The sequence below is a fragment of the Oncorhynchus gorbuscha genome, linkage group LG21, assembly GCF_021184085.1.
Source record: "Oncorhynchus gorbuscha isolate QuinsamMale2020 ecotype Even-year linkage group LG21, OgorEven_v1.0, whole genome shotgun sequence".
Classification (NCBI taxonomy): Eukaryota; Metazoa; Chordata; class Actinopteri; order Salmoniformes; family Salmonidae; genus Oncorhynchus; species Oncorhynchus gorbuscha.
In genome coordinates, this window is record NC_060193.1 from 25,531,827 (window position 1) to 25,648,770 (window position 116,944).

General features: G+C 43.7%; 3 protein-coding genes across 11 annotated transcripts in view; 2 read left to right on the plus strand and 1 right to left on the minus strand.

Moving 5' to 3' along the window:
- Nucleotides 1-3,054, plus strand: part of tspan5a (tetraspanin 5a) — a 28,918-nt gene extending 25,864 nt beyond the window's left edge. Inside the window, exons 9-11 of one of the 2 annotated variants that reach the window (XM_046319112.1) lie at nt 646-759; nt 1,519-1,568; nt 1,726-3,054. In XM_046319112.1, coding sequence (XP_046175068.1) covers nt 646-721 — 76 coding nt within the window. In that variant the 3' untranslated portion in view covers nt 722-759; nt 1,519-1,568; nt 1,726-3,054. The remainder of the gene's footprint in view (nt 1-645; nt 760-1,518; nt 1,569-1,725) is intronic. The other variant, XM_046319113.1, reaches the window with a different exon arrangement.
- A 7,167-nt stretch (nt 3,055-10,221) lies between these two features.
- LOC124007817 (rap1 GTPase-GDP dissociation stimulator 1-like) lies at nt 10,222-73,582 on the minus strand. 5 transcript variants are annotated; one of them, XM_046318595.1, is made up of 16 exons: nt 73,300-73,582; nt 73,109-73,173; nt 69,198-69,305; nt 66,443-66,565; nt 49,638-49,763; nt 45,948-46,094; nt 38,827-38,955; nt 38,360-38,485; nt 29,616-29,759; nt 17,757-17,888; nt 16,784-16,918; nt 16,213-16,338; nt 15,276-15,415; nt 12,769-12,895; nt 12,145-12,273; nt 10,222-11,951 (listed from the first exon to the last, which is right to left on the minus strand). In XM_046318595.1, exons 2-16 carry the CDS (start codon nt 73,110-73,112, stop codon nt 11,824-11,826), a joined length of 1,824 nt encoding a protein of 607 aa, XP_046174551.1. In that variant the 5' UTR covers nt 73,113-73,173; nt 73,300-73,582; the 3' UTR covers nt 10,222-11,823. The 5 variants fall into 5 exon arrangements, with proteins under 5 accessions (XP_046174551.1, XP_046174549.1, XP_046174550.1 ...); XM_046318593.1 differs by having other exon boundaries at nt 69,198-69,308; XM_046318594.1 differs by having other exon boundaries at nt 73,109-73,582.
- A 1,037-nt stretch (nt 73,583-74,619) lies between these two features.
- Nucleotides 74,620-110,028, plus strand: slc1a1 (solute carrier family 1 member 1). Of its 4 annotated transcripts, XM_046320272.1 has the most exons (14): nt 74,620-74,747; nt 92,191-92,279; nt 95,434-95,555; nt 100,122-100,262; nt 100,581-100,673; nt 100,851-100,965; nt 101,116-101,158; nt 101,371-101,481; nt 102,341-102,525; nt 102,954-103,061; nt 103,631-103,753; nt 106,632-106,826; nt 107,164-107,298; nt 107,673-110,028. In XM_046320272.1, coding segments are annotated over exons 2-14 (1,614 nt in total). In that variant the 5' UTR covers nt 74,620-74,747; nt 92,191-92,277; the 3' UTR covers nt 107,914-110,028. The 4 variants fall into 4 exon arrangements, with proteins under 4 accessions (XP_046176228.1, XP_046176231.1, XP_046176230.1 ...); XM_046320275.1 differs by lacking the exon at nt 95,434-95,555; XM_046320274.1 differs by lacking the exon at nt 92,191-92,279 and having other exon boundaries at nt 74,621-74,747.
- The last annotated feature ends 6,916 nt before the right edge of the window (nt 110,029-116,944 follow it).

A 116,944-nucleotide genomic window follows, 5' to 3' on the forward strand; every position in this document is an offset into this window, starting at 1 on the left:
TGGCATAGAATGAGAGTCGGAAGATCTTGGGCCATATGTATCAAAGCTGCTGAAAATAAAACAATGGTTGAAACCAGTGAAAATGTACTCCTACTGTCAGAATGAAGAAAGAAGTTACAGTATTGATGTGTGTAACCACTACATCAGCCTTTTACCAGATTCTTCGTTTTTCTGATGTAGTTGGATACACATCGATCCAGAGTATGCTGTCCAGTAAAACTTTAAGTTGTAGTTTCTTTGGCTTTGCTCTGGTTACTCACGTCACCTCCTAGTTTGACAGAGTTTTTTCACATAGATTCTGCCCCTCTCATTTTTACATTTGTCAGACACCGTGACGTGTAGGAGTAATTAGGGTTAAGTGCCTGGCTCAAGGGCACGTCGACAGATTTTTCACCTAGTCAGCTCGGGGACTTGAACCAGCCACCTTTCGGTTACTGGCCCAACACTCTTATCCGCTAGGTTACCTGCCACCCCAGCTGGCCACTCAACTAGGAGACAGGAGCACAGCACGTCCCACTCACTCATGCCCACCCCCATCCCTGGCAGGGTGACTGGGGGAATAGCTGTTACACACGCCTACTCTGCCACACCATCGTCATGCCAACTCACCTCATGCTTCATTCTTCCTCCCCCATGCTTCGTCAGGGTGCCCCCGCCCTCTCTCTCCATGCGCCGACCCCCGCATCACTCTGGAAAGAAAGGGTCTGCATACTACGCGTGAGGAACATGCTCGCGAGCGTGTGTATGTACCTTTAGCCGGTGGGTGTTGTTGTTGTCCTCTGTGAGTCAGTACCAGCCACCGTAGTCAATGATATACCACAGCCCAGACCCTGCAAGACCCCTGCAATTTGACCCAATGAGTCGAGGAATGAGGAATATGATATAATATATAACATAAATCCAATGCTTTGCTGGCTTACAGTATAATGTTAGACTCTTTAAGCTAAAACGTCCGTTGGTAAACACAGGCTGAAATGACAGACTTAAATGCAGGTTTAACTAGCCTGCCCTGTATACACTGTCTGCCAGTGGTGTAGTGGGTTCTGTACATTTCCAAAGACACATTGCCCTTTTTCCAAAGCAAACAAATAGCCAAAATGTCTGCCTATAATAAGGACCCGTCAGTTCTCTCCACATCCTGTTGTCATGCAGAATGGAAACGCTTTCAGACTATTGAGAAAGGATTCCTCCACCTCCCTCAGATCCCTCCTCCACTCTGTCACTGTGCCAAACCGTCCCTCTAAGCCCCCCTGACCATGCCCACCCCAACCTATCCACCAGGGGTGTATTCAGGATGCATTACATGTTTACCGCACACTCAAACGCAAATGGAACTACACATGGGACTTGAGTTTAACATTTGGTTCCAGAGTATTGTGAACACTACAGTTTGGAGTGGGACTGAAAAACACTTGATAACATTTAAAAACTTTACGCATTTTGAATACACTCCCTGGCTTTGCTCTTGTGGACCAGAAAGAACATGCTTTAGCTGTTTTTCTTTCTCTTGCTGTTCAGTTTGTTTACCTGATGTCACGGTTTACCTGTCTTCACCCAGGAATGCACAGGTAAGGATTACCAAGTTAGCTCACTGAGCTTTATAGTGCCCTTATGTCACAAATACAACTCTGTTGTTGACATTTCACCCCAGTAATACATTGACATGGGACTAGGATTAGTTTGTTTTAAGAGCTGTGACTGACCTTGATGTCTGTTTCTCCCAAGGTCTCTTCAGCATGGCAAAGCCATTCTCGGCGCATCAAACAATGCTCAAAGCCTGCTACCACTGGGAAAGATTCCTGAGAGCACCTGCACCATGGTGACCTGCACATTATGATCCTTTTTAAAGATGGGTTTAGGGTTGCACATTTCCAGTAACTTTCCAAAAATGTCCAGGTTTTCCAGAAATCCCAGTTGGCAGTTTTCTGGAAAACCTGGGAATTTTGGGAAAATTACCCTGTATTGCATCTCCATTGTTCCATGGGATTCCATCCATGTGACAAACACTTTGTGTAGAAATGTTTGTAAATGCACTGCATGCCTGTCCCACATAGGGTGGCCACATTTAAAATACCCAAACGCGAGACTACAGGAAGACATTGCGGGACAGTGTAGCCTACATGAATAAAAACATTTGGCAGCCCCCCCCCACTGGAATTTAGACTGAACTGAAAGGATTTTAACAAATGTGATTGGTTGATGATATCACATTGCCTACGTCTCGTCTGGCGCTGCGCAAAATATCAGATCTCAACAACGATTGGAGAAGTGTTTAACATCTCCAGTATTCTTAGCCTACCACATCCTAATGATATATCTTTTTTTCATAAGCGCATATTAGTGGTGCTTGAATGTGTTGATAAAATGCAGGACATGATTGTTTCGTTGCAGGACGCGGTACAAAGGGGGAAAAATGTGGGACTGTCACACGATCCGGGACATGTGGTCGACATACTGGTCACGGTAGCATGGATTCTGGGTTTTTTTTCATTAGAATGTGCAAAAGTTCTCTTATTGACACAAGTATTTTTAACAGTAAAATAGTAGCTGTATTTCTGGTGACACTGTGAGCTTAGGAAAGAGAGTAATGGTGCTAGAGGGAAAATGTACAGTAGTAGTCACAGCCTTTTAAGTCACGTCTCCTTTGAACTGCTGAAGCGTTGTCGGTTCAAGCGTTTTTGTTGCACAAATGAACATTCGTTATATCCCATGCCATATCTACCACCTGGTGAAACACATACAGGTATTTCAGATACTTTCAAATACTTGAGGTGTGCTTGATTTAGCATGTTTGCACTTTTGGGACTAGTCTCTTGGTTCCATTTTAACAGGCAAACTAAATCAAGCACACTTAAAGGTCCAATGCAGCCGTTTTTATCTCCATATCACATACTTTTTGGATTACAATTAAGTACCTTACTGTGATTGTTTTCAATTCAAATGGTTGAAAATAAACAAAAATATCTTCTTGGCCTCCCGAGTGGCGCTGTGGTCTAAGGATCTCCTACGACCAGGAGACCCATGGGGCAGCGCACAATTGGTCCAGCATCGCGTTAGGGGGGGGGGGGGGGGGGGGGGGGGGGGGGTTGGCCGGCAGGGATATCCTTGTCCCATCACGCTGTAGCGACTCTTGTGGCGGGCTGGGCACATGCACGCTGACACGGTCGGCAGGTGTAGTACGGTGTTTCCTCTGACACATTGGTGAGGCTGGCTTCCGGGTTAAGCGGGCATTGTGTCAAGAAGCAGTGAGGCTTGGTTGGGTTGTGTTTTTCGGAGGACGCACGGCTCTCGGACCTTCGCCTCTCCCGACTCCCTATGGAAGTTGCAGTGATGAGACAAGATTAACTACTAATTGGATCTCACGAAATTGGGCAGAAAAAAGTATAATAATTGTTTCAATCTCTTCTTAGCAAAGAGCAATTTCTCTAGAACTGTGAGTTAAGAAGGTGAAAACTGAAAATTAGCTGATATTGGCAGAGAAGTTTGGAACTGTTTCCTATTGGGTGGCAGGTAGCCTAGTGGTTAGGGTGTTGGACTTGTAACCGAAGGTTGCTGGGTCAAATCCCTGAGCTGATGAGGTAAAAATCTGTTGTTCTGCCCCTGAACAAGGCAGTTAACCCACTGCTCCTAGGCTGTCATTGAAAATAAGAATTTCTTCTTAACTGACTTGCCTGGTAAAATAATAAAACAATTTTTTTGTTGTCTATTTACTAATTTACAGCATGGTGGTGTCAAGAGTGAAGGGTAAAACTACATCCACCAAAACAGGATGACATTTCAGGTGGTATTTTCAAACAGCTCTGACACTAAAATAACATCATGTTCACAGTATAAAATATACTTAAAACATAGGAAAATCACATTTTTGACTGCACTGGGTGTATTAAGTATTAATGTATTTTGTCTGATCTATGCACACTCTACATACAATGCACACTCTACATACAGGTTTTTAATGGTTAAAACACACTTTCAGTTCATGTCCACTATGGTGGTCTTCTGTTTTCAATACCTCAAAGTGAATAGTGTCAATCTTTAGGAATCCCTGCTAATCCTTATTCAATTTTGTTCTGAGGGCTGAATGTGATTGGTTGGATGAAAGCGAAACTACCATTGGTTGGACATTACAACGGCCAATGAGAGTGAAAAGAAAACTCAGGTGCTGACATATTCGTAGGTGGTGGATTGTGTAGCACTTGGGTTGCCATGCTGAAGGTCCCTGGTTCAAATCCCTGTGTGGTTTCAGTTTTCTAGCTCAACTATCAGTGGGCGGGGAATTCAAGGACCAGTGAGAGTGAAATAAAGATAAAGCCAGGTGGGACGTTTGATTGGTTTTGACAAGATGGGATACCACTTTTGTCAGATTTGACTTTTCTTAGCAGGTTAGGAGAATTTACATAGCAGGTTAGAAGCATTAGGATAAGGGTTAGATAAAATGCCCCAAAAATTAACTGACTTAATTAAACGCTTATAGCCATGACCGAGGTGGATGGACTTTTAACCAAGTTAACCAATCACAGCCAGGACCAGTGACAGGTGAGAGTAAAATCAAATAAATCCTGTTCGGGAGGTAGGAGGGCATTAAACATGGGTTGTGGGACACAAGGTCCCTGGTTTGAACCTTTCTAAAGTTGACCTTTAACATTTTTATTTTGACTGTTTAGAGTGAAAAGACCAAAACGTTAGGCTGGTGGGTGGTGTCCTGGGTGGCAGAGGGCATAACACTAGGGTTGCCATTCAGTGGTTTCTTCACTTGATTCCCAGTATGGCCTTTAACGTGACTTTTATGAACTTGACCAATCTCACTCTTTTCTGCCCTCGGAACAAGTTACTGTTTTTCTTTCATTTCCATGAAATAAATAATTGTCTTTGTTGACCTGATGACTTTGTTAATAGTGTTGATTGTTAATAAAGAAGGGACATGACAAAGTGATTTGGCTTCCTCTTTCTCTGCCGGACTCCATGACACATTCATTTATTTGTCAACGGTGCTTTGTAACTCAGTTGGATGGCTCGAGTCTGAAGGAACAATTTCTAATTGATTGTGGACTACAGGAAAAGGAGGACCGAGCACGGCAAGTGGTACCAAGAGGCTTCTAAACAGCTTCTACCCCCAAGCCATAAGACTCCTGAACATCTAATCAAACTATTTGCATTAATAATAATAGTGATTTATTTCAGCTTTTATTTCTTTCATCATATTACCAGTGGGTCAGAAGATTACAAAATTGTTAAACTTGGGTAGCCTTCCAACAAGCTTCCCACAATAAGTTGGGTGAATTTTGGCCCATTCCTCATTTACATTTACATTTAAGTCATTTAGCAGACGCTCTTATCCAGAGCGACTTACAAATTGGTGCATTCACCTTATGACATCCAGTGGAACAGTCACTTTACAATAGTGCATCTAAATCTTAAAGGGGGGGTGAGAGGGATTACTTATCCTATCCTAGGTATTCCTTAAAGAGGTGGGATTTCAGGTGTCTCCGGAAGGTGGTGATTGACTCCGCTGTCCTGGCGTCGTGAGGGAGTTTGTTCCACCATTGGGGGGGCCAGAGCAGCGAACAGTTTTGACTGGGCTGAGCGGGAGCTGTACTTCCTCAGTGGTAGGGAGGCGAGCAGGCCAGAGGTGGATGAACGCAGTGCCCTTGTTTGGGTGTAGGGCCTGATCAGAGCCTGGAGGTACTGAGGTGCCGTTCCCCTTACAGCTCCGTAGGCAAGCACCATGGTCTTGTAGCGGATGCGAGCTTCAACTGGAAGCCAGTGGAGAGAACGGAGGAGCGGGGTGACGTGAGAGAACTTGGGAAGGTTGAACACCAGACGGGCTGCGGCGTTCTGGATGAGTTGAAGGGGTTTAATGGCACAGGCAGGGAGCCCAGCCAACAGCGAGTTGCAGTAATCCAGACGGGAGATGACAAGTGCCTGGATTAGGACCTGCGCCGCTTCCTGTGTGAGGCAGGGTCGTACTCTGCGGATGTTGTAGAGCATGAACCTACAGGAACGGGCCACCGCCTTGATGTTGGTTGAGAACGACAAGGTGTTGTCCAGGATCACGCCAAGGTTCTTAGCGCTTTGGGAGGAGGACACAATGGAGTTGTCAACCGTGATGGCGAGATCATGGAACGGGCAGTCCTTCCCCGGGAGGAAGAGCAGCTCCGTCTTGCCGAGGTTCAGCTTAAGGTGGTGATCCGTCATCCACACTGATATGTCTGCCAGACATGCAGAGATGCGATTCGCCACCTGGTCATCAGAAGGGGGAAAGGAGAAGATTAATTGTGTGTCGTCTGCATAGCAATGATAGGAGAGACCATGTGAGGTTATGACAGAGCCAAGTGACTTGGTGTATAGCGAGAATAGGAGAGGGCCTAGAACAGAGCCCTGGGGGACACCAGTGGTGAGAGCGCGTGGTGAGGAGACAGATTCTCGCCACGCCACCTGGTAGGAGCGACCTGTCAGGTAGGACGCAATCCAAGCATGGGCCGCGCCGGAGATGCCCAACTCGGAGAGGGTGGAGAGGAGGATCTGATGGTTCACAGTATCGAAGGCAGCCAATAGATCTAGAAGGATGAGAGCAGAGGAGAGAGAGTTAGCTTTAGCAGTGCGGAGCGCCTCCGTGATACAGAGGAGAGCAGTCTCAGTTGAATGACTAGTCTTGAAACCTGACTGATTTGGATCAAGAAGGTCATTCAGAGAGAGACAGCGGGAGAGCTGGCCAAGGACGGCACGTTCAAGAGTTTTGGAGAGAAAAGAAAGAAGGGATACTAGTCTGTAATTGTTGACATCGGAGGGATCGAGTGTAGGTTTTTTCAGAAGGGGTGCAACTCTCGCTCTCTTGAAGACGGAAGGGACGTAGCCAGCGGTCAGGGATGAGTTGATGAGCGAGGTGAGGTAAGGGAGAAGGGTCAAGCGGGCAGGTTGTTGGGCGGCCGGCCGTCACAAGACGCGAGATTTCATCTGGAGAGAGAGGGGAGAAAGAGGTCAGAGCACAGGGTAGGGCAGTGTGAGCAGAACCAGCGGTGTCATTTGACTTAGCAAACGAGGATCGGATGTCGTCGACCTTCTTTTCAAAATGGTTGACGAAGTCATCTGCAGAGAGGGAGGAGGGGGGGAGGAGGATTCAGGAGGGAGGAGAAGGTGGCAAATAGCTTCCTAGAGTTAGAGGCAGATGCTTGGAATTTAGAGTGGTAGAAAGTGGCTTTAGCAGCAGAGACAGAGGAGGAAAATGTAGAGAGGAGGGAGTGAAAGGATGCCAGGTCCGCAGGGAGGCGAGTTTTCCTCCATTTCCGCTCGGCTGCCCGGAGTCCTGTTCTGTGAGCTCGCAATGAGTCATCGAGCCACGGAGCGGGAGGGGAGGACCGAGCCGGCCTGGAGGATAGGGGACATAGAGAGTCAAAGGATGCAGAGAGGGAGGAGAGGAGGGTTGAGGAGGCAGAATCAGGAGATAGGTTGGAGAAGGTTTGAGCAGAGGGAAGAGATGATAGGATGGAAGAGGAGAGAGCAGCGGGGGAGAGAGAGCGAAGGTTGGGACGGCGCGATACCATCCGAGTAGGGGCAGTGTGGGAGGTGTTGGATGAGAGCGAGAGGGAAAAGGATACAAGGTAGTGGTCGGAGACTTGGAGGGGAGTTGCAATGAGGTTAGTGGAAGAACAGCATCTAGTAAAGATGAGGTCGAGCGTATTGCCTGCCTTGTGAGTAGGGGGAAGGTGAGAGGGTGAGGTCAAAAGAGGAGAGGAGTGGAAAGAAGGAGGCAGAGAGGAATGAGTCAAAGGTAGACGTGGGGAGGTTAAAGTCGCCCAGAACTGTGAGAGGTGAGCCGTCCTCAGGAAAGGAGCTTATCAAGGCATCAAGCTCATTGATGAACTCTCCGAGGGAACCTGGAGGGCGATAAATGATAAGGATGTTAAGCTTGAAAGGGCTGGTAACTGTGACAGCATGGAATTCAAAGGAGGCGATAGACAGATGGGTAAGGGGAGAAAGAGAGAATGACCACTTGGGAGAGATGAGGATCCCGGTGCCACCACCCCGCTGACCAGAAGCTCTCGGGGTGTGAGAGAACACACGTGGGCGGACGAAGAGAGAGCAGTAGGAGTAGCAGTGTTGTCTGTGGTGATCCATGTTTCCGTCAGTGCCAAGAAGTCGAGGGACTGGAGGGAGGCATAGGCTGAGATGAACTCTGTCTTGTTGGCCGCAGATTGGCAGTTCCAGAGGCTACCGGAGACCTGGAACTCCACGTGGGTCGTGCGCGCTGGGACCACCAGATTAGGGTGGCCGCGGCCACGCGGTGTGGAGCGTTTGTATGGTCTGTGCAGAGAGGAGAGAACAGGGATAGACAGACACATAGTTGACAGGCTACAGAAGAGGCTACGCTAATGCAAAGGAGATTGGAATGACAAGTGGACTACACGTCTCGAATGTTCAGAAAGTTAAGCTTACGTAGCAAGAATCTTATTGACTAAAATGATTAAAATGATACAGTACTGCTGAAGTAGGCTAGCTGGCAGTGGGTACGTTGTTGACACTACACTGATCAAGTCGTTCCGTTGAGTGTAATAGTTTCGACAGTGCTGCTATTCAGGGGCTAGCTGGCTAGCTAGCAGTGTTGTTTACGTTACGTTCCTCCTGACAGAGCTGGTGTAACTGAGTCTGGTTTGTAGGCCTCCATGCTCGCACACACTTTTTCAGTTCTGCCCACAAATTTTCTATAGGATTGAGGTCAGGGCTTTGTGATGGCCACTCCAATACCTTGACTTTGTTGTCCTTAAGCCATTTTGCCACAACTTTGGAAGTATGCTTGGGGTCATTGTCCATTTGGAAGAACCATTTGTGACCAAGCTTTAACTTCTTGACTGATGTTTTGAGATGTTGCTTCAATATATCCACATAATTTTCCTTCCTCATGATGCATCTATTTTGTGCACTGTGCACCAGTCCCTCCTCCAGCAAAGCACCCCCACAACATGATGCTGCCACCCCCGTGCTTCTTCGGCTTGCAAGCCTCCCCCTTTTTCCTCCAAGCATAACGATGGTCATTATGGCCAAACAGTTCCATTTTTGTTTCATCAGACCAGAGGACATTTCTCCAAAAAGTACAATCTTTGTCCCCATGTGCAGTTGCAAACCGTAGGCTGTTTTTTCTATGGCAGTTTTGGAGTGGTGGCTTCTTCCTTGCTGAGCAGCGTTTCAGGTTATGTCGATATAGGACTCACCTTACTGTGGATATAGATACTTTTGTACCTGTTTCCTCTAGCATCTTCACAAGGTCCTTTGCTGTTGTTCTGGGATTGACTTGCACTTTTTGCACCAAAGTACGATCATCTCTAGGAGACAGAACACGTCTCCTTCCTGAGCGGTATGGCGGCTGCGTGGTCCCATGGTGTTTATACTTGCATACTATTGTTTGTACAGATGAACGTGGTACCTTCAGGCGTTTGGAAATTGCTCCCAAGGTTGAACCAGACTTGTGGAGGTCTACAATTTGTATTCTGGGGTCTTAGCTGATTTCTTCAGAATTTTCCATGATGTCAAGCAAAGAGGCACAGATTTTGAAGGTAGGCCTTGAAATACATCCACATGTACCCCTCCAATTGACTCAAATGATGTCAATTAGCCTAGCAGAAGCTTCTAAAGCCATGACATCATTTACTGGAATTTTCCAAGCTGTTTAAAGGCACAGTCAACTTAGTGTTATGTCAACATCTGACTCCCTGGAATTGTGATACAGTGAATTATAAGTGAAATAATCTGTCTGTAAACAATTGTTGAAAAAATGAATTGTGTCATGCACAAAGTAGATGTCCTAACCGACTTGCCAAAACTATAGCTTGTTAACAAGAAGTTTGTGGAGTGGTTGAAAAACGAGTTTTAATGACTCCAACCTAAGTGTACGTAAACTTCCAACGTCAACTGTAGGTGTTACTCTGATCAATGGACATTCCATCACCACTGTTAAAACTACCAATGTATGCCAGAATTATCAAAGGGCCTTAAAGCCTGGCATGTGTGGCTAGATTCCATTCTAGATGGGGCTCCTGCTTACCCCTACCTAGTTGTCCCAGATCCATGAAGAGGAGTGAACGAGGATAGATGGGAGGGGGCAACCTTCTGGAATGGAATGCAGCCTAGGTGACACCATAGCTCAGAAAACCCTGTTTGGCACACAATGAACGAACCCCCCCTCTTCTTAATATATCAACAGGCAGTACAAACTCCAGGAACAACAAATACATTATCGCCAGCAATCATCTTTAATTATCTGTACGAGTTACAATCTTCCAAATGTACAACTCATCAATGACATTTACAACAAACATTTATGTTTATAATATCGTAATGCAGTTACTTTGTGGTTACATCTTGATTGGATTGTGTCTTTGTAAGGTTACAAATCTGATAAATTACCATTCATACCTGACAATAAAGAACAAAGTGCCGGTTAATAAACAAATAATTTATAATAAAAAAAACGCCTATGTCACCAGACAGTGCCTAATGCAGTATCCAACATGCTGGAATGTGCATGTTGTCGATACTTCGAGTGGGAGAAACCATCACACATGCAAACCAAGAACTGGCAGGGAGAAACCATAGAGCAGTACCACAAGTCGACAGGGGAGGGTGTCCCCAGACTGGCCCATTCTGGCAGGCTTCTGGGGGGGATAGTGTTAAAATAACTTAGGAACCACTTAATATGATATAGGAATCTTCTGAAATGTGCAGCGCTACCCCATTGGTCCCCGACTCATGATAAAAGCAACAAATCCAGACAGTATATACCTGGTATGGCTGACTGCTTCACTGTACACTCTCAGAGACCAGGGAGTGAGCGACTGGGTTCTACTGGAGGTTCGAACTTCTAACCTACGCATGATCTCCTCCATGTCCGAGGACGCTCAGGTGGGCACTTGTATGTGCTAGTGGAGCTCTAGCCTGGGGTATGTTCAGTTGGGGGTGAAACGTTCACACCATTGCAGATAGAAATGTAACAAGAGTCAACAACATACCCTATTCTACTTGACATATCTGTTCTACATGATATATTTATTATATATATTCTGTAACGATTCACCATTCTAAACATTCCCCTGATATAACAGTAAGGTTGTTTGGGACAATAAGTCAGGTTTAGTTTGGGTTTGTATGAAAGTGAAAGGGAAGAGAGAGGATTGAGTGGGATTATCAAGCAAACTCCTTTCAAAACGGCAGTTTAAGTACAAACATGATTGAACACTATTCTCTGTAAGATTTGCCACAGGGCTGTGGTTTTGGGTATGTGGACAGGTTCAAAATGAACACGGATACACCATCAACTGGACTAAAACATGCACGTCGACTTCAATCCGGGCTGGTACTCAAGCTAACGTGGGACACGGAAGTAAAGAACACAGCAAGGATGCATTGGCTGCTAAATTTGTTTTCAAACCACCGAACTCAAATAGTTTTTTTTTTGTTACTTTGTATGTTGTTTTTTTTTACATTATCGGCGAGTTATTGAAGTGAATGGGTATCACAGCTATGGTCATCATAAAAAGTGTTCTCTCTTTGTATGTCTATCTATTGCGAAACGAAAAGGCTGTCTACTGGCGCCTTGTATTTTTAATATGGATGGAGCTGCTGCTTGGAGCGGAGTATGAATGCACTGGGGGGGGGGATAGTTAGCTGGAACAGCTGGCTGTTGACAGGGGAGAGGGACAGGATACCTTGGCACGTGACGATGGGAAACACAAAGAGGGAGGAAGGTTCTGTCGAAAGGAACGGGGGGGCAGGGATTGGCTATGAGGCAGGCATTGGGGGTCGGGGGGGGGGGCTGTGGGAGTTAAGAGTCATTTAGCTCTGTGCCGTTAGCCTCTGCTCTGTGAGCGACGCCTGGTGGGACACCGTTTTGTTCTCGTGCGACCGCAGCTTGGAGACCACGTTGATGAAGGCCAGCCCCTGCACTTCTTTATGGAGAGGCTCTGGAGGAGGGTGAGAGAAGAACAGGTCCAAAGCAGAAGAGTCTTTAAAGGAAGCACAAATCTAAACCAGAATTCAATACCGCTATGTCCATACTAGTATACTACTCTGTGCAATGCCCTAGTTTGGATATTGGCGCAAGAGCTGCAGCTTAGTTCTTCCAAAGTGGCTGATTCAAAATGTCCGGCCTTTTACCTGAACCCATGACCGCACAGATGATGACCATGGAGTTGTATTTGATCTCCGGCGCACTCATCTCGTCTGACAGCAGCTTGTGGAGCACCTGTACCAGGCCAGCCCCAACAAAGTCCTTCTCGGCCCCCACTGAAACCATGACAAACACACTGTGACCAATTATTTTGTACAATTGTTTAAATGCATTCCAATGCACCATCAGAGTCAATGTTTTGCCTCTGAGAAAATTGAGCACACTAACAAAAGCTTCAACCAGTGAATTATATTTATACAACACTTTCACTAGGTCCCAAATTGCTTTGCATTGTGTGGTTCTTCTAACCCGCCCTGTACATCCTCAAACTACTTTCATTTTATTCGAGCGATGCAATACATCGGGTCATGTTCAGTAAGCACGGGGATAGAACATATTTTGAAACAGAGTAAGACAGGGAAGTGCTACCTGATCTTGTCCGGAAACAGTTTTATTTTCTTGTTTCAAAACATTTTAGTACAGTGTGCCCTACTAAACACAACCCAGGCACTGTTAAAGAAAGTGCTACCAATCTGACCCTTACTATACCATGTGGCTAACACAGTAGTTAGAATTTGGCTGCACCGTGACATCATGACCCTGACTCTTACCCAGGTCCAACCCGGCGATGAGGCCCAGAGCCACCAGCGCCTCGTTCTGCATGATCATGTGTTCACTCGTCGCCATGACTACTAAATGCTTCACTCCTGCCCCCTGGATGACTGTTTTTACGACGTCCTGAAAACACAAACAAATTAAGAAACAAATACATTTAAAAAATGGGGGCACAACTCTAAATCAGGGGAAGCCAACCCTCATCCTGGATGTAGATTCTGGGTGTGCAGGGTTGTGCTCCAGTCATGCACTGACACTCCTGCCTTTACTAATCCCGCTGCTCATCAGGAGCTGAAATCAGGTGTTAGAGCACGATAGGAACAAAAACCTGCACACCCAGTAACTTTCCAAGAGGGTAGGCCACTAAGGTCAGTCCACCCCAACTCTAAATAATATAGGACTCTTCTGTACAGTGCACTTGTAGGACCTACAGTTGAAGTCAGATGTTTACATCCACCTTAGCCAAATACATTTAAACTCAGTTTTTCACAATTCCTGACATTTAATCCTAGTAAAAATTCCCTGTCTTAGGTCAGTTAGGATCACCACTTTATTTTAAGGTCAGAATAATACTAGAGAGAATTATTTATTTCAGCTTTTATTTCTTTCATTACATTCCCAGTGGGTCAGAAGTTTACATACACTCAATTAGTATTTGGTAGCATTGCCTTTAAATTGTTTAACTTGGGTCAAACATTTTGGGTAGCCTTCCACAAGCTTCCCACAATAAGTTGGGTGAATTTTGGCCCATCCCCCCTGACTGAGCTGGTGTAACCGAGTCAGGTTTGTAAGCCTCCTTGCTCGCACACATTTTTTCAGTTCTGCCCACAAATGTTCTACAGGGCTTTGTGATGGCCACTCCAATACCTTGACATTGTTGTCCTTACGCCATTGTGCCACAACTTTGGAAGTATGCTTGGGGTCATTGTCCATTTGGAAGACCCATTTGGGACCAAGCTTTCACTTCCTGACTGATGTCTTGAGATGTTGCGTCAATATATCTACATATTTTCCTTCCTCGTGAAGCCATCTATTTTGTGAAGTGCACCAGTCCCTCCTGCAGCAAAGCACCCCCACAACATGATGCTGCCACCCCCATGCTTCACGGTTGGGATGGTGTACTTTGGCTTGCAAGCCTCCCCCTTTTTCCTCCAAACATAACGGTCATTATGGCCAAACAATTATTTGTTTCATGGAGGCCATTTCTCCAAATAGTACGATCTTTGGCCCCATGTGCAGTTGCAAACTGTAGTCTGGCTTTTTTATGGCGGTTTTGCAGCAGTGGCTACTTCCTTGCTGAGCGGCCTTTAAGGTTATGTCGATACAGGACTCGTTTTACTGTGGATATAGATACTTTTGTACCCGTTTCCTCCAGCATCTTCACAAGGTCTTTTGCTGTTGTTCTGGGATTGATTTGCACTTTTCGCACCAAAGTACATTCATCTCTAGGAGACAGAACGCGTCTCCTTCCTGAGCGGTGTGACGGCTGCATGATCCCATGGTGTTTATACTTATATACTGTTGTTTGATGAACGTGGTACCTTCAGGCTTTTGGAAATTGCTCCCAAGGATGAACCAGACTTGTTGAGGTCTACAACTTTTTTTCTGAGGTCTTGGCTGATTTCTGTTGATTTTCCCATGATGTCAAGCAAAGAGGCAGTGAGTTTGATGGTAGGCCTTGAAATACATCCACAGGTAAACCTCCAATTGACTGAAATGATGTCAATTAGCCTAACAGAAGTATTAAAGCCATGACATAATTTTCTGGGATTTTCCAAGCTGTTTAAAGGCACAGTCAACTTAGTGTATGCAAACTTCTGACCCACTGGAATCGTGACACAGTGAAATAATCTGTCTGTAAACAATTGTTGGAAAAGTCACTTGTGTCATGCACAAAGTAGATGTCCTAACCGACTTGCCAAAACTATAGTTTGTTAACAAGAAGTTTGTGGAGTGGTTGAAAAACAAGTTTGAATGACTCCAACCTAAGTGTATGTAAACTTCAGACCTCAACTGTACCTTTCCGGTGCTTCCACAGGGTTCTATTCTATCTAGCGATCTGCAAATAGTACAGAAATGTTTAGAGCCTGAAGCTCATAAATCTACAGTCTAAGAATGAGACAACCAGAGTCTGAGGTGCCCCCGAGTCATTCTCCTCAGATGAGGGACCGGGTAGGAAATGTAGCAGAACTGACAACACTGTCTCTGGGCGGGAGTCAACAAGGAACACCGTATCTCAGGAAGAGTGAGAACAAGACTCCCACCTCAGTTGTTCTGTTCCCTTGATGAATAATGTAACATAAAGCATGGATTGGATTTTCAGCTGAGAGTTTAGATTAGTAAAGACAAGCTAGTTGATACAGCCTTTGATTAAAATATAGCTGATAACATATACATTCTGTGTGTGTATGCAGTCCAGATATGGGTCAGGATGTAATCTGTGGTGGCAGCCAGCCAGCCAGCCAGCCACAGATGGTGTGCTTTCATGGCAGCCGGCCCTAACCTTTGACTTGCTGTGGCGGATGAGGGCTGAGAGCAGCCTATTGGACTCTCCCATGACCCCTGCGTGGTCCTTTGCCTCACACCACTCTACCAGACGCTCCACCAGCTTCCCATTGGTCCCCAGCTGGTCTGCCGCATCCGCTGGGGGATTTGGGGGGGGGGGGGGGGGGGCACAACATAAGGTAATGCTTTATTTCACAGCTCTATTACCATTAGTAGCTTTCTGGTATATAAACTAGAATTACTTGGTTCCTAATTATTATTATACTTGGTAAATTGAAAATACAAAAAAAGGGTAACTTCTTGGTAACAATTGGCACTTTCTAATATTTGGTACAATGAATCTCTGAACTCCAGAGAGGAAGAGGTAGACAAAAAAAAACTCATAATGACATGGTCAGAAAAAGTGCACGCCTATCACCTTGAGTAGACTGCTATTCTAACACCCTGTCAACATCTCACTGTCACACTCCGTTCCATAGCAATTCAATCAAAGATGGATGCCATCGATATCCATGTCTTTCTGGATCTAACTGGTTTGCACTTGGCCTTGCCCGGTCCTCCCCAACCCAACCCCTTCTTCATGAAGATTCAACAACATTTGACAGAAACGTATCGCATTCCAAGGCTCTTTTGTTGGAGTACTTTCCTATCCAACTTTCTGCTGAATAAAAAAAATACATACTGGTCAATTTAAGGAGGTAAAAAGTGAGGTACAGAACGGTTCAAGGTTAGCGCATCATAAGGAAGGAATTCTAGCCTCTATTTTGGAAAATGTTGCTATATATCTTTATGGGTGGAAACATTCACACCTGTCCCTGATACTGGTCAATTTGAAGACCGAGGGCGAGGCACAGTCCGATGGTTTATGGCATCATTAGGAAGGTGTTCTACCGTGCGTTACAGAGGTTATAAATGTGCTAGAAAATGTGTTCTACCTTGTGTGTCGATGAGCATGCGTAACGTCCCCAGCAGTTTGAACTGGACAGGAGGCATCTCTGACGGGAGGAACTTCAACACCGTATCTGACACACGTGCCGACAGCATCTTAGCCTTGTTCACCACTGAAGGGACAGGAGAAGAAGAATAAACAACAATGAAACGTGTGAAATAAATCAATACATAAATAAATACATACAAACTATTCTCCCTTAAGACACGTAGCAATGAATTATTTTACTTATTTAGGTATACACTGCAATTCAGCTCTAAGCTGCCAATGCAGTACACCATGAAAATAAACAGAATACTAACTTTGTTACTATTGTATTCAACCAGTATTAACCAATTAAGGCTCAAAGAAAGAACAACTTCTAGTCAAAGTGCTGCTCCTGTACTTGTTTGCAGTTACATTTGCCAAGACCTACCCCCCCCCCCCCTACCCACAGATAACAAACGAGTGCAGGGGAAGCACTTGGAATAGGAAATGAATGTTAAAGAATTGCCTATGAGTCATACACAACATTGACAGTATACTCAATCAGGCTTGGAATGCCCTGGGAGTCTCACCAGGAATGGCCAGGTTGCGCAGGGCGCTGAGCGCCGCGTGCTGCACGGTGACGTTGCCCTCGTCCACGTGGCGATCCAGCAGCTCCAGTAGTTTCTGAACGATGCCTGATTCCACCATGTGGATGCAGTTACCATCTGGGGGAGAAACAGAATGTCATAACTTAACCCACTGCTCAGTAAAAGCTATGGCCTGTGCAGGCATTTGCTCCCACCATGCTCTAACATGTCCGTTTCCACAATTCAAAGTTCTGGAGAACCCCTATCCCCAGATCTAAAAAAGGACTGGATAGGTGTTAGGAGAATGTTCCAATGCCATTTCCTTCTGACCGTCATTTTACCTTCATCGTTTGATAGAAAAGAGGAAAACAGGTGACATATTATTCTCTTCACATCCATGTACGGAATAAATCATTCGGCTATAATAATAAGGACTTTTGTTTATCAGGGTGAATGTTTGAAGTCAGCCTGAATGCAGGATTCGCTGACACGGGACGAAACGCTGTGGTTTAGATGAGTAATGATATGGAATGACTAATGGCCGGGCCTGTGATCTATATTCAGCACACTGAGGCAGCAGGTTTTATTAGGGGGAAAACTGATCTAGAAGACATCTGGGAGAATGTGGAGAGATGTGACGAATGCTGATTAACTGTTCTACATGACAAGAGAAGCATTTCTACAATCTGAGTGTTGTGCTGATTCCCTATTCTACTACACAGAAAAGTGTGTCCGTTCTACACACTCTGTTCTATACATTTCTACAGTATCGGAACGTTCTGTGAAGTCACACCCCACTTAACGCGACCCAGATTGTGGTCATTATTAAAGCCATCCGAAGGGAGGTTTTATCCTGAATAATACCCTTTTTTGGTTCAATCTGTTACCATAGGCAATGTGTACCCTCCTTCATAGAAATAGAATGGTCTAAAGGGCTTTGTCCCTTCTATTAACTGTATTTCTACAGCCTCCTCACCGTTGCGGGCGAAGTTGGCGATGGCCAGTGCCCCTGCCAGCTGCAGCTGGTGGTTGTGGGATGGCACCCAGGACAGGACCCTCTGGAACACACTGCCCTTGCCCCCCTCAAACAGCCTCTGCATGGACTCATCTGAGGAGAGAGGTGGGGAGAGTCTGTCAACGCAAATAACCACCTACTGCAGCAGTAAAATGACAAAGCAGTTATTTATTCAACAGAAAAGCATCAAAAAAGACCACACGCGTGTGCACGAACACACAGAGGCACAAATAAGCATGTATGTTTTGGTCAGAAAAGGTTACAGGATAAATGTCCGCCTTAGCGTCAGAATAAATGAAAGTGGATAGGAAGAATAAGTAGTCTAGGAGAATGCTATGGAAACCAGATGATGATATCGAGGCCTCTAACGCACCTAGATCTACAACCACATTCTCCCTCACATTCGGTTGTCATAAAATATTCACAAATGGATTCACAATGTATTCTCCACCACTCTGCTCTAAGGCTGAGAGTCCACCTGAAGATGTACTCATCACACAACCATCTTATTACCCTTCATATCTTTCTTTAGTCCTTCTGTAGCTCAGTTGGTAGAGCATGGCGCTTGTAACGCCAGGGTAGTGGGTTCGATCCCCGGGACCACCCATACGTAGAATGTATGCACACATGACTGTAAGTCGCTTTGGATAAAAGCGTCTGCTAAATGGCATATATTATTATTATATTATTATTATTTTCCCAACCTGCTCTTTCTTCCTACCCTATTCGTATACACTCGCACACTCTCATTTCCTCCCGTCTATCATTTGGCCTGAGGGGAACGGTTTCCATGCACACCACACGCTTGAAACCCAGTCAAAGCAACCACAGCACAAAGGGTCAAATCCTTCTGTTCACCTGATTTAGAATTCCTCACAATCAAATGTAGACCGCATTATCTTCCAAGAGAATTCTCTTCGATTATAATCACAGCCGTATATATCCCCCCCAAGCAGACACATCGATGGCTCTGAACGAACTTTATTTAACTCTTTGCAAACTGGAAAACATTTATCCGGAGGCTGCATTCATTGTAGCTGGGGATTTTAACAAAGCCAATCTGAAAACAAGACTCCCTAAATTTTATCAGCATATCGATTGCGCAACCAGGGGTGGTAAAACCTTGGATCATTGTTACTCTAACTTCCGCGACGCATATAAGGCCCTGCCCCGCCCCCCTTTCGGAAAAGCTGACCACGACTCCATTTTGCTGATCCCTGCCAACAGGCAGAAATTAAAACAAGAGGCTCCCACGCTGAGGTCTGTCCAACGCTGGTCAGACCAAGCTGACTCTACACTCCAAGACTGCTTCCATCACGTGGACTGGGACATGTTTCGTATTGCGTCAGATGGGAATATTGACGAATACGCTGATTCGGTGTGCGAGTTCATTAGAACGTGCGTCGAAGATGTCGTTCCCATAGCAACGATAAAAACATTCCCTAACCAGAAACCGTGGATTGATGGCAGCATTCGCGTGAAACTGAAAGCGCGAACCACTGCTTTTAATCAGGGCAAGGTGTCTGGCAACATGACTGAATACAAACAGTGCAGCTATTCCCTCCGTAAGGCTATCAAACAAGCTAAGCGTCAGTACAGAGACAAAGTGGAATCTCAATTCAATGGCTCAGACACAAGAGGCATGTGGCAGGGTCTACAGTCAATCACGGACTACAAGATGAAATCCAGCCCAGTCACGGACCAGGATGTCTTGCTCCCAGGCAGACTAAATAACTTTTGCCCGCTTTGAGGACAATACAGTGCCACTGACACGGCCTGCAACGGAAACATGCGGTCTCTCCTTCACTGCAGCCGAGGTGAGTAAGACATTTAAACGTGTTAACCCTCGCAAGGCTGCAGGCCCAGACGGCATCCCCAGCCGCGCCCTCAGAGCATGCGCAGACCAGCTGGCCGGTGTGTTTACGGACATATTCAATCAATCCCTATACCAGTCTGCTGTTCCCACATGCTTCAAGAGGGCCACCATTGTTCCTGTTCCCAAGAAAGCTAAGGTAACTGAGCTAAACGACTACCGCCCCGTAGCACTCACTTCCGTCATCATGAAGTGCTTTGAGAGACTAGTCAAGGACCATATCACCTCCACCCTACCTGACACCCTAGACCCACTCCAATTTGCTTACCGCCCAAATAGGTCCACAGACGATGCAATCTCAACCACACTGCACACTGCCCTAACCCACCTGGACAAGAGGAATACCTATGTGAGAATGCTGTTCATCGACTACAGCTCGGCATTCAACACCATAGTACCCTCCAAGCTCGTCATCAAGCTCGAGACCCTGGGTCTCGACCCCGCCCTGTGCAACTGGGTACTGGACTTCCTGACGGGCCGCCCCAGGTGGTGAGGGTAGGCAACAACATCTCCTCCCCGCTGATCCTCAACACGGGGGCCCCACAAGGGTGCGTTCTGAGCCCTCTCCTGTACTCCCTGTTCACCCACGACTGCGTGGCCACGCACGCCTCCAACTCAATCATCAAGTTTGCGGACGACACAACAGTGGTAGGCTTGATTACCAACAACGACGAGACGGCCTACAGGGAGGAGGTGAGGGCCCTCGGAGTGTGGTGTCAGGAAAATAACCTCACACTCAACGTCAACAAAACTAAGGAGATGATTGTGGACTTCAGGAAACAGCAGAGGGAACACCCCCCTATCCACATCGATGGAACAGTAGTGGAGAGGGTAGCTAGTTTTAAGTTCTTCGGCATACACATCACAGACAAACTGAATTGGTCCACTCACACTGACAGCGTCGTGAAGAAGGCGCAGCAGCGCCTATTCAACCTCAGGAGGCTGAAGAAATTCGGCTTGTCACCAAAAGCACTCACAAACTTCTACAGATGCACAATCGAGAGCATCCTGGCGGGCTGTATCACCGCCTGGTACGGCAACTGCTCCGCCCTCAACCGTAAGGCTCTCCAGAGGGTAGTGAGGACTGCACAACGCATCACCGGGGGCAAACTACCTGCCCTCCAGGACACCTACACCACCCGTTGTTACAGGAAGGCCATAAAGATCATCAAGGACATCAACCACCCGAACCACTGCCTGTTCACCCCGCTATCATCCAGAAGGCGAGGTCAGTACAGGTGCATCAAAGCTGGGACCGAGAGACTGAAAAACAGCTTCTATCTCAAGGCCATCAGACTGTTAAACAGCCACCACTAACACTGAGTGGCTGCTGCCAACACACTGTCATTGACACTGACCCAACTCCAGCCATTTTAATAATGGGAAATGATGTAAATATATCACTAGCCACTTTAAACAATGCTACCTTATATAATGTTACTTACCCTACATTATTCATCTCATATGCATATGTATATACTGTACTCTACATCATCGACTGCATCCTTATGTAACACATGTATCACTAGCCACTTTAACTATGCCACTTTGTTTACTTTGTCTACACACTCATCTCATATGTATATACTGTACTCGATACCATCTACTGTATGCTGCTCTGTACCATCACTCATTCATATATCCTTATGTACATGTTCCTTATCCCCTTACACTGTGTATAAGACAGTAGTTTTGGAATTGTTAGTTAGATTACTTGTCGGTTATCACTGCATTGTCGGAACTAGAAGCACAAGCATTTCGCTACACTCGCATTAACATCTGCTAACCATGTGTATGTGACAAATAAAATTTGATTTGATTTGATTTGATGCACACCACACGCTTAAAACCCAGTCAAAGCAACCACAGCACAAAGGGTCAGTACATAGATCTATGAGTTTTTTTTTAAATCAAGGTTTGAATCATAGGCACGGAATCATCCTTATCGAAGACATGTTTATGTTGCAGTCGAGATGCGACGGAAGCATTTTATTGCGTCGGCAGGACAGAGCGGCTGCATCAGGTAAGACCAGGGGGTTGGGTGTGTGTCTCTTTGTTCACAACAGCTGGTGGGCGATCTCTAATATTAAGGAAATCTCAAGGTTCCGCTCGCCTGAGTTAGAGTACCTAATGACAACATGCAGACCATACTATTTACCAAGAGAGTTTCCATCTATATTTTTCGTAGCTGTCTATTTACCACCACAAACCGATGCTGGCACTAAGACCGCACTCAACGAGCTGTATTGAGCTATAAGCAAACAAGAAAATGCTCATCCAGAAGCCGCGCTCCTAGTGGCCGGTGATTTTAATACAGGAAAGACGAAATCCGTTTTAGTTCATTTCTAACATCATGTGACCTGTGCAACTAGAGGGGGGGGGGCTCTAGTTCATCTTTACTCCACACAGAGACGCATACAAGCTCTCCCTCGCCCTCCATCTGGCAAATCTGACCATAACTCTATCCCGAATGGCGCAGTAGTCGAAAGCACTGCATTTCAGTGCTAGATGCGTCAGTACAGACACCCTGGTTCGATTCCAGGCTGTATCACAACCGGCCGTGATTGGGAGTCCTATAGGGTGGTGGACAATTGGCTCAGCGTCGTCGAGGTTTGGCCGGTGTAAGCCGTCATTGTAAAGAAGAATTTGTTCTTTACCAACTTGTCTAGTTAAATAAAAGGTTAAAAATGGATTCCTGCTTACAAGCAAAAATTCAAACATTAAGTACCAGTGACACGCACAATACGGAAGTGGTCAGATGAAGCTGATGCTAAGCAACAGGACTGTTTTGCACAGACTGGAATATGTACCGGGATTCATCCAATGGCATTGAAGAGTTTACCACATCAGTCACCGGATTCATTAATAAATGCGTGGACGACGTCATCCCCACAGTGACCATACGTATACAATGCATTAGGAAAGTATTCAGACCCCTTTCCCTTTTCCACATTTAATTACGTTACAGCCTTATTTTAAAATGTATTAAATAAATGTTTCCTCAACAATACCCCATAATGACAAAGCGAAAACGGGATTTTTGATGTTTTCAAATTAAATAAACAGAAATACCCTATTTACATAAGTATTCAGACCTTTTGCTATTAGACAAAAATTATTTATACAACTTGGGAGTCCGCCTGTGGTAAATTCAATTGATTGGACATGACTTGGAAAGGCACAGACCTGTCTATATAAGGTTCCACAGTTGACAGTGCATGTCAGTGCAAAAACCACCACAAACCGAGGTTGAAGAAATTGTCCGTAGAGCTCCGAGACAGGATTGTGTCGAGGCACAGAACTGGGAAGGGTACCAAAACGAGTCTGCAGCATTGAGGGTCCCCAAGAACACAGGAAACTCCATCATTCTTAAATGTTAGAAGTTTGGAACCACCGATACTCTTCTTAGAGCTGTCCGCCCGACCAAACTGAGCAATGGGAGGGGATAAGGGCCATGGTCTGAGAAGTGACCAAGAACCCGATGGTCACCCTGACAGAGCTCCTTTGTGGAGATGGGAGAACCTTCCAGAAGCACATCCATCTCTGCAGCACTCCACCAATCAGGCCTTTATGGTAGAATGGCCAGACGGAAGCCACTCCTCAGTAAAAGGGTCACGACAGCCCGCTTGGAGTTTGCCAAAAAAACACCTAAAGGACTCAGACCATGAGAAACAAGTTTCTGAAACCAAGATTTAACCAATTTGGCCTGAATGCCAAGCATCGCGTCTAGAGGAAACCTGGCACCATCCCTACGGTGAAGCATGGTGGTGGCAGCATCATGCTTTGGTGATGTCTGTCAGCGGCAGCGCCTGGGAGACTAGTCAGGATCGAGGGAAACATGAATGGAGCTAAGTACAAAGAGATCCTTGATGAAAACCTGCTCCAGAGCACTCAGGACCTCAGACTGGGGCGAAGGCTCACCTTCCAACAGGACAACGACCCTAAGCACACAGCAAAGAAAATGCAGAAGTGGCTTCGGGACAAGTCTCTGAATGTCCTTGAGTGACCCAGCCAGAGCCTGGCCTTGAACCCCACCAAACATCTCTGGAAAGACCTGAAAACAGCTGTGCAGCATGCTCCCCATTGAACCTGACAGGGCTTGAGAGGATCTGCAGATAAGAATGGAAGAAACTCCCCGAATACAGGTGTGCCAAGCTTGTAGCGTCAGTCCCAAGGAGACTCAAGGCTGTAATCACTGCCAAAGGTGACATTTACTGCCAACGGAGTAAATGTTCTGAATACTTGTGTAAATGTGATTTTTTTATGAATTTACAAAAATGTGTAAAAACTTATGTTTTTGCTTTGTCATTATGGGGTATTGTGTGTAGATTGATGAGGGGGGAAAAAATTGCAATCAATTTTAGAATAAGGCTGTAACGCAACGTGGAATAAGTCAAGGGATCTGAATACTTTCTGAATGCACTATATATCCCAACCAGAAGCCATGGATTACATCTACACTGAGCTAAAGGCTAGAGCTGCTGCTTTCAAGGAGTGGGACACAAATCCAGACTCTTATAAGAAATCCCGCTACGACCTCCGACGAACCATCACAGGCAAAACGCCATTACAGGACTAAGATCAAATCCTACTAAACCGTCTCTGACACTCGTCAGATGTGGCAGGGCTTGCAAACTATCACGGATTACAAAGGGAAACCAAGCCGAGAGCTGCCCAGTGATGCGAGCCTACCAGATAAGCTAATTGCCGTCAATACTCACTTCAAGGCAAGCAACACTGAACCATTCGTGAGAGCACCAGCTGTTCTGGATGACTGTGATCACGCTCTCCATAGCCGATATGAGTAAGACCTTTTAACAGGTTAACATTCAGACAGATTACCAGGATATGTACTCCGAGCATGCGCTGACCAGCTGGCTAGTATGACATTTTCAACCTCTCCCTGACCCAGTCTGTAATACCTACATGTTTCAAGCAAACCACCATAGTCTCTGTGCCCAAGAATGCAAAGGTAATCCGTCTAAATGACTACCGCCCCATAGCACTCACATCTGTATCCATAAAATGCTTTGAAAGGTTAGTCATGGCTCACATTAACACAAGCATCCCAGAAACCCTGGACCCACTCCAATTCGTTTACCGCCCCAAGAGATCCACAGATGACCCAATCTCTATTGTACTCCACACTTCCCTTTTCCACTTGGACAAAAGGAACACCTATGTGAGAATGCTGTTCATTGACTACTGCTCAGCCAGCGTTCATGACCATAGTGCCCTCTAAGCTCATCACTAAGCTAAGGACCCTGGACTTCCTGACGGGCCATCCCCAGGTTGTGAGGGTAGGCAACGCCACATACGCCACGCTGACCCTCGCGGACGCGGGGGCACGTGCGCTTAGTCCCCTCCTGTACTCTGTGTTCACCAATAACTGCATGGCCATGCACGACTCCAACACCATCATTAAGTTTGCCGACGAAACGACGATGGTAGGCCTGATCACCCACGACGAGACAGCCTATAGGGAGGTCAGAGACCTGGCAGTTTATCTTGGACTACAAGAAACGGAGGGCCGAACATGGGCCCATTCACATTGACGGGGCTATAGTGGAGTGGGACGAGAGCTTCAAGTTCCTCGGTGTCCACATCACAACAGTCTTGAAAAGAGCAAAACGCCTCTTCCCCCTCAGGAGAGTGAAAAGATTTAGCATGGGTCCCTCAGATTATTCTACAGCTGCACCATTGAGAGCATCTTGACTGGCTGCTCGGCATCCACTTGGTATCCAACCGCAAGGCACTACAAAGGGTAGTGCGTACGGCCTAGTACATCACTAGGGCCGGACTCCTTGCTATTCAGAACCTCGAAACCAGGCTGTATCAGAAGAAAGCCACCCAAGTCAGACTGTTCGCCGAGTGCCAAGTCTGGGACCAAAAGGCTTCTGAACAACTTCTACCCCTAAGCCATAAGACTGCTGAACAGTTAATCAAAATGGCTACCCAGACTATTTACATCGACCCACTTTATTTGTATTCATTTGCATTCTCTCTCCTGATTGCCTAGTCACTTTAACCAATGTAGATACTACATTACCTCAACTACCTTGTACCCCTGCACATTGACTCGGTACTGGTACTCCTTGTATATAGCCTCATTAGTTATTTTATTGTGTTACTATTTCCTACACACACACACGACCGTTCAAAAGCTTGGGGTCACACAGAAATGTCCTTGTTTTTGAAAGAAAAGCACATTTTTGTCCATTAAAATATCAAATTGATCAGAAAAACAGTAGAGACATTGTTAATGTTGTAAATGACTATTGTAGCTGGAAACAGCTGATATTTTATGGAATATCAACTTAGGTGTACAGAGGCCCATTATCAGCAACCATCACACCTGTGTTCACATGGCACCTTGTCTTAGCTAACCCAAGTTTATTATTTTATAAGGCTACTTGATCATTAAGAAACCCTTTTGCAATTATGTTAGCACAGCTGAAAACTGGCCTTCTTCAGACTAGTTGAGTATCTGGAGCATCAGCATTTGTAGGTTCGATTACAGGCTCAAAATGTCCAGAAACAAAGAACTTTCTTCTGAAACTCGTCAGTCTATTCTTGTTCTGAGAAATGAAGGCTATTCCAGGCGATAAATGGCCAAGAAACTGAAGATCTCGTACAATGCTGCGACTCTACTCACTTCACAGAACTGCGCAAACTGTCTCGTAACCAGAATAGAAAGAGGAGGCCCCGGTGCACAACTGAGCAAGCGGACAAGTACATTAAAGTGTCTAGTTTGAGAAACAGACGCCTCACAAGTCCTCAACAGGCAGCTTCATTAAATAGTACCCGCAAAACATCAGTCTCAACATCAACAGTGAAGAGGTGACTCCGGGATGCTGGCCTTCTAGGCAGAGTTGCAAAGAAAAAGCCATATCTCAAGACTGGCCAATAAAAAGAAAAGAAGGGCAAAAGAACAGACACTGGACAGAGGAACTCTGCCTAGAAGGCCAGCATCCTGGAGTCACCTCTTCACTGTTGATGTTGTGACTGGTGTTTTGTAATTAATTGTAATTGAACCCACAAATGCTGATACTCCAGATACTCAACTAGTCTAAAGGCCAGTTTTATTGCTTCTTTAATCAGGAGAACCATTTTCAGCTGTGCTAACATAATTGCACAATGGTTTTCTAATAATCAATTAGCCTGTTAAAATGATAAACTTGGATTAGCTAACACAACGTGCCATTGGAACACAGGAGTGATGGTTGCTGATAATGGGCCTCTGTACGCCTCTGTAGACATTCCATTAGAAATCAGCCGTTTCCAGCTACAATAGTCATTTACAACATTAACAATGTCTACACTGTATTTCTGATCAATTTGATGTTATTTTAATGGACCAAAATGTGGTAGTGTATATTTTACTGCTTTTTAACTCTGCATTGTTTGGAATGGATTCGTAAGTAAGGATTTAATGGTAAAATCTACACCTGTTGTATTCGGTGCATGTGACCAATACATTTTTATTTGGTTCAGAGCCTTAACTTGGCCTTAGTTTAAGTGTTCACACATCCATGAGTCTCTCTGTGTGTGTGTGTGTGTGTGTGTGTGTGTGTGTGTGTGTGTGTGTGTGTGTGTGTGTGTGTGTGTGTGTGTGTGTGTGTGTGTGTGTGTGTGTGTGTGTGTGTGTGTGTGTGTGTGTGTGTGTGTGTGTGTGTGTGTGTGTGTGTGTGTGTGTGTGTGTGTGTGTGTGTGTGTGTGTGTGTGTGTGTGTGTGGAAGTTGACATACACTTAGGTTGGAGTCATTAAAACTCATTTTTCAACCACTCCACAAATTTCTTGTTAACAAAACTATAGTTTTGGCAAGTCGGTTAGGACATCTGCTTTGTGCTTTACACAAGTAATTTTTACAACAATTGTTTACAGACAGATTAATTCACTGTATCCCAATTCCAGTTGGTCAGAAGTTGACATACACTTTGTTGACTGTGCCTTTAAACAGCTTGGAAAATTCCAGAAAATTATGTAATGGCTTTAGAAGCTTCTGTTAGGCTAATTGACATCATTTGAGTCAATTGGAGGTGTACGTGTGGATGTATTTCAAGGCCTACCTTCCAACCCAGTGCCTCTTTGCTTAACATCATGGGAAAATCAAAATAAATCAGCCAAGACTTCAGAAACAAAATTGTAAACCTCAACAAGTCTGGATCATCCTTGGGAGCAATTTCCAAACGCCTGAAGGTACCACGTTCATCTGTACAAACAATAGTACGCAAGTATAAACACCATGGGACCACGCAGCTGACATAAAGCTCAGAAAGGAGACGCATTCTGTCTCCTAGAGATGAACGTACTTTGGTGCAAAAAGTGCAAATCAATCCCAGAACAACAGCAAAGGACCTTGTGAAGATGCTGGAGGAAACAGGTACAAAGTATCTATATTCACTGTAAGACGAGTCCTATAGCGACATAACTTGAAAGAACTCTCAGCAAGGAAGAAGCCACCACTCCAAAACCACCATAAAAAGTCAGACTACTGTTTGCAACTGCACATGGGGACAAAGATCGTACTATTTGGAGAAATGTCCTCTGGTCTGATGAAACAAAAATAGAACTGTTTGGCCATAATGCCCACCGTTTTGTGTGTGTGTGTGTGTGTGTGTGTGTGTGTGTGTGTGTGTGTGTGTGTGTGTGTGTGTGTGTGTGTGTGTGTGTGTGTGTGTGTGTGTGTGTGTGTGTGTGTGTGTGTGTGTGTGTGTGTGTGTGTGTGTGTGTGTGTGTGTGTGTGTGTGTGTGTGTGTGTGTGTGTGTGTGTGTGTGTGTGTGTGTGGAAGTTGACATACACTTAGGTTGGAGTCATTAAAACTCATTTTTCAACCACTCCACAAATTTCTTGTTAACAAAACTATAGTTTTGGCAAGTCGGTTAGGACATCTGCTTTGTGCTTTACACAAGTAATTTTTACAACAATTGTTTACAGACAGATTAATTCACTGTATCCCAATTCCAGTTGGTCAGAAGTTGACATACACTTTGTTGACTGTGCCTTTAAACAGCTTGGAAAATTCCAGAAAATTATGTAATGGCTTTAGAAGCTTCTGTTAGGCTAATTGACATCATTTGAGTCAATTGGAGGTGTACGTGTGGATGTATTTCAAGGCCTACCTTCCAACCCAGTGCCTCTTTGCTTAACATCATGGGAAAATCAAAATAAATCAGCCAAGACTTCAGAAACAAAATTGTAAACCTCAACAAGTCTGGATCATCCTTGGGAGCAATTTCCAAACGCCTGAAGGTACCACGTTCATCTGTACAAACAATAGTACGCAAGTATAAACACCATGGGACCACGCAGCTGACATAAAGCTCAGAAAGGAGACGCATTCTGTCTCCTAGAGATGAACGTACTTTGGTGCAAAAAGTGCAAATCAATCCCAGAACAACAGCAAAGGACCTTGTGAAGATGCTGGAGGAAACAGGTACAAAGTATCTATATTCACTGTAAGACGAGTCCTATAGCGACATAACTTGAAAGAACTCTCAGCAAGGAAGAAGCCACCACTCCAAAACCACCATAAAAAAGTCAGACTACTGTTTGCAACTGCACATGGGGACAAAGATCGTACTATTTGGAGAAATGTCCTCTGGTCTGATGAAACAAAAATAGAACTGTTTGGCCATAATGCCCACCGTTTTGTGTGTGTGTGTGTGTGTGTGTGTGTGTGTGTGTGTGTGTGTGTGTGTGTGTGTGTGTGTGTGTGTGTGTGTGTGTGTGTGTGTGTGTGTGTGTGTGTGTGTGTGTGTGTGTGTGTGTGTGTGTGTGTGTGTGTGTGTATATATGTGCGTGCTTGCGTGCGTGCGTGCGTATGTATGTATGTAGTCAGAAGTTTACATACAACTGAGTTTAAATACATTTAAACTCATTTTTCCACAATTCCTGACATTTAATCCTAGTAAAAATTCCCAACTGTATGTGTGTATGTAGTACCTCCCAGCAGTAGCAGCACCATGAGGTCGGAGGCTGTTTTGAGCTGCGCCACATCCTCCTCCCGCACTCCATCCACTGTGTGAACTACCACATCTAACAGACACTCCACCAGGCCGGCCTCCACCAACTGCAGCTTGATCACATCTGAGAGACAGAAAAGGGAGAGAGAGAGAGAGAGAGAGAGAGAGACAGACAGACAGACAGAAATTCAGTTACACAGAATTAACAATGACATACACTGCTCAAAAAAATAAAGGGAACACTAAAATAACACATCCTAAATCTGAATGAATGAAATATTCTTATTAAATACTTTATTCTTTACTGAGTTTGAATGTGCTGACAACAAAATCACAAAAATTATCAATGGAAATCAAATTTATCAACCCATGGAGGTCTGGATTTGGAGTCACACTCAAAATTAAAGTGGAAAACCACACTACAGGCTGACCCAACTTTGATGTAATGTCCTTAAAACAAGTCAGAATGAGGCTCAGTAGTGTGTGTGGTCTCCACGTGCCTGTATGACCTCCCTACAACGCCTGGGCATGCTCCTGATGAGGTGGCGGATGGTCTCCTGAGTGATCTCCTCCCAGACCTGGACTAAAGCATCAGCCAACTCCTGGACAGTCTGTGGTGCAACGTGGCGTTGGTGGATGGAGCGAGAATGATGTCCCAGATGTGCTCAATTGGATTCAGGTCTGGGGAACGGGCGGGCCAGTCCATATCAATGCCTTCTTCTTGCAGGAACTGCTGACACACTCCAGCCACATGAGGTCTAGCATTGTCTTGCATTAGGAGGAACCCAGGGCCAACCACACCAGCATATGGTCTCACAAGGGGTCTGAGGATCTCATCTCGGTACCTAATGGCAGTCAGGCTACCTCTTGCGAGCACATGGAGGGCTGTGAGCCCCCCCAAAGAAATGCCACCCTACACCATGACTGACCCACCGCCAAACCGGTCATGCTGGAGGATGTTGCAGGCAGCCGATCGTTCTCCAAGGCGTCTCCAGACTGTCACATCTGTCACATGTGCTCAGTGTGAACCTGCTTTCATCTGTGAAGAGCACAGGGCGCCAGTGGCGAATTTGCCAATCTTGGTGTTCTCTGGCAAATGCCAAACGACCTGCACGGTGTTGGGCTGTAAGCACAACCCCCACCTGTGAACGTCGGGCCCTCATACCACCCTCATGGAGTCTGTTTCTGACCGTTTGAGCAGACACATGCACATTTGTGGCCTGCTGGAGGTCATTTTGCTGGGCTCTGGCAGTGCTCCTCCTGCTCTTCCTTGCACAAAGGCAGAGGTAGCGGTCCTGCTGCTGGGTTGTTGGCCTCCTCCACATCTCCTGATGTACTGGCCTATCTCCTGATAGCGCCTCCATGCTCTGGACACTATGCTGACAGACACAGCAAACCTTCTTGCCACATCTCGCATTGATGTGCCATCCTGGATGAGCTGCACTACCTGAGCCACTTGTGTGGGTTGTAGACTCCGTCTCATGCTACCACTAGAGTGAAAGCACCGCCAGCATTCAAAAGTGACCAAAACATCAGCCAGGAAGCATAGGAACTGAGAAGTGGTCTGTGGTCACCACCTGCAGAACCACTCCTTTATTGGGGGTGTCTTGCTAAATGCCTATAATTTCCACCTGTTGTCTATTCCATTTGCACAACAGCATGTGAAATTTATTGTCAATCAGTGTTGCTTCCTAAGTGGACAGTTTGATTTCACGGAAGTGTGATTGACTTGGGAGTTACATTGTGCAATCCTATGGTGAGAACGAGCACCGCCTGGTCATGCACACTGTGAAAAGATGTCAAGTCAGCAGTCTATCAACAACTTGTGACACACACACACAGCATCTCTCCCACAGACACACGCCAGGTTTGTTTATACACCCCATGACATACATCATTGTCTGTTTTTTTGTCAAGCAAAAGTACAACTAAAATGAACTATTTCAGAAACTTTATGCATTTCTTGTTGGCTAATCTTCCACAGTTGCCATTCATCCGGCAACGGATGACTCCCATTGGCTTCATCCAAAATTCTCAGACACAAAATCCCAGTGTGCCGGCAGTCTTTTCTTTTTAAGGATGCATACCTTACTTGTGATGTTTACTTTGTGATTACTACTTTTTCGGACCTAATTCCACTTCCCCTGTTCGAGTGTCGAAGGGGTGCATGTCTCTAGTCTACTCTGCACTGGGGTAATCATTATGAAACATCATGTTTGTCTTAGTTTTGTTTTTCCAAAAGTGTATGTGAGTCATGAGACTGGTAGCAGCACCCTTGGCATTCCTTATAAGGCAGTAGACATCTCAACTGTAACATAAATATGCCTTAGATAATGAAGATGTGTGAGTACATATATATATATGATTCAAACCTAGATAAAATGGTGATTGATGCACTGGCCTATTGTGCTGTGCAGTACTACTATGTAAGGAAAGTCAGTCTTTCCTGGCAGGAAGTCAAAGTGAGAAACAGGAGGGTGGTATAGACGACAGTTGGTTCATCAAGACATGCATGGTAGCAGGGTGAACTTCATTAAAACAACATCCATTTAACTTGTTGCATGCAGTCAACTCAAGAACATGGATATGACCCGGAAGTCCTGGCTCACTCAAGGAATCCCGCTTGTGGTGACCATTTTCAATAAACATCTGGGAAAAGGTGTTTTGAATGACCTACTTATAACCTCAATTGGAACTCAGTGGCTGTACAAGTAACATGCTATACATGATGTCCGAGCTCTGGGTCTTCATTTCACAGCTCTGCATGGGTTTTGACTGACGGCCATTCTGAACTTGAGCACCAAGCACAAAGTTGCCCCATCCCTCCCGCTAATTGGGTAACCTTTGCAAATGTTTTGTTGTCTGAGTGAGGGAATTGCTGTAAATTACGAGGACTTGATGTATTTTGAAAGATGAGACGTTGAGGATAATAAATACAGCTTTGAATACTGCTATCATGGTTATGCATATGCTTTCCATAATTCTTCTGTAAGAAACATTACAATTTAGCCCTATCCATATATGCCAATTAAACTGAAATTGCGGGTGTCAAGGTCATATGAAATAGCAAGCTGTTACTTGAATTTCTTGAAATGCTTCACTGTGTGTTTGTTTTTCTGTTGTTGTGTTCATCCTGTTGAGGTGTGGGGTAGAGGCCTTCACGGGTCCAAAAATAAACTGACCCGTCCTGTAATGGACCTGGGACTTTTGAGAAAGAGAAAAAGAGAGAAAGAGAGAAAAAGAGAGAAAGAGAGAAAAAGAGAGAAAAAGAGCGCGAGAGAGAGAAAAACAGATAGATAGGTAGATATCTAAGACCCGTTCTGAACGGACCAGAGGACAACTAGACCCATTCCGTATAGATCCGGTAGGTTCAATCTTTAAGCTACTTTATTAACCAGAGCTGATAAGGTCTGAGGGAGGGAAAGTAGCGAGAGGTGATGCTCTAGCAGGAGTTGTGCTGTGTCTGTAGGCTACTGTGAGTGTCAGCAAGTGACATGGTGAGCAGGGAGTGGCCAACAACAACAGGCTACATGTGCCACTCTCGTGAAAAGCAAGAACAGAATCTCTCTCTCTCTCACACACACACAAACACGGAACCCGGATCGTGTGTTGGGTATTCAGGTGGATCAGTGAAAACTTCTAGTGTAGGGTACAAATCAATATACATTGTTTTATTGTACCAACTCCGCAGATTGTCCGATCAGAAAAATGTATATGCCAAATAATGCTAAATGCTTCACTTGTGGGGGAAGACCTTGGTGAATGCAACCGGTTGTTTTCTTTCTTGGGAATAATGTGTTTGTAAAGCCCAAAGAAGACACTTGAGGAAATTGAAATAAAACGGTACAGAATGTACCCTTAATTAATAGTTTATAATACTTATTATTTACAATGACTCATGTATATTAAAGGCCTATATCATAACATTGTTCAATATTTATATAAATTAATTAGCAACAGGCTTGGAGCAATCTACAGTCTCTGGCCCCACCCTACATGACACAGAAATGAAGTGCTTATGTCACACAAATAACTTGGTTCCGTTGTCACCCACAAAACAAGGGTTAACTTATAACGAAGCCTATTCCTCATACAGCAGTATTGTCAAAGATAGGAGGGAGTGATACAGGGTTCATACAGGGTTTAAATCAAAGGAAGGCCCACCCCCCAAAAAATTGACAAAGACTCCAGCCACCCAAGCCATAGACTGTTCACTCTGCTACTGTCTGGCAAACGGTACCGGGGCATCGGCTCTCGGGCCAATAGGCTCCGAGACAGATTCTATCCCCAATCCATAAGACTGCTAAATAGCCAGACTGTTAAAGTAAATAGTCAATGAATGGTACGTCAACTATCTGCACTGTGACCCTACGCACACTCACAAGACATTATAAATACACATACATACTGACATAACAAAACACACATATTACACACTTTTACACTCATCATTTGCTGCTTCTACACTGTTGTTTATTTTACTCTTATTATCTATTATGATGCCTAGTCACTATACCCTGCCTTCATGTACATATCTTCCTCAAATACCATATTATTATCTATTATGATGCCTAGTCACTATACCCTGCCTTCATGTACATATCTTCCTCAAATACCATATTATTATCTATTATGATGCCTAGTCACTATACCCTGCCTTCATGTACATATCTTCCTCAAATACCATATTATTATCTATTATGATGCCTAGTCACTATACCCTGCCTTCATGTACATATCTTCCTCAAATACCATATTGTTATCACTATCCCTGCCTTCATGTACATATCTTCCTCAAATACCATATTGTTATCTATCCTGATGCCTAGTCACTTTACCCTGCCTTCATGTACATATCTACCTCAAATACCATATTATTATCTATCCTGATGCCTAGTCACTTTACCCTGCCTTCATGTACATATCTACCTCAAATGCTTTCCACAATTCCTGACATTTAATCCTAGTAGAAATTCCCTGTCTTAGGTCAGTTAGGATCACCACTTTATTTTAAGAATGTGAAATGTCAGAATAATAGTAGAGAGAATGATTTATTTCAGCTTTTGTTTCTTTCATCGCATTCTCAGTGGGTCAGAATTTTACATACACTCAATTAGTATTTGGTAGCATTGCCTTTAAATTGTTTAACTTGGGTCAAACGTTTCGGGTAGCCTTCCACAAGCTTCCCACAATAAGTTGGGTGAATTTTGGCCCATTCCTCCTGACAGAGCTGGTGTAACTGAGTCAGGTTTGTAGGCCTCCTTGCTCGCACACGCTTTTTCAGTTCTGCCCTCAAATTTTCTATACAATTGAGGTCAGGGCTTTGTGATGGTCACTCCAATACCTTGACTTTGTTGTCCTTTAGCCATTTTGCAACAACTTTGGAAGTATGCTTGGGGTCATTGTCCATTTGGAAGACCCATTTGCGACCAAGCTTTAACTTCCTGACTGATGTCTTGAGATGTTGCTTCAATATATCCACAATTTTCCTCCCTCATGATGCATCTATTTTGTGAAGTGCATCAGGCCCTCCTGCAGCAAAGTACGCCCACAACATGATGCTGCCACCCCCGTGCATCATGGTTGGGATGGTGTTCTTCAGCTTTGCAAGCCTCCCCCTTTTTCCTCTAAACATAACGATGGGCATTATGGCCAAACGGTTCTATTTTTGTTTCATCAGACCAGAAGTAATTTCTCCAAAAAGTCCGATCTTCATCCCCATGTGCAGTTGCAAACTGTAGTCTGGCTTTTTATGGCGGTTTTGAAGCGGTGGCTTCTTCCGTGCTGAGTGACCTTTCAGGTTATGTCGATATAGAACTCGTTTTACTGTGGATATAGATACTTTTGTACCCGTTTCCTCCAGCATCTTCACAAGGTTTTTTGCTGTTGTTCTGGGATTGATTTTCACATTTTGCATCAAAATACATTCATCTCTAGGAGACAGAACGCGTTTCCTTCCTGAGCGGTATGATGGCTGCGTGGTCCCATGCGGTTTATACTTGAGTACAATTGTTTGTACAGATGAACGTGGTACCTTCTGTCGTTTGGAAATTGCTCTCAAGGATGAACCAGACTTGTGGAGGTCTACAATTATTTTTCTGAGGTCTTGGCTGATTTCTTTAGATTTTTCCATAATGTCAAGCAAAGAGGCACTAAGTTTGAAAGTAGGCCTTGAAATACATCCACAGGTACACCTCCAATTGACTCAAATGATGTCAATTAGCCTTATCAGAAGCTTCTAAAGCCATGACATCATGTTCTGGAATTTTCCAAGCTGTTTAAAGGCACAGTCAACTTACTGTATGTAAACTTCTGACCCACTGGAATAAACGTTGTGCGTGATAAAGTGAATTCTAAGTAAAATAATCTTACTGTAAACAATTCTTGGAAGAATTACTTGTGTCATGCACAAAAGTAGATGTCCTAACCGACTTGCCAAAACTATAGTTTGTTAACAAGAAATCTGTGGAGTGGTTGAAAAACTAGTTTTAATGTAATGACTCCAAACTAAGTGTATTTGAACTTCCGACTTCAACTGTATCTACCTCAAATATCTCGTAACCTCTGCACATTGATCCGGTACTGTATAGCTCCATTCTTGTGTATTTTATTTTATTCCTTGCGTTTCTATTTTATTTTTAAACTCTGCATCGTTGAGAAGGGCTTGTAAGCAAGCATTTCAAGATAAAGTCTACACCAGTTGTATTTGGCACATGACAAATAAAATTGGATTTGATTTGTATGAAGGGAGAAAAAGATTAAAATATGCTTGAGTCTAGGATTGTATTGTGTGTGTGCATGCGACAGAGAGAGGGATAGAGAGAGACCGAAAGAGAGAGACACTTTTCTCTGGAGTAGAGTTAAGTAGGATGTTGTCTAGGAGACTGGCAGAATGGGAGAATCCACTGTGCTGCCCAGAATGATAACAGTCAGTGACTCTCACACACACACCACACACCCACACACACACACACACACACACACACACACACACACACACACACACACACACACACACACACACACACACACACACACACACACACACACACACACACACACACACACACACACACACACACAATCCTTCTCCCCCACCCACACACTATTCCAAGCATGCTCTTTTTTTTGTGCTAAAAACAGCTGACACATTTTTCATACAGCAGCCTCAGCCGTGCAGATGACAGCTAAGGATGCGCGTGCCGCTTCACTCCAAAGATCAGTTACCAAGGCCACAGGTGACTCCACATAATGTAGTCCCGAGTGCCGTGAGTGAAAATTCAGAGGAAAATACGCAGTACGAAATACATTCAACTGGTAACCGTAATTCTCCCTTTAAATGATCCTCATATAATTCAATAAAATCCCTCTACGTACACATTGAAGCCAGGATATGTCTTTACTTGGTTTTAGGCACTGACCCAAATATTGCAGTGATGGCTATATTTATTTTGCTGTTCCAATGTGCAGTGTGACTTCAACAAAGGTAGTTTCCTCGCCAAACTGTGACTTCAACTAATTCATTATTCACTTCTGACAAAGGGGAGTTTAAAAAATCTGAACTAGATCATTTCTAATGTGCATGCACGCCCCACACAGACCACCGTTTCTGAATGTTTATTTGACGTGTAATCATGGCTAATGGAAATGGCCATATGGATGCAAATCATTTGCAATGCTAATTCTACAACATCAAAACACTGGCTCAATAATTCAGTACTATACTCCTGTACCCCAACTAGGTTTGGGCGGAATACCGTATAATGGGTTATTTTGAAATGCAGACGTGTTTTTTTTTTAACGGTATTGACAATCATATCTACATTAATACATTCATTACGGATAGTCCTGAATGAATTGTGAATAATGAGGAGTGAGGAAGTGAAAGCTCACACACACCGCAGCCATGCGAACCTCTCACCATTACCAATAACACTCAGCACTTTCTCATTATTCGCGACTCATTCAGGATTATCCACAATCATGGTAGCATCCACATGAAGGTAGAAGTGTTTAGAAACATATTCTACTCCTAATTACAATAAGTGGCTCCAACAAGACAATAAATCATTTACTATTCATTTCAATTGGTCACAAAATAAATCGGAAACAGAACCAAAATGAACTGAAATCCAAAATGAGTCACAAGCTTGATGTAAACACTGCGTGTTAGGAATATGGGACCAAACACTAAACTGACTACGTCATTTATTATAATCTTTATGGTGTCAATCATTTTGAGATTTTGTTTAGCATGTTAGGTCAAATATAAATTGTTAAACAAAATCTATTTCTCTGATAAATGAATTGTATTAGTATTAGCATTAGTATAAAATCATTTCCCCAGATTTTTTGAGCACACAGTATAGCTCAGTATTTACATGTTTTATTTTACACAGTTATTATTGCTTAAGGGTGTCAAACATACAGTTATTATTGCTTTAAGGGTGTCAATCATACAGTTATTATTGCTTTAAGGGTGTCAATCATACAGTTATTATTGCTTTAAGGGTGTCAATCATACAGTTATTATTGCTTTAAGGGTGTCAATCATTTCAGACCCCACTGTACTTACACAGTATGACATCACATTCCCCTGACAACAGTATGTGGATCGGAAAATAACTCCCACCTACTGTATTATATGTTGACATTTGATCATTGCAACCCGACTTGCTCGTCTTAATCACCTCTGTAGGGATAAATCAAGTTGAATTGAATTACCGTTCTCAGCGAGTGGAGCCAGGACCTCAAAGATCATCTCCTTCTTCTCGTGCTCCGCTTGCCTCTGGAACAGACGCACCAGCTCCTCGGCGATGTTCGTGGAGGCAAACTGCTCCTTGCTCGACTCTGCAGAGAGGGAAGGAAACGTTCAATCAAGACGTCATGACTGGTCCAGTCTGTTTGGGATTCAGCGGAATCTTCCCCGTGTTTATTCATCATCGTAACGATGAGCACCAGGCTAGCTAGCGAAGACAGGATTTGGATAAAAAGATACAAATATATGGTACTCTTGTTATCTATGCCGATATGGTATGGTATCTTGGATTACATATCGATGGTAGGTTTATGCTCAAAATCCCAGACAGTATTGTAGAAAAACTGAACCGCAACCAGAATGGTGGATCAACAGTGTTCTGATGTGTGTACCCACAGAATTAGAACTCTACATCTATGGTAGGCATACTCACCGAGCTCGGCAAGGTTTCCGAAGGCAATGAGGCACATCTCTGTGAGGGCTGTGTTGTCAGAGTGGAGCCCCAGCAACTTCACCAGGGTGGGGATCACTCCCATGTTGATCAGCTGGGCCTGCAAGGAGTCTGGAGAGGACACAGGGGGAATAACAAAGGGGAGGTATGAGCACTGCCATCTAGAGTTGGGGGGGGGGGGTCTGTGTGTGTGTGTGTGTGTGTGTGTGTGTGTGTGTGTGTGTGTGTGTGTGTGTGTGTGTGTGTGTGTGTGTGTGTGTGTGTGTGTGTGTGTGTGTGTGTGTGTGTGTGTGTGTGTGTGTGTGTGTGTGTGTGTGTGTGTGTGTGTGTGTGTGTGTGTGTGTGTGTGTGTGTGTGTGCGTGTGTGTGTGTGTTTAAAAGTGTAATCAAGCCAAAAGGGAGGTGTCAAGAAATAATTACAAAGTCTTAAAATAAGAGTCTCAAGAGGATTGTAAAAGGCCATTTCTAAACAAAAGGCCTTTCAGCAAAAAGAGTTGCTGCAAACAAAGAAAGAAATCTGCGCAGTTGTTTTCTATTTGCATAATGTAGACGAGCTATATATTGTCCTTAAGGTCCATGTCATGTACAGCACGTCAGAGAGCAGATGTATTTCCCTGGATATAGTAAGCTCTGCAAAACCAGCTCGCGCCTATAGAGGGGAGATAGGAGAAAGAGTTGATTAAGTTCATTTTAAAAGATGACCGACACTGACAAACAAACAGATGACAAAGGAAGGATGGATGAAGAGAGAGGAAGGGGTGGAAGAGAAGTAAAAAGAAGGGACTAAAATGAATGAATAAGCACATTTTAAAGGCAAAAGGATAGAGATTAAAAGGGTATAAGGAGAAAGGGAGGGGAAGCGAGTGAGTGAGGGAGAAAGGAAGGAAGTAACCAATTGCTAAAAAGTTATCTTGGTGAATTAATGAGGGTCCTCGCTGAAATACAAGTGAGGTTTGTTATTCTTTCAAAACATTAACCATAATCCACATTATGCCTCGACACAACCACAGGCCTTACGGGAGGCGAGCGAACTCCAGAAACATAAACCAACTTGGGGTCACAAAGTTATCATGACCCAAAATCTCCAAAAAATAAATAACATTTACAAAATCTCGATTTCTATTTGTTAGGGAATGTCAAACAAGGCCTTGTAGAAATAATTGTCAATTTGCACAGCCGCTGTAAAAACAATTGGATGTGCGGATCCTCCTATAAATATTAGTGAAGGTTACATTAGCTGTGGTGACAGTTTACAAACAGCCAGCTGAAGGGAGCGGGCCGCTGGTGGCCACAGAAACTCATTTGCATGGTGTAATTGCAAAATGCTCCGGCCCGCGATGTGCAGAGTGGATCAACTCCATTACTCTGACGTGTTAGATTCCGTAGCCCAGGGTAGAGGACAAGACCGTGGTCGCTCTCCTCTCTTTACAGTTCCAAGGACGTGTAGCGCATGTGGTAATTGTACGCACTATTATCAACTAGCCGATCAGTATTATTTTTTGTTTTACCGATTACTTTGTCAAAATCAAGTCGCGGGCCAGAAAAAGGTCACTTCTTTGAAAATATATGGGGCAATTATCATACTTTCTATCTAGTTTAAGATGTTCAAGTGCGTTTGATTATAACTCACATATGTCAAACAGAACATTCACGATGTTCAAGTTTGGAGCGGAGTGTTTTTTGATATTGAACCAAAACAATAATTCCCCCCTCCAATGGGCTGGATTGAATGGGCTCATGGGCAAGGCCATAGTTTACCTACACCTGGTCTAGAGGCTATATGAAGTGTTTCCGTCCTGTTTTCTCAAGCATCCTTCCCATGGAGCGGAGAAAAATGGCCTTAATTCAAAGCTAAACAGATTAGTCCATAAATAGCCATAATTGAGAGAAAACATGTCTGTGTGAGATATTTTAAAATGGGATTTGACTTGAGGCTTTGCTGAACCCCGTGAAGTGGATTCATTTAGTGCCCTGATAGTGGTGCGTGGCGGCTGGGGCTAAACGTTGGTGGCACCGGAAGTAGCACCGCTATAGAGCAGAGGACAGTGTAATCAACATATAAATAGAATTCTACCCATCACGGAACATTGACTTGAATGGGGATGTCCGTTCTAATAAATATATTTCTACTGAGTAATCACAGCACTGTTTAATGTCTGATGATTGGGTCGCAGATCATTGGGTTATGGAGAGAAAATCCACTTAGCGCCATGTTTAATTGTGGGAAAGAAATATTTGACATTGAGAGCCTTAGGGTTAAATTTTGAGCTGTCTCATGTGCCTCCCCTGAACGCCACGTTTTCGTACGCATTTATTTTTCCTCAGTCTACTTTGGTGAGTGACCTTGGACTGGTCGGGGATCATACTAGAGAGGCGATAGATCGAAAAGTAATTACTGTTCTGCATCTCACCCATTGAGGAGAAAGAAGAAAAAAAACTTGGGCCATTCATTAATTATTTACAAGATTCAGAGAGCAGCAGTACATCATGGAACCTCAGGGGTGTAAACACCCCTGAGCATCCCTCTCTCTGGGTAGATTCATTCATGCAAACCGTAGCAAAACATTTTGCAACAGAGAGTGTTTTGCAATGAAATCGAGTTTCTAATTGGACAAGGACAAATTCAGAGAGATCTCGCTCGGTTTCTGCCCATTTGCTTCCTAGTGAATACACTCCTGGTGAACCAACAGTCCAACCAAGGCCACAACTCAACTTTCTGCACTGGGTTCCAGTTACATTTTCTACTAACTTTAAAGATGTTAGGGTTGTACGTGCACAGTAACTTGCAAAATAAAATGTTACATCATTATGACAAGACTAGTTACTTAGCTACCACAGTTAAAGGGTGCTAAACCATGTGTTCATGTGAATAGTGAATCTATCTATGCATAGTTACTTTAATAACTCTACCTACATGTACATACTACCTCAACTAACCGGTGCCCCCACACAGTATCGGTACCCTCCCTGTATATAGTCTCGCTATTGTTATTTTACTGCTGCTCTTTAATTACTTGTTATTATCTCTTATTCTTATCTGTATTTTTTTAACTGCATTGTTGGTTAGGGGCTCGTAAGTAAGCATTTCATTATATTCACCTGTTGTATTCGCCGCATGTGATTTATACAATTTGATTTGATCCCAAATGGCGCCCTATTCTCTGGTGAAAAGAAGTGCACAAAAGAGGGTGCCATTTGTGAAGAAGGCTAATTAAACTAGAAAAAGGTTTTTGAAGGTTGACAGCAGAAGTGAACATTATTGATTACCCGGGACCTCGCACCTGGATAGACTATAAAGGCTCTGCAAGGAAGGTTGTGGGAGAATAGGCAATCTAATTACAAACCAGAGACTGACATGTAAGGGGGACAGAGAAATGGCTACAGCATAAGCTAAGGAGGGACACCCCCAACTACAAGAAAAGCAGTCACTACTTTAAGAGGAAAAATGACTAAGAGCTCAAGCAGGACACAACAGAAAGCAATGGACAGACCACTCTCCAAGGGACACATATGCTCTTGCACCGCGACCTCCTGTCACCATAGTGAGTGAAGTCTGAGTAGCATAAACTTTAACACTGGCTAACGTATAGGCTATAGTGACAATGACTTAAAGGTCCAATGCAACTGTTTGTATCTCAATATCAAATCACTTCTGGGTGACTGACCATTAAATACCTTACTGTGATTGTTTTCAATTAAATGTTCAAAACCTGTCTAGGACTGGGGTTCCGCTGCCAACAGCCAATGAAATTGAAGTGCGCCAAATACAAATCAACAGAAATCTCATTCATCACATTTCTCAAACATACAATTATTAGGCACCATTTTAAAGACAAAATCCTTGTTAATCCAGCCACAGTATCTGATTTAAAAAATGCTTTACATCAAAAGCTCCACAAATGATTATGTTAGGTCACCACCAACTCACAGAAAAACCCAGCCATTTTTCCAGCCAAAAAGAGGAGTCACAAAAAGCATAAATAGAGATAATATTAATCACTAACCTTTGATGATCTTCATCAGATAACACTCATAGGACTTGATGTTACACAATACATGTATGTTTTGTTCGGTAAAGTTCACATTTATATCCAAAAATCTTATTTTACATTGGTATGTTATGTTCAGTAAAACATGCAGTTCCAAAACATGCAGTGATATTGCAGAGAGCCACATGAATTCACAGAAATACTCATTATAAATGTTGATGAAAATACATGTGTTATACATGGACATGTAGATAAACTTCTCCTTAATGCAACCGCTGTGTCAGATTTCAAAAAAACTTTACGGAAAAAGCATAATCTGAGTACGGCACTCAGAGCCCAAACCAGCCAAAAGAAATATCCGCCATGTTGCGCAGTCAACATTAGTCATAAATAGCATTATAAATACTCACTTAACTTTGATGATCTTCATCAGAATGCACTCCCAGGAATTGCAGTTCCACAATAAATGCTTGTTTTGTTCGATAATGTCCATCATTTATGTCCAGTTATGTCCAAATAGATTCTTTTGTTAAGGCGTTTGGTAAACAAATCCAAAAGCGCTTTCAGGTCCAGTCGGATGAAAAGTTCAAAAAGTTATATTACAGGTCGAAGAAACTTGTCAAACTAAGTAGAGAATCAATCTTTAGGATGTTTTTATCATAAATGTTCAATAATGTTCCAACCGGAGAATTCCATTGTCTGTAGAAAAGCAATGATACGAGAGATACCTCTCATGTGAAATGCGTGCGACAGAACAAGGCTGCTGGCAGACCCTTTAGTCAAACAGCTCCCATCCGGCCTCCCTTCACAGGAGAAGCCTGAAACAACGTTCTAAAGACGGTTGACATCTATTTGAAGCCTTAGGAAGTGCAACATAGCCCCTATAGAATTCACAGTGGGATATGGGTTGAGTTCAAAAACTACAAACCTCAGATTACCCACTTCCTGTTTGGATTTTTTCTCAGTTTTTTTCTGCCATAGGAGTTCTGTTATACTCACAGACATCATTCAAACAGTTTTAGAAACTTCAGAGTGTTGTCTATCCAATACTAATAATAATATGCATATATTAGCATCTGGGACTGAGTAGGAGGCAGTTTACTCTGGGCACGCTATTCATCCAAATGTGAAAATGCTGCCCCCTATCCCAAAGAAGTTTTAACATTGAGAAATTTCTCAAGCAAGAATTTTGCTAGGACTGGGAGTGGTCTGAGTGGGGAGGGGAAACCTGAAAACTAGCTGTTATTAGCAGAGAGGTTTGGAACTCTTTTTTGTTGGTCTATATCAATAAGACTTCACAACAAGTTGCAGAATGGTTCAATTTGCATGATGGGGGAGGACAAGAAGATCCTCAGCTCCACAAAAATCATTGACAACTATGTGCCGTTTAAAGCGATGTTAAATAAATGTTAACTATTTGGTTCTAATATCATCACCTATTGAAGAACATAGTCAGATCTACACGTGTCCGATTATTCCATGCAAAACAGTTAACAGTCTAGTTCACGGGGAGAAAGACAGATTTTTTCCTTGACAGCTCAGGGATTCGATCTAGCAACCTTTCGGTAGCTGGCCCAACACCACTAGGCTACTGCCACCCCAAGGATAGCTAGACAATAACTCTAAATATTGACCACCATTAATTGGATATTTCAGTGATATAAAATAAAACTAGACGTGACAAGTATGAGTGGTCTAGGTTCATTTCCCATGCTTTGTGGGCTGTCTGTCATTCAAAGAGCAGAGGGGCGTATTTGCCGATTAACTGTCATCTAATGATGTTAATTTTGCAAGCTAGATAGAAAAGCTAGATAGAAACTTACTACAGTTGGCTAAACAGTGTTAACTAGACCTAATGTATTTTTTTCTAAACCCAACGTTGGCCTACCTAGCGAAGTTAGTTAACACGATCCCCTTTTCAACATTGTTTTTAAGAGTGTTTAAACACGATTGCTGCTGACAGACACAATAGGATACATTGATTGATGGACCACATCAAATTGGCTAGCTAGCTAATAACAGATCATATAAATATGGCTAGTTAACGAGCTAACTTTCAGTGGATAAACTAGATTACTATATCCAAATAGTTTGATTTGCTTGCCATCTATAGTGGTGATGACAGTAGTCCGACTAATAACTTTACCAGTACGAGGACTGGCCGATGTCAAGCGCTTTCCAAAAGCCTAATCTCTGATGAGGCTATTGAAATGACACATTGTTTGCTTAGCTAGCGAGCTACATGCCAAATGGATATGATCAACTGATGTTTACTGATCATAAAAAGCATGCAGTTACTTGCTGTACATCTCTGATGATAGAGCAAAAAATGTGCACAATTGTTTATCATGAAATAATCTGAAATTTGTTGTTCTGACTATGCTCAAGAGGAGATTACTAACAAATAGTTAACATTGATTTAACAAAACGGCACATAGTTGTCAATGGTTTTAGTGGAGCTGGGAGTATCCTTGCCCCTCGGCAGCCAAATCGAACGCTCTGCACCATATTGTAATGTTTTATTGATAATGACCTATTAACTAATTTACCGCCTGGTAATGTCACCAGGCAGGCCAAAACTCCAACCCACCAAAACAGCTGTTACTCTAAAAGGGCATTAGCATAATTTTCCCTATTTGCCCGTACTATTCCAACGTCATAGTGTGGAAATGTATTTAGAAACACAGCAAAATATCATTTTTGACTGTGCCTTTAAGAACTAACTGGGCATTTAAGAACAGACTTTGAAAGACAGTTCACTTCAAAATCAAAATTCGTCAGACATTTTCAGACCTCCAGTTAAATGAAAATATAGGCACAGTCTAACAGTTTGAAATTAGACTGTGCCCATGTTACCAACTGATTTGGATTTGAGGCATATAGCTGAATCAACCCAACAGATGGCCTGGGACGTGGACTCATCTCACCAATTTTTAAAATAAAAACCACACAAACGTTCATATTAAAGTGAACTATCACTTTAAGACTGGATAAAAGCGGTCAACATAACATCTAGAACAGTCACCGACACTGCCAAAGTAGATTCATTCTTAAAAAAGGTTTACTCTGTTTAGTTTGGTTAATGTAGTTCACCCGGGGGGAGTTGGTCATTACCATTATCATTGCTATAGTTCATCAGCATGCCACAAAAGACAGTCAAGAGCTTCCCATTGTCCGGGTCAGTATTTTGGGACAGTGACTTTATGTGTCCAGCTACTATCTGAGCCCCTCCCGCCAGGTCAACTGCACTCCTGCCCTCATCTGCAAAACAAAGAGGTCAGGGGGAAATCAAAAAAGAAGAAAAATCACAATCACAACAACCAACCTGGGGAGAAAAAAAAAACTATTAAAAAAAAGGGAGAGAAAGTTAAGCAAGCAGTAAAAATACAAATAAAAAAAACACACAAAATCACATAAGTGAATAACACATGCTATAGCAATACGGCCATAAATAATAATTATGATAATTAATCATAACGTGAAAAAGGAAAGGCAAAACAAAAAAATGACTTGAGGCAGCTAACTAGAAATTAAATCACACATAACCCAAGCTAATACCTGTTGCACATAGTAGCTCAGAGACATGACATTACAGATTGTGCGCTTTGCCGTTTATTTTGGTCATCCCCACCCCAAACCTCAAAATGTATTGGTGCGCTTGTGGCGATCAGTCTGAAGTACAGACTAATTTAGTGACAGTGCTGATGAAGCCAATTGGTTCAAAAATAAATCCAAATGACTTTGAATGCTCATTGATTTTCATCACAGGTAGATTCTTCCAGATTTCAGAATCATGGTCAAATTCTAATACAGTGTGGATATGAGTGGAAGACACAACCGCACTACAGAAGTAATGGAGACAGGTTATGCATATGAGCATGACTGTGAACAGCAAACGTATGGTGGTAGAGTGACTGAATCCCAGCTGGTTTGAATAGAGAATAAGTCTGTTCGCGTTGTACAATAAAAAGAATCCTGCATCTTGGGAACTGAAGACCAGACAGCCTAGGGACCATGGAAATTGAAGTTGTCACACTCAGTGACTCCAGTCTGTTTTTATGAAATCATTTTTAGCAGACGCCTCATTGAGTGGCTTAATTAGCACCGTATTACTACAGTACCCTTTTAGGACACTGCTCTGCTCAACATAGCAATCTACTACTGCCATGAAAATATATGCTAAACAAAAACAAAAATGCAACAATTTCAAAGATTTTACTGAGTTACAGTTCATATAAGGAAATCAGTCAATTGAAATAGACTCATTAGGCCCTAATCTATGGATTTTACATGACTGGGCAGGGGTGCAGCCTTGGGTAGGCTTGGGAGAGCATATACCTACCCACTTGGCAGCCTGGCCTACCTAATCAGAAATACTCCTTAGCACTGCCCCCCCATCCCCCCCTCAGACGATCCCGCAGGTGAAGAAGCTGGATGTGGAGGTCTTGGGCTGGTGTGGTTTCACGTGGTCTGCGGTTGTGAGGCCGGTTAGACGTACTGTCAAATTCTCTAAAACGAAACATGGGACCAACACTTTACGTGTAGGGTTTGGATTTTTGTTTAGTATAGTATTATTTTGTTACATGATTTTGGACACAATTAGCCTATGTCATATTTATAGAACATCAAATGAACCTCACTAAAGGGTTAAAAATTATGTCAACAACGTTAGATAGGTTAAAAAAATATATATAAAAAAAGTGGATTAGTTGGTGCACCCGTGGTTAGGGGTTAAACTTTAAGGACATCACCTTTGCCTGCAGACACCACATGTACTGTAGACCAGGATTGCTTGATGTGCCAAGATATAAGGTAGCAGGATAGACCATAGACGTAGGGAGGCCATGTGCTCTCATGGTAGCACCATCATGTGACAGTACGCTAATGTTAGACATAAAAGGCAAAAAAAAAAAAAAAAAAAAAAAAAAAAAAGTATATCTGAATTGTGTTAGCTGACACGGGAACATAGACACATAATAAAGTGTGTGCTTGATGATGGCAGACGAAATGGGGACGTCTGGGACGTAGCTAGCAGAGGAAGTGTTACAGTATCGGTCTTGTCAGTATATGATTGTCTTCATTAGTTGTTTTAACACAGGAACATATTGACACATTATACAGTCTGTGCTTAATGATGGCGGACAAAATAAGAATGTCTGGAACGTGCAGCTGCATAGCTTGCAGAGGAAGTGGTAGATGATGAGTCAGGAAAAGAAAATGGGTGTGAGAACGAAAGAGAGATGGGCAGGGAGGGGGAGAGAGAGAGTTGTAGGAGAAACGAAGCAGAGAAAGCAAGGGAGAGGGACTAAACAAATTGCATGGAATCTGGTTGCCATTGATGGCCAAAATGCTGGTACTGTTTTTCTGCTGCTCGGTCTGGAAGTTGTTTGAATGCACAACGATTGGCAGTTGAAGCGGTCAGTTTGTCATGTGGTAATTACATTTTGAAAAAGGGCCAGTACCGACCAACTACAGACTCCTTCTAAGCTGATTTCTTCAGTGGTGCCCCCGTTAAGAGTTGAAAACAGCTGCAGCTCCGACTGAAACACGCGTTTCTGCCACTATGCTCTTACACTCTTTATGACCCTATCAAACCATAGACGTCTCACCTTTCGGTGATGGGAAGAACAATGCACCAGAAACAATAGCTGCCATTAAGGCCTCTATGCAACACATTTTCCCCTTGAATGTATTCACGACAACTCTTGATTAATTCCCCAAAATCTTTAGTCAAGTTACTTTTTTGAAGCGGGGGCCGCATTTGGTCTCCAACGAGGTCTGGAGGGTCCAACTGAAATTTGGTTATATTTCCTTGCCGTCAAGATTACAAATTAAAAATAAATCCTCTATCCATAGTTGTTTGACTTTTCGATGCTCCCTGACTGTCTAGCTTTCATTTTGGTGATTATTTAATGAGCTGGACACAGTCAAAAAACTATATGAATGTAGGTCGTCTAATTTCTACACTTCCCGTAACCCAAAACTGTGTTTTACTCAAACCAGACTGAACAAGACCCTTACGGGCCGGATCTGTATGTTTGACACCCGTTCTAGAGGCATTGGGGGAAGTGATTGTAAGCAGTTTTATCTTTGTGTGACAGACTTTGAAGGTGAGGGTGTCCGTCTGGGGAAAGAAGTGCTACTCTCAGCAGGAACTCAGGGCTGACTAGTTCCCCAGACTGATAGGGGATTGGCAGTCACCCTGGCGCCTATTAAAATGGACAGAACAGAATTCCTGAATAGTGTTATATTAGAGCTGCTTAGCGAAGCTTTTGCTACTCAGATGAAAAATTATGGATTTCACATTGACTTTCGGGTAGAATCATGGAATATCATAGTCATCCCACAGTAGAGAGCCTGTATTTTCAGATACTTTTGTCCATTTATTGCCAGAGTATTCCAAATTATACCCAGAGTATTTCCCACTTGTGAAACAGGCTAGTCTGTATCCCATTACGATGACCTAAGACTAAACCGATTTTCAACATATCAATGCCATACAAAAGAGCAGATATCGCTAATAGCCGGTTCAGATTCTGCTGACACCAGTATTCCCCAAGATGTAAGGCACCTCCTCAGGGAGAGCAGAGGGGGGACAGTTGTCAAATAAAGGCACTTCAATACTTCCTCTACAATTACACTTAGGCAAGATGGCCCCCCCCTCCTAATAAAGTGACTTCCCCATATAACATTTTTTTTAAATCTATTTGAAAATGTTGATGGTGGACCCATTGACACCGATCCCGGGTCCTTTTCCACCCGGTGAGAAACGTGTCAGGGAAACCTATGACAGGGTGTACTTACGGCTGTCGTAGCAGATGTTGCCTAGGGCACGGCCTGTCTGCAGCAGCACCTCATGGTCCTTGGAGTGGAGCAGCTGCACCAGGGGGGGGATGAGGCCCGCCTCCACACAGGGGCTACGCATGAACTCTGGAGGGGAGACGAAGCACAGGCAGGAATAGCAGTTGAGCTTGAGAGTGAAGTTTCCCCTAGGTACAGATCTAGGATCTGCTTCCCTTCCCCACAATCCTAATCTTAAAGGGATACTTCAGGATTTTGGCAATGAGACCCTTTATCTACTTTCCCAGAGTCAGATGAACTTGTAGATAGCATTTTTATGGCTCTGTGTGCAGTTTGAAGGAAGCTGCTAACTAGCGCTAGTGCAATTGCTAATGTGACGACCCTCCCACTCTGTCTGCCGAATTCTTTCTCTTTGCCCTCGTTTTCCTTATTAGGATGTCGGTGGGCAGAGCTGGGAGGGTCGTCAGCAAAAAATGGGACACACCTGGGTTCGGGTATGTCCTGGTGATAAATACACCTTCCCATTCATTAAGGAGGCTCTCGCCATGCAGACACACCGTTGGATTTTGGGTGTGGCATTTTGTGTCTGTTTTGGCCCCCATTATCACATCAATGTATGCAACCACTCACACCATTGTTACTTCTTTATAGGTTACTTTAGGTAATAAATATATTTTGTTATTCTTTGAGCTCCACGTTGTCTCCTTTTTTAGGAGCCTGTTTGCGACAAGTGGGGGCTCATCTGGGATTATAAAGTTGGTTCCTAGACATTTTGGTGGATATTATTTATGATGGATTAATGCTATTTGGTATGCGCTTTGGTTGGTATTCACTGCATAGTCTTATAGGTGTGTGGTATAGTGCCTTAGACGTATCAGTGTTTTTGGTTGTCCGGTGACGTCATCAAACGTGTTCCATGGAAAAGTATGCCAGTAGGCCCAATACTAGTGTTAAGCTAACTGGTATGAGTACTTTGTTTGGGAGAAAATGTGGAATTAGTGTTTGAGGACTTTGTTTATATTTTGTGACAGCTTTTTATTTGTTTGTTTTTTGCTCTGTTTTGTAGGCCCAGTGTTGGTTGCCTTTTTGTTTTTTTGGTAAACGTACCACTGCGGTGAATAGATGGTTGTGTACTGCGTTGGATAGAATAACACTGGTTAGTTTCCAGGTCCCTGCCCAGATTGGAAACTCTTTCTCTACTTGCTTTTGGGACAGCGGTCTGAGGTGAGTACAATCTGCTGTGTACCTCAGTGGGAGAATTGGGTAGGGTAGTGCCATTTGCTACCCGGAGTTATAGCCTGTCTTTTCCCCTGTTAGGCTTAGCGACGTGTTCCACTTTGGAATACGTTGGGTATGTTTTTTTGTTTGTTATTTTTGTCTGTGGACTGAGCAGTGGTCTCGCGGGCACATCCTTGGCTTGAGGGGAATCCGCCAGTGAGCTGGGGTGTTTTTCCATGCCAGTGGGATTTTCCATGCAAACAGGCTACAGTGCATAATTACCCACTGCGAATCTGCACGAAGACTAGGGTGGAGTTATTATAGGATTTGGGGAAAGTTCCTAAAATATCTGATCTCTCTCCTGTGGTGCCCAGTGTGATTGGTGCTTCTCTTGTTGTGATTTGGTGTGTTCAGCAGAGGGGAAGAGTGAGATTATTTATAGTAGTGACTGATGTCTAATGTACACACCAGTTCATACGTTTTCCATCAGAGGAACTGTTAGAATTATGTACTAAAGAATAGGTGTTGAAGATCGCTGATCATGACCAGGTTGAAATTAGTGATAAACATCTTAAATTCTGTTAGGTTGATATTGAATGCCAATCTGATGGAGTGTGGTATACAAGAAGTTAATGGCCGCTCCGATCTTACTAGGGCTAATGGCCGCTCCGATCTTACTAGGGCTAATGGCCGCTCCGATCTTACTAGGGCTAATGGCCGCTCCGATCTTACTAGGGCTAATGGCCGCTCCGATCTTACTAGGGCTAATGGCCGCTCCGATCTTACTCGGGCTAATGGCCGCTCCGATCTTACTCGGGCTAATGGCCGCTCCGATCTTACTCGGGCTAATGGCCGCTCCGATCTTACTAGGGCTAATGGCCGCTCCGATCTTACTAGGGCTAATGGCCACTCCGATCTTACTAGGGCTAATGGCCGCTCCGATCTTACTCGGGCTAATGGCCGCTCCGATCTTACTAGGGCTAATGGCCGCTCCGATCTTACTAGGGCTAATGGCCGCTCCGATCTTACTAGGGCTAATGGCCGCTCCGATCTTACTAGGGCTAATGGCCGCTCCGATCTTACTAGGGCTAATGGCCGCTCCGATCTTACTCGGGCTAATGGCCGCTCTGATCTTACTCGGGCTAATGGTCTCTGTCAGTTAACCCTAGTAGTCCGTCTTTTGAACAACAGAAAGAACTGCTTCTGTTACAAATAGCGCATGAGCAAGCTAAACTGGAGCATGAGTGTGTTCGGGAGTGGGCGTTAGAACAAGCTAAACTCGAGCATGATCACGTTAAGTATGGAAAGCAAATTGGAATTTAAACAGAATTTGGAGAGTGCAAATATCAAGCTGCAACAAGGGTGGCTAGAGTTGGTTAGGGAAGGAAAGCGCTCTGGAGTTTGCTCTGGGAAAGTGACCCCGATTTTCCTACTGTAGGGGTCGCTCCTCTCTCGATCAAGTCCCAGACACATCTGTTGCCAAAATGTAATGAGAAGGACCCTGAGACATTGTTTTCATTGCTTGAGTGTGTTGGTGACGCTAGGAGTTGGCCTGAATCTGATAGCAGTGTTGAATGGTGAAGCGCAGGAAGTGAGTGGGGACGTTTGCCAAGATTTGGTCCTCGCCCACTGGTTTACGGGCAGAGTTTCATCTACTGTCATGGTTCAGGTCATTGGAAAAACGAATGTCCTGTTCTCAGGGCTAAGGGTAAATTCAGTACTCGCGCTAACGTTGAACCTAAACCTACAGCGTTAGCAGTGCCTGTCCTGTCACTCTGTTTCATGTCCAGGGGCATGTGAAAGTCCCAACGGACCCAGATTGTTTACCTTTCGTTACGGAGAGTTTTGTGTCTCTGTTAAGAAGTAACATGCCAGTGAAGATCCTGAGTGAAACAGGTGCCTCTGGAGTCTGTTACCTTTCTCTGCTAGGACTGATTCTGGATAATGTCTTAATTATAGGAATTGTTTTGAACACTGTCAGTTCCATTGAATTCTGAACTGGTGAAAGGCGAGGATGTTGTAGGGATGCGTCCTTCGTTGCCTATTGAGGGTATCGATGTTATCCTTGTGAATAACTTGGCTGGTGAGCATGTATGGCCTGTCATGTTCATCTCTAGTGGTTTCCTCTAAACCGTCACTTGTAGGGATTCCCGATGAGTGCACAGTTCCCCAGAGGTGTTCTGTGCGGTGATGCATTCCATGAGCTGTGGTGACCTGGTCGCTGCACCGGCTAATGACGATGTTACAAAGAAATCTGTCAATACTTTCCTTGTTATTCTGGTTTCTGTGCCCTGATCTAATCAAGGAGCCACGGGCTGACCCCACATTAGAAGAGTCACGTGGCCACTGTTTATTTTGCTGTCCTGTTCTGTCACTCCTGTCTGTTCCCTCGTTATCTTCTTTCCTTGTAAATGTTGCTTTGTGCAAAGGTTGCTGAGGTCTTGGGAGGACGAGGTTGGCTGGAGCAGTATTTTGTTTGTTTGGTTGGTGTGGCGTTCCAGGGTCATTGGTGGTCCCCGGTTTTATGGGGGTGTGTGTGTCGACCCTCTCACTCGGTCTGCCGAATTCTCGCTTTGCTCTCGTTTTCCATATTAGGATGTCGGTGGGCGGAGCCGGGAGGGTTGTCAGTGAAATGGGACACAACTGGGCCCGGTTGTGTCCTGGTGATAAATGCAACTTTTCCCCCATTCATTGATGAGTCTCCACACCAGACACACTGTTGGATTTCGATTGTGGCATTTTGTAGCGGGTTTTGTTTGCTTGCTTTGGCCCCTCAACATCACATCAATGTACACAACCACTCGCTAACACCATTGCTACTTGTTTATAGTTTACTTTAGTTAATAAATATATTTGTTATTCCTTGATCTACACGTCGTCTCCCGTTTTTTTAAATATTTTTTTTTACAGGCTACGAGCCGGTTCGGGACACTAACTAGCGTTACCCAGTGACTTCCAGTCATTGCGCTATCTTCTGCACGCTAGCCGATACAATAGACTTCCAGTCATCACCCTAATGCTAATTAGCATTGGCTTGTGCAACTGCCTCCAACTTCATTACATTCTGGACACAGACAAGTGGTATCCATGAGTTCATCTAAACCTGGGGGAGTCGATAAAGGGCCTCATGGCCAAAATCCCCAAATTACCCATGAGCAGTGTCTCGGTGAAACTTCCCCCTCATACCACTCTGAATGGACACTCGAGAAGGACCCTAGAGAAAGGTGGTGCCGTGAGGTCTCGATTAAAGATGCAGTCCGGGATCCTAAGTACTTAAATATTGTACATACAAACTGCCAAAAAATAAATGTAAAAAACTCCAGGGACTCGTTTTGGCTTGTGAGCACACTACTTTCAAAATTACTGACTGAAATTATACAAAACCTTTGAAGCAACAATTTAAAGCTGTAATCGGAAGTTTAAACAAAACATTTCCATGCTCTTGTTTCAGTAGATAGGCTGAGGGAAGGGGCTTCAGAAATGTAACCACTCTCAAATTCATAGAGCTATGAATGCAATGACTGACCATCCATTAGATCATAAAGCTACCAACACTGCTTACACAGTATGGTAACCTATCCAGGGATTTTCTTGGGTGCCTTTGATACATTTTCAGGTTGAAAATCACTTTCAATGTGAACTTAAACAAGATAGGTCCATCTTTTCATTTGAAAACAATCACCAAAATAAAAAGCAGATTGTTTGATCAAAACCCAGCATTCTTTGCGACTTATGTGCGACTCGATTCCAAGTCTCAGACTCGAGTTTCCATCTCTGCATTCTCATTGTAAAAGGTACAGAGAGAGTTCTTATTTTCAGAAAGTCTAAAATGTGTATTTGTAGATAAAAGGAGTAGAAGCATAGCTAAATTAATTAATCATTGTGGCAACCAAATGTACTGGCTCTTTTAGAATTAATTATCATAATGAGATGATATCATGATTCAACATGTGAGGTAAGGATGTTCTAGTTCACTGGTATTCAACTCTTACACTACGACATTCGGGGCCCGCTGTCACGACTTCCGCCGAAGTTGGTCCCTCTCCCCCCCTCACGTCCTTGTGGGTGATTGTTTATTGTAAGTGTTTGTTCACGTCTGTCCTGGTGTGTGTTTACCCCTCATGTCCTTGTGGGTGAATGTTTATTGTAAGTGTTTGTGCACATCTGTCCTGGTGTGTGTTTACCCCTCATGTCCCTGTGGGTGATTGTTTATTGTAAGTGTTCCTTGTCCTGGGTGATTGTTTATTGTAAGTGTTTGTTCACGTCTGTCCTGTGTCCTTGTGGGTGATTGTTTATTGTAAGTGTTTGTTCACGTGTCCTGGTGTGTGTTTACCCCTCATGTCCTTGTGGGTGATTGTTTATTGTAAGTGTTTGTGCACGTCTGTCCTGGTGTGTGTTTACCCCTCATGTCCTTGTGGGTGATTGTTTATTGTAAGTGTTTGTGCACGTCTGTCCTCGTGGGTGATTGTTTATTGTAAGTGTTGTTCACGTCTGTCCTCGTGTTCATTTACCCCTCATGTCCTTGTGGGTAAGTGTTTGTTCGTCTGTCCTGGTGTGTGTTTACCCCTCATGTACTTGTGGGTGATTGTTTATTGTAAGTGTTTGTTCACGTCTGTCCTGGTGTGTGTTTACACCTCATGTCCTTGTGGGTGATTTTTTATTGTAAGTGTTTGTTCACGTCTGTCCTGGTGTGTGTTTACCCCTCATGTCCTTGTGGGTGATTGTTTATTGTAAGTGTTTGTTCACGTCTGTCCTGGTGTGTGTCCTTGTGGGTGATTGTTTATTGTAAGTGTTCGTTCACGTCTGTCCTGGTGTGTGTTTACCCCTAATGTCCTTGTGGGTGATTGTTTATTGTAAGTGTTTGTGCACGTCTGTCCTTGTGGGTGATTGTTTATTGTAAGTGTTCGTTCACGTCTGTCCTGGTGTGTGTTTACCCCTCATGTCCTTGTGGGTGATTGTTTATTGTAAGTGTTCGTTCACGTCTGTCCTGGTGTGTGTTTACCCCTCATGTCCTTGTGGGTGATTGTTTATTGTAAGTGTTCGTTCACGTCTGTCCTGGTGTGTGTTTACCCCTCATGTCCTTGTGGGTGATTGTTTATTGTAAGTGTTCGTTCACGTTTGTCCTGGTGTGTGTTTACCCCTCACGTCCTTGTGGGTGATTGTTTATTGTAAGTGTTTGTTCACGTCTGTCCTGGTGTGTGTTTACCCCTCATGTCCTTGTGGGTGATTGTTTATTGTAAGTGTTTGTTCACGTCTGTCCTGGTGTGTGTTTACCCCTCATGTCCTTGTGGGTGATTGTTTATTGTAAGTGTTTGTGCACGTCTGTCCTGGTGTATGTTTACCCCTCATGTCCTTGTGGGTGATTGTTTATTGTAAGTGTTTGTGCACGTCTGTCCTTGTGGGTGATTGTTTATTGTAAGTGTTGTTCACGTCTGTCCTCGTGTTCATTTACCCCTCATGTCCTTGTGGGTAAGTGTTTGTTCGTCTGTCCTGGTGTGTGTTTACCCCTCATGTACTTGTGGGTGATTGTTTATTGTAAGTGTTTGTTCACGTCTGTCCTGGTGTGTGTTTACACCTCATGTCCTTGTGGGTGATTTTTTATTGTAAGTGTTTGTTCACGTCTGTCCTGGTGTGTGTTTACCCCTCATGTCCTTGTGGGTGATTGTTTATTGTAAGTGTTTGTTCACGTCTGTCCTGGTGTGTGTTTACCCCTCATGTCCTTGTGGGTGATTGTTTATTGTAAGTGTTCGTTCACGTCTGTCCTGGTGTGTGTTTACCCCTCATGTCCTTGTGGGTGATTTTTTATTGTAAGTGTTTGTTCACGTCTGTCCTGGTGTGTGTTTACCCCTCATGTCCTTGTGGGTGATTGTTTATTGTAAGTGTTTGTTCACGTCTGTCCTGGTGTGTGTTTACCCCTCATGTCCTTGTGGGTAAGTGTTTGTTAGTCTGTCCTGGTGTGTGTTTACCCCTCATGTACTTGTAGGTGATTGTTTATTGTAAGTGTTTGTTCACGTCTGTCCTGGTGTGTGTTTACCCCTCATGTCCTTGTGGGTGATTGTTTATTGTAAGTGTTCGTTCACGTCTGTCCTGGTGTGTGTTTACCCCTCATGTCCTTGTGGGTGATTGTTTATTGTAAGTGTTTGTTCACATCTGTCCTGGTGTGTGTTTACCCCTCATGTCCTTGTGGGTGATTGTTTATTGTAAGTGTTTGTGCACGTCTGTCCTTGTGGGTGATTGTTTATTGTAAGTGTTGTTCACGTCTGTCCTCGTGTTCATTTACCCCTCATGTCCTTGTGGGTAAGTGTTTGTTCGTCTGTCCTGGTGTGTGTTTACCCCTCATGTACTTGTGGGTGATTGTTTATTGTAAGTGTTTGTTCACGTCTGTCCTGGTGTGTGTTTACACCTCATGTCCTTGTGGGTGATTTTTTATTGTAAGTGTTTGTTCACGTCTGTCCTGGTGTGTGTTTACCCCTCATGTCCTTGTGGGTGATTGTTTATTGTAAGTGTTTGTTCACGTCTGTCCTGGTGTGTGTTTACCCCTCATGTCCTTGTGGGTGATTGTTTATTGTAAGTGTTCGTTCACGTCTGTCCTGGTGTGTGTTTACCCCTCATGTCCTTGTGGGTGATTTTTTATTGTAAGTGTTTGTTCACGTCTGTCCTGGTGTGTGTTTACCCCTCATGTCCTTGTGGGTGATTGTTTATTGTAAGTGTTTGTTCACGTCTGTCCTGGTGTGTGTTTACCCCTCATGTCCTTGTGGGTAAGTGTTTGTTAGTCTGTCCTGGTGTGTGTTTACCCCTCATGTACTTGTAGGTGATTGTTTATTGTAAGTGTTTGTTCACGTCTGTCCTGGTGTGTGTTTACCCCTCATGTCCTTGTGGGTGATTGTTTATTGTAAGTGTTCGTTTTTCTGTCCTGGTGTGTGTTTACCCCTCATGTCCTTGTGGGTGATTTTTTATTGTAAGTGTTTGTTCACGTCTGTCCTGGTGTGTGTTTACCCCTCATGTCCTTGTGGGTGATTGTTTATTGTAAGTGTTTGTTCACGTCTGTCCTCGTGTGCATTTACCCCTCATGTCCTTGTGGGTAAGTGTTTGTTAGTCTGTCCTGGTGTGTGTTTACCCCTGATGTCCTTGTGGGTGATTGTTTATTGTAAGTGTTTGTTCACGTCTGTCCTCGTGTGCATCGGGTTATTTACCCATTATTTGATTGTTCCGTTTTCCAGTGGTTTTTTTTGTTTGTTATTAAACTGCGCCGTTTGGAAAAAACACAGTTTTTTGCTCTCCTGCGTCTGACTTCTCTGCCGCCAGTAACACCCCCCTTACACCCAGTAACACCCCCCTTACACCCAGTAACACCCCCCTTACACCCAGTAACACCCCCCTTACACCCGCTGGTTTTCTGTTCTACCTGATCATTAATGGCACACACCTGGTCTTCCAACTCCAAATCAGTCTGATTAGAGGGGAACAATGAAAAAAAGCAGTGGAAATGTCTTCAAGGTCCAGAGTTGAATTTCTAGATCATCAAAAGTGTTATTAACACGATGCTTCTTTTCAGGACCATAGTCCAACAGCACGACAGTTGTACAGCAGCCCGTGTCTTGAGTCAGTCCAGCTAGAAGACATTGAACTGTACAATACACTGAGACCTGTGCAGGAGAAGACAGTGTCTTTCATTTCCTGCACTCTGACATTAGCCCTAATCATAAGAATACATTATTATTATTTTTTAAACAGGCTATGCATTTCCCAATCGAAATGTACAACTATTACTTCTCATTGCAAACATCTTGATCATTTTTAGCACAAAGTAACTGGTGATCTAAAGTTTAAATGCATAACAGATCATTTTTCAGAGATATCGCTAACAGCAAGCAAACTGCAATAAAAAAAAAACCAGTTGCACTCACCTGATGATTGATTTGATTTTATTAGGATCTCTTTTAGTCCCCATGTGGACTAATCTTCCAAGAGTCCTTAAACATTCAAATACAATTTACAATACGATCACATAACACACTGTTACAAACAGACATATTGACCAGATAAATACTCCAGCACAACTTTCCTATGTATTGTTTGAATGTATATATTGAAAAGGTTTCTGGTTTGCTCAGATAAATTACTACATTTCTTTATTTCTCTAAATCAAAATGTTATTTCGCCTATTTCTCTGTTCTGTCTGGATAACACAGATGGTGGACAATCTATTCCTATTATTTACTGAATGTTTCTTACCAACTGAATACTGTTGCGAATAGAGTTTGGCCGTTTCAAATGGTGTATATTATGACATAAAAAGAGCATGTCTGTTTTTTTTAAATTATCTTGTTGATTGATAACAAACCAAGAGCATTGAGCATGACTACAACAAAAATAAATCATATCTCCACCTTAACAATCCTTGCTGCTTTGTTCTGTGCAATCTGCAGCCTCCTAATTTCACTTGCTGATGCATTTCCCCAGAACACAGAACAGTAGTTCACCTGACTCTCAATTAATGGTTATTTGCTTAATCTTTCCTGGTGAATACACACACACACACACACACACACACACACACACACACACACACACACACACACACACAATTAGTTATTAGAGATTACCATGATAAGCAGGTGTCTAGCTGCACTCCGAGTAGTTTGGTTTCTGCCACGTCCTCAATTTGTACCCCTCCCATACTTCATTGTATCCCATGCTGTGTTGGCTTTTTCCTGGTGGATCGGACCAACTTAACTTTGGTTTTCTTGGGTGTTTAAAACAAATTTGTTTCTGCAAACCCACTCCCTGATATTTTCCAAATCTACTTGAGGTTGCTGCATCTGTTGAATCAATTGATCATTTGAAATGTAACTTCTTGTTGAAAGTTAACCACTCCTATTTGCCATTGTTTCAATCTAAACCTACACGAAAGTGTGTGCTCTCAGGCCTGGAAGGAAGCTAAATTAATTATGCTACCGAAGAACAGCAAAGCACTTCATTGGTTCAAACAGCTGACCAATCAGCCAGCTACCATGCCTTAGTAAACTTTTGAACAAAACTGTGTTTGACCAGATACAATGCTATTTCACATTAAACAGATTAACTACTGAATTTCAGCATGCTTATAGGGAAGGGGACTCAACATGTATGGCACTTACACAAAAGCAATGATTGGCTAAAATAAATTGCTAAGAAGATTGGGGGAGCTGTTTTGTTTGACTTCAATACAGCTTTTGATATTATCAAAAACAAATATTTTCTACTGCTGAAAAAAAAAAAAATGTGTTATGGCTTACATCCTCTGCCATATCGTGGATCAAGAGTTACCGGTCTAAGAGAACACATAGGGTGTTTTTTAATAGAAGTCTCTCCAACATAATCCAAGATGGCTGCCAATCAGTCTTTCCGTTTGTATGTTTGATCCTTGAGATCAGAGTTGTTTTAATGACCCGATCATATCTACAGAAGTAAATACTTGATGTGAGGGTGGATGCTGCATATAACTATTTTTAGATCTGTCTCTATTTTACAAAATGTGTTTGTACAAATATGTCTGATTGAGAAAGCCCCCCCCCCCATTACTCGAGCTGCTCGTAACTGTAGCCTACACCTTTTTTGGAGTTGGAGCGAACAGAGTCGGGAGAGTCTGTCTGAGCGCAAGGCCTGCTACTGGAGCGTACAGGTCTGCACGCCCAATTTTTCAGTTTTTAATTTGTTAAAAAAGTTTGAAATATCCAACAAATGTCGTTCCACTTCATGATTGTGTCCCACTTGTTGTTGATTCTTCACAAAAAAATAGTTTTATATCTTTATGTTTGAAGCCTGAAATGTGGCAAAAGGTCGCAAAGTTCAAGGGGGCCGAATACTTTCGCAAGGCACTGTATCTCCAAACTCCCGATCCTGGCCAAAGTCTATGAATCCCGAGTGAACTCCGTTTTAAAAAACTTCCCCATTGAAAAGAACATGCAGGATTCAGTCTGGCTTTAGATCGGGGCACAGCACCACAACTGCAGCTATTATGGCAGTGGCAAATTACATCATGCACTTGATAAAAAGCAACATTGTGCTGCTCTGTTTGTTGATTTATCAAAGGCATTTGATTCAGTTGACAATGAATTGTTGCTCGCTAGACTCAGTAACATTGGTCTCAGTGAAGGGGCAGTAAACTGGTTTAAGAACTATCGTTCTGACAGAACACTGTGTATATGCTGACAATCACAAATCTAGCTTTCTTGAGATTAATAGAGGTGTGCCCGAGGGTTACATTTTAGCTCCTGTGTTGTCCTCAATTGTATTAATGATTTGGGAAATGGGAAGCAACCAGCAAAGTTGCAGATGATACAGTCATATATTAATGTGCTCCTTCTCTGGTTCATGCTGTTGAAGAGCTCCAGACTGCTTTTCAGTCATGGCAAGCCTCCCTTTATGGTCTCAAACTCATCATGAATGGGTTTTTTTTTACATGACCTTTGCCAGAGCTCACACTCAGCCAGAGAAGGTTAGCATTGTCACATATGGTGGCTTATCCATTGAAAAAGTGTAATCCTACATATAGCTAGATATATGGTTGGATGACAAGTTGTCCTTTAAAGTAAATTTAGATAATTTTGTGAGGAAGCTTAAATTGGAATTGGGGTTTTATTTTTCTTAAGGCTTGCTTCCCACTTATGGTTAGAAAGAAGCTTGTTTTCTCTCTAATTGATTATATACTTGTTGTATATGCATGCAGCCTCTGTCTTACAGAGGCTGGACTTTGTTTATCATGCATACTTGGGCTTTATTACAAATGCCAAGTCACTCACCCACCATTGCACCAAATGGTAGGTTGGAACTCACTTTATATGTGCAGAAAGTTACATTTGTAGGTGTTTCGTCTACAAAGTAACTGCTGGTGGTCTCCACCACCAGCAGTGACCATACACCATCTGCTAGGTGGTTGCTACTTAAAGTCCCCAGGACATGTACAGTATTAAGCAAGACTGCCTTCTCTTCTTGTGCACCAGAGGCATGGAAAAGTCTACAACCCATGCTGTATCTAGATATGTTTGTGCCATTGAATTAAATATTTTGATGAAAGACTGTTACATAGGAGTGTAAATGCTTTTTTTAGGCTGGATCATGTTGTTGAATTGTATTGTTGTATGTTTTAGTTCTGTAATGTATTGATTGTTGCGGCCTTCTTGGCAAAGTCTCCCTTGAAAAAGAGACTCGGTCTCAATGGACTTTTCCTGGTTAAATAAAGGTTAAATAAAATAAAGTGGGCATACCCCAGGGAAGCTGTCTAGGCCTCTTACTATTAAAAATGTTTACTAATGACCTGCCAATGGCACTGAGTTAAGCCTGTGTGTCTATGTATGCTGATGACTCAACATCAGCTACCACAGCAAGGGAAATCACTGCAACACTTAACAAAGAGCCACAGTCAGTTTAAGAATTGGTGACAAGTAATAAGATCGTCCTAAATATTTAGAAAACACAAAACATTGCATTTAGGACAAACCATTCACTAAATCTTGAAATGAATAATGTGGAATTTGAGAAAGTTGATGGATGTAACCCTGGATTGTAAACTATCATGCTCAAAACATATTTTTGCAACGGTAGCGAAGATGGGGAGAGGTCTGTCCGTAATAAAGAGCTACTCTGCTTTCTTGACATCACTATCAACAAAACAAGTCCTACAGGCCCTAGTTTTGTCACACCTGTACTACTGTCCAGTCATATAGTCAATTGCCAAAAAGAGGGACATTACAGTTGGCCCGGAGCAGCACGACTGGCCCTTAAATGTACACGGAGAGCTAACATCAATAACATGCCAATCTCTCCTGGCTCAAAATAGAGGAGAGATTGACTGCATCACTACATGTCAATACCTCTCACAAGACATGTTGAAAGCACAGGGCTGCCTGTTCAAACAAATAGCACCCTGCTCCGACACACATGCATACCCTGCAAAACATGGCACCAGGGGTCTCTTCACAGTCCCCAAGACCAGAACTGACTCGGTGAAACGCACAGTACTACATGGAACTCTATTCCACATCAAGTAACTCAAGCAAGCAGTAAAAATCAAACTTTACTTAAAACTATGCCTTATGAAACGTGGACCGGGAAGAGACAACCAGGCGCATAGTCGAAACTTACAAATGCATTTTACTCAGGAATGCAAAAAAAAAGAACAAAAAAAGGTTATTTTAGTCCAGTAGGTTTGACACAGTGAGCCTTCAACAGGGAACTGGGCATAGATATCTCCAGGGCCACTGACAGATAAAATGCCAGTGGGATGGTGTAAATGATCAGGCTGGCACATCAGCAGGCAGCGATCATTAGATGCTGCTAAAAGTACATTAATTATCTCAACCGTTTCCTCCCCCAACTCGGTCACTTCCGTTCAACTCGGTGCCTGCCTCTCTGAAACCCACTCATAATTACCCTACAAGCATCTGATGACAGTGCAGCATCTGGGTTGAGGGGCCATGCATATTATAATTTGTCACGTGGCAAATGGAAGACTACTCGAGTCCAATATGTGGCCAAGAAAAATGGGACTTCTTTACAATTGGAGAAGTCAAGAAGCTGTCAACTTATTTTTAAATGACCAATCTCATCCGTGCTATCGTAACGCTTTAACACGCGCACTATTTAGCTGTGATGTCATGGGTAATAAGAGTGTTATTAATGCCGTATGTTGACAGAATGAATAAATCTATCCCCTATAATCTCACCTTTTATCTTATGGTCTCTAACAAACAGTTAGTTCCTGAATCTCAACAACCAGCCACTCAACTGCTGTGCATGTTCCTTTGATCAAGCCACAGTATGGCATGGAGTAAATAAATGAATCACTGTGCCGATGTGTGAAATGTTCTACTGTCTAGGAAAGCCAGATAGATGGCAACACCAACAAACAGGTCTCCTATTGGTGCCTGCTGTTTAGGAGTCTGAAGCCATCGGTTGCCGTTCGAACGGGAAAAAGCATCATTTCCAATGGTGAGTGGGGCGGCAAACAACCAACAAGGACAAGTCCACAATCTAGGCTACACAGCAAAAATATATAGACTATCACCCATACGTGACTCTCGAAGATTGAAAACACGCAACATTTTCATCCATAGTCTTGAACATCAGCCCACAAATAGATAAATCACCATCCCATTCAATAAACCCTTTTGAACCCAAAGTGGCCGTCGACTGCCTTTCTTTAAAATGACTATAGCGGCTGCGAACGGGCTTGTTTTTATAACAATACCGGTGTCAACCTCGCAATATTATCTTGCTAACGACCCGCTGTCGTATTCGCGTGGATGTTGTCATCAACCAGAAGCAGGGTATGCCGTCATTTGACCAACATTTTTTTCTCCCAATTCATTACTCAAATTGACAGCTCCCTAGCAGACACAACTTTTCACTGTGAAAGAGGCTTTATCTATGTTGGTTGGCGATACGGATTTGCACAGTTCCTTGCACTTAAAAAAAAGAGATGATGTCGAGGTGAGTGAAATGAGGAAACAGCATATATACGTGTTGTGGATGTTTGATGCTGTGTTTATCTGGTGGGCTTAGGTTATGGTTTGTCATGTTTGCTTGGGGCAGATATTCATAGGCTATGCAATGCCTCGTATCCTGTCGTGTTGGGTAGTAGATGCCAGTGTAGTGGAGCTCATTTGAGGAATTGGATCATTTTTTTCATAGCCAGCTAACAAGTTGCTTGTTTTGTACCGTTTCTACCGATGCAATTCATTTGGAAACTGTCCGAGCTTCATAACTAATCAGCTAACATTGGCGAACTCTGCAGTTAGTCTGTCAGGCAAGAAAGCAAGAGTTGGAGGAGAGAGACAGTGTGTGTGGGTGGAACGGGAGGCGTGTAACTGTATCACCCATTATACAAACCCCTTATTAGGAAGAGAGTATGTGTATGTTGAGAAAAAGAAAGGACGGGAGAGAGAGTGTGAGACATTATGTTCCTGACTACAATTGTATCCTATTTGTTGCTCCTCTCCCTCTGTTCCTGTAGGTCAGTGAAAGAGAATGAATTGACGTGGAGAGTCAGGGCTCAGCAGCAAAAGGCAGGGAGGAAGAGGAGTTAGAGATGACTGGAGAGTGGAGGGAGAGAGGAGGAGAGTAGAAGAGGAGGTAGAGGAACACGAGGGAGAACGAAGAAGAGCACAAAGTCCCACTATTCACCCTTGTACCACACAGCCTGGGGCTAAAGTGACAGTGGCAGGGGTTTTGGAGTTGCTTATAAAGGTGGTAGGAGCGTATCTGTTCCAGAGCTTGTAATGTTTCACAACAATAAAATGGGAGGGGTTGACCATCTTGACCAACTGAGGAGCTATTACAATGTTGGACGCACGGGCAGAAAATGTGTTTTGGGGGATGCTCAACATTGCCATCATAGATATGTACATTGTGTGGGGGACCCTGCAAAAGCCCCTTCACAGAAACCACAGGCGCTGGTCCCAGAAGGCATTCAAAACGCAGCTTGTGCATTGACTTTGTGATATGGCTACAGTGCCAAGAGTGTGACACCAGGGAGTGTAGACTGAGTTTTAACTCATAATTTGAAAGCAGGTGAAGTTTGAAGGGTGCGAGAGAGGGTGTGTGGTGTGCATCCTGAGTAGACGCAAGGCAACGAGTGGGAGATGTATAGAAACTTCCTTGGAGTGCTCTACGTATTTGGCAACACCTTGCATGATGAGGCCGTGCTTCCAGCAGTTCCATGACATGATGTAGGCTAAATGCAAACACTAACGTGACGGTGTGAAATATGAATTTGTCCTACAGATCTTTCACTGTGTCTGAACAGTTTTTAAAAATGTATCTTCTCTCTCTAATGCTGGTTTCAGTTACTGAGTTGTCAAAGTAGGCTATTATTTCTACATTTTGTGTCAGGCCTGGTCTGTACTAAACCTTATTGAGAGAGGTTATCAACATGTTGAAATAGTCTCAGAACAGTTGTTTGCATTTCTACAAGAATAAGAATAGTTGTCAAATTCAAAGCCTACTTTGTGTGGGTTGTGAAATGCTTTCTGAAAATTGTCCTATGGTCACATTTTGGATACATTTTTTTATATGTAAATAATATTTCTAAGTATAATATATTATACTTGGTACATTTTGAGTGAGTCATTTAGTCAAATTTACTACAATTGAAATACTCTAGGGTTTGTTGTTAAGTGCAAATCTTTTTTGATAGTGTCTATACACAATGGAAGACAAAATGTGTGTTATTCCTACTGACATGAATGTGTCATTAAAGAGGTTGTGCTCTTTAAAACTAACTTAACTTGTAATTGACATTTGTTCTTTGTTTTTGAGCCATCTGTGTGTTTGAAATGTGTGAGAAAAATTAGCTTCATCTTAAATTCTCAGTCAGCTACAGCAGCATCTTAGTAATTCTATTGGGGTCTAAAGGCTTAACATGGAAAATTAAGATAATGCTAACTAAATGAGAAATACATACATATAAATGTAGGCTAAATCGCCTGAGAATAAACAAAGTGTAAAAATTGGATACTGACAAGATGGCGGAACCAAAAGTGAGAAGAATGATGCTTCCTGGGGAGGATGAGATGAGGTGTGCAGAAACCAAGCGAAGGGTGCCTCACCATTTTTGGCCACCTCGGCTATGATGTTGGCTACTTTGGGGGTGCAGGAGGACTGTGGGGCCAGCAGGGTGGGAAGCAGGGGGAGAACACCCATCTCCTGGATCTTCTCACTGGCGTCAGCATCTAGGAGGGGAAAGGAGAAGGGGAGAGAGGAGGTGAACAGTTGGGGGAAAAAAAGGGCTTTCTCAATTTGCCTTTCGATTAATCCTTGCATAATATCCCCTTGACCCCATCTGAGTCAGCAGGTAGCCTAGCGGTTAGAAGTGTTGACCCAGCAAGGTGGAAAAATCTACCGTTCTGCCCTTGAGCAAGGCAGTTAACCCCCAACAGCAACTGCTCCCCAGGCACAAATGATGCAGACGCTGATTAAGGCAGCCGTCCACACCAGTCTGATTCAGAGGGGTTGGGTTAAATGAGGAAGACACATTTCGGTTGGATGCATTCAGTTGTACAACTGACTAGGATTTGCCTTTCCCTTTCCCTATTGAAGGAGAAGATCCAAGAACCTGCCCTCTGTCCTTCACCAAAGCTTTTTGAAAACGAGGCAAGTGGAGAGGACGTATGGATGAGCTGGGCAAGGTGAAGCGGATAATCCTTTTCCATTCCATCCAGGTCGTTCAACTTGTTGGGCTATTTATGATCATCCCAAGCCAGGTTCCATGAATAAAATGACTAGCAGTTTGAAAATAGCGCAGCTATTAAATTATTATTGTAACCAAATACATTTTTTATTATTAGGATCCAGGTGGTATCAGAAAAAGTGTGCAGGCATTTTTTTATTTTCTTGGTCAGCACCTCACCCAAACAGAACAATCACGTGCCAATGCCAAGAGACAGGAAGTGGGTGGGTTGTGCTGCCAAGTGCAGTAAAGCATTAAAGCTACAACAGTAAACACAAAGCTAAAAGACAGCTGAGGATGCAAGATAGCCAGCAACTCAATTAACTTAAAAAAACACAAGTAAGGCCAATAAAATGCTCAAACAACAAGATACTGGATAGGCCGAGCCCAAACAGGCAGATGGTTATGTTACCCAAACTAAGGAGGATGGACAGATGTGAATAAGGCTGGCTGAGATGGGCCTTGCACGAAAACAAATGTGAGCCTGGTGACTAGAAAGTTAGATACTATATGTTCTCCATTTTCTTTGGATATTTTCTATGGTTTTGATAGTCACACAGAGGTCGACCGATTAATCGGAATGGCCGATTAATTAGGGCCGATTTCAAGTTTTCATAACAATCGGAAATCAGTATTTTTGGACACCGATTTGGCCAACCTTTATTTAAACTTTTTAACTAGGCAAGTCAGTTAAGAACACATTCTTAATACCACTGACGGACTAGGAACAGTGGGTTAACTGCCTTGTTCAGGGGCAGAACAGATTTTTTTTACCTTGTCAGCTCGGGGATTCAATCTTGCAACCTTACGGTTAACTAGTCCAACGCTCTAACCACCTGCTTTACATTGCACTCCACGAGGTGCCTGCATGTTAGGCAAATGCAGTAAGAAGCCAAGGTAAGTTTAATGCTAGCTAGCAACTTATCTTCTAAAAAAGAATCAATCATAATCACTAATGAAATACACATGGTTGATGATATTACTAGTTTATCTAGCGTGTCCTGTGTTGCATATAATCATTGCGGTGCGTATTCGCGAAAAAGTCGACTGAGCGATGGTAGGCAGCAGCAGGCTCGTAGACATTCATTCAAACAGCACTTTCTTGCGTTTTTGCCAGCAGCTCTTCGCAATGCTTCAAGCATTGAGCGGTTTATGACTTCAAGCCTATCAACTCCCGAGATTAGGCTGGTGTAAGCGATGTGAAATGGCTAGCTAGTTAGCGGGTGCGCACTAATAGCGTTTCAAATGTCACTCGCTCTGAGACTTGGAGAGGTAGTTCCGCGGCTTTTGTGGAGCGATGGGTAACGATGCTTCGAAGGTGGCTGTTGTCGATGTGTTCCTGGTTCGAGCCCAGGTAGTGGCGAGGAGAGGGACGGAAGCTATACTGTTACACTGGCAATACTAAAGTGCCTATAAGAAAATCCAATAGTCAAAGGTATATGAAATACAAATGGTTATAGAGAGAAATAGTCCTATAATTTCTATAATAACTACAGCCTAAAACTTCTTAACTGGAAATATTGAAGACTCATGTTAAAAGGAACCACCAGCTTTCACATGTTCTCATGTTCTGAGCAAGGAACTTAAACGTTAGCTTTCTTACATGGCACATATTGCACTTTTACTTTCTTCTCCAAAACTTTGTTTTTGCATTATTTATACCAAATAGAACATATTTCATTATTTGAGGCTAAATTGATTTTATTGATGTACTATATTAAGTTAAAATAAGTGTTCATTCAGTATTGTTGTAATTGTCATTATTACAAACAAAAAATAAATTTTTGAAAATCGGCATCGGGTTTTTTTTGTGGGTCCTCCAATAAATCGGTATCGGCGTTGAAAAATCATAATCGGTCGGCCTCTAAGCCCCTTACCTATCAGAACTGGTACATAATCTAGAAGGATCCACTAAATATAACCCATTAGAGGGCATATGTGTCAATGATGTTTTGAGCGTGGAGTTAATCTACTGGAAATGTCCGAATTCTGACTTCAGTGATTTGACCTTGTTTTAATCAGTTCCCAGGGGTCTTGAAAGCACCATAAACTTGCATCCATCCTGTACTGCGCATAAGGTCCTGAAGGGTACCCTCCAGCAATGTCACAGTCTGAGGAGTGTGGGTCAAACTTACTGTTGTGGGCCAGTGCTTTGAGCAGGCAGTCCAGGCAGCTCTCCACACTGTCTGTGGTGCTGTCAGCTGAGGCTAGCTTCAGCTTCTTCAACGCATCACTCAGGTTATCTGCTGGGAGAGGGGGAAAGTGAAAAGATCAATGGGCAGTGGTCCTGACCTCAGTTTACTCCTAGGTCTTAGGTAGCCTACACTGTTTTTATCAAGGGCTGGATGGCAAATTTGACCACAGCTGCTACCTTGAGCCATACAGTATAGAGCAACCCACAAGTAATATCACAGTCTAAAAGGCATACGAGAAGACGTATAGGCTACACTAAATTCACCATCCATAATTTTGTCAATGTCTGAATCTGACTGTTGAACAGTCACCATTTGCCGTCCTCTGCCTAGTATCCTGCCCCGAACCTTAGTCACTGTTACTAGCTGGCTATCACCCGGTACTCTACCCTGCACTTTAGAGAATGCTTTGCCCTCTGTACATCGAGCCATTGAACACTGGTCAATTTAATAATGTTTATATACCGTTTCACCCACTATATATGTACAGGGCATTCGGAAAGTATTCAGACCCCTTGACTTTTCCCAGTTTTGTTACAGCCTTATTCGAGAATGGATTACATTTGGGGGGTTTTCACTCATCAATCTAAACACAATACCCCATAACAAAGAAAGCAAAAACAGGTTGATAATTTTTTTCAAATGTATCACATTTACTTAAGTATTCAGCGATGTTGCCAGGTTCCCTCTAGATGTGATGCTTGGCATTCAGGCTAAAGAGTTCAATCTTGGTTTCATCAGACCAGAGAATCTTGTTTCTCATGGTCTGAGAGTCGTTTAGGCACTGTCATGTGCCTTTTACTGACGAGTGGTTTCCGTCTGGCCACACTAACATAAAGGCCAGATTGGTGGAATGCTGCAGAGATGGTTGTCCTTCTGGAAGATTCTCCCATCTCCAGAGAGGAACTCTGGAACTCTGTCAGAGAGACTATCAGGTTCTTGGTCACCTCTCTGACCAAGGCCCTTCTCCCCAATTGCTCAGTTTGTCCGGGCGGCCAGCTCTAGGAAGAGTCTTGGTGGTTCCAAACTTCTTCCATTTAAGAATGATGGGAGGCCACGGTGTTCTCAGGGACCTTCAATGCTGCAGAAATGTTTTGGTACCCTTCCCCAGATCGGTGCCTCGACACAGTCCTGTCTCGGAGCTCTATGGACAATTCCTTCGACCTCATGGCTTGGTTTTTGCTCTGACATGGACCGTCAACTGTGTGACCTTATATACCAGGTGTGTGTGCCTTCCCAAATCATGTCTAATCAGAAATATCTCAAGGATGATCAATGGAAACAGGCTGTACCTGAGCTCAATTCCGAGTCTCATCGCAAAGGGTCTGAATACTTATGTAAATAAGATATTTCTGTTTATTATTTTAATACATTTGCAAACATTTCTAAAAACCTGTTTTCGTTTCGTCATTATGGGGTATTGTGTGTAGATTTGAGAGAAATTGTTTTAATCTATCTTAGAATAAGGCTGCAATATAACCAAACGGGGAAAAAGGAAAGGGGTATGAATAATTTTAGAATGCACTGTACTCACATCACGGCTAATCCTATACAACTACTGTTGTACACCTTCAATATTCATATACTGTCTATACGCAGCATTCCGGACACTGACATTGCTCATTCTGATATTTCTTAATTTTTACTTTTTGGATTGTGTGTGTATTGTTTTGTACTGCTATGTATTATTAATGCACTGTTGGAGCTAAAAACAAGCATTTTGCTGCACCTGCGATATCTGCAAATATGTGTACGCCACCAATAGAATTTGGATTTGATTTGAATAGAAATGTGTCTCAAAACAAGAGGCCGAAAAACACTTCTGTAGCGTTATCGCACAATCAGAGACTGAAAGGTCGACAGACGGACAAACTGACTTAAAACCAAAGCCCTTCTGGCTCCTCCTGCATAAGGATGCACACAGCTGTGTGCCGCACCGACAGTCACTTCCACTGTTCCATCTCCCTCCATTCTCCTTCTCAAATGGTGGCTCTAGACAACACTGTGACAGATTGGTCAGACAGCAGTGGTCCCCAGTATAAAAATCAGGACATGAGCAGTTGTAGAGCTCATCCCTGTGGAGCTCTACAACCGTAGGCAGAGCTGACATGTGGCAGTGAGCATCAGACCATTAGGACTGCATCAACAAAACATTGGGTAAGCAGGAGCATGTCAACGCAATAATATTGTGTGGATACGAGTTCAAGTCATGATGGGAACTGCCTCAGTCCCAGGCAGTTCTTTGATGGGTCCTTATCATAATGGACATTCTCTGTCTAAGCAGTGTGCCTGGTATGCTGGGCCAACTCTAATAATTATTTAGAGATTTTGACATCCAGAGCTGTTACAGAGCTCAGCTAATGGGCTGCCCCAGGGGAAGAGGAGCTGAGGTGACAGCCACACGCTCACAGAGAGGGTGGGTGGGTGAGTGAGTGAGTGAGTGAGTGAGTGAGTGAGTGAGTGAGTGAGTGAGTGAGTGAGTGAGTGAGTGAGTGAGTGAGCAAAGACCCTGACATTCCTCCTCCCACAGATGGTCTCAAATGTGTGCAGTGAGGATTTTGGATTAAACCGTGTGACAATTTTAAAACCAGTCAAACGAGTTGTTTTTTTCCCTCCATTTTCAAGCCTGGCCTCCATTATAGAATGGATGTTTCTTGCCATTCAGATTATGGCATCAGTCAGGGTCCCTCCCTATGGCTAATGAGGCCCGAGTGACGCATTAGCGTAACACAAGACATGTCATGAAAATGTTAGAAACATATAAACAGGCCATGTTTGCATAAAGACTACGCCTGTCAATTATCCATAACACATAAGTCCAGCTTGCTGTGCCTATTGGTGATTCTACCCACCAGTCTTCAATCAAAGCATTGATAAATGCAATGAATTTAGTGTGTTACTGCTTGGCTGGAGCAAAAGCCTGCACCCACACTGACCTTCAGGGTAAGATGCCCTGAACCCTGTCCTATAAAGAGATGTCTGTGGATGGATGGGTTCATCTGACCTCCTTTCTGCATAATCACATAATGGAAAATTCTGGAGGCTAGTACCGTGTGCCTGCACATTGTATGGAGATACAAAATATACCCCAGGATTCTGGAATAATCAAAAACCCTGATGAGACAAGAGTACATCCTACTCAACAATCCAATGCAAGTCACTGGGAATAAATGATTCAAGTTAAAATGAGAGTAGCTACATTACTCCCAAAAGAGAGCATCCTCAGTCAATGCATTTCTCTTACTAAGTGTCAGGCACACAATTACTATAAAAGGCGACATGAACAGCTCGATTCGTCAGTGTGTGAGTGTAGGACTATTGCATAACAGTGTGATATTGATGGCATACATGTCTGCGCTGACCACAGTGCAGTACCCTGATGATAGTAAACAAGTAGTACGGCTGTCAACATGTACGCATGTGGTAATGTGGTAGTAGCTAGAATTTGTGTTTAACTGAATAATCCGTAGTTGACGATTCAATACAATAAATTCCATACGAGGCTCGAGCTGAAACCAAAAAAATACAACGCTGGCAGTATGGCTGTCAAGAATGCAGGTTCTGTCTCGCAATGCTCGTGTTACATAATGCCATTGCATGGGCAAGCGAATAGACAGCTTCCCGTTTCCTCCATCCACCCCACCTACTCGAATGAATCAAGAACTCAAGACACAGAGTGCGGTCTTCTAGTTGGCTGCAAACATGGGACATACATAGTTAGTTAGCTTGGCTAATTACGATACGCACCCACCTACCCTTACATGTGTGGGCTACTATGTCCACGTCGGGTCTGTGTAATCTTTACAATAATTGACAACTGGATGACGTATGATTCAGAAAGTGTTGCTACTCACCCATTTGGCTACTGTAGTGCGCGTGATAGTCCCAATCAGTTTCGAATTAGGATGCGCCCAGAAGGCTGTCAAATGGGTATTCACAGCAACAACAAAAAAATGATAAGTTATGTGTTGGTCAACACTTGATTTTATATTATTTGAAGTCGCTAGATTGCTAGCTGGCTGGTCAATCAGATATCAAGGCCCACCTTAGCTAACCCACGCCGTGTCGTACCCGGCAATACTAGCAAGCCACAACCTCACCCTCCCAGATGGCGCCGGGGATGCTTGCAGCGTAGCCTATCGTACGACCCCGAACTCACAACTACGATGGTATGGTTGTGTAATTTATCCGCTGGTAATATTGATCCACATCGACGCCAAAATTCGCTACTTCAACCACAGAGTTTTGCTCCAACGCTACAAGAAACGCACTTCCTATACTCGCTTGCTTGCTTGCAGTTGCGGCACAGAATCCATGCACAGGGAATAGCAGCCTATTGCTTGCAGTTGATTGGTTATTGGCCTGTACATAAGATCTCGTTTTCCACGATTATTGGCCAAAGTCTGTGTCGTTGGCTCGTGCCACGCCCTAAAGTGTTAAAAATGCCCACCTTTCAAGTGACATCCACAATCCATAGCAATTAAGTCACACAAACAGAATTGTAGCTACAAAGTTTGGTCTGGTTCAAAAAAAAAAAAGTTTGGTCTGGTTGCTACTTCACTGGAAAACTAAGGCACTCTTTTCATTGGACTATCTGGGTTAGGAGGGATTGGACCATAGAAATACAATTGATAGAAATTAGAATGTGCTGCTGTCTTTTGGATTACCAAAATCCATGACCGGGAACTGTCTGAAAATCAATTCTCCTGAGAAGGGCAGAGATGTATCCATATGTAATTTTACTGGGCAGAGGTTTTGTATCCATATGTATTTTTTACAGCTGTAGATTGGTACTTTCAACAAAGTTTTAAGCATGTCGTTTGAGCGTGTTTTCCGGCTAAAATAGCAAACCTGGCCCATCCCTTACTACTGTATTTATACAGTAAATCTAATAATGATAAAAATACTGTTTTGCAGATTAGAAAATGTACATTCACAGAAATACTACATTATACATGTAATTCACCGCTCACACAGACGATACCAGTTTCCAACTTCCCACCCACACATGGGAGATGGGTTGCGTAACGTTCAGTACAACAGAACGGTGTGCAACGTTGAAATCAACAGAAACGGTACGGTACTGAATGACCAATTGAAACACGTTGTGATTATGGTGTCCCGGGGGACTATTATAATATGGTATCCCGTGGGGCCTATTATAATATAACGGTGCGCACCGTTTTGGTGAAAACGTGCCGTTCAGTAAAAACCGTCACGCAAACGTAGCAAACGTTGAAGTGAACTGAATGCACCCCTGATGTAAACTACCCTATGTGTTACTGCCATCTAGCGGTGTGTTTATTAACACGCAGACCAATGTTTTCCATCTAGACAGGTTCAGTGTAGACTGGCTGACCGCAGAGGGGTATCCTAGGAAGCAAGCAACATCTACTTCTGAAGCTAAACAGCGTGTTAGCGTCACATTCCAGCTCATTCTTCATCCGTACTATGACGGTGGATATTGCTCGTCCACCTGTCGAACTCTAGCAGGTACGGCGAGTGCATGTTGTATATGGATAGTCGAACTCAGAACACTTCATTCCCTTTACCATAAAATATAGCAGTTTTGAATTTGCCTTAAAAATGCTGTAACTGCAGTCGACTGTGGCATGCAGTGCATGCTTTCAGTTCAACTGCAAAGAAAAACTGTTATTTTGGACGCAGTATTTGCAGCATACATTTTTTTCGTACGTATTGAGACAATGCTGAAACATCAATCCAGGAGAAACTCAGTGCAACATTTTCATTTGTGCGTAAAATAAAAGTTCTCTTGCAAATTCAGAAGGCTACGGTGTGAAATAGGCTTTCAGAAGTACCGTCTTTATTTTATTACTTAACTTTAATGACGTCTTTGTGCTTTTGTAACCGGTGTGAAATGGCTAGCTAGTTAGCGGAGTGCGCGCTAATAGCGTTTCAATAGCCTAAGTGGAGTTAAATGTGAGTTAATCTGCCCTGGAGTAGGTTCATTCTAAAGGATTTGCTGCCATAGAAATGTACCTTGTTAAAAGGTTGAACTCAGTTGACCAAAGTTACCTCTAACTCCTCAAACCGTCTCTAAGTTCTACTGACTGAAAGAGGAAGAGAGGAAAATATGCCTCCCTCTGCAGGTGGCATTGTTTCGCCCTCAAAGCAAGAAGTTTTTTTATGGGTGTCAAATTTGGTCAACAAAAAAAAATAATGGTTTATTTGCTACGAGAGGTTTATTTGATCGAATCATAGTTTTGTAATGCTTAATTTTTTACGAGTGTACTGTTTATAGGTAGGACATGTAACATCCCGGCAACTTTAAGATGGCTATGCATATTTATGGCTTGAGGCTGGTATCATAGCATCTCTCTCCATTGACTGCATGTGATTGACGTCAACTACCCTCATCGAATATTCAAAAAAGGATTGCAATAAGGAGATTTATCTGTTGTGAAGTAGGCTCAGTAACATGAGGACGCGATGGGCATAATTAAGGGCAAGTTTACTCTGCACGCTTAGCATTCCATCACAGCATACATCACAAAATCAAAATCTAATTTTATTTGTCACATGCGCCGAATACGACAGTGAAAAAAAATCAAATCACAAGAAATGTAAATGACAATATCAAGGCTATATGGCGGAGGTACAGGTTGAGGTATTTTGTAAAGTGATTATGTGTAGATAATAAACGGTGAGTAGCAGCAGTGTAAAAACAAATGTAAGTCCGGGTGGCCATTTGATTAGTTTAGTTGTTCAGTAGTCTTATGGCTTGGGGGTAGAAGCTGTTAAGGGGCCTTTTGATCTTAGACTTGACACCCCGGTACCGCTTGCCGTGTGGTATCAGAGATGACTTGGCTAACTGGAGTCTGACAAATTCTTTGGGCCTTCCTCTGACACTGCCTAGTATATAGGTTATGGATGTCAGGAAGCTTGGCCCCAGTGATGTACTGGGCCGTACGCACTACCCTCTTTAGCGCCTTCCTGTCAGATGCTGAGTAGTTGCCATACCCGGCATCAATGCAACCAGTGCTCTCGATGGTGCAGCTGTAGAACTTTTTGATGATCTGAGGACCCATGCCAAATCTTTTCAGTCTCCTGAGGGGGAAAAGGTGTTGTCATGCCCTCTTCACAACTGTCTTGGTGTGTTTGGACCATGATAGTTTGTTGATGTGGACACCAAGGAACTTGAAACTCTCGACCCGCTCCACTTCAGTCTCGTTGATGTTAATGTGGGCCTGTTCGGCCCTCCTTTTCCTGTAGTCCACGATCAGCTCCTTTGTCTTGCTCACCTTGAGAGGTTGTTGTCCTGGCACCACACTTCTAGGTCTCTGACCACCTCCCTATAGGCTGTCTCATCGTTGTGTTGTCATCAAACGTAATGATGGTGTTGGAGTCGTTCTTGGCCACGTAGTCATGGGTGAACAGGGAGTACAGGAGGGGACTAATCACACACCCCTGATGGGCCCCAGTGTTGAGGATCAGTGTGGCAGATGTGTTGTTGCCTACCCTTACCACCTGGGGGCGGCCCATCAGGAAGTCCAAGATCCAGGTGCAGAGTAGAGGTTGACCGATTTAATTAGGGCCAATTTCAAGTATTCATAACAATCGGAAATCATTATTTTTGGACGCTGATTTTGCCGATAAAAAAAAAATATATATATATATATTTTTTTAACACTTTTATTTAACTAGGCAGGTCAGTAAAGATTCACATTCTTATTTTCAATGACGGCCTAGGAACGGTGGGTTAACTGCCTTGTTCAGGGCAGAACAGCAGATTTTCATCTTGTCAGCTCAGGGATTCAATCTTGCAACCTTACGGTTAACTAGTCCAACGCTCTAACCACCTGCCTCACGAGGAGCCTGCCTGTTACGGGAATGCAGTAAGAAGCCAAGGTAAGTTGCTAGCTAGCATTAAACGTAATCAATCATAATCACTAGTTAACTACACATGGTTGATGATATTACTAGTTTATCTAGCGTGTCCTGCGTTTCATATAATCGATGCAGTGCGCATTCGCAAAAAAGGACTGTCGTTGCTCCAATGTGTACCTAACCATAAACATCAATGCCTTTCTTAAAATCAATACACAGAAGTATATATTTCTAAACCTGCATATTTAGCTAAAAGAAATCCAGGTTAGCAGACAATATTAACCAGGTGAAATTGTGTCACTTCTCTTTCTCATTGCACGCAGAGTCAGGGTATATGCAACAGTTTGGGCCGCCTGGCTCATTGTGAACTAATTTGCCAGAATTTTACGTAATTATGACATAACATTGAAGGTTGTGCAATGTAACAGCAATATTTGGACATAGGGATGCCATCCGTTAGATAAAATACAGAACGGTTCCGTATTTCACTGTAAGAATAAATGTTTTGTTTTCGAAATGATAGTTTCCGGATTCTACCATATTAATGACCTAAGTCTCGTATTCCTGTGTGTTATTATGTTATAATTAAGTCTATGATTTGATAGAGCAGTCTGACTGAGCGATGGTAGGCACCAGCAGGCTCATAAGCATTCATTCAAACAGCACTTTAGTGCATTTTGCCAGCAGCTCTTTGCAATGCTTCAAGCATTGCGCTGTTTATTGCTTCAAGCCTATCAACTTCTGAGATGAGGCTTGTGTAACCGATGTGAAAAGGCTAGCTAGTTAGCGGGGTGCGCGCTAATAGCGTTTCAAACGTCACTCGCTCTGAGACTTGGAGTAGTTGTTCCCCTTGCTCTGCATGGGTAACGCTGCTTCGAGGGTGGCTGTTGTCGATGTGTTCCTGGTTCGAGACCATTTAGTAGCGAGGAGAGGGATGGAAGCTATACTGTTACACTGGCAATATTAAAGTGCCTATAAGGTCATCTAATAGTCAAAGGTATATGAAATACAAATCGTATAGAGAGAAATAGTCCCATAATTCCTATAATTACTAAAACATCTTACCTGGAAATATTGAAGACTCATGTTAAAAGGAACCACCAGCTTTCATATGTTCTCATGTTCTGAGCAAGGAACTTAAACGTTAGCTTTCTTACATGGCACATATTGCACTTTTACTTTCTTCAACACTTTGTTTTTGCATTATTTAAACCAAATTGAACATGTTTCATTATTTATTTGAGGCTATTGTTTTTATTGATGTATTATATTAAGTTAAAATAAGTGTTCATTCAGTATTGTTGTAATTGTCATTATTACAAATAAAATAAAAAAATTGTCAGATTAATTGGTATCGGCCTTTTTTGGTCCTCCAATAATCGGTATCGGTGTTGAAAAATCATAATCGGTCGACCTCTAGTGCAGAGGGGGGTGTTTAGTCCCAGGGTCCTTAGCTTACTGATGAGCTTTGTGGGCACTAGGGTGTTGAACGCTGAGCTGTAGTCAATGAACAGCATTCTCACAGGTGTTCCATTTGTCCAGGTGGGAAAGGGCAGTGTGCAGTGCTATTGAGATTGCATCATCTATGGATCTGTTGGGGCGGTATGCAAATTGGAGTGGGTCATAAGGTTTCTGGCATGATGGTGTTAAATGGTGCCATGACAAGCACTTCATAGCTACCGACATGAGTGCTACAGGGCAGTAATCATTTAGGCAGGTTATCTTTGCTATCTTGGGCACAGGAACTATGGTGGTCTGTTTGAAACATGTTGGTATTAAATACTCGGTCAGGTCCGCTCATGCTTTGAGTACACGTCCTGGTAATCCGTCTGGCCCTGTGGATTTGTGAATGTTTAACGTTCAAAGCTCACATCGGCTACGGAGAGCGTAATCACACAGTCGTCAGGAACAGCTGGTGCTCTCGTCTTGCCACATCCAACGACCGTCAGAGCCTGTGTAGTAGGATTCAGTCTTAGTCCTGTATTGACGCTTTGCCTGTTTGATGGTTTGTCTAAGGACATAGCGGGATTTCTTATAAGCGTCCAGATTAGTGCCCCCCTTCTTGAAAGCGGAAGCTCTAGCCTTTTGGCTCGGTACGGATGTTGCCTGTAATGGCTTGTGGTTGGGAAATATATGTATAGTCACTGTGGGGACAACGTCGTCAATGCACTTATTGAAGAAAAAGGCGACTGAGGTGATATACTCCTCATTGCCATTGAGGAGTTCTTCTCATCTAAACATCCTGTTCTCCATGTACATCCGTTCTGTGTCAGAATATGTAGAATAAAATACCTGTATGTCTCTAGTGGTAAACTTGAGTAGTGCAGCAGAACACAACATATTAACCTCTTGTGAAAGTAAAACAATAAGCATAACCCAACTCAAGCATTCCACAATTCTTGAATTGAAGAGTTATTCTTATACAAAGCACAGAATAATAACAGTTAAAAAGCACATCATCATAACCATAACAATAGTAACATCAGAATATCACATTGACACTTTAGCAGTCAATCACAGTACTCACAATTTTTCAGATTTTACTGAATATAGTCCTTAAGCCAAGCCGGGCATCTTCTGACTCTCGCCCGACTCTGAATCTCTGTTTGAATAGTCTGTTGTGATTGCAAGGGAACTTGGGGGTGGGTGAGCAGCACTGTTTAATAGTGTGGCCTGCTCAGGACACGTCTTTCCGTTGTCAAGGACATATGTGTTTGGTCTTTTCGTTTTGGAGAACTTTGCATGGCGCACTGTAATTTGGTGCACCCTTTTTGACATGAAGGGGAAGATTTATCCACACATGATCTCCCTCTGATGCTTGATCGTTTCGCCCTCCGTTTGGCGTCCGTTTAGTATTGCATTTATTTCTTGTGTGGCACACGGCATCGTCGGACACGGAGGGACTGTGTAGCGGGAGAATGTCCAGTTTTGTGCGCAGCATTCTGTTCAACAGCACATAGTGTGCAGCTCCTTTAGTGGCATGAGCTGTCGTCCTGTAGTGCATAAGGAATTGTTTCCTTCTCGGATCGCCGTTTGGAGACAGTCATTCCACCGCGCCATTTGCTCGTGGGTAGTACACACTTTGGAGTGTTTAATGTCTCTGTCATAGAGGAACGAAGTCCATTCCTTCTAAGTGAATTGAGCACCATTATCGCTTACACTTTCGTAGCAATTTCCATTGCGACTAAACATATCTGTTAAGAATTTAATGACAGTCTGGATAGTTACATTACTGGTAAACGCAACCTCGGGCCATTTACTGTAGTAATCCACTAGGGTGATCCCGTAACTACAATCTGCTGGGGCAGTTTCAAACAGACCAACAATATCAATTCCACGTTTTTGCATGGTCCTTCAGCAATGTCTGACAGAGTTGATATTGTAGTTTTTTTGCTTTTTTTGTCTGGAGTTGAATCAGTTTTAATATTGCGGATAGATTGTCGCTTCCATCAATGTAATTGTCTGCATCATTTCCAAAACCCCATATATTTTGGGGGGATGGATATTGTCAGGTGAGAATTATCGGTGAATTGAACGATTAGAATATACCACCCTGAAACGTATAATTGTATGGAAGTGATTAGAATGTATAAAATCATAATCAATAAATGTGTTGTCCTAGTCGAAGTTAGGGTAAAGACAGTATGTCTTCATGGTATTATAAACAGACTGTCTGAGCTTGGTGCCGACCTGACTTGAGATTGGGAGAGAACAGGGAGTACTTGTCAAGAACAAGGTCACAAAGTTCTGGCGGCTGGGTAGCAGGACATGTGTGTGCGTCTGTTTGTGTGCATGTGTGTGGGGGTATGGGTGTATGTGCGTGCTTGTGTGTGTGTATGCGTATGGCTGTGTGAATGTGTGGGTGTGAGAAGTCAGTATAAAATGAATTGTTTTGTATGGTCTGTGCAGAGAGGAGAGAACAGGGATAAACCGACACATAGTTGACAGGCTACAGAAGAGGCTACGCTAATGCAAAGGAGATTGGAATGACAAGTGGACTACACGTCTCGAATGTTCAGAAAGTTAAGCTACGTAGCAAGAATCTTATTGACTAAAATGATTAAAATGATACAGTACTGCTGAAGTAGGTCAGCTGGCAGTGGGTGCGTTGTTGACACTACACTAATCAAGTCGTTCCGTTGAGTGTAATAGTTTCTGCAGTGTTGCTATTCGGGGGCTAGCAGGCTAGCTAGCAGTGTTGTTTACGTTACGTTGCGTTAAAAGAACGACAATAGATGGCTAGCGAACCTAGAAAATCGCTCTAGACTACACAATTATCTTTGATACAAAGACGGCTATGTAGCTAGCTAAGTAGCTAGCTACGATCAAACAAATCAAACCGTTGTACTGTAATGAAAATGAAGTGAAAATGTGATACAACCTGTGAATGCGACCGGGTAGTTGAGTTCTATACAGAAGACGTTGGCTAGCGTTGGCTAGCTGTTGGCTAGCTAGCAGAGTCACCTACGTTAAGGACGACAAATAGCTGGCTAGCTAACCTCGGTAAATTAAGATAATCACTCTAAGACTACACACTCTAAACCTAAACAACACAATTATCTTGGATACGATGATACGAAGACAGCAAAGACAGCTATGTAGCTAGCTAACACTACGGAGCTGTGAGGGGAACGGCACCTCAGTACCTCCAGGCTCTGATCAGGCCCTACACCCAAACAAGGGCACTGCGTTCATCCACCTCTGGCCTGCTCGCCTCCCTACCACTGAGGAAGTACAGCTCCCGCTCAGCCCAGTCAAAACTGTTTGCTGCCCTGGCCCCCCCAATGGTGGAACAAACTCCCTCACGACGCCAGGACAGCGGAGTCAATCACCACCTTCCGGAGACACCTGAAACCCCACCTCTTTAAGGAATACCTAGGATAGGTTAAGTAATCCCTCTCACCCCACCCCCCCCCTAAGTTTTAGATGCACTATTGTTAAGTGACTGTCCCACTGGATGTCATAAGGTGATTGCACCAATTTGTAAGTCGCTCTGGATAAGAGCGTCTGCTAAATGACTTAAATGTTAATGTTAAATGTTATGTTAAATGTTTTGTATAAGCTGAATCTTTGACTTATTATTATTATACCCACGGTCTTACAAACCTCGGGAATTGGTCAGAGCTATTGATTGATTGTTATCATTGGGATTGGAAAGTCTCTTATCAGATATATACACACACACACACAACACAGTTGAAGTCGGAAGATTACATACATCTAAGTCAAATACATTTAAACAAATTTTTTCACAATTCCTGACATTTAATCCAAGTAAAAATTCCCTATCTTAAGTCAGTTGGATCACCACTTTTTTTTAAGAATGTGAAATGTCAGAATAATAGTAGAGAGAATGATTTATTTCAGCTTTTATTTCTTTTATCACATTCCCTGTGGTTCAGAAGTTTACATACACTCAATTAGTATTTGGTAGCATTGCCTTTAAATTGTTTAACTTAGGTCAAACGTTTCAGGTAGCCTTCCACAAGCTTCCCACAATAAGTTGGGTGAATTTTGGCACATTCCTCCTGACAGAACTGGTGTAACTGAGTCAGGTTTCTAGGCCTCCTTGCTCACACACTCTTTTTCAGTTCTGCCCACAAATTTTCTATAGGATTGAGGTCAGGGCTTTGTGATGGTCACTCCAATACCTTTACTTTGTTGTCCTTAAGACATTTTGCCACAACTTTGGAAGTATGCTTGGGGTCATTGTCCATTTGGAAGACTCATTTGCGACCAAGCTTTAACTTCCCGATTGATGTCTTGAGATATTGCTTCAATATATCCACATAATTTTCCGTCCTCATGATGCCATCTATTTTGTGAAGATCACTAGTCCCTCCTGCAGCAAAGCACCCCCACAACATGATGCGGCCACCCCTGTGCTTCACAGTTGGGAAGATGTTCTTCGGCTTGCAAGCCTCTCCCTTTTTCCTCCAAACATAATGATGGTCATTTTACTGCTCGTTTTACTGTGGATACAGATACTTCCCACCTGTTTCCTCCAGTATCTTCACAAGGTCCTATTTGTTGTTGTTCTGGGATTGATTTTCACTTTTAGCATCAAAGTACGTTCATCTCTAGGAGACAGAGTCGGAGACAGTCGACTCTTCACTGTTGAAGTTGAGACCCTCGCAAGGCTGCGGGCCCAGACGGCATCCCCAGCCGTGCCCTCAGAGCATGCGCAGACCAGCTGGCTGGTGTGTTTACGGACATATTCAATCAATCCCTATCCCAGTCTGTTGTTCCCACATGTTTCAAGAGGGCCACCATTGTTCCTGTTCCCAAGAAAGCTAAGGTAACTGAGCTAAACGACTACCGCCCCGTAGCACTCACTTCCGTCATCATGAAGTGCTTTGAGAGACTAGTCAAGGACCATATCACCTCCACCCTTCCTGACACCCTAGACCCACTCCAATTTGCTTACCGCCCAAATAGGTCCACAGACGATGCAATCTCAACCACACTGCCCTAATCCATCTGGACAAGAGGAATACCTATGTGAGAATGCTGTTCATCGACTACAGCTCAGCATTTAACACCATAGTGCCCTCCAAGCTCGTCATCAAGCTCGAGACCCTGGGTCTCGACCCCGCCCTGTGCAACTGGGTACTGGACTTCCTGACGGGCCGCCCCCAGGTGGTGAGGGTAGGCAACAACATCTCCACCCCGCTGATCCTCAACACTGGGGCCCCACAAGGGTGCGTTCTGAGCCCTCTCCTGTACTCCCTGTTCACCCACGACTGCGTGGCCACGCACGCCTCCAACTCAATCATCAAGTTTGCGGACGACACGACAGTGGTAGGCTTGATTACCAACAACGACGAGACGGCCTACAGGGAGGAGGTGAGAGCCCTCGGAGTGTGGTGTCAGGAGAATAACCTCACACTCAACGTCAACAAAACGAAGGAGATGATTGTGGACTTCAGGAAACAGCAGAGGGAACACCCCCCTATACACATCGATGGAACAGTAGTGGAGAGGGTAGTAAGTTTTAAGTTCCTCGGCATACACATCACAGACAAACTGAATTGGTCCACCCACACAGACAGCATCGTGAAGAAGGCGCAGCAGCGCCTCTTCAACCTCAAGAGGCTGATGAAATTTGGCTTGTCACCAAAAGCACTCACAAACTTCTACAGATGCACAATCGAGAGCATCCTGTCAGGCTGTATCACCGCCTGGTACGGCAACTGCTCCGCCCACAACCGTAAGGCTCTCCAGAGGGTAGTGAGGTCTGCACAACGCATCACCGGGGGCAAACTACCTGCCCTCCAGGACACCTACACCACCCGATGTCACAGGAAGGCCATAAAGATCATCAAGGACAACAACCACCCGAGCCACTGCCTGTTCACCCCGCTATCATCAGGAAGGCGAGGTCAATACAGGTGCATCAAAGCTGGGACTGAGAGACTAAAAAACAGCTTCTATCTCAAGGCCATCAGACTGTTAAACAGCCACCACTAACATTGAGTGGCTGCTGCCAACATACTGACTCAATCTCCAGCCACTTTAATAATGGGAATTGATAGGAAATGATGTAAAATATATCACTAGCCACTTTAAACAATGCTACCTAATATAATGTTTACATACCCTACATTATTCATCTCATATGTATACGTATATACTGTACTCTATCATCTACTGCATCTTTATGTAATACATGTATCACTAGCCACTTTAACTATGCCACTTTGTTTACATACTCATCATTGTTTACATACTCATCATACTTATATGTATATACTGTACTATATACCATCTACTGTATCTTGCCTATGCCACTCTGTACTATCACTCATTCATATATCTTTATGTACATATTCTTTATCCCTTTACACTTGTCTATAAGGTAGTAGTTTTAGAATTGTTAGCTAGATTACTTGTTGGTTATTACTGCATTGTCGGAACTAGAAGCACAAGCATTTCGCTACACTCGCATTAACATCTTCTAACCATGTGTATGTGACAAATAAAATTTGATTTGCTTTGACTGGTGTTGTGCGGGTACTATTTAATGAAGCTGCCAGAATAATCTCAAATATAACACTTTTTGAGTTACTACATGATTTGATATGTGTTATTTCATAGTTTTGATGTCTTCACTATTATTCTACATTGTAGAAAATAGTACAAATAAACAAACACCCTTGAATGAGTAGATGCTCAAACTTTTGACCAGTAAGTGTACATGTACACCTTTTTAGAATATACCTTCCATTATGATTCCCCACAAACCCTCCCACCCCTCCCCCAATTGGAGTAAACGAATAAACAACACTTAGGCTACAACTTCCAGCTTATACAGTGGGGCAAAAAAGTATTTAGTCAGCCACCAATTGTGCAAGTTCTCCCACTTAAAAATACGAGAGAGGCCTGTAATGTTCATCATAGGTACACTTCAACTATGACAGACAAAATGAGAGAAAAAAAATCCTGAAAATCACATTGTATGATTTTTAGTGAATTTATTTGCAAATTATGGTGGAAAATAAGTATTTGGTCACTTACAAACAAGCAAGATGTCTGGCTCTCACAGACCTGTAACTTTAAGGCCTCTCTTTCGTTTTTCCGTGAATTATGTAATCCAGGTAGGCTTTTCCACCTTGTATGTTCTGCAGTAGGGAGGACATAATCTTTTTAAAACCAGCAGGGACTGAGGCCAAACCGAAGGGGGCCCGACGGAATCTGAAAAGGCCGTTGTGCTTAATGAATGCTGTCAAAACGTGAAGGAGGACTTGATGGTAGGCACTAGCCAAATCAATGGTTGAGAACACAATAGTGCCTTGTAGCTCAGCGAAGAGATCTTCCATGTGAGGAAGTGGATAACTGTCAATGATCACTGCTTTATTTGGCTCACGCAAATCCTCACACATGCAGATATCCCCATTTTTTCATTTTGGTAACCACTATGGGTGAAACCCATGGGGAGGCATCCATTTTCTCAATGACATCAGAGGATTAGTATGTGAACCAGGTCAGCAGAGACTCCTTTTTTTAGCAGACAGTGGATCCAGAAAATGTGAGCGCAGTGGTAGATTGGCCAGAACCCAAGTCCAGGGTGCAGCTACAACGGTTTCTTGGGTTTGCAGATTTCTACCGCCATTTAATTCGGGGCTACAGCACCCTGGTGGCTCCCCTCTCTGCACTTACCTCTCCCAAAATACCATTCACATGGTCCCCAGCAGCGGACAGGGCTTTTGTGGGTCCAAAGCAGAAATTCACTACTGCCCCCATACTCATCCATCCGGACCCGACCCATCAGTTTGTGGTTGAGGTTGCCGCTTCCAATGTGGGAGTAGGGCCGTCCTTTTCCAGCGATCTGTCCAGGACCAAAAGCTTCATCCCGGTGCCTTCATGTCCCATCATCTCAACTCCGCGGAAAGGAACTATGACGATGGGAACCAGGAACTCCTGACATCTAAGATGTCTGGCGGCTTTCGTTGTCTGGGGTATTGAGTCCCTGGTCCGCAAGGCAACAACGTTGAGGGGGGCCCGGCTAACCGGATGTTTGTCCCTGATTCGGCCCGACCTCAGATCCTGGAAAGAGCTCACTCCTCTAGGCATACCTGTCATCCTGGTGCCCGTCGTACCCTGGCTTTTCTCCGACAATGCTTCTGGTGGCCCAACATGGCTCTTGATGTCTCGGCCTTCGTTGCCGCATGCATGGTGTGTCCTCAAAATAAGACTCCGCGGCAAGCTCTGTCTGGCCTCTTTCAGCACCTCTCTGTTCCTCATCGCCCTTGGTCCCATATTTCCCTGGATTTTGTCACTGGGCTTCCCCCGTCAGATGGCAACACCACTATCCTGACGGTGGTGGATATGTTCTCCAAAGCCACCCATTTCATACCTCTCCCCAAGTTACTGTCAGCCAAAGAAACAGCGCAACTCATGGTGCAGCACGTCTTCCGAATCCATGCACTCCCGGTCAACATTGTCTCTGATTGGCGTCCTCAGTTCTCGTCCCGATTCTGGAAGGCGTTCTGCACCCTTATCGAGTCGTCGGCCAGTCTGTCGCCCGGGTTTCATCCACAATCCAACGGCCAATCGGAGCAAGCCAATCAAGACATGGAAACGACACTTCGGCATCTCTTCTCTAGTAACCCCACTACCTGGAGCCAGCAACCAGTCTGGGTGGAGTATTCTAGGAACACTCTACCCTGCTCGGCCACTGGACTCTTCCCTCTTCGAGTGCTCCGTGGGGTGTCAGCCCCCGCTCTTCCCGGAGCAAGAAGTAGAGGTCAACATACCCTTAGCCCAGATGTTCGTACGCCCCTGTCGGCGTACCTGGAAAAGGGCTTGGTCGGCTCTTCTCAAGATCACCTCCAGGTATCGTCAACAAGTGGGGCGCCACCGGACTCCGACTCTCCGCTATCGTCTCGGGCAGAGGGTATGGTTGTCTACACGGGATCTTCCCCTCTTGGTGGAATCCCGCAAACCTTCCCCCCTTTTCATTGGTCCTTTCCCCATCTCGAGTCCTTTGTCCCACTGCTGTTCGCCTGTTGTTACCCAGTACCCTCCGATTAAGCCCTTGTCTCTCAGCCATTTGTCTTCTGTTTCCAGGCCCATCCCTCCCCCTGTGTCATCGATGGCCAGCCAGCGTACACAGTGAGATGCTTTCTGAGGGTTTGACCATGGGGCAGGTGTTTCCAGTATGTGGTTGTCTAGAGTTGTTTTTCCATCTGGTTGCACATGTGACATGCTGGTAGAAATGAGTTTAAACGGATTTAAGTTTGCCTGCATTAATGTCCCCGGGCCCCTTGGATCGCCGCTTCTGGATGAGCATTTTGTCCAGTTCAAAGTGAGTAATCGCTGTTTTGATGTCCAGAAGCAATTTTCGGTCATAAGAGATGGTAGCAGCAACATTATGTACAAAATGAGTTACAAACGATGCCAAACGACAACAGAAAATAAATACCACAGTTGGTTAGGAGCCCGTAAAACAGCAGCCATCCCCTCTCGCGCCATTATAATATTTGTGTGAGTGTTAGTGCAAGAAAGACAAGTCTTCGTTCATACAGTCGTTTGAAAAAGTTTGTGCACCCCTGACAATTTCCATGATTTCCATTCATAAATAATTGGGTGTTTGGATCAGCAATTTCATTTTGATCTATCAAATAACTGATGGACACAGTAATATTTCAGTAGTGAAATTAAGTTTATTGGATTAACAGAAAATGTGCAATATGCATCAAAACAAAATTAGACAGGTGCATAAATTTGGGCACCTCAATAGAAAAATCACATCAATATTTAGTAGAGCCTCCTTTTGCTAAAATAACAGCCTCTAGACGCTTCCCACAGCCTCTAATAAGTGTCTGGATTCTGGATGAAGGTATTTTGGACCATTCCTCCTTACAAAACATCTCCAGTTCAGTTAGGTTTGATGTTTGCCGAGCATGGACAGCCCGCTTCAAATCATCCCACAGATTCTCAATGATATTCAGGTCTGGGGACTTGGGTGGCCATTCCAGAACATTGTACTTGTTCCTCTGCATAAATGCCAGGGTAGATTTTGAGCAGTGTTTTGGGTTGTTGACTTGTTGAAATATCCAGCCCCGGCATAACTTCAACTTTGTGACTGATTCTTCAACATTATTCCCAAGAATCTGCTGATATTGAGTGGAATCCATGCGACCCTCAACTTTATCAAGATTCCCAGTACCGCTATTGGCCACACAGCATGATGGAACCCCCACCAAATTTTACTGTGGGTAGCAAGTGTTTTTCTTGCAACGCTGTGTTCTTTTTCCGCCATGCATAACGTCCCTTGTTATGACCAAATAACTCAATCTTTGTTTCATCAGTCCACAGCACCTTATTCCAAAATGCGTTCCAAAAAGCGTGCGTTTGCATACCTCAAGCGACTCTGTTTGTGGCGTGTGTGCAGAAAATGCTTCTTCCGCATCACTCTCTCATACAGCTTTCATATGACTGTACGTCCCTATATTATCCAGTGTTTAGTTTTGTGGAGAAATGGAGCATACGATTAGCAGCGTGCATTCACAATACATTTAAGGAGTCTTGTTACACTGAGATTGTGCCCTTGAATCAAATGGTGCACTTTAACAGTTTCTTTACCAGCTTTTCCCGCTAATCTGTTTTCAAGGGCTTGTGTCGTCATCCACTCTGTTAACCAATATCCATGCGGTTTTCCAAAGCTTCAAGAAAATATGGTGTGAATTTGAAGCTCTCCGCAGTTCTATCACAAGCATTTTTGTTATGGTGTTTTCCCCCTAAAATATCTCTGCTAATATTTCCATTAACGACATTTTACAAATGTCCTGCTTTCTACTGTATGTTTGCCTCTTGCTGGATCGTTGCGACATGACCATCAACATCATGGGAGATAGTACAGAAGCTATCCCCACGCCAATGCTCTCTAAGAAGGAACTGCAGAGGATGACTCAGTTGGCGACGGGGGAAGACTCTGAGATGTGACCACTGTAGTCAGAGCCCTCAAGGTGATTGTCACGCCCTGGTCTTAGTATTCTGTGTTTTCGTTATTATTTTGGTTAGGCCAGGGTATGACATGGGGATTTATGTGGTTTGTTTTGTCTGGGGTTGTTTGTAGTTACGGGATTGTGGTTAGAGTAGTACTCTAGGTAAGTCTATGGTTGCCTAGAGTGGTTCTCAATCAGAGGCAGGTGTTTATCGTTGTCTCTGATTGGGAACCATATTTAGGCAGCCATATTCTTTAGGTCTCTTGCGGGTGATTGTTCCGGTCTCTGTGTTTGTGTGCGCCAGATAGGGCTGTTTCGGTTTTTCATGGTTCTTGTTTTGTAGATTGTTGTATTTTCATCTTTATTAAAGATGTCCAAAAATAACCACGCTGCATTTTGGTCCGCCTCTCTTTCACCAGAAGAAAACCGTTACAGTGATGTAGTTCATTAGGCATGGATTCATTAGGTTCCAAATGGAAGAAAACATTTCAATGTTAATTGACGACCTGGACATAAGAAAGAATTGATATTTTATTTTTTTGCATGCCCTATTGAATACAAACCTGGGGTGACATTGTCTTCAAAACAGTTTTGCGTGCAAAGAGATTGACTCTGTCAATCACCACATTCTTATCGGCAGACTCAACAGGCTTGGTTTCTCAAAGCCTGGTTCACCAACTACTTCTCAGACAGAGTTCAGTGTCTCAATTCGGACCTCTGGCAGTCTCTGTGGGTGCCACAGGGTTCAATTCTCGGGCCGACTCTTTTCTCTGTATACACCAATGATATCAGTCTTGCTGCTGGTAATTCTCTGATCCACCTCTACGCAGACGACACCAATCTGTATACTTCTGGCCCTTCTTTGGACACTGTGTTAACTAACCTCCAGACGAGCTTCAATGCCATTCACCACTCCTTCTGCTCCAACTGCTCTTAAACGCTAGTAAAACTAAATGCATGCTCTTCAACCGATCGCTGCCCGCACCTACCCAGCATCACTACTCTGGACGGTTCTGACGGTTCTGAATATGTGGACAACTACAAATACCTAGGTGTCTGGTTAGACTGTAAACTCTCCTTCCAGACTCCCATTAAGCATTTCCAATCCAAAATTAAATCTAGAATCGGCTTCCTATTTCACAACAAAGCATCTTTCACTCATGCTGCCAAACATACCCTCGTAAAACTGACTATCCTGGACTTCGGCGATATCATTTACAAAATAGCCAATACTCTCCAACACTCTGCATCCAATTTGCTGAGTAGTCTATCACAGTGCCATCTGTTTTGTCACCAAAGCCCCATATACCACCCACCACTGCGACCTGCTGGCCCTCGCTTCACAATCGTCGCCAAACCTGCTGGCTCCAGGTCATCTATAAGTCTTTGCTAGGTATAGCCCCGCCTTATCTCAGCTCACTGGTCACCATTGCAGCACCCACCCATAGCACTCGCTCCAGCAGGTATATTTCACTGGTCACCCCCAAAGCCAATTCCTACTTTGGCCGCCTTTCCTTCCAGTTCTCTGCTGCCAATGACTAGAATGAATTGCAAAAATCACTGAAGCTGGAGACTCATATCTCCCTCACTAACTTTAAGCACCAGCTGTCAGAGCAGCTCACATATCACTGCACCTGAACATAGCCCATCTGTAAATTGCCCATCCAACTACCTCATCCCCATACTGTTATTTATTATTTTTCATTTTTTTTGCTCCTTCGGACCCCAGTATCTCTACTTGCACATTCATCTTTTGCACATCTATCACTCCAGTGTTTAATTGCTAAATTGTAATTATTTTGCCACTATGGCTTATTTATTGCCTACCTCCCTTATCTTATGTCATTTGCACACACTGTATGTAGGATTTTTCTCTATGTAATAATTGACTATGTTTGTTTATTCTATGTGTAACTCTGTTGTTTGTGTCGCACTGCTTTGCTTTATCTTGGCCAGGTCGCAGTTGTAAATATGAACTTGTTCTCAACTAGCCTACCTGTTTAAATTGGAGATAGTTATATTATCTGAGAACTAGAAATCCTAATTCTGCATATTCGGACTAATAATGTCATGGATATTTTCAATTACCAGTAATGAGGAGAGACAAGGACAATCACCAATCAGGATATTCACTTTATAAAAAATGTATTGATAAGAGAGCTGGTCACACCACCCACAAAGTGAAAAGAGTGAGAGCCCATTGAGTGGAGTGAGCCTCTGGTTGTATACTACATAGGTGCAACATCAGCGATGACGTACAATAGCTCCAGACACCAACCCCACACATCCTGTGCCAGACCTTGGCCCCAAATATAGAGATAGTTTTGTTCAGTTCTAAGAACTTAAAAGGACATTTGTTATTTCTTAGTCTCCACCTTGCTAAAAAGGGAACTTGGGGAGAGAATAATCTCCCCCAAGGTGCAAGGAGGGGGTGACTGACGTACAGACATTGTGATTGGCGATTGGTTCCCCATTACTCACGCCATCCCTTCACATGGTTTGCAATTGGTAAAGACACATTCGCATATGGAAACAATGTTCCCTTCTGACCTCCTTTGCCCTATTCTCTTTCTGATATTCTGCACAGCAACAGGGACATGTGATAGACAAGCCTGACTTCTCCCCTCTCTGGGCCCTAGGTGACTGAGGCCATATGAGGACGTGCCGCTGCCAACACCAGATTCCGAAGGGAAACATTCTAATAACAAGAGTTCAAAAGTTCAATCATGTAAGCATATTCTGCAGATGAGACGTCTTAGCTAATTCTGATTCTCCTACCACAAAAAAAAAAGATATCTTGAGTTCACCCCCAGTCGCCTAACGCCTCCTCAGAAAGTCACTCTTCTGAAGGCATCGGATCCTCCCATAGCACCACAGGGAGTGAACGCAATAGACTCCACAACAGCCACACTGTCTGACACCCAGGTTTAAGCATTTTAGCAGACGCTTTTATCCAGAGTGAGTGCATACATTCTCCTCCGTGGGAATAGAACCCACAAGCCCGATGCTCTACCAACTGAGCCACAGGCTACGTAGCCCTGTTGGAACGCTTCGTTATGGGCGGGATATTAATATATGCATATGCCATGTTTAAAAAAAAATCTGTTTTGTGTACAGATTTAACAGCTTATGACTGCCTATCCTCGACGATATATCGATTCTATGACTCCAAGTACCGATTCTTTACAATTATTCAGTTGATTGTTTTACGATGATAATAAATATTCTGAATCTAACAAGGATTCAGACCCCTTGACTTTTTCCACATTTTGTTACGTTACAGCCTTATTCTAAAATGGATTATATTGTTTTTTCCCCTCATCAATCTACACACAATACCCCATAATGACAAAGCAAAAACAGGTTTTTAGATTTTTTTGCAAATGTATTCATAATAAAAAACGGAAATATTACATTTACACAAGTATTCAGACTCTTTATTCAGTACTTTGTTGAAGCACCTTTGGCAGCGATTACAGCCTAGAGTCTTCTTATGTATGACGCTATAAGCTTAGCACACCTGTAATTGGGGAGTTTTTCACATTATTCTTTGCAGGTCCTCTCATGCTCTGTCAGGTTGGATGGGGGAGCGTTGCTGCACAGCTATTTTCAGGTCTCTCAAGTCATGTTAGATCAAGTTCAAGTCCAGGCTCTGGCTGGGCCACCCAAGGACATTCAGAGACTTGCCACTCCTGTGTTATCTTGGCTGTGTGCTTAGGGTCGTTGTCCTGTTGGAAGGTGAACCTTTGCCCCAGTCAGTTTTCATCAAGGATCTCTCTATACTTTGCTCCATTCATCTATCCCTCTAACCTGACTAGCCTCCCAGTCCCTGCCGCTGAAAAACGTCACCACAGCATAATGCTGCCACCACCATGCTTCACCATAGGGATGGTGCAAGGTTTCCTCTAGACTTGACGCTTGGCATTCAGGCCAAATAGTTCAATCTTGTTTCTTATGGTCTGAGAGTCTGTAGGTGGCTTTTGGCAAACACCAAGCAAGCGGTCATGTGCTTCCGTCTCGCCACTCTACCATAAAGGCCTGATTGGTGGAGAGCTGCAGAGATGGTTGTCCTTCTGGAAGGTTCTCCCATCTCCACAGAGTAACTCTGGAGCTCTGTCAGAGTGACCACCGGGTTCTTGATCACCTCCCTGACCAAGGCCCTTCTCCCCTGATTGCTCAGTTTGGCCGGGCGGACAGCTCTAGGAAAAGTCTTTTGTGGTTCAAAACTTCTTCCATGTAATAATGATGGAGGCCATTTTGTTCTTGGGGACCTTCAATGCTGCTGACATATTTTGGTGCCTCCACACAATCCTGTCTTGGAGTTCCACAGACAATACCTTCGACCTCATGGCTTGGTTTTTGCTCTGACATGGACTGTCAACTGTGGGACCTTATATAGACAGGTGTGTGCTTTAAAAAAAATCTTGTCCAATCAATGGAATGTAGCACAGGTGGACTCCAAGTTGTCGAAACATCTCAAGGTTGATCAATGGAAACAGGATGCACATGACCTCAATTTTGAGTCTCATAGCAAAATGTCTGAATACTTATCTAAATAAGGTTTATTTTTAATAAACGTGCAAAAATGTACAACCTGTTTTCGCTTTGTCGTTATAGGCTATTGTGTGTAGATTGATAAGGAATAAGGCTGTAATGTAACAAAATGTGGAACAAGTCAAGGGGTCTGAATGCGCTGCATACTGAACAATGTTATGAAGAAAAAAGGACAGCAGAATGTATGTTTAGAAATGAGATCTTCTCAATGTTCAATTAGAATGGTATTTCTATCAATGGGCATTTTTATTAAAGGATCTTGTGTCATATATTCTTATACAATGCATTTTGTGTGTTAGATAGTGTAAAGATTAGGTGCAGGTGTCTAAGGCACAGTAGGTGGCAGTATAGTTAAGGAATGGACTCTGTGCGGGGCTGTTGTTGCCAGGCCAAATAGGCGATACAATAAAATCTCAGATAAGATTTGGTGCCTCCACACAATCCTGTCTTGGAGGGCTAACCGTTTGGAGTCCAAAACAAAACAGTTAATTACATTCCTCCAAACATTTGACATTTGAACAATTGATGCACAAAAAAAAATGGAAAGGCCTTCCCATGAATCATACGACTCCTATGAACATTAAGTTAATCATTTGATAGTACATGTCAGAAAAGACCCATAATTATCCATACATGTTTCTTTATGCTTTTAATGATCCATGCATGTTTTACAGTTGTGAAACCAAGGACGCCCTTTCAAAAGGGTTTTTCATAGGCCGTCTGTAACATCACTTGCACATCACTGCCAAATCTTTCCAATCCCTCCCAGAAATGGTTAACTGTCTGTACGCATATGATCCAGCAGTCAGCAACCAGCCAAACAATATTGTGCCATTTCTCCATATTATACCAACTCTGTTAGGATACTACCCATGCAAAGTAGGCTATTGCATTCAGTGACTGTCTCTGGAGAATATATTTTTAATCTCCTAGATGTAATGAAGGAGAAAGACCCCAGACTGAGCAGCTCTCGAGGTGGGTGGGTGTGTGTGTGCGTGTAATGGTGGGGGGTTGGAGGTGACCCTATGGATAAAAACCTGGTGATGTATCTCCCCCTCTCATTCTCTCCGTCACACACACACACTTCTGCCTCACACAAACACAGAGACACACACAAGAGGCGGTTCTCTCCAGTCCCTCTCCATCAGAAACAATTGACAGCCAGGCAGGCTAGCTGCATCCTCTGGTAGCTATAGCAGCAGCGCAGACAGCGACTAGCCGCCTCTACTGTCTGCTGCATCTGTCAGCTGGCCGCCTGATACGTGGAGCCTTTTGTGTCTCCCGAGAGTCCCGACTCCCATTTGTGCTCTCTATTGCGGGGGCTAAAGGAAACAACCAACAGCCACACCAATGGACATGATGGGGAAGAAAGAACGCAGGGGCTGGGACTTCAAAGGCTTGCTGAAGAGGAACTGGCTGCTTATTGCAACCATTGTGTCGGTGCTGTTAGGTAAGTGAAAGAGAAGCCCCCATAATGTCTGCGCTCTGCTTAACGTGAAGAAGCCTTGCTTGATGTCACCCTTCCGCCAGGCTGCCCGTCTGTCTCCACTCTCTCCTCTGTCAGTGGTGGTGCATCCTACCCATTTCCCCTTCCCTCTGTCCTTTTTTTGTCATTGCTTTCTCTCCTGATGTATTCCCCTGCTGCAGTCCAGGCTTGGAGTCATCCAGCAGCCTCTCTTGGATGCGTAGGGCTGGGGGCTGGTTGATTAGAATAGCAATGTGCACGCATGTGTGTGTTGTGTGCATAATGTCGGCTTGTGCATGCTGCATACCAACCTGGTCTCAGAGCTTTTCGTATGATTCTGTATGTAAATCCGAGAGACTACATTTAGTATATGTTGCGTTTTGTATGTATTAATTTGTGGATGTCCATCACCAATTTCGTATGATATATTCCGAATTACAATTTGTGTTATATGTTACAAATTTCCAAAACGTACAATATGTTACACATTTTTCTAAATATATTATATGTTACGAATTCTGTCTAGGTGGCTAACATGAGCTAGGCTAGGGGTTACGGTTAAAGGGTTAAGGTTAGGGCAAGAGTTGGATAAAATAATTAGGGGAAAGGTTAGCTAACATGCTAAGTAGTTGCAAAGTAGCAAAAAGGTAGTAAGTAGTTGAAAAGGTGCAAATGAGCTAAAATGTTGTCCATGATGAGATTTGAACTCACAACCTTTGGGTTGCTAGACGTTTGCGTTTTTGCCTTAAGTAACCATCTGTCTTATGTAAGCAAACCAAACGTAACATACTAATTTGGATGTTCTGGATTTACGTTTACTGTGTTACATCTAGTGTATGAGACCAGGCTGTGCATGCATCTGTGTGTGTGCTTATGCTGTGAGGATGTTCGAAGATGGATGCAAACAGTGTGTGACTGTGGCTGTTCATGAGTGTGTCTGTGTGTGTTTGTGTGTGTGACTGTTCATAATTGTGCACGTGTGTGACTGATCATTATGCGTTCGCAGTTTCTGCTGCTGCTACGCCATTCATTGCCCAGTCTCCGACGGAGACAGGGTTCCCTGTGCTGAGCTTTGCTGCCTCCCAGAGCCTGTCTCGCAGCCCCAGTCGAACGTGACTAGACTGAAGCGGCACACTCCACTGGCTCCTTCAGTCCAGTCAGTCGGTACAGCTGTTCTGCATGCAAGGTCCTGTCAATGTGATTCAGGGGCCATATATGGCTCTGATATGGCCCAGCCCACCACAGCATTTCTGGCTTATGACATTTATTTAGTAGATATAAAATACATAAGGAATAATCAACCGGGGGCTGTGGAGTCCTGTGGAAATGACCTACGACACAGTCTAGCCATGGTATAAACTATAATATGCTCCTTTGTTGTCATTCAGCATTCAAGTGCTAAAATGCAATGGATGAGCTCACAGCGAAAGGCTAATGGTGGTGGTGGACAATTAATCTAAAAATGCATTGTTAATTATGGAACGTATCACTTTATTATGCAGAGAAGGCTATTATTTATTTAGATTTATTCACAACCCCCCTCTGAAGCTGCCTGCGACCCCTTGTTTTTAGAAAGAATTACACACCGATTTGTATGGCCCCTGTCACCGAATTGTCCTACCCTTCAACAATTATTGTTGGTGCTTGCTTGGCTTCTTAATGGTTGGACATTTATATTTTTCTGAACTAAATGGACTTTGGCTCAGTGGCAGTATTGTGTCTAATGCGTTTTAAAGGCTTTCGACCAATTAAATGATAAATGCTGACTTTGAAGTGTCCTCCAAGGATTACACCACCTCTGCTTAAGCAGAGTTTTACAATGTCAACATAAACCTGTGTTGGTCCAAATGCACATGGCAAAATTGATCATCCATTCCTATTTGTATTGATCTTTCTTACATTTTAAGAGCTGCAGTGGAGAGGAGTGGGGGTTAAAAGAGCCAATTGGAACCCGGGGACATGGCATATGAGGGTGCAGTGAGATACCTGATGGGTTGGACGATACTTTTCTCATCAATCATCTTGGGGGGGGAAACATATCCTTAACTGGAAATCAACCAATCCTCCATCGTTAAAACAATGGAAAGGTCAAATGCTTTATTATCTGAATGTTGAAAGTGCGTGGGCGACTGAGAGAAAGAAAATGGTGCAGTTTGAGGCCATATGGCGGAGTGATGCGGGCGCTGGAGATGAGGGTGGGAGCAGGTGGGTCTGGGCAGGGGTGATGTTGTGGATGTTTGTGTGCATCTGTACGTTGTTGTTTGTATAATATGTTTTGTATAGTTAAAAAAAAAAAATCAATAAAATATAAATAGTGAGGCCTCCCGGGTGGCACAGTGGTGCCACCAAATATTCTGGGTTAAAGCCCACGCTCTGTCGCAGCCGGACGCGACCGGGAGGCCCATGGGGCGACGCACAATTGGCCCAGTGTCGTCCGGGTTAGGGAGGGTTTGGCCGGCAGAGAAATCCTCGTCTCATTGCGTACTAGCGACTCCTGTGGCGGGTCGGGCGCAGTGCACGCTGACCAGGCCGACAGTTGAACGGTGTTTCCTCCGACACATTCGTGCGGCTGGCTTCCGGTTTGGATGTGCAGTGTGGCTAGGTTGTGTTTCGGAGGACGCATGGCTCTCGACCTTCGCCTCTCCCCAATCCGTACGGGAGTTGCAGCGATGAGACAAGACTGTAACTACCAATTGGATATAATGAAATTGGGGAGAAAAAAGTGGTAAATAAAAAATATATATATAAATAAGGAAGCCGTGGACTTTTAGGTGGCCATAGTAGTGTCCCATTTGAATTCTGGCCTAAGTTTGAGTGTTCTGATTGAGCCTTAATCTTCTGTGAATTTCATTGGAGAAATGGCAAAATACGCCTTTAATTAACACCCCTAATTAAGTGACATGGAATCTTGAGTGACAACAGAGAAGTCAGGACCTCGTTTGAATTACATGCTGAGATGAGCACTCTTGTCAGCCTGTAATTTGGTTGGATGCCATGGGAACACCTTAAACAGAAAATGAGTTCTGCCATTGGATGACAAAAATTCACTACTCTACCATGTGGCCTCTGTTGCTGACCACTACTCTGTAATGGCAAGGCAGCCCCTTTCATGCCAGTTCTGTACTTAAGTAATTACATGGGCGGTAATTGTTGGCCGTCATCATGTATGTTTCATTCATAAGTAAGTAATTTAGCTTTGCCAATAACTGTCCTGTTCTGGCAGTACGAAAATGCATGCACTCACTACTTACTGTAAGTCGCTCTGGATAAGAGTGTCTGCTAAATGACTAAAATGCAAATACTGCAAGATTTCCATCTCCACATGGCCTTTATTCTCAGAGTAGGAGTGCTGATCTAGGATCAGGTCCCCCTTCTCCATATAATCATATTTATTAGCATCTAAAAGACAAAACTGATCGTAGCACACATACTCTAAGATGCTTTCTGAATACCGACCCAGATCTCAAGAGATGTGCCGACTCATCCTTTTAATTAAACCATGAAAACTGATCAGAAAACGGCATGGAGAGTGCGATTCGTCATTTTTGGAAGCACATTGTTTTTTATTTTACCACAGAAATTGCCTGATATTTACATAGAAATTGCCTGGCAAAATGCTAATTACAACATAACTTATGAATCACTTGTTTGTTTCAGTAGTATTCATCTAGGCTTGTGCAATGTCTATTTGGGCGTATTTGGTTCTCAGCATGTCAACATGACTCATCCAGTAGCCCCCACAACAGTTTCTAACCTTACCACCACCATTAACACTAAACCACTACTATACAGTGTGTTCATTATGAGAGGTTTTATTTTTCATTAGGAATGATGTAACTTGTTCAGTTATGATTCGCTGTGTCATCACCTTGCACAAGGTTATTTTATGGTGGCCTGTAATGGTTGATAACACACTCAGGGTGGTGGGGGGGGGGGATTTGAGAAACTCACTGTATGTGGCATTTATGGGCGAAAACCCCCCACAGCGATGCGCAATGAGACTTATAAAAACGCCAAGACAGGCAGCCCGCTTGGCCAATAAACTAATGCTCTCCAAGGTCGTTGTTGCTGCGCAGGTCAGCAATAGCAATGCTCCTCTAGCAGCTTATGGCTAAAGGAAGTGTTTTCCTCAATGTCACAACCTTGAGCCAGCGTCATGAAACCCAGAGCAACCTTGGCCCGTAAAACTAAAAACAAAAAAATGACATGGGCATAATATTGTGGTAGCTTACAGGGCAGCTCTGAAATGATAATGATGTTTCCGTTTTAATTTGACGTGGCAGGCAGGTCAAACCTCAATATTGCTTCTTTTTTGTCATCATTCTCGCCCTCTCTCTGTTCTCCCACTTTAATTTTCCACTGTGAAAATGCCTCATACTCAGTGTGTGGCTCGCGTGGGACACAGTCTGCAATAATACAGTGTGATGTATCGAACTAGCCACGCATTGAACTAACCTGTGTGAACCAACCTCTTGAATTGGCTTTCTTATTTATATCTTTCTTTCTCCCACTCTCCCTCCTCTTCTCTCCTTCCTTCCCTCTCTCCCTCAGGGATAGGTCTTGGGGTGGTGGTCAGGGAATATGCCTCCCTCTCCCACCTTCATAAGCAGTATTTTGGCTTCCCGGGAGAGATCCTGATGCGGATGCTCAAGCTGGTCATCCTGCCCCTAATCATCTCCAGCATGATAACAGGTAACTTGGGATGAATTGCATCTCAGTCACTCAGCGCTATGTTTAAAGAAGAGGGCCGTCAGAGAAGGTTAAGATATCTTAAGTATTAATCCTCTTAGTTCCTAGAAGAACTTGGGCAGCTTTCTTTGCCTCGGGCCATGGCAAGCGGATCTTCTTGAGTTCTGCGTCTAGACACCTGCGGCAGGTCATTGTTGCGCCAGATATCTTCGATATTAAGGACAAATGAAATAGTGATTGTCATTGAGACTTGTTGACAGACATGTCTCCTTTGGGTGAACAACAGGTTAATTGTCTTTCTGTCTTTTTTTGTGGTCACAGGAGTCGCCGCCCTGGATTCGGAAGTTTCTGGAAAGATAGGTTTGAGGGCTGTGGTGTATTACTTCTCCACCACCATCATCGCAGTTATTCTGGGTGAGTTAACAGCTGCTCCCCGTCTGTTATGAAGCATGACGCACTGAACAAAATGTGGAAGGTTTCAGTGCCTCATGCTTCAGATTAAGTGAGTGACAGACTAACTATGTAACATGTTGTTATTTACACGTCACCATTGAAAGCTGAATATTGACTGATGGTTAACATGTGTTCCAGGTATTGTATTGGTGATGACCATCAAACCTGGTGTCTCTCAGGAGGCCGAACATATCGACAGGACAGGGACCACACCAAACGTCACCACTGTCGACACTCTACTGGATCTTGTCAGGTGACAGCTACGCTTCATACCATCATATAGAAGAATAGTTTTGTAGAATTTCTACAAAAGGTCCGTTCTCCATCAGTCGGAGGTGCAGTGTGTATAACATTTCCACATTTGTCTCACATTGTTGCCATCTCAACATGTCTTGTTCCACAGAAACATGTTTCCTGAAAACCTACTGCAGGCTTGTTTCCAACAGGTAACCGTCATTGTCTGATTTGTACATTAAAGCTTTCAGTTACTAGCCTGGTACCAGGTGTGTTTGCGCTGTCTTGCCAATTCTCATAAGAGTTGACAACACAGCACAAACCGATTTGGGGCCAGGCTAAACAATCACTGCACTTTGAAGAGAAAACATGATCCTACATGAAAAATGTAAATATTTCAATTCAACCTATTCAATCATTCCAGTACAAGACAAAGCGCAAAGAGCTGGAACCACCTAAAGTGAAGGGGAACACTACAATTACAATGTTCCCTCCTCTCTCTACCGCTGTCATGGCAACCATTTTCCCCCCAGAGGTAGGTGTCACTGTTTCCATGTGTTTATCCACCTGTGTGTCAAAAGCTGTGATTTGATAGGATCAAAGCTGCTAAGCCTGGTTTACTTTTAATCAGATGTGGTTTACTTTTTAAACCTGATTATTTAATCAGATGTGGTTAAAGTTAATCAGATGACTATCTGTCCAATCACAATCTTTTGTCTTTGTGGGTTGAAAATGTGGGTCTTCAACTTAGCCTTTGTGAATCTACACCTGACCACCCACATCTAATGTGATGGATATGACCATAAATCAACTTACATTATGATGCCACTATGTAGACGGGTCACTATGTTGTGATCTGAGGAAAAAGCTCAAGACATGGATGTCAGCCCATTGTAACACAATTTTTAATCCCTTTTTCTCCCCAATTTTGTGATAGCCAATTGGTAGTTGCATTCTTGTCCCATTGCTGTAACTCCCGTACGAACTCGGGAGAGTCGAAGTTCGAGAGCCATGCGTCCTCCCAAACACGACCCTGCCAAGCCGCACTGCTTCTTGACACACTGCTCGCTTAACCCGGAAGCCAGCCGCACCAATGTGTTGGAGGAATCACTGTCCAACTGGCGACCGTTTCAGAATGCACAGGAGTCGCTATAGAGCGTGACTCCTGCGGACATCCCAGCCGGCCAAACCCTCCTCTAACCCGGACAGTGCTGGGCCAATTGTGCGCCGCCTCATGGGTCTCTCGGTCGCAGCTGGCTTTGTAGTGACGCCTCTAGCACTGAGATGCAGTGCCTTAGACTGCTGCACCACTTGGGAGGCCCCACAAGTGAATCTTTTGACCAAAATCTATTTTGAATTTAAACTACTTTCTTCCTTATTTTTCCCCTCTGCAGAACATCACCAAGGACTATAAGATAGTCGGGTCATATTCTGATGGGATCAACGTGCTGGGCCTCATCGTGTTCTGTGTGGCGTTCGGCCTTGTCATCGGCAAGATGGGCGAAAGGGGACGCATTCTGCTGGAATTCTTTGACGCTTTAAACGAGGCCACCATGAGGCTAGTCCAGATTATCATGTGGTACGATACAGCCTGTTAGACGACATTACATCTCTCACTTACAGTACACACCAGCTGTTTAGGTGAATTCATACGGTAGCTGTTTTCTATGCTATTGTAGATGTAATGCTAACATTTCTGTGGTGGTGATGATGACAGTGATGATGATGATCATAACAATGGCATTAACAACTCTACACTCAGAAAAAAATAAGTGGTCATCTACAACCTAAAAGGGTTCTTCGGCTGTCCCTATAGGAGAACCCTTTGAAGAACCCTTCTTGGTTCCAGGTAGAACCATGTTAGGTTCCGTATAGACCCTTTCCACAGAGGGTTCTACCTGGAACCAAAAATGATTCTACCTGGAACTAAAACGGGTTCTCCTATGGGTACAGTCAAAGAACCCTTTCAGAAATGTTTTTTCTAAGAGTGTATTGTTGCAATTACAGCTACATGCCAGTGGGGATACTCTTCCTCATAGCTGCCAAGATCATTGAGGTAGAAGACTGGGAGATCTTCAGAAAGATGGGCCTCTACATGGTGACAGTGCTGAGTGGGTGAGTCTGAGCCAGCCATCTTAGTCCCTCTTTCTCTATCTGATACTTCGTCACAACAATGCTAGATTTATTGCTGGCATTAGGGTCCAGGTTTCCTGCAAAGATACTGTAAAAGCCCAGCTCTGCCCTGGCACAGATAAGAACCAAGGACATTTAAAACTGCTCAACCTGCAGTTGCGGTAATGAGGCCTTTGGCGAACGCCTGTCCAACCCGTAAATTTACCAGACAGAATGATGCTTCTGGGTGTCCAGCAAAAGGAAACTGAGTTTAGTGAGGGGGAACGCAGTCATGTGTGTCCCAAATGGCTATATAGTGCACTACTTTTGACCAGAGACCTATGGGCCCTGGTCATAAAGTAGTAGACTATAAAAGGAAAAGGATGCCATTTGGGACGCAACCCTGGTCATTGTGTTATTATAAGCTGGAGGAGGAGAGTTTTAGTCCACAGTTAACGCCAGGGGTTAGTCAGCTATTCCTTACAACGAGTCAAAACTTGTTTGATCATCACTATTTTTTAATCAGACACTTTTTTTTTCATGGCAATGTAATGTTTTATTTCTCTCCTTAGCCTAGCTATCCACTCCACCATTTGTCTGCCGCTGATCTACTTTGCCATTGTGAGGAAGAACCCGTATACCTTTACCTTAGGGATGGCCCAGGCACTGGTCACTGCTCTAATGATCTCTTCCAGGTAAGCCTCAGTCACTATTCAGGATCATACAGTCATGGCCAAAAGTTTTGAGAATGACACAAATATTTAATTTTCAAAGTCTGCTCCCTCAGTTTGTATGATGGCAATTTGCATATACTCCAGAATGTTATGAATAGTGATCAGATGAACTGCAATTTATTGCAAAGTCCCTCTTTTCCATGCAAATGAACTGAATCCCAAAAATACATTTCCACTGCATTTCAGCCCTGCCACAAAAGGACCAGCTGACATCATGTCAGTGATTCTCTCGTTAACACAGGTGTGAGTGTTGACGAGGACAAGGCTGGAGATCACTGTCATGCTGATTGAATTTGAATAACAGACTGGAAGCTTCAAAAGGAGGGTGGTGCTTGGAATCATTGTTCTTCCTCTGTCAATCATGGTTACCTGCAAGGAAACACATGCCGTCATCATTGCTTTGCACAAAAAGGGCTTAACAGGCAAGGATATTGCTGCCAGTAAGATTGCACCTAAATCAACCATTTATCGGATCATCAAGAACTTCAAGGAGAGCGGTTCAATTGTTGTGAAGAAGGCTTCAGGGCACCAAAGAAAGTCCAGCAAGCGCCAGGACCGTCTCCTAAAGTTGATTCAGCTGCGGGATCGGGGCACCACCAGTACAGAGCATGCTCAAGAATGGCAGCAGGCAGGTGTGAGTGCATCTGCACACACAGTGAGGCGAAGACGGTTGGAGGATGGCCTGGTGTCAAGAAGAACAGCAAAGAAGCCACTTCTCTCCAGGAAAAACATCAGGGACAGACTGATATTCTGCAAAAGGTACAGAGATCGGACTGCTGAGGACTGGGGTAAAGTCATTTTCTCTGATAAATCCCCTTTCCGATTGTTTGGGGCATCCGGAAAAAAGCTTGTCCAGAGAAGAAAAGGTGAGCACTACCATCAGTCCTGTGTCATGCCAACAGTAAAGCATCCTGAGACCATTCATTTGTGGGGTTGCTTCTCAGCCAAGGGAGTGGGCTCACTCAACAATTTTGCCTAAGAACACAGCCATGAATAAAGAATGGTTCCAACACATCCTCAGAGAGCAACTTCTCCCAAACATCCAGGAACGGTTTGGTGACGATCAATACATTTTCTAGCATGATGGAGCACCTTGTCATAAAGCAAAAGTGATAACTAAGTGTCTCGGGGAAAAACATCAATATTTTGGGTCTATGGCCAGGAAACTCCCCCGACCTTAATCCCATTGAGAACTTGTGGTCAATCCTCAAGAGGCGGGTGGACAAACAAAAACCCACACATTCTGACAAACTCCAAGCATTGATTATGCAAGAATGTGCTGCCATCAGTCAGGATGTGGCCCAGAAGTGAATTGACAGCATGCCAGGGCAGATTGCAGAGGTCTTGAAAAAGGGTCAACACTGAAAATATTGACTCTTTGCATCAACTTCATGTAATTGTCAATAAAAGTCTTTGACACTTATGAAATGCTTGTAATTATACTTCAGTATTCCATAGTAATATCTAAAGACACTGAAGCAGCAAACTTTGTGAAAATGTATATTTGTGTCATTCTCAACTTTTGGCCACGACTGTACAATCTGTTGTGTATAGCAAAGCATAGATGTAATGGCTGACTTATCTATGTATCCATCCATCTGTCTATCCAATCCACCCATCCATCTATCTATACAATCCACTCATCCATCTATCTATACAATCCACCCATCCATCTATCTATACAATCCACCCATCCATCTATCTATACAATCCACCCATCCATCTATCTATACAATCCACCCATCTATCTATCTATACAATCCACCCATCTATCTATCTATACAATCCACTCATCCATCTATCTATACAATCCACCCATCCATCTATCTATACAATCCACCCATCCATCTATCTATACAATCCACCCATCCATCTATCTATACAATCCACCCATCCATCTATCTATACAATCCACCCATCCATCTATCTATACAATCGACCCATCCATCTATCTATACAATCCACCCATCCATCTATCTATACAATCCACCCATCCATCTATCTATACAATCCACCCATCCATCTATCTATACAATCCACCCATCTATCTATCTATCCAATCCACCCATCTATCTATCTATCCAATCCACCCATCCATCTATCTATACAATCCACCCATCCATCTATCTATACAATCCACCCATCTATCTATACAATCCACCCATCTATCTATCCAATCCACCCATCTATCTATCTATCCAATCCACCCATCCATCTATCTATCCAATCCACCCATCCATCTGTCTATCCAATCCACCCATCCATCTGTCTATACAATCCACCCATCCATCTGTCTATACAATCCACCCATCCATCTGTCTATACAATCCACCCATCCATCTATCTATACAATCCACCCATCCATCTGTCTATCCAATCCACCCATCCATCTGTCTATACAATCCACCCATCCATCTGTCTATACAATCCACCCATCTATCTATCTATACAATCCACCCATCCATCTATCTATCCAATCCACCCATCCATCTATCTATCCAATCCACCCATCCATCTATCTATCCAATCCACCCATCCATCTATCTATCCAATCCACCCATCCATCTATCTATCCAATCCACCCATCCATCTATCTATCCAATCCACCCATCCATCTATCTATACAATCCACCCATCCATCTGTCTATACAATCCACCCATCCATCTGTCTATCTATCCAATCCACCCATCCATCTATCTATCCAATCCACCCATCCATCTATCTATACAATCCACCCATCCATCTATCTATACAATCCACCCATCCATCTATCTATACAATCCACCCATCCATCTATCCGTGCATCCATCCTGCATTCAACTTAAATACGACCTGTAGCTCTGCCACCCTGCCGGTCACCTTCCGCTGTGCCGAAGAGAACCTCCGGATCGACAAGAGGATCACCCGCTTCGTGTTGCCTGTGGGCGCCACTATCAACATGGATGGCACGGCTCTCTACGAGGCGGTTGCTGCCATCTTCATTGCCCAGCTCAACGACTACTCTCTGGATGTGGGTCAGATTGTCACCATCAGGTAAATCACCAACAGCCTACGTCAAAATTAGATTTGATATTCTATGTACATAATTTGAGCAAGTTAAAGTGTCTTCGTATACTTGTGATCAGAACCCATAGCCTTTGGTGGCCTTGGACTTCAGCTGCTCTGAATGAGTATGCCGCTCAGTGATGTAAGAAAAAAACAAACATATTTGAGCTTGACAAAACTGAAAAAACTCAATTGTAATCAGGTGAAATCGGCTGTCACATCCATTTCTACCATCTGTTGTGTCATTATGTTGGTATCAAGCATCTGACCTAATAATATGTCAGGGTAAGGGAATTGTAAAGATGTTAACATACTCCAATTTCAGTATAACAGCAACAGTAGCCAGCATCGGAGCTGCCGGTGTACCTAACGCTGGACTTGTCACCATGGTGATTGTGCTGACTGCCGTTGGACTACCTGCAAATGATGTCACTTTAATTGTTGCTGTGGATTGGCTACTGTGAGTAATACCTTGTTGAGCGTAATATTGTCAAGATCAATTATTATTTTAGTGATGAATACAACAGTGCGAGGTGTTAAAGGTAGACTCAGCAATATAACATCACCATACGCAGTGGTGCGACTTCTTAAGAGAAAACAGAATTTCAATTTGTCAAGACTGCCACTACTTTCTCTTCCCGATTTGTGCCATCCCTTGAGCAATGCCCAAGAGGGCCAGTCTTGGCAGAATACATTTTGATGTTGTTGATGTCTGTAAGCAGGGAGTTGCCCAACAACGTATGATGATGTGATATTGCAAAGTCAACAGTATCTTTAACTAACTCATAATCAACAGACAATAGTCACTCACCATACCCCCTCCGGCTGTTTTAGAGACCGCTTCCGCACCATGATCAACGTGCTGGGGGATGCCTACGGAGCTGGCATTGTCCAGAAGCTGTCCAGGCGGGAGCTGGAGAGGATGGACATCACCTCGGACGTGGACGTGACCAACCCCTTCGTCCTGGAGACCACGCTGGACGATGAGGAGTGTGAGAAAAAGTCTTATGTCAACGGCGGCTTCACCATCGATAAGACCGACGCCATCTCCTTCACCGAGACTTCACAGTTTTAGGAAGGAGGGCGGGGAGCCAAGAAGTGCCATTGCTGCTAGATGTTAGCCTGGTGGTCCCATCCTGTTTGTAAGCATGTTTCTAGATCTGTTTGTGCTGTCTTGCCAACTCCTATGGTCATTGGCGTGACAACGAGTATTGGTGTTGGCGAGACAACACAAACAGACCTGGTACCAGGCTAGTCTGTTTGTGATTTAGCCAACTCCTGTCTATGTTCGTTCATTGCCATGTATACAGTGTAGTACGGCTTGACAAGGATAGAAGAGTTGGCTATAGCCAGGGGTGAAAGTCAATTTAATTTCTTCCCAGTACGGGACTGCCTATGTGTGTACGCACTTCATCATAGAATTGCATATAGAATCCCTATTCATTCGTAAAGATTTATAATTAAGGCTTCCCGTGTGGCGCAGCGGTCTAAGGCACTGCGGTGCTTGAGATGTCACTACAGATCTGGGTTCAAACCCGGGCTGTGTCCCAGCCGGCTGCGACTGGGAGACCCGTGAGGCGACGCACAATTGGCCCAGTGTCGTCCAGGCTAGGGGACAGTTAGGCCGGCTGGGATGTCCTTGTCCCGTCACACTCTAGCGACTCCTGTGGCAGGCGGGGTGCATGCACGCTGACACGGTCGCCAGTTGGACGGTGTTTCCTCCGACACATTGGTGCGGCTGGCTTCAGGGTTAAGCGAACAGTGTGTCAAGAAGCAGTGCGGCTTGGCAGGGTCATGTTTCGGAAGACGCGCGGCTCTCGACTTTCGCCTCTCCCAAGTCTGAACGGGACTGTAACTACCAATTGGATATCACCAGAAAAAGGGGTATAATGTTTTGTCATTAAAAAAATGTAAATGTGGCATAAACACAACTAATCATTATGTTTTAATCTGTTTGTCCAACAATCACTTCAAAAGGGCTCCTTTAGCCTATTAGTCTACTCGTACACAATCATCCACTCAAAATATATTTCCAGCCTCCAAACAGTGGTGAATGGAAAGAGACACAAAACACCACAAAGTGTAATGACATTTTGACAATTGTCATTAGGCCACAATCTATGCGCCCACTGCTGTTCGTTAGCGTCTTGGTGTCGGCCATTCATCTCTGCCTTGGGAAAATGTCAGTGTTCTTGTCGAGCCACATCGCATTTTTGGAGCGTAGGCTATCCCACCCGTTCAAGTCCATTTGCTCATTTTTCATGCCTCTGACATGCGGTAGCCTATTGATAAATAATGGTGTAATGGTTCTTGAAATTATTTTATTGAAATATTGTGACAGGCTCATGTTTACCAGTACGGCATAACCCCACTATTTATTTTGCTGGGAGGCCATACTGCACCGTACCGTCTTGCTTTGATCCCTGGCTATAGCATATACAGTATACGACCAGACTTGGTAGAAATGTGAGGGGGGTTCGAAGCTATTCATAAAACCAGCGCTTGTAAAAGGGAGGAAAAAAACATGACATGAGACACTTTCAAGCTCGAACGTTTGCAACATTAGCCACCATGTGTTTTCTCTAAGAGCTATCATCCTGCTTTTTAACCACGAGCGGAAATCCTTCAAATGAGCTGGAAAGTGTCTGAATTGGCACCCTATTCCCTAAATACGCCCTGGTCAAAAGTAGTGCACTATGTAGGGAATAATGTGCCCTTTCAGACAGTCCCATGCTCTCCTTTACTAAAAGCGCTTCCATCGTTATGTTGACATAATGAACACAGTCACTTTTGAACAAATCGATACTTTTGTTATTGTTTTTACATAAAGGGAACTAGGATATGGGGACTACAAGAGGAGTCAAGAGCTTTTGAAATTCATACCTCCACCGTGGGTGTGCAGGTATGTGTTCTGGTGGCCGTTTGTCTGTTTGTATTTGTGTCTGAGAAAACGTAAATAATATATCGCCGGGCTGAGCTGTGTAAATGTATTGCAAAAAAGAGCATGGAAGAAGAAATACAACTATATTCCAGACGTTCAATATACTGTGTATTGCAAAGATTCAAACAGACTTTCATAAACTACAGTGTTCCGTTTTGTTTGCCCTCCCGGAAGATAACTACTCTTTACAAACGTCTTTTCATTTTTGCCAAAATTCTTGACAATTGTGTGTGTATTGTTAATGTTATTAAGCTTCCTGTGTCCAACTGTAGATTTACAATATGTGCCAAACATCATATTCATTCATTCACTTTGTATCATTCCATGCACATTTTTTCATTGCATGAAGCAATATGGCAAAGAAATACAGTGAAACTTGTAATGAACATAGACTTGCTATACAGTATGTATTTTTCAAGTGACAAATGGCCTTTAGTAAGACAATAGAGTTGATGGCACAATAACGAGGCTGTGGAAGTAAGACTTAATTGAATACTGTTAAATATTTGGAAATATTTTCATAATGAATTGCTAAAGAGTTAACGCTTAACCCTCGTTAAGGGGTGCTATATGGATGACTTAAGGATGGTCTTAGCGACAAAGGCTTTCTGATAGCGAACGCTAACTATAAAAGCTTCATGATAGTTTGTCAGAGAAACAATAGAAAATGGTGGGGCCTCTGAAGCAATGTTTCAGAAGACCCGGCAGTAGAATCCAGGAATGCAGTTGGGTGCAATTCCAACTTTAACCATGGAACCTTAGTTAAATGAGATTTTAGAAAACCTCAGAATTATGAGCTCCAAACAGCTCATAAAAAGGCATTATGTACGTAATCACAGTGTGGTGCGACAAATTAATGATTTTATGTAGCCTTACTTTAGCGATATGACCCTTTCTCAGCCTTCACGTCAGGTGCAATCAAGGTGTTTACATTTTTTTTTGTATAATGATCTCCAATTTATTTCAATTTTTCATCCCTTGAGGCATGGGATTATTGAAACTGCCACTCAATGTTACAGCTCATTGCCATCCACCCTCTGTGACTTGTTTTTGTTCTACCACAGTGGCATAAGGGCCTAATTTGAGATAGTAGACAACTTTAATATATAACATTTCTGAAGCTGGCAAGATATTGGGTACTGGAAAGCAAATTGAGGGCAATTTGTAACATTTGGTTAATCAGATGTGACTAAAAAAAAAAGCTTGTGAATCAGGTTCTTCTGTACATTTCAAAAGCACATGATATTAACAACAAATCAATAAATGGCTATATTGTGTACCATTCACAAATCACCTCAGTATATGAATCCACATGTACTAGATGTATCTAACTGCAAGCTAATAAAGACAAATATAACTTGGGCGTTTCTCTTTTGGAGGGGTTTCAAAAGTGGACATTACTTCTTTCATCTACTTGTTATTTTTGTATCCGGCAACTGATTATTGAATGTGCATATTTTTCCTTTTTCTACTGAGAAGGGTTACTGTACACTGTTTTTTTTAATGATCTATGAGCAGTGCTTGAGTACTGCTTGAGCTCCTGTTCCTCTTATAGAATATACTCAAATATAAACCAAATATAAACCGTACCGCACCCAAATATAAACCGTACCGCACCCAACATAAGTACCGGCAGCGTAGCCTAGTGGTTTGAGCGTTGGATTAGTAACCGGAAGGTTGCAAGTTCAAACCCCCGATCTGACAAGGTACAAATCTGTTGTTCTGCCAGGCAGTTAACCCACTGTTCCTAGGCCTTTATTTAAAATAAGAATTTGTTCTTAACTGACTTGTCTAGTTAAATGAAGGTAAAAAAAAAAATACATTTCAATTCAAGTCAAGCACCGTCTATGAGAATGCCTTAACACAGGGTTTACCAAACTTTCTTGCTTCGTGTCCGAACATAAACAGACCAAAGAATAATTAAAAAATATATAATCTTGGCAGGAGACAGAACATTTAGTAGTTTTCAAGGTCGACGGCGAATGACGTCGCCACGAGCAGCACCACAGATATTGAGATGAGTGAGATGCAAGACTTCGCTCTCTAACGGTCACTCACACACAGTATGCGCATGTGCACGGGTTCGCTTCACGCTGTTCATATGGGAGGCAGCCAGGGAACCAAAACAGCGGAGAAGTTGAGCCTTGCGCTTGAACACTATAAATTGTTGCAGAAATTGACCCACTATGCTGTTAATCCAAGATAATTGTGTAGTTTAGAGCGTGTAGTCTTAGAGTGATTATCTTAATTTACCGAGGTTAGCTAGCCAGCTATTTGTCGTCCTTAACGTAGGAGACTCTGCTAGCTAGCCAACAGCTAGCCAACGTCTACTGAATAGAACTTCCGCACTCAACAACCCGGTCGCATTCCGCTTCGCTCCACAGGTAGTATCACATTTTTCATTTCATTTCTTTACAGCACAACGGTTTGATTTGTTTGATCGTAGCTAGCTACATAGCTAGCTACATAGCCGTCTGTGTATCAAAGATAATTGTGTAGTCTAGAGCGATTTTCTAGGTTAGCTAGCCAGCTATTGTCGTTCTTAGGTTAGCAACGCAACGTAACGTAATCAACACTGCTAGCTAGCCAGCTAGCCCCGAATAGCAGCACTGTATAAACTATTACACTCAACGGAACGACTTGATTAGTGTAGTGTCAACAACGCAGCCACTGCCAGCTAGCCTACAAAGTCAACAACGCAGCCACTGCCAGCTAGCCTACTTCAGCAGTATTGTATCATTTTAATCATTTTAGTCAATAAGATTCTTGCTACGTAAGCTTAACTTTCTGAACATTCGAGACGTGTAGTCCACTTGTCATTCCAATCTCCTTGCATTAGCGTAGCCTCTTCTGTAGCCTGTCAACTATGTGTCTGTCTATCCCTGTTCTCTCCTCTCTGCACATACCATACAAACGCTCCACACCGCGTGGCTGCCACCCTAATCTGGTGGTCCCAGCGCGCACGACCCACGTGGAGTTCCAGGTCTCCGGTAGCCTCTGGAACTGCCGATCTGCGGCCAACAAGGCAGAGTTCATCTCAGCCTATGCCTCCCTCCAGTCCCTCGACTTCTTGGCACTGACAGAAACATGGATCACCACAGATAACACTGCTACTCCTACTGCTCTCTCTTCGTCCGCCCACGTGTTCTCGCACACCCCGAGAGCTTCTGGTCAGCGGGGTGGTGGCATCGGGATCCTTATCTCTCCCAAGTGGTCATTCTCTCTTTCTCCCCTTACCCATCTGTCTATCGCCTCCTTTGAATTTCATGCTGTCACAGTTACCAGCCCTTTCAAGCTTAACATCCTTATCATTTATCGCCCTCCAGGTCCCCTCGGAGAGTTCATCAATGAGCTTGATGCATTGATAAGCTCCTTTCCTGAGGACGGCTCACCTCTCACAGTTCTGGGCGACTTTAACCTCCCCACGTCTACCTTTGACTCATTCCTCTCTGCCTCCTTCTTTCCACTCCTCTCCTCTTTTGACCTCACCCTCTCACCTTCCCCCCTACTCACAAGGCAGGCAATACGCTCGACCTCATCTTTACTAGATGCTGTTCTTCCACTAACCTCATTGCAACTCCCCTCCAAGTCTCCGACCACTACCTTGTATCCTTTTCCCTCTCGCTCTCATCCAACACTTCCCACACTGCCCCTACTCGGATGGTATCGCGCCGTCCCAACCTTCGCTCTCTCTCCCCCGCTACTCTCTCCTCTTCCATCCTATCATCTCTTCCCTCTGCTCAAACCTTCTCCAACCTATCTCCTGATTCTGCCTCCTCAACGCTCCTCTCCTCCCTTTCTGCATCCTTTGACTCTCTATGTCCCCTATCTTCCAGGCCGGCTCGGTCCTCCCTCCCGCTCCATGGCTTGACGACTCATTGCGAGCTCACAGAACAGGGCTCCGGGCAGCCGAGCGGAAATGGAGGAAAACTCGCCTCCCTGCGGACCTGGCATCCTTTCGCTCCCTCCTCTCTACATTTTCCTCCTCTGTCTCTGCTGCTAAAACCACTTTCTACCACTCTAAATTTCAAGCATCTGCCTCTAACCCTAGGAAGCTCTTTGCCACCTTCTCCTCCCTCCTGAATCCTCCTCCCCCTCCCCCTCCTCCTCCCTCTCTGCAGATGACTTCGTCAACCATTTTGAAAAGAAGGTCGACGACATCCGATCCTCGTTTGCTAAGTCAAACGACACTGCTGGTTCTGCTCACACTGCCCTACCCTGTGCTCTGACCTCTTTCTCCCCTCTCTCTCCAGATGAAATCTCGCGTCTTGTGACGGCCGGCCGCCCAACAACCTTTATCCCCTCCTCTCTTCTCCAGACCATTTCCGGAGACCTTCTCCCTTACCTCACCTCGCTCATCAACTTATCCCTGACCGCTGGCTACGTCCCTTCCGTCTTCAAGAGAGCGAGAGTTGCACCCCTTCTGAAAAAACCTACACTCGATCCCTCCGATGTTAACAACTACAGACCAGTATCCCTTCTTTCTTTTCTCTCCAAAACTCTTGAACGTGCCGTCCTTGGTCAGCTCTCCCGCTATCTCTCTCAGAATGACCTGCTTGATCCAAATCAGTCAGGTTTCAAGACTAGTCATTCAACTGAGACTGCTCTTCTCTGTATCACGGAGGCGCTCCGCACCGCTAAAGCTAACTCTCTCTCCTCTGCTCTCATCCTTCTAGACCTATCGGCTGCCTTCGATACTGTGAACCATCAGATCCTCCTCTCCACCCTCTCCGAGTTGGGCATCTCTGGCGCGGCCCACGCTTGGATTGCGTCCTACCTGACAGGTCGCTCCTACCAGGTGGCGTGGCGAGAATCTGTCTCCTCACCACGCGCTCTCACCACTGGTGTCCCCCAGGGCTCTGTTCTAGGCCCTCTCCTATTCTCGCTATACACCAAGTCACTTGGCTCTGTCATAACCTCACATGGTCTCTCCTATCATTGCTATGCAGACGACACACAATTAATCTTCTCCTTTCCCCCTTCTGATGACCAGGTGGCGAATCGCATCTCTGCATGTCTGGCAGACATATCAGTGTGGATGACGGATCACCACCTCAAGCTGAACTTCGGCAAGACGGAGCTGCTCTTCCTCCCGGGGAAGGACTGCCCGTTCCATGATCTCGCCATCACGGTTGACAACTCCATTGTGTCCTCCTCCCAGAGCGCTAAGAACCTTGGTGTGATCCTGGACAACACCCTGTCGTTCTCAACTAACATCAAGACGGTGGCACGTTCCTGTAGGTTCATGCTCTACAACATCCGCAGAGTACGACCCTGCCTCACACAGGAAGCGGCGCAGGTCCTAATCCAGGCACTTGTCATCTCCCGTCTGGATTACTGCAACTCGCTGTTGGCTGGGCTCCCTGCCTGTGCCATTAAACCCCTACAACTCATCCAGAACGCCGCAGCCCGTCTAGTGTTCAACCTTCCCAAGTTCTCTCACGTCACCCCGCTCCTCCGCTCTCTCCACTGGCTTCCAGTTGAAGCTTCCGCTACAAGACCATGGTGCTTGCCTACGGAGCTGTGAGGGAACGGCACCTCAGTACCTCCAGGCTCTGATCAGGCCCTACACCCAAATAAGGGCACTGCGTTCATCCACCTCTGGCCTGCTCGTCTCCCTACCACTGAGGAAGTACAGTTCCCGCTCAGCCCAGTCAAAACTGTTCGCTGCTCTGGCTCCCCAATGGTGGAACAAACTCCCTCACGACGCCAGGACAGCGGAGTCAATCACCACCTTCCGGAGACACCTGAAACCCCACCTCTTTAAGGAATACTTAGGATAGGATAAAGTAATCCTTCTCACCCCCCTCCCCCCCCTTAAAATATTTAGATGCACTATTGTAAAGTGGCTGTTCCACTGGATGTCATAAGGTGAATGCACCAATTTGTAAGTCGCTCTGGATAAGAGCGTCTGCTAAATGACTTAAATGTAAATGTAAATGTTAACTTTCAGCATCTACGTCATATCGCTGAGTCTACCTTTAAAACCAATATCCTGCAATTCTATACATTTTGTGATGGAACTGAGAGTACATTTAGCAGTTTTTAAGCTATTCTACGCATTTTGACATGGCTAATGATGTGTTTAGGGTTGAGAATGTTACTTTCTAAATGTAATCCATGAAAGTTAATAGTTATCTGTCCAAAATTGTAATTAGTAACTTTTGGATTACCCAAACTCAGTAACATAATCGGATTACATTCAAGTACTTTTAGATTACATTCTCCTTAAGAGGCATTAGAAGACAAACATTCATCAAACACATTTGGGGTGTCATCAAAGTGGTCTTTGGCTTGTGTTCAGACTCGCTCAGGTGGAACAAACTTAAACTTCCACCTTTTTTCACGCTGAATTGAATGTCATTGAGAAAGTAGAATGATGTCATAATGGCTGTTTGGCAAACATCCTGAATTTAAAAGTAATCATGTAGTTTTTCAAAAGTATCTGTAATCTGATTATAATATTCTTGCTGGTAACATAACTGACAACAGTAAACGTTTTTTGTAATCAGTTACTCCCCAACCCAGGTTCTTATGCTCAGACGTTATTTATAGCTAAATGAACGGGCGCCTGATTATCTAGCTTTTATTTTGTTGATTGTAAATTCTCAAAGATTATAGGCTAGGTTACACGTTCAGATGTTATAAATGGAATGAAATGCCTTTGTTCTCTCTCTTATCCTGTATCCCATCCATGGAGGAAGGTTGTATGATCAATTCTCATTTTATAGGCCTCTTGCCGAGTAGGCATTTCTTTGTTCATGCCTTGTAAGTTAACCTTCGGATCTATATGCTTGGAATAATGCCTTGTAATGCTTGTTAATGCTTTATAACGTCATCTTTATGCCTTGTAAGTTAACCTTCGGATCTATATGCTTGGAATAATGCCTTGTAATGCTTGTTAATGCTTTATAACGTCATCTTTATGCCTTGTAAGTTAACCTTCGGATCTATATGCTTGGAATAATGCCTTGTAATGCTTGTTAATGCTTTATAACGTCATCTTTATGCCTTGTATGTGAATCCATTAATTTTACAAAGAAATTGAATACACTTGTATTTAGAATTCCATTTCTGAGACATTTCTTGATTGCCTATTACCGTAACTCAGCTATAGTGTTCTTACATATTGCTATTTATCTTATTCAATTAATTTAATGGGCTA

Excerpts from the sequence above, each read along its gene's own strand:
- LOC124007817 (XM_046318593.1), bottom strand. Across the intron at positions 66,566-69,197 it reads CAAAGCACTGGCCCACAACA|ATGCTGACGCCAGTGAGAAG; the intron begins GTAAGTTTGACC and ends TTCCCCTCCTAG. Across the intron at positions 29,760-38,359 it reads GGCTCCACTCGCTGAGAACG|ATGTGATCAAGCTGCAGTTG; the intron begins GTAATTCAATTC and ends TCTGTCTCTCAG.
- slc1a1 (XM_046320272.1), top strand. Across the intron at positions 100,966-101,115 it reads ACTCTACTGGATCTTGTCAG|AAACATGTTTCCTGAAAACC; the intron begins GTGACAGCTACG and ends CTTGTTCCACAG. Across the intron at positions 103,062-103,630 it reads ATGGTGACAGTGCTGAGTGG|CCTAGCTATCCACTCCACCA; the intron begins GTGAGTCTGAGC and ends TTCTCTCCTTAG.